The sequence below is a fragment of the Ananas comosus genome, linkage group 9, assembly GCF_001540865.1.
Source record: "Ananas comosus cultivar F153 linkage group 9, ASM154086v1, whole genome shotgun sequence".
NCBI lineage: Eukaryota > Viridiplantae > Streptophyta > Magnoliopsida > Poales > Bromeliaceae > Ananas > Ananas comosus.
Window position 1 is genome coordinate 10,790,017 of NC_033629.1, and position 116,589 is coordinate 10,906,605.

At 34.9% G+C, this 116,589-nt stretch overlaps 12 protein-coding genes and 1 pseudogene across 36 annotated transcripts; 7 read left to right on the forward strand and 6 right to left on the reverse strand.

Annotated features, from left to right (window-relative positions):
- Positions 17,950-18,622, forward strand: LOC109715639 (protein RESPONSE TO LOW SULFUR 3-like). The gene has a single exon (XM_020240746.1). The coding sequence runs from the start codon at positions 18,078-18,080 to the stop codon at positions 18,405-18,407; it is 330 nt and encodes a 109-aa protein (XP_020096335.1). The 5' UTR covers positions 17,950-18,077; the 3' UTR covers positions 18,408-18,622.
- Positions 29,799-30,143, forward strand: LOC109714782 (21 kDa protein-like). Its single transcript, XM_020239491.1, has one exon. It carries the CDS (start codon positions 29,799-29,801, stop codon positions 30,141-30,143), a length of 345 nt encoding a protein of 114 aa, XP_020095080.1.
- LOC109715644 (phosphatidylinositol/phosphatidylcholine transfer protein SFH11-like) lies at positions 34,074-38,146 on the forward strand. Of its 2 annotated transcripts, none has more exons than XM_020240756.1 (11): positions 34,074-34,560; positions 34,931-35,030; positions 35,220-35,486; positions 35,692-35,769; positions 35,853-35,954; positions 36,032-36,081; positions 36,162-36,270; positions 36,993-37,073; positions 37,422-37,545; positions 37,673-37,744; positions 37,831-38,146. In XM_020240756.1, exons 1-11 carry the CDS (start codon positions 34,217-34,219, stop codon positions 38,136-38,138), a joined length of 1,635 nt encoding a protein of 544 aa, XP_020096345.1. In that variant the 5' UTR covers positions 34,074-34,216; the 3' UTR covers positions 38,139-38,146. The 2 variants fall into 2 exon arrangements, with proteins under 2 accessions (XP_020096345.1, XP_020096346.1); XM_020240757.1 differs by having other exon boundaries at positions 37,422-37,523; positions 37,831-37,922.
- LOC109715728 (probable membrane-associated kinase regulator 6) lies at positions 39,902-41,476 on the forward strand. Its single transcript, XM_020240860.1, has 2 exons — positions 39,902-40,708; positions 40,822-41,476. The coding sequence occupies exons 1-2, from the start codon at positions 40,157-40,159 to the stop codon at positions 40,852-40,854; spliced, it is 585 nt and encodes a 194-aa protein (XP_020096449.1). The 5' UTR covers positions 39,902-40,156; the 3' UTR covers positions 40,855-41,476.
- LOC109715729 lies at positions 41,887-45,783 on the reverse strand. 5 transcript variants are annotated; one of them, XM_020240861.1, is made up of 9 exons: positions 45,543-45,783; positions 45,266-45,348; positions 44,864-44,964; positions 44,015-44,062; positions 43,898-43,944; positions 43,148-43,214; positions 43,021-43,064; positions 42,474-42,531; positions 41,887-42,239 (listed from the first exon to the last, which is right to left on the reverse strand). In XM_020240861.1, exons 3-9 carry the CDS (start codon positions 44,930-44,932, stop codon positions 42,189-42,191), a joined length of 384 nt encoding a protein of 127 aa, XP_020096450.1. In that variant the 5' UTR covers positions 44,933-44,964; positions 45,266-45,348; positions 45,543-45,783; the 3' UTR covers positions 41,887-42,188. The 5 variants fall into 5 exon arrangements, with proteins under 5 accessions (XP_020096450.1, XP_020096453.1, XP_020096452.1 ...); XM_020240864.1 differs by having other exon boundaries at positions 44,864-44,966; positions 45,270-45,338; positions 45,543-45,698; XM_020240863.1 differs by having other exon boundaries at positions 45,266-45,338; positions 45,543-45,698.
- Positions 48,247-55,215, reverse strand: LOC109715159 (pentatricopeptide repeat-containing protein At5g52850, chloroplastic). Of its 14 annotated transcripts, XM_020240028.1 has the most exons (5): positions 52,241-55,215; positions 50,523-51,935; positions 49,632-49,767; positions 49,081-49,137; positions 48,247-48,992 (listed from the first exon to the last, which is right to left on the reverse strand). In XM_020240028.1, exon 1 carries the CDS (start codon positions 55,185-55,187, stop codon positions 52,707-52,709), a length of 2,481 nt encoding a protein of 826 aa, XP_020095617.1. In that variant the 5' UTR covers positions 55,188-55,215; the 3' UTR covers positions 48,247-48,992; positions 49,081-49,137; positions 49,632-49,767; positions 50,523-51,935; positions 52,241-52,706. The 14 variants fall into 14 exon arrangements, with proteins under 14 accessions (XP_020095617.1, XP_020095620.1, XP_020095619.1 ...); XM_020240031.1 differs by having other exon boundaries at positions 48,247-49,767; positions 50,671-50,764; positions 51,764-51,935; XM_020240030.1 differs by having other exon boundaries at positions 48,247-49,767; positions 50,523-50,764; positions 51,764-51,935.
- LOC109714783 lies at positions 48,676-52,080 on the forward strand. Its single transcript, XM_020239492.1, has 7 exons — positions 48,676-49,038; positions 49,433-49,547; positions 50,108-50,189; positions 50,534-50,585; positions 50,685-50,739; positions 50,825-51,007; positions 51,731-52,080. Exons 1-6 carry the CDS (start codon positions 48,676-48,678, stop codon positions 50,998-51,000), a joined length of 843 nt encoding a protein of 280 aa, XP_020095081.1. The 3' UTR covers positions 51,001-51,007; positions 51,731-52,080.
- On the forward strand, positions 57,759-64,559 carry LOC109715507 (sphingoid long-chain bases kinase 2, mitochondrial). 3 transcript variants are annotated; one of them, XM_020240546.1, is made up of 13 exons: positions 57,759-57,953; positions 58,069-58,154; positions 58,953-59,006; positions 59,134-59,193; positions 60,308-60,385; positions 60,750-60,796; positions 60,901-60,941; positions 61,225-61,309; positions 61,692-61,806; positions 62,129-62,251; positions 62,348-62,448; positions 63,711-63,872; positions 64,226-64,559. In XM_020240546.1, exons 1-12 carry the CDS (start codon positions 57,788-57,790, stop codon positions 63,838-63,840), a joined length of 1,086 nt encoding a protein of 361 aa, XP_020096135.1. In that variant the 5' UTR covers positions 57,759-57,787; the 3' UTR covers positions 63,841-63,872; positions 64,226-64,559. The 3 variants fall into 3 exon arrangements, with proteins under 3 accessions (XP_020096135.1, XP_020096134.1, XP_020096136.1); XM_020240545.1 differs by lacking the exon at positions 64,226-64,559 and having other exon boundaries at positions 63,711-64,206; XM_020240547.1 differs by lacking the exon at positions 64,226-64,559 and having other exon boundaries at positions 58,078-58,154; positions 63,711-64,206.
- Positions 64,850-77,679, reverse strand: LOC109715087 (DNA-directed primase/polymerase protein). Of its 5 annotated transcripts, none has more exons than XM_020239889.1 (15): positions 77,500-77,679; positions 77,274-77,377; positions 76,589-76,755; positions 76,116-76,262; positions 75,952-76,003; positions 75,264-75,438; positions 72,516-72,598; positions 71,566-71,778; positions 69,504-69,620; positions 68,480-68,618; positions 67,731-67,838; positions 67,231-67,296; positions 66,885-67,126; positions 65,314-65,406; positions 64,850-65,128 (listed from the first exon to the last, which is right to left on the reverse strand). In XM_020239889.1, exons 1-14 carry the CDS (start codon positions 77,567-77,569, stop codon positions 65,326-65,328), a joined length of 1,764 nt encoding a protein of 587 aa, XP_020095478.1. In that variant the 5' UTR covers positions 77,570-77,679; the 3' UTR covers positions 64,850-65,128; positions 65,314-65,325. The 5 variants fall into 5 exon arrangements, with proteins under 5 accessions (XP_020095478.1, XP_020095477.1, XP_020095476.1 ...); XM_020239888.1 differs by having other exon boundaries at positions 64,850-65,181; XM_020239887.1 differs by having other exon boundaries at positions 64,850-65,406.
- On the reverse strand, positions 92,273-98,654 carry LOC109715812 (probable protein S-acyltransferase 12). Its single transcript, XM_020241004.1, has 7 exons — positions 98,339-98,654; positions 96,566-96,818; positions 95,031-95,122; positions 93,947-94,073; positions 93,635-93,720; positions 92,750-92,815; positions 92,273-92,661 (listed from the first exon to the last, which is right to left on the reverse strand). The coding sequence occupies exons 1-7, from the start codon at positions 98,546-98,548 to the stop codon at positions 92,545-92,547; spliced, it is 951 nt and encodes a 316-aa protein (XP_020096593.1). The 5' UTR covers positions 98,549-98,654; the 3' UTR covers positions 92,273-92,544.
- Positions 100,267-102,971, reverse strand: LOC109714898. Its single transcript, XM_020239627.1, has 3 exons — positions 102,814-102,971; positions 101,575-101,745; positions 100,267-100,816 (listed from the first exon to the last, which is right to left on the reverse strand). Exons 1-3 carry the CDS (start codon positions 102,910-102,912, stop codon positions 100,733-100,735), a joined length of 354 nt encoding a protein of 117 aa, XP_020095216.1. The 5' UTR covers positions 102,913-102,971; the 3' UTR covers positions 100,267-100,732.
- LOC109714897 lies at positions 105,729-106,784 on the forward strand (annotated as a pseudogene).
- Positions 113,661-116,455, reverse strand: LOC109715887 (growth-regulating factor 10-like; the record flags this gene model as incomplete). Its single annotated transcript, XM_020241106.1, is given in 3 exon segments — positions 113,661-114,219; positions 116,060-116,326; positions 116,413-116,455. Coding segments are annotated over 3 exon segments (639 nt in total), but the record flags the coding sequence as incomplete, so codon positions are not given.

Consider the following 116,589-nt stretch of genomic DNA (forward strand, 5'->3'; position numbering starts at 1 on the left):
ATATATATATATGTAATGTTATGTATGATATATATATATAGTATTATATAGTTATGTTATTATGTATATATAGTATATATTTATATATATAGTATATGTATGTATGTATGTATATATATATATATATTATATATATATGTGTATGTATATAATGATAATATATAATTATGTATATGTATCTATATTAATGTATGTATGTATATATATATCATATATATAATATATATACTATATATATATATGTATGTTATATATATACATATATAAGAGCAGGTTGCTGTGCTCTTAGGAGCACGGAGGCCTCCGTGCTTCTGAGCCGTTTTCGATGATGGAATTTTCGAATCGACGATCGGCTCCGTTAGACTTGATCTAGCGCATTTGAAGTTTCTAGAAAATATTTTTGCGATTTTTCGATATCATTTACCTATGTGATCGAAAGAATCAACATCTATAATTTTTAATGGTTGATATCTTGCCGTTTTCAGTTTAACGGTGTAGAAGTATTCAAATCAGATGAAATTTTGATAGAAAATTCTTTATACTATGTTCAACAAGATTATATTTCTGATCGAAAATTTTAAGTGCTATATCACCACTTTTTATATGATTTTTATTTTTCAGTCGTTAAAAATTATTGATTTTGAATCCTTTCGATTGCTAGTAAATGATACGAAAAAATCGCAAAAATTATTTTCTAGAAACTTTAAATACGCTAGATCAATTAACGAGCGATCGTCGATTCGAAAACTCCATCATCGAAAACGGCTCAAGAGCACGGAGGCCTCCGTGTCCTGAGAGCACAGCAGCCTGCTCCATATATATATATACATATATATATATATATATGTATATATGTACATATATCTATATATGTACATATATAACATAATAATGTATATATGTATGTATGTAATGTACATATATATATATATATATATATATATATATATAATATTATATAATAGTACATATATATATATATAGTAGTATGTACATATATATATATATATACATACATACATATATATAGATATATATTATCATACATATATATACGTACATATATATTATATATATACATATATATGTATATACTGTAATATATACATTATATATATAATAGGAGTTCTGGCTATTTGTGCTTGTAAAAGTAACAGAGCACATTGGTGCTTGTAAATTTTTTATCGTTAGATCTAATACCTTTGATCATTTTTACCCGTTAGATTATACTATTCAACCAACCACCCACTCAACCCTAGGGGCCCACATCAACCTAACCGCACATCCTTTAATTAAGGCCGAAAACTACAAATAAATGGTGTTGCAGAGCGAAGGAACCGTACTCTATTAGACATGGTTAGGTCGATGATGGCGCAAGCGCAACTTCCTATAAATTTTTGGGGAGATGCGCTTTTGACTGCAGCCTACATCCTTAATCGAGTCCCTAGCAAATCAGTGCCTACTACCCCATATGAGTTATGGAGCGGTAGAAAGCCAAGTTTACACTACTTACGCCCTTGGGGATCAGCTGGATATGTTCACAGCCCCTCACGTAAATTCGAGAAACTCGGCCCTAAAGCGAGCAAGCATGTGTTCATCAGATACCCTGAAAATTCGAAGGGTTATGTGATGTATGGTGAACACCCAGATGGTGGTATGACCGAGATTGAGTCTCGTGATGTGGAATTCCTAGAAAGGGATTTTCCAAGCATTGGTGAAATGCGAAGTGACGTCGGATTGTATGAGTTACAGGACGACGCTACCCTATCTGCGGTTGAGGGTGATCAATCACTTCCCGAAGTCGCTGAAGGAAGTGGTAGTGATCCTCCGGCTAGTGGGAGTGCTTCGTTAAATGAGAGCATACCCTTGGAAGTCGGCAATTCGGACCCTCCATTGCGTAGAAGTGAACGTGGACATATTCCCCGTCGACATTTTGAGATCGAAGGGGATATTTTCATGTGTACTCCGCTCGATGACGATGAACCTTCTTCTTATAAAGAAGCCCTGCAGATGTCAGCTTGCAGTGAGTGGATGACTGCTATGAAAGATGAGATGGACTCCATGAGCAAGAACCAAGTATGGGAATTGGTTGACCTTCCGCCTGGGCGCAAGTCTATTGGAAATAAATGGGTTTTAAAAATTAAGCGCAAGGCGGATGGATCAATCGATAAATACAAGGCTCGGCTCGTGGCTAAGGGCTACACTCAGAGGCAAGGGGTAGATTACAACGAGACGTTTGCTCCCGTTGTGAGATTTACCTCCATTCGTTTGATTCTAGCCTTAGTGGCACACCTAGATTTGGAATTGTTCCAAATGGATGTCAAAACAGCTTTTCTCAACGGAGAATTAGCAGAGGAGATCTATATGGATCAACCTGAGGGTTTTGTACTCAAAGGTCAAGAAGACAAAGTTTGTCGTCTTAAAAGATCCATTTATGGTCTCAAGCAGTCGTCGAGACAGTGGTATTTCAGGTTTCATGAAGCCATCACCTCTATCGGTATGTCCATGATAGAGGAGGACCACTGTGTATACATCAAGAAAACAGAGAATGGGATTTTATTTCTCTCTCTATACGTCGATGACATATTATTGGCTGGAAATGACATGGAGTTAATCAATACCACTAAGGAGTGGTTGTCTCTCAACTTTGAAATGAAAGACATGGGTGAGGCGAGCTATGTGCTCGGAGTAAAGGTCATCCGTGATCGCTCTAGAAGGCTTCTTGGTTTGTCTCAAGAATCTTATATTAAAAAGGTTCTAGAGCGTTTTAGGATGCATCATTGTAAACCCGTTGATACTCCAGTGGAGAAGAATCAAACTCTGAGTCTTGATCAGTGCCCTAAAACGGATAAAGAGAAGGAACAAATGAGTAGAGTTCCTTATGCGAGTGCAATTGGCAGTTTGATGTACGCTATGATGTGTACTCGACCTGACATTTGCTTCGCTGTTAGCTTGGTAAGTCGTTACCAGAGCAACCCAGGACCTATTCATTGGCAAGCGGTTAAGAGAATCCTTCGATATTTAAAAGGAACCAGTGATCTCGTTCTCTGTTTTCAAGGAGGGGACTTGAGATTGAAAGGATATAGTGATGCTGATTGGGGCGGTGATAGAGATGAGCGCAGGTCCACCTCAGGCTATGTGTTTATGCTTGGAGGTGGGGCAATTTCCTGGTGCAGTAAGAAGCAGAGCTGCATTGCCTTATCAACCATGGAAGCGGAATACGTTGCTTGTTCAGCGGCCGTACAGGAGGCAGTTTGGCTGAGGAGATTTCTCCAGCACCTCGACATCGTGACTCGAGCAAATGAACCTGTTGAGATGTTCTCTGACAGCATGGCTGCCCTGGCGTATGTGAAGGATCCCAAGTATCATGGCAGGACCAAGCATATTGATATCCGATTTCACTACATTCGAGATATGATTAAGCTAGGCGAGGTCGTTCTTAAACATATTTCCACCACTAGGATGGTGGCTGATCCGTTGACCAAGCCGATAGCTAGGGATGTGTTCCAGACCCACGTTGGGAGTTTGGGTCTTCGTAGGTTTTGATTTATGGACATTATTTTGTATTTTACGCTTTATTAATGAAAATGTGTTTTTTCTTTTAATGTGATTGCGTAATTGATACTAGTAGGCACATATTCGTTAAGTCACCGGGCTCAGATCAGCCCACTCACACGGGTGATCGCCCTGGCACCTAGGTGGTGAGCAGGATGAGACTAAATAATCATATTGAACTTGAGTAGTTGTAATATGATTGCTTTGTTCATATACGTTATGAATAAAGTGTTAACGTAATTTAAAAGTCGCCTTAATTAGTTTAAGATGAGACTCTCAAGAGTCAGATATGAATTTTTGGTGAAATTTCATATCGAGCCTGTATAGTAGCCGAACCTAAGTGCTCAGGTTAGAGAGATGACTTGAGTTGTGGTGGTTAGATACCTTAGTGGTACCTAGACCAAGGTTCGTATGGCGTTCTTTCAGAGCGTGACATGTCCCATTGAGTGGGAGCTCCGCCATAGCATACATATCATACTGTATGTGCTTGTCGACCAGTTAGTAGAGTGACATAAGCTCTTCCCTCCATGTCACTGTGTGAGCACTAACCCTTTTGTGCCCTCGACTTAGAACTACGTTATGAAGTGGAGGTCAAAAGTAACTAACTTAGCGTGTATCTCAGGGTCATGAGAAAATACGATCTCGCGGAGCACGTCTAGTAAAGTGCTTGGACCAATATGGATTAACGTGAGGGGCTGAGGAAGATGTTTCGATAACACACCACGTAAGTCTTGTGACTCATTGCCCGGGCGGTTATCTCGGTTGTGTTACTTGAGATAATCATGAGTACGAGAAATAACGGTGGGGTCGAGCCCTGTCATTACAGGAGAGGGACTTTGTGATGCTTGATCCGGTGTGTGTTGAAACGTCTAGGGCATAGACGAATTAAGTCAGTGATGTGCTATATTAGTTGGATGGTGACTTAATTTAGCACTCCTGCATGTGGTTCTTTTCGTCAGGTTGCACGCTCTATTACCCGTATGAAGAGACGAATAAGTGAGAGAGAGTTGGCCAATGTGGCCAAGTGGGAGATTGTTGCCATATGGTGTGTCCACATTGGCGGGTTATGATTTGACCCGATCCACATAAGTTATGGATCATGATTCATCCTAACAAGTTTAGGATAAGTATAAATTATATGTTTCTTATCAGTTAAGAAACATATCTTATAATGGATATTTATTATATGTTAATAAATATCCCAATCCTTATCCTAATCTATAGGAGATTCAGGATATTTAGGGGTTCCGTTATTTTTATATATACGCCCCCGTTTTCTCCCGTAGAAGAGACGATCGAATACGATCTAATTCGAGAATCCACAAAATCTTTCTTCTTCTCTCTTCTCTTCCTCTCTGGGATTTCCACCTACGTTCCCGGGGTTTTAGGGTGTGGACATAGGAGAGGACTCTGGTAGCCCTCTCCGATTGGCATCCGTGACGTAAGGCGATCCGTTCCGTGACGTAAGGCGTACGCGTGGAAGAAGACGAGAAACGTGGGAGATCCAGAAGCATCGAGACAAGGACGATCCAAGAAGGCTTGTAGAACGAGCAATCCGATCCGATTCCGGTTCCCGGATACGTTGGCTATCCGGTTTGTAAGTTTTCGTTGCCTATTATTTCCAACAGTTAATATAATCTGAAGTTAATAGTACAAATGAACGGCGTCCCCTCCAAAGTTAAACGCGAATAATAGTTCAAGACAGTGTTAATAAAAGAACAATAGTTTATAAAAGAGTGCAATGAAACTTGTAAGAGTGCAATACGGTGGTCGAACGGTTCAGCGTGTAAAAACGGGAGGCTTCTCTCGAGCTCTCTAATATCTTTTCTGCATACGGCGTTAAAACACTGATAATCTTCTCCCCAGCATTTTTCCTCCGGTAAAAATAATACGCTGTTTTCTTTCGTGTTTCCTCGACAAGGTAGGTAATTGGAAAGCTCTTTAAATGTCAAATAACACTATTTATCGTCTCGGCATAGTTGGAAGTGAGCATTGAATAACGCCTTCCAAAGAAGCAATGGATAGCCCACCTATGCCGAGGAAGTTTGACCACATACTTGAACTGTTCCGGGTTCAAATCCTTCATCTTCTCCATGTGTTCGTTAAACTCCGCGATAGTGTATGCACGCGTCGCCACCCAAAATCTTCTCCACGCAGGTGTATTTTGTGGTGCGTGCGGGAGATTGGTAGACAAATGGTACATGCAATAACTATGAGCTGCATCAGGAAAAATATTGAATACAGCTTCAATCCAACCTTTTTGTCGGTCGGAAATAATAGTAAGTATACCGTTTCCTCTGCTCATGTCGCGATCACCGACGATACCATCCCGCAACTATTCCAGAAATCAGTGCCAGGAATAGCGATTTTCACCTTCCAAAACTGCCCATACTAATGGCAGTATGCAGTTATTTCCATCAATACATGACGCCGTCAGCATAGCACCTCTAAACTTACCAGTTAGGAAAGTATCTGAAAGAATTACAAAGCGTGTAAATTAGTGCGTAATCGTGCAAAATATTGTATTTCGCATCATTATAATATACAATAGTGCAATACAGTTATATAATGGTGTGAACGTCGCTTATTAGTGTAAAAACGTGACATCCAGTCCAAACAACGGCCTGCAGTGCTTCCGGAATGCACGAATCGATGCACCAAATGCGCAGAAAAAACGGTGGAAACGATCCTTGTTCTGGTAAAATAGCTGAAGACATGCATCCGCATCTCCATTCCTCAGCTCTCGTATGTACGACGAAAGTGCAGCGAAATACTGTCAATGTAAGCTAATCCATGCTTATGGACTTTAATTTTATGTGGTAGATTCTTTTTGAGGAAAAAAAGTAGGCTTTTTTTATGCAGGAAAGAAAAAAACTTTTCTCTCGCCATCTCAGCTAATAGGTCTTGAGTGGTACCAGACGCACTCTATATATATATATAGACTGCGTCTGGTATGCTTTTGGAAGCACGGAGCGCTCCGTGCTTTCAAGTTGTTTTCGATGTTCGGACTTTCGAATCGACGATCGGCTCCATTAGAGTTGATCTAGAGTATTTGAAGTACCTAGAAAATAAATTTTGTGATTTTTCGATATCATTTGCCTAGTGATCGAAGGGGCTCAAAATCAATAATTTTAACGGCCGTGGTGAGGCCCTTGCCAGTTTAACGGTATAGAAAATCCAAATCAATGAAATTTTGATAGAAAATTCTTTATACTATAAAACAAGATCAATAACTTTGATCTAAAATTTTAAATGTCATATCATCATATTTTGTAAGATTTTATTTTCAGCCGTGATTTTGAGCCACTTCGATCACTAGGCAAATGATATCGAAAAATCATAAATTTAATTTTCTAGATACTTCAAATACTGTAGATACTCTATACGGAACCGATCGTCGATTTGAAAGTCCGAACATCGAAAACAACTTGGAAGCACGGAAGCGCTCTGTGCTTCCAGAAGCGTACCAATGCGCTATATTAATATATATATATATATATAGAGAGAGAGAGAGAGAGAGAGAGAGAGAGAGAGAGAGAGGAGAGAGAGAAGAGAGAGTTTTGCTAGGACTACTATCAGTAGTAAACGAGCCGTTTTTACTACCTATTTGTTTCGATGATAGAGCTTCAAATTGACGATCGGCTCCGTTGAACCATGATCTATACCACTTGAAATGTTTAGAAATCAAATTTCAATCTTTTCGAATCATTTGCCTAATGATTAAAGGGTTCAAAATTTGTATTTTAATGGTCAATTAGAGGCGTTTTCTCGTTTAACGCGTAAAGATATCCAAATCAATTGAATTTTTGTTAGAAATTTTTTAAACTATTTAAAACAAGATCTATACTCTTGATCTTGATTATAAGACTCCTATTCATCATTTTTTAAAGAATTTCATTTTCAGCCATTCATTTTTTCTGTTCACTTGATGGATAAAAGAACAATATCGAAAGTGCGTGAAATTTGATTTCTAGGTAGTTTAAAATGGTTAGATATATTTCACGGAGGCGATCGTTAATTTGGAAGCTCTATTATTGAAGAACAAATAGGTAGTAAAACGGGCTCGTTTACTACTGATAGTATTATAGCTCAACTTATATATATATATATATATATAGAGAGAGAGAGAGAGAGAGAGAGAGAAGAGAGAGAGAGAGAGAGAGTGAGGCTACTATGCTATGAAGACGGAGCCTTCCGTGCTTCACACCTCGTTTTCGATGTTGCGATTTTCAAATCGTCGATCGGCTCCGTTAATACTTGATCTAGATATTTGAAGTAGGCTAAAAAAAATTTTATGATTTTAACGGATATCATTTGCCTAGTGAACGAATGGGCTCAAAATCAACGGCTGAAAATAAAAATCTTACAAAATGTAATAATATGACATTAAAATTTTAAATCAAAGATATTGATCTTGTTTTATATAGTATAAAGAATTTTCTATCAAAATTTCACTTGATTTGGATATTTCTACACCGTTAAACTTGCAAACGGCTCACTACGGCCATTGAAATTTGTTGATTTTGAGCTCATTCGATCACTAGGCAAATGATATCGAAAAATAATAAAATTTATTTTCTAGGTGCTCCAAATACTCTAGATCAAGTTTAACGGAGCCGATCGACGATTCGAAAGTCGCAACATCGAAAATGAAGTGGAAGCACGGAAGGCTCCGTGCTTCCGATAGCATAGTAGCCTCACTCTATATATATATATATATAGCTGAGCAGTATATAGGTTGCAAAATTTTTTTTAAAAAAATAAGTATTTTCAATTTTTTATATTTTTCTGGTGATCAATAAATATCTCCGGCATATGTTATTAGAATTGCGAGCAATTCAGTATTACTAGGGAAAAAAAAAAGAAAAAGAAAATTAGTTTAATTTTTCGCTTTATTTGAGTTTTAATTGTGTGTGTGTATATACATATGTATAGATGGAAGAGGTAGAGGATGCAATAGAGAAGGGGAAAGAGGAGAAGCAGAAGAAGAGTGAGGAGGTGGAAAAGAGGGTGAATTCCAACATCAAGAGCTCTCAAAATTCTAAGTAATTATTAGTTACATTAATTATGATGTACCTGTACTCACAACTATAATTAAAAATAATATTATCTAATATGCACTTCCAATTTTAAAAATATTTTATTTATTCTTGAAGGATCAGAATATTTTTGTTGATTTTAAATTTTCCTTCAAATATCCCCTTTTTTTTGAATGTTTATTAATGAATTGGGATTTTAGAAGGGTATTTTAGTGAAAGATAAATTTGAAAATTTGAATAGTAATCAAGGATAAATAAACAAAACTCTTTTTTTTTTTATTAGTCTTAGCATTTTTTTCTTGGTAGGTATACTCTATTTTTACTTTGTCATGGATTGGTTTAAAAAATTTCGCTTAAAAGAAGTTTTACTTTAACTATGCTATGCTTTTATTTTTGTTTCACTGATTTGTTGTGTCCAATAGGAGAGTAAAGTGAAATTTGTAGAATCATAAGGTAATACCTTTGTTAACAATTAATACAGGGATCTTTATAGCGAAATAAAAATAAAATGAGTAGTTTAGTATAAATTTTTGAATTATGGCTACTTTAAACTACATAGTTGTCACGTGTAATTTTTTTTGAACTATAGAATCATAAAGTGAAAATGTGACGCACCATGAGGGGGCAAATTGAAGTGTATCTTTTTTTTTTAATGGTTTCTTTTTTATTGTATGTAGAGGCCTCATTTGATATCATTGTTTTTACCTTTAAATGCTAATTTATATATATAAATTTATACGCTGGCAGCAATTTTATTTTATTTTATTTTATTTATATCCAGATTTAACTAATGTGTGCAATTTATTTAAAAAATTTTTGGAACTAAAGAAAATTACTTCTAAATTTTTATTTTCTTGCTGCCAAATTAATATCTTGAATATAATCTTTCCACCATTCTTTTATACGTTATTTTATGTAAAAATTTTGTTTGAAAAATATGGCAATAAACAATATTAAATGAGGCATCAAGAGTGTGATTTTGGCTCTTCATTTGAATTTTATTTTATTTTTTCTTTCCATAAGTTCGAGGTGAGGTTTGAACTCAGAATTTTTTGCTTTGATATTAGATGGAAAAATATCAAATAATTATTTACTTTTAAAATTTTAAATTTTTATAAAACAGTAATTTAATACTGTATATTATATTTGATACAAATCAATGAAAATTTTCTAGATGGGATGCAAATTCGACTGTATCAGACGTTCTACCATTGTCAATCTATTTTTAAGAAATTGAGATTAGTGCGAAAATATATAAAATGTGATGAGTACATAATTATTTGTGTAGATACTACTGAATCTGTGTACTCTCATACGTACTCAGCTATACAAAAATGTGCATCTGCACGCATAGTAATTTTGTTATGTGCATGCACAATTACGTATACGTAAATTAAAAGATAAACTTCAAATATTACCTCAAATTTCGCACTTTTTTATTTTAATATTATGTGGTTTAAAGTGTATTAATTTAGTATTCTGTGATTTTTTTTTTCGCCTGTCTTTTTGTTAATTTTTCGTTAAATTATATACAAAATACTTCAGATACCTCGCCTATATTTTATCGAATATTCACTTTAGTACTCTTTAGTTTTAACTTTGTCACTCATTTAACGGAAAAAAAAATAATAAAGGGGATAACAAAAAGAGAGAAATAAAACCACAGAGTATGAAAGTGATATACTTTAAATCATAGGGTACTAAAGTGAGAAAGTGCAAAACCATAGGGGTGGTATTTGAAATTTTATCTAAATTAAAAGATTCAGATCGATGAAGATGAATACTGTGAAATTCGCAATATAAGGAAGAATAATGTGGGTCTTTTGAGTATTTACCTTTGAGACATGCAAGAATTGTTGGATGATGCGGGGAGTTTTCTGCTAAAGTTTTGGAATTTGGGAGGCAAACTTTCCTAGTTTTGGGTTGTGGGCTGATCTCGGATAGAATTTAGGTATATTCTTATCATACATCTTTTTTTTGCTGTCGCGCCTCCTCCCTTGCCCCCGCTGCCTCTGCCTCCTTCCGATGCGTTCTTCCGTCATCCTTAAATCTTTTAGTATTCTTGTTGTTGTCGCCATCCACAACCATGCGTTCCCCCGTAAGCTTGCTTTCGCGATCTATACTACATTCGAGCTGCAATCTATGGAAGCAAAATTAATATGAAGAGTGTTGTTGGGAAGTTCTTCATTGAAGCTCTAGAATTTGGGAGGTGAACTTTCCTATTTCAGTGTATCCCAGTCCAAAGTTGGATTTTGGGTACCAAATCCCAGCCCAACTAAGATCCGGCCCGATAGGCCATATTTTGGAAAATAATTTATTGTAAAAGTTGTACCTACATGTGACATATATATTTTAAATTAATCTTATTAAGTTACTAAACAGGGGCCAGAATTTAGATTTAGGGATAGGCCGAAAATGTGGAATACATTTATCTTAAAATATAATGTTATAAATTATAATAAAAGTTAGATGCGCGAAAATACAAAAAAAAAAAAAAAAAAAGAATTTGAGAAGTTTCTTTGTCGGCTCAAAAGTCAAAATAATACTGGGAACTCTTTTGAATCGTGAAATTTGTTGACCATTGAATCAATAAATTTATGGGCAATTTCTTTTTCGATATGCACGATTATAGAGATTTTTTCGGCTCACAAGTTTTATAAGAAAAAATTTTTATTTTGGCCCCTCTGGAGACTAGAATTTATAATATTTTGACTACAATTTATAATATTTTAAAGTTTATTATGTCTAATTAATTAGGGATTCATATTATAATTTTCAAACATATGAGGGTCGTGGCCATTGTGGGCCTCAATATGGCTCCCTGGCCTATATAGCATGGATAAAAAAAACTTAAAGTAAAATAGTAAGCTAATAATGAAATAAGAGTCTGATTTACTATACTTCTATGACTATAGATTTTTTTGTATTTATAAATTTTCAGTCGTTAGATTTATTTTTTTGATCATTTTTACCCGTTTTATATATATATATATATAAGTCTGGCTGCTATGCTATCGATAGCACCAAGCACTTGGTGCTATCAAGTTTTCTGCCGTTAGATTAACTCCTTTAATTATTTTTACCCGTTAGATTATACTATTAAACCAACCACCCACTCAACCCTAGGGGGGCCCACATCATCCTAACCGCACATCTTTTAATCCAAGGGCGGAAACTTAATAGCACCAAGTCATTGGTGCTATTAATAGTATTCTAACCTAGTTCTATATACTAGTGTAGTGACCCGCACGATGCAGCGAAAAAAAATATTTTAATAAAAATTTACAAATTAAATAAATAAATATGAATATAAAGAAGAAAAAAAATATAACTATATTTGATTAGACTTAATAATATAAAAAATACATTAAAAAATATTTAAAATGGAATCACAACTCAACAAAAAATAATAAAAGAAACAGAAAAAAAAAGATAAGAATTATATGAGAAGAAAAATTATTACATAGATATTATAAAAAAAATGTTTGAAATATTGCAAGTGAAATATAATAAATATTAAAGAGCACATTGAACAGATTTTAATTGACATTTAACAAATCAAATAAACAGATTCATCCGTCCGATTCTTTTTTTGACGCAAATCAAATTTTTTAAAAAATCAATAATGAAGTAACCCGAGCATTATATATATATACACATGCGCGACATCGACGCGATATTTTAATTATTGTATCTATAACCTATATGAATTCCCAATGTTTGTTGCCACGTGGCAAATTCTACTTCACTCTCACTAGCATGTAACTCTTTTTCTTCTCTTCACCAAATTTTCAATATACATTCTAACGATCCCACTAATCAAACCATCAATTAGTGTATTTAATGGTCCCACTACCATTTACAATTGTATTGTTTCTATCTACAATAATTCATTATGACTATTTTCCTTTCCTCCACTATATTTTCAATTAGTGCAAACGGTTCCACTATCAAACTTTCATTTAGTATATTTAAATGGTTCCATTACCATCTACAATCCTAACTTCTCTTCTCTAATTATTAATTATGAGCATTTTTCCTTTCCTCCATCGGACTTTCAACTCTTTATTTTCAATTTATTCATCAATTCTCTATCTCTCATCTTTTGCTATACACCATCGCTTCTTTCCCTCACTCCCTCTTTCTCTCTCACGAATGCACGCCCACTTTCTTCTTTGGCCGTGGTCGAAGGGATCATCGTCGTCGTCACTATCACTATCGCCGGAGAAGGCATCGTCGGCTATATCCTCCGCCAACAGTGAGAGACCTTTGTGAATCTATCAAGTGAGATACATAAGATAATGTTTAAATCTTTTTATTATTAATTACTGTTAGGTTTCTACGCCGCTGCAAAGTGCGGGTCTTTCACTAGTAATATACTATGATAATAATCCAATATTATCAGTGTCACATTAGTGTCGGCCTTGTATTTAAAAGGAAAAATAGAAACCAACAAATAAAACCAACAATAAAAAGCCCCTTGAATAAACTTCTCAGGAAAAAAAATCCCATAATAATATTGGAAAAAATATTCAAACATTCAAGAACAAAAAGAATCATCTCTCTGAACAAAAGGAAACTTTTCAAAAAGTTAGAACGAATTAAAACAAACATAAAATGTGGCCAAAAATAAAATAAAAAACATCCAAAAATCTCCTAAGCTCCAAGCGAACAACAAATTAAATGTGAAAAACGAAAAAAGAAACTACTGCTAGAAGTAGAGCTATAAGGAATTGAACCTTCTATTCTATTGCGGTCTCAATTCAACAGGTGAAAGGTCAATAATCCTACAAAATTTTGTTGAAGTACATGCATTCAATTGTGGTTTTATTGGGACATGAGAGGGAGCGGTTTTGGAAGATGAGGGGTTTTGGAGGTTAGGAGATGAGAGGGAATAGTTTTGGTGCAATTATATGCATTCAATTGTGGTTTTATTGGAGATACGGAGAGAACGGTTTTGAAGATGAGGGTTTGGAGGTTGGGAGATGAAAGAGAGCAATTTTGAAAGAAGGAGTAATGCCATGTCAGCAAGATATTGGGGATTCATAGATTAGTATATATATATAATATATATATATATATATATATATATATATATATATATAGGAGAGAGAGAGAGAGAGAGAGAGAGAGAGAGAGAGAGAGAGAGAGAGAGAGACCGGCTGGAATACTATCGATAGCACCAAAGCATTGGTGTAACCAGTTTTCTGCCTTAGATTTAACCCGTTGACTATTTTCACGCCGTTATATATATATATATATATATATATATATATATATATATATATATATATATATTTTATTATAATATATATATATATATATATATAGAATTTGGCTACTATACTATCTATAGTACCGGAGCTTCGGTACTATAGTCTTGTTTTCGATCTTCGGATATTCAAATTAACGATCCACACTATTAAATATGATCTAGGGTATATAAAGTTTTTAGAAATAAAATTTTAGTTTTTTTCGACATCGTTTACTTAGTAAATAAATTATATCAAAATGGACAGTGAAAATTGAATAATCTTTAAAATTTGAGTATAGGACTTTTAAATTCAAGATAAAGAATGTTAATCTTAATCTAGATAGTTTAAAGTATTTTCTATCAAAATTTAAAAAAATTTTGATTCTTCTACACCGTTAAACTCCAAACTCTCTATAGTAGCCATTAAAAATTGATAATTTGAAATGATTTGATCATAAAGTAAACTATATCAAAAAAATATAAAATTTCATTTCTAAAAACTTTAAATACCCTATATTAGTTTTAACGGTGTGGATCGTTGATTTGAACATCCTAAGATCGAAACGAGACTATGGTACTGGAGCCCCGGTACTATAGATAGTATTGGAGACTAGCTATATATATATATATATATATATATATATATATATATATATATATATATATATATATATATATATATATATATATATTATACTATAACTACTGTTGGTAATACTACTAATAAGCAACTAAACTATCACGTACTATTAGGATTTTGACCATTAAATGAAGAATGTAAGATGAGGATGATGTGGGCTCTCTGAGAATTTAAGTGTTAGTGTGAATAGTATAGTCTAACGGGTGAAAATAGTCAAAAAGTTAAACCTATAACGGTGGAAACTCGGTAGCACAGCTTACGGACTGATGTTGAACTTTGCTGGTAATATATATATATATATATATAGTATATATTATGAGCCGGCTACTATGCTATCGATAGCACCAAGCACTTGGTGCTACAAGTTTTAGCCGTTAGATTATCCCTTTGATTATTTTTAACCGTCAGATTCATCAACTTTCACCACCCAACACCCCACTCAACCCTTAGAGGCCACCATCAGTTCTAACCCACACATTTCTCAGATCTAATGGCTAAAAAACTAAAAGCACCAATAGCGTTTGTGCTATTAATACGTATTCCAGCCTAGTTCCTATATATATATATTATATATTATATATATATAGAGTCGGCTACGTATGCTATTATAGCACAAGCATTGGCTGCTACCAAGTTTTCCGCCGTTAGATCTACCTTTATCATTTTCATCCGTTAGATCATACTATTCAACCAACCACTCACTCAACTCTAGAGGGCCCACATCATCCTAACCACACATTCTTAATCAATGCCAAAAATCTTGGTAGCACCAATGACTTTTGTGCTATTAATAGCATCAGTAGCAATTCTATACTATATATATATATATATATATGATATTATATATTATATAGAGAGAGAGAGAGAGCAGAGCAGTAGAGGAGTAAGGGCTAGAATATTTGTAAAAGTATCAATGGGCGTCATACTTGTGTGCTTTAGCCCTTGGTGGAGAGAAGTGAGGTTGAAAGATGAGGGGTAGCTTGGGGTAGGTGGTGGTAGATGGTGGTAGGGGAATAGTGTTTAATCAAGGCTAGTTAATAATCAAAAACGTAGATCCAATGGCTTAAAGACCTGAATAGAGCACCATGATGTGATACTTGTTAAAAGTATCAATAGCTCACTCTATATTATATATTATATATAATATTATAGTCCGGCTGGGATACTCTATCAATAGCACCATGCATTTTGTGCCTATCAAATTTTCGCCGTTAGATTTAACACCCGCTTTGACTATTTTTACCCGTTAGATCTATACTATTTAAACCAACAACATCACTCAACCTAGGAGGCCACATTGATTCTAACCGTATATTTTAATCCAAGACCGAAACCTAATAGCACCAAATGCCTTGTGTATTGAGGTTAGTATTCCAGCCTAAGATGTATTATAGTATATATATATATAATACTTATATATATATATACATTTTCAAATATAATGCCTTGGGTGAAGTAAAGAATACCCCACGCAAAACAGAATGCTTGCCATGCCTTAATCTTCTAGAATGCGGCCCGTGCGAGTTAGTTTTCTCAAATCTACTAAGATCTTCTAATTCGTACCGTTCGTAAGACAGAATATACACACGTGTCGCAATCCAATAGGTTGCGACGGTTTTGGCCGCAAAGGTCAAACTTAGATGAGAAAATAATTATAAAAAGAATCGAGCCGTTACCGCCTCACTAGAATCTTCTTTGTCCACTTTTCGTGCCAATTGTTTGTTCCACGGTACACGTGTCAAGCTCCCATAGGCCAATGGCAAAGTCAAAAAAAAAAAGAAGCCAAATGAGAACATGCGCCAGAATCAGCGGCACGCGCTTTGAGATTCGGAATGGGTGTTCGTTGAATATTCAGATCAAGAACACACATTCAAAATCAAAATTGAGAGAAAAATTGGTTCAATTTAGGGCGCGGAATTCGTGAGTTCGTGTAAGGTGAGATTGTTCAGCGTTTCTACGAACGTAGATCTCCGTCTCCGGTTTTTCGTGGGGCCCACACGCCCCTCACGCATGACTATAGTCTCACAGGACGGCGAGTTTCGTCCATATGGCGTTAACTCAAGACTTCGCGTTCATCACGCGCAAAGTTGAGTTTTGCCGTATTTCGATTAATATTTAGAAAGTATATTGGATTTGACAGACATGATTTATAAAAAAGAATAAGCGCTGAGCATCTAATTTAAAAAAATTATTTTGTTCTCCAAATGAGCACTTAAAAAGTGGCAAATTCAATTCAAAATAAAAATTGTATATTCAAATTTATGATTTTGACTTGCGAATTTGAATATCATAGGCCATGTTCAATATGTGTACAGGCTATAAATATATATATATATATATATATATATATATATATATATATATATATATATATATAGTTAATTTTAAGATACAGTACACAGTGCACCAGGTGCATGCAAGCCTCTGGTTCATTGAATGGGGACAATTCTAGTTCAAAAAAGTACTAGGGGTTATTTCGCACAACTCTATAATGCTCTTAGATATAATAATGTTTAATATATAATTATGATGCATTTTAATGAGCTTCAAAATTATTTTTACTATGTAATGTTATATATATTTCTTTTAAAATATGAAAATTTCTTAAAAACAATTGATGCATCCAATAGCTAAATACTCCACTAAAATTAAAATATTTACAAGGATCCATGAATTTTAATAAAGACATATACACTCACACATGCATGTTACAAGATTATATAATAATAAAATTCAAATTAAAAAAGATCCGTTATATCGCTGAAAACACGACATGATTAAGTTGCATTTTAAATAGTATAGTTTTAAAAAATATTTTAAAATCCGAGTCGAATTGTTCGGATGGGTTTGTGAGAACAGTGCCCAAACTGATTCGGATCAAATCTGTAAAATCGGTCTATTTTAAAATACGTGTTAGTTAATTAACTAGTCCGATTGTATAAAAAATGATTGGAGTTCTTTTTACTATGTATTTCAATAATTACTTAGAAATATGTATTAGATTTTTAACAACAACATTTTAAATACATTTTTAATTATATATATAATAGAATAATATTTACAAATAATATAGTAATTAACTAAAAAAAATATATCAATGGGAAGCTTTTCAACGACGTCTTATTGAAAAACCCTTAATTTGAGGTCATATATCAGTTTTGTGTTTATTCAAAAATTATAATTTTTTTCTCCAAAATTTTAAAATATTATTTTTAAAATTTAACATCAAAAAGTATCTAATAAATTGTTAGATACAGATAAAATTAAGATACTTAGGATTTAATAATAATAATAATAATAATAATAATAGCATAATATGAATAACATTATAGGGTACATTTTGGGTACCTGTAACAGCACTCCTTCCCAATAACTTTCCCAAAACGGCACGTAATCGAATCCGTTCTACGTTCACTCGTGACGTATGTGCACCAGGTTCATTGAACCTGGACATATATATAAATATACATACACAGACCCCCGTATATAAAACCCAAAACAGGGTGAACTACTTTCTTCCTCTTATTCCTTTCTCTTTGCATAACAATAGTAACACTCTCTCTGAGAACAAACACTAACAATTTAGCGAATGTCGGTGGCGACGATATCTGCAGAGATAGTTGAGATGGAAACGCTCCGTCGGCGGAACGCGGAGCTGGAGAGGGAGGTGAGGGAGGGGCGGGAGCGGGAGGCGTCGGCTCGGCGGGAGCTGGAGCGCTGGGCGGCGCGTCTGCGCGTGGCGGAAGACGCAGAGGAGCGGCTCGCTGTGGAGCTCGGCGAGGCCGAGGCGGAGGCGGTCGAGCAGGCGCGCGAGTACCTCGCGCGCATCCGGGAGCTCTCCGACCGCCTCGACGCCGCTCGACGCGTCCTCGCCGCCGCCGGATACGACCTCGCCCTCGCCCCGGCCCTCAATATCTAAATTCAAATACAAAAATTAATATCTAATACATATGTGAATCATTCAGAATTTTAAAAATGTTTTATATATTTCTGAATGATCAAATATTTCTTTTTGACGCTTCTCTGAATAATGAATGGCCTTTCTTTTTTATATGATTTATGTGGATGTGTATATATTCGAGTGATGTTTCTCTATTCATGATATATAAATATATATATTTTTATTTTTTTAAATGGTTTTGTGGCATGATGTATCTATGTTGGTGTGAATAGTTTGTACAAATTTGTCAATTAATATGGCTTTGCATGTATGCGATTTTGATAGTATTTTCTTGGCTAAATTATTAAGTAAAAAGCCTTTTTGCACCTTAGCTAGTCTGAGTATTAATTTCCCTTGTTTAACTAAAAATTGGTAATTTTAATATCTGGGGGATGGAACTTATGTCTATGGGTTATATATATATATATAGAGTTGAGCTATGGTACTTTTACAAGTATCACCATCATGGTGCTATTAGGTTTTAAGCCAGTGGATCTACTTTTTAATTATTAATAGCCCTTGAATTAAACACTATTCCACCTACCACCACCTATCACCACCTACCACCATCATCTCAACCTCACATCTCTCTATCCAAGGACTAAAAACACACAAGTATCATCCTCATGATACTTTTACAAGTATTCTATATATATATATATATATATATATATATAGAATTAGGCTGGAATACTATTAATAGTAAAACGCTCTTTTTGCTATCAAGTTTTTAGCCCTTGGATGAAAAATTGTAGGGTCAGTAAACTCACAGATCCATATCTAAATAGATGGATGGTGGATGGATGGTGGAGATTGAATCTCCTTTTTTTTAAAAAATCACAGTTAGATGGCTGTTAGAGTTAACAGACATCCTCTCTCTCCGCTTTTTTGTCTTTCTTTTCTTTCTTTTTTTCCCTTTTCCTTTTCTTTCATCTTCCCAGGCTCTCTCCCTCTCTTCTCTTCTCCCCCAATCTCCCTCTCCCTCTCCCTCTCCCGGTAGAATCGTGGAACTCCTCCATGCCTTTGCGCGCCGCCGGAGAAGACGACTGGGTTTCGCAAGAGGTAAGCACCCCCCCCCTCAAACCCCTCTCCTCCCCGCGCGCGCGACCCTCCCAACACCCCCTGCGCCGCGCGAGCCTCCCAACACCCCCGCGGCGCTCAAAGGCATGGAGAGTTCCACGATTCTACAGGAGAGGGAAAGGGAGAGGGAGAGAGATTGGGAGAAAGAGAAGAGAGGGAGAGAGCCTGGAAGATGAAAGAAAAGGAAAGGGAAAAAAAAGAAGAAGAAAAGACAAAAATTGGAGAGAGAGGATGTCTGTTAACTCTAACAGTCATCTAACTGTGATTTTTAAAAAAAGGAGATTCAATCTCCACCATCCATCCACCATCCATTTAAATAGATGGATGTGCGGATGCTAATAGCACACGGCTGCTGTGCTCTTAAGAGCACAGCAGCCCTATCTCTATATATATATATATATATATAAAGTTGAGCTAGAATGTGGTGCTTTTGAGTTTTTAACCATTGGATGAAGGAATGTAAAAGTTGTGATGATGATGGTAGGTGGTGTAAGTGAAATAGTGTTTGATCCAAGGCTATTAGTAACGAAGGAGTATATCCAAGAGCTAAAAACCTAAAAGCACCAATAAGATGATACTTTTAAAAGTATTCTAGCTCAATTAATATATAATATATATAATATAATATAATAATATATAGAAGAGTGGGCTGGTATGCTTTCGTAAAGCACGGAGGCCTCCGTGCTTCCACTTTGTTTTCGATGTTCGGACTTTCGAATCGACGATCGGACTCCGTTAGTTGATTTAGAGTATTTAAAGTAACCAAGAAATTAAATTTTGCGAAAATCAATAATTTTAACGGCCGTGGTGAGCCGGTTGCAAGTTTAACGGTGTAGAAATATCCAAATCACGTGAAATTTTGATAGAAAATTCTTTATACCATATAAAACAAGATCAATAACTTTGATCTAAAATTTTAATGTCATATCATCATATTTTGTGAGATTTTTATTTTCAGCCGTTGATTTTGAGCCACTTCGATCACTAGGCAAATGATATCGAAAAATCGCAAAATTTATTTTCTAGATACTTCAAATACTCTAGATCAAGTCTAACGGAGCCGATCGTCGATTTGAAAGTCCCAACATCGAAAACAAAGTGGAAGCACGGAGCGCTCCGTGCTTCCGAAAGCACCCCAGACGCACTCTATATATATATATATATATATATAAAGATGAAAATTCTAAAAATATGGCCTACATTAAAAATTACCCATAACAAGTAATATTTGAGACAAAGGATAGTTGCTTTGTTGGTTTAAGAATAAAGTTAATAGCAAAAGTAGTGGAATAAAGAGCACGGAACTATAAATGTTAATGCTTAAAAACTATTTATTAAATGTTGGTTTAGTTGAGAGAAAGATAATATACTATCTGTTTCCTTCAATTTTTTTTACAAAAATCAACTTAACGAGAAATGTAAAGTACCTAGATTTCGAACTTAGGAGATGGGGAGGATCATGATCCTCAATTCTATGCATCAATTACAGGGGCTTTTGGTTCTTCAGAAACGTGTGAAAGAAAAAATTTTGAGAAAATTTTTTTATGGAAACCTCTTTTTTAGTTTTGGCCCACTTGGCTTAATTTCAAGATAAACTAGTTTTTGGAGATTTTTTTTCAAATTTTATGAAAAAATAATATTTTTATTTTTAAATTTTTTTTAAGAAAAATTGGAAAGAAGCTTCTCGGAAAAGCTAGGTAGTTATTCTTTGAACTAAACAAATGAAAAATTAGAAAACTGTTTTTCTTGAAAAATTTCATAAAAAATTAGTAATTTTCTTTTTTATTTTTTAATGAAAACAAAAGGATAATTTTTTAAATTTGGAAAGAAACTTCTCAAAAAATTAATTTTTTCTTAGAATCAAGCGGCCGAAAAATTGGGAAAAGAGTTTTTCATAGAACACATTTTTCTCGAAAATTAATTTTTTTTCATACTTTTCTGATGAACCAAACAGATCTGCGCTAGATACGGTTAGTCTTTTCTGTGCACTGTTGGAATGGGATGGGATAGCAGCTCTTAGCCTCACCCTTTTTTGCTTCCATTAATTAGCATTACTACTTTGCAAGCAACAAAGGCTAGCGTATAACCGACCGTCCCGAAAGCAAGTGGCAAAAAATTTGATGGTTGGTATATGAGACCCAAGTTCGAATCCTAGTTGATTCCCATTTCAGCTAAGTTTATTTTTAAATGAAAAAAACGAAGCAGCTAGCGTGCTATCTATCTCTCTCTCAAAAAAAAAAAAAAAAAAAAAAAAACTAGCATATATAGTAGTGAACAATGAAATATTATACAATTATTGGAAACATTCAATTTTTCTTTCTTTTGGAAAGGAACATATATGCAAATGAGGGTGATATCACATGTGTTGGTCCACATTGAACAGTATAATTAAGGATTATATTTCAGCATATAAGAAGTAGCATTTTGGTATTGGTAGTTTAATTAGATCACCAAAGCATTTTGAACTAATGTTGATGAATTGATTGTTTAGGGTGTTATATATCTTATTAAAATATTCCAGAAATTTATGCATCTTTAGTCAATGGTTAAGCCCAACAAGTTACTCTTAACATTATTAGTGTACTAAGACCATTAATTAATGCTATATATATATATATAGAGAGAGAGAGAGAGAGAGAGAGAGAGAGAGAGAGAGAGAGAGTTGAGCTAGAATACTATCAATAGCAAACGAACTCCGTTGCCATCCATTTGTTTTCGATGATAGAGCTTCCAAATCGACGATCGACACCGTTAAACATGATCTATACCACTTGAAGTGTTTAGAAATCAAATTTCAAATCTTTTCGACATCATTTGCCTAATGATCAAAGGGTTTCAAAATTTGTAATTTTAATGGTCGATATGAGGCGTTTTCTCGTTTAACGGCGTAAAGATATCCAAATCAATTGAATTTTTGTTAGAAAATTCTTTAAACTATTTAAAACAAGATCTATACTCTTGATCTTGATTACAAGACTCCTATCATCATTTTTTAAAGAATATTCATTTTCAGCCGTTCATTTTTGTGTCCACTCGATGGATAAGAGAACAATATCGAAAATGTATGAAATTTGATTTCTAAACACTTCAAGTGGTATAGATCATGTTCAACGGTGCCGATCGTCGATTTGGAGGCTCCATCATCGAAAACAAATGGGTGGCAACGGAGCCCGTTTGCTATCGATAGTATTCTAGCTCAACTCTATATATATATATATATATATATATATATATATTTGATTTGACTTTGGCCGCAAATTTTTGCACAACAAGTAGTGAAAGTTTTCAACCAAAAATAAAATTGAGTAGTTAGCTTCTAACATTAATTTTGCTGGTTCCTACAGTAAGTGACAAAGGGCTTAATAAATAGTATATAAGGTTCTAAGTTCGAAACTTAATTAGTTGTTTTATATTTTCAGCTAAGTTTATTTAAAAAAAGAATTATCTTTTTAAAAAAATATACATATTTTTTTCTTTTTGGCCAATTTGCATAAAAAATTTATAAATTTTGAGCTTTTACAAAATTGGGCCGCCTTTTTTGATTTTGCAGATTTGTTCAAAATTTTCAGCAAACTGACCAAAATAACCTTATTACTTTCTCTCTCCTCTTTCTCTCTCCTCTTCTTTTCTCTTATTTATTATTTTTTCTCTTGCCCAAGAAAGCAGCGGAGGTAGAGGCCGAGGCGGAAACGGCCCGCCTCACCTCTCACCCTCATGCTCTCGCCCTTGCCCTTTCCCTCGCCCACGCACCTCCGACCTTCCTCGCCTCCGACCCCGCCGAGGCCGCACCGCGATCCCTTTTTATTTTTTTTGCCCCTCTTCGACCCTCCTCCGCCACCTTCCTGGCCCTCGGCGACGATAGTGACGACAAAGCGCCTCTCGCCCTTCCCCACCCTTCTCGTCCTCTCCCGGCCTCTCCCTCCTCCTCTTCCACCTCCGACGACGACGCATCTTCCCCGACGCCGACACTGTGGAGGTCGCTGCGGTGCGGCAGCCTCGGAGCAGCGGGTCCTTAGTAGCGTCGTCGCCGGCGTCGTGGCCGTTGGCAGAGAGGGGTGACCAAAAAAAATTATAGAAGAAGTAAGAAAAAAAATTAAAGATAAAAAATTATAGAAAAAGAAAGATGAAGACGAAATTGCACCGTTAAAATAAAATTGCACTGTTTTAAAAAATCTTTGCACTATAATGAACATAAGTTGCACTACTTAAGATGTAAACTGCAGCTTTAAGATGAAAATTACACTCTTTAAACGAAAATTGTACTCTTTGGGAGATATTTACACTATTTCTTTTCTTATTGCACTCTTTCAGATATAAACTGCATCAATTAAAATGAAAGTTATACTTTTTAAACGAAGGTTAATTCCACTCTTTGAGATATATTTATACTGTTTTTTCTCTTCTTCTACCCTTTGAGATGTAAACTGTATCCATTTAAGAGATATTTATATTGTTTCTCCTCTTATTGCACTGTTTCTCCTCTTGTTACACTATTTCTACCCTTGTTACACTGTTTCTCCTCTAAAAGTACACCCTTTAAGACTCTATGCATTAATTTTTCGTGACTTGAAGAAGTGTCGAGCACAATTTTATGGATTTCCTTTTACATTTTTTGTACATAAAACTTTTGGTATAATTTGCTTTATAAGAATCTTTTTTCAAGACAAATATACTATGCATTAATTTTTCGCCCCCCTCAAACTTAAATTCTGGTTTCGTCCCGGTTAAAACTTATGCAATGAAAAAACATATAACTGACCTTTCGAATAGTAGTATTCAAATAATACTTCTGTAAAATCTAGTCGGCGATGAGTGCCCTCAATCTTAGTAATTAGAAAGACAAAAGTTTGATAAGTTTGACAAATGAAGAGTCAGAATCAACTTCCACCTGGTACTTTTGAAAATGAGCCAGCATGTTTAAATTAATAATATTTTAAATTACTCTCTTTTTATCAAAAATTGCAATTTTGATTCATGTAATTGGAAGTCTCGACTCGTACACAAACCTCAGAGCAGAATTGAGTTAGAATACTTTTAAAATTATCGAGGTTTTGGTATATACGTTTCATTGCCGATGAGAGGAATTTGAATCAACAATCAAGATTATTAAACATAATCTAAAAAATTTATTTGAACTTTTTAAGAACTAAACTTTGTAAATTTTTTCACTATATGGCTATAGTTTTTTTTTTTTTTGCTAAAAAATATCACCACACAACTACAAATAGCTTTCACCTGCAACAAATTAATTAAGCACATCAACTCTGAAGAAATTATACAGTGAAAAAAAAAAGGATAAAAAAAAAAAAAAAAAAAAAAGAAAAAAAAAACTGTGCAGGATTATTTAGTGGTGTTAACGGGCCGGGCCACTTGCGAGGGGGCCCAAGAAGCCCAACCTTTAAAGATGTAAACAAAGGAAAAAAATCCAGATCCAATATTCCGTGGAGGGATCGCAAATATCCGAATCCAAGTCAAAACCCGATTAGATAATAGTAAGAATTAACAAAAAAAGTAAAAATATTTAAAACTTCAACTATCATCCGTTTTGATGTAACTAACTAATCTTTAAAAAAATTCAATTTTATTACTTAACATTTTCATTCATTTCGATTCTGACTCAAGTGGCGAACCAAATATAATGAGGTAATGAATCATCCTGATTTCATTTTCAGCTTATTCTCATTCCGATTTCGATACTGATTCCGATTTCAAACTAAACACACTTAAATGTAGCTAAAATACATAATTTTTTTTTTGTAAATACTCATTTTTTATTTTTTCTTCTGACTTTTAAAAATGTGAAGTATATGAATATTTTTATATTTACATTGTTAGAGAACGGTATTTAAATATTTTTATATTTAACAAAAATCTATATTTTATCCTTTTAAAATTATAAGTTGATACATTTAATCCCCTTCCGTCAAAATTTCTCACTATTCTATCCATTTCTTATAAGTTATACCAAAATTATTCTTGAAAATAACATAACTATATTAAAATTTTATTTTTTTTATTAATCATTTTGCCATCTCTATTAACACAGTAACCCTCTAGAAATAATTGTAAAACTTTAAAAAGACAAAATATAAATTTTTAAAATAAAAAATTAATATTTATAGAAAAATATTTGTATTTTTAGCCCCAAAACAACAATTCAATGTGTTGATACGAACCCATAATTTTGTGTAGCATATGCATTGTGCATGCGTAACCGGAGCCAACTTGATTGAAGATATAATCTAGATCTGTCCTTGATTTGACATTTGGAAAAAAAAAAAAACAAAACAAATATGTATTAAATATAAATTGGAAATCGAAATTTTATGTACTTAGTGTTGGAGAAAATTCAATAATTTCTCAATTACTTTTATTATTCTTTTATTTATTTAATTTATTTATTATTTAATTTATTATGTTTTAAATTATTAATCGAAGATTTTTGCAGACGTTTTGTTTTGCGCGTCGTGCGCACCGGCTCTCTGCGCACTCCACTCGCACGTTCGCGCGTCCGACGCGCGGACGTTTCGAGAAGAACGTTGGAGGTCCAACGTTCTAATTATGTCATCACATATATGATGAAGTGCAACTGTAGCTCTCCCAGTTGGAAAAAAGGGGGGCAAGAGAGCTTTTGACTGACAGAATAGTTTTCTCAAGAATTAATTTTAATTTTTCCTTTATTAATCTCATCCACTCCATTTAATCGTTTTTATCGCTGGGTGTTGAAAGAGTCTCCGTCAACCTCCCTCACGATCGTGCTCACAGTAGGAGGAATTCCGGTTGTACCTTGGGGCGGTGTTTCCGGTTAATCCCGCACGTAAGGACGGGACCAAGCTTAAGTATTTTGAACCCGTGACTTTGGGCTCAACAAGTTATTAGGATTAGCACGCCACAAATAAGGGAGCCATAGACTCTCTGGGATGCAAGATCCCCTAGGTCGTAGGCAATGCTTAACTTAGCTAATTGGCTACTTATGTGTAAGTTCAAAAAGCGAGGTAAAGTTAAAGGTACTGAAACTAACTGCAATGTAAGAATAATCCAAGGTTTATCCACAGATTTTACTCTTCAAAATATGAGGAGTTTTCTTTTTTGTGATTCATAGCTTGTGCTTCATAAACTGGTCAATTTTTTTTTCTTTTTTTTTTGTTATTATTATTATTATTTTCTTTTTTTGTGTGTGTGTGGAACTTATGAATGGGTCAATTTGGGGAGAACAAGATGGACTTGTGCATCTGAGAAAGAAACAGGGAGAGTTCTCTGCATATGGCAAGCAATGTCCAGTGTCCACAGCTGTGGCATCATCATCATCATCATCATCATCATGGCTAATTCCATGCATGTAGGCATCATCATCATGGCTAATTCCATGCATGTGGGCATCAACTTGCTCCACTGACTCACAAGTTGGATCTTCTTCTTAGGTTCCTCATACAGTGATCCAAATTTTATCATAATGATCGAGTGATGCTTCCGCAGAAGTGCTGTTGACAAATACTAAAGATTTTTTTTTTTTACATCTTTTGGTTTCAAAGCCAAACGATTCGNTTTTTTTGTTTACATCTTTTGGTTTCAAAGCCAAACGATTCGTTTTTGCGGCACCAAATCTTCAGATTTTACTAACTAGCTAGCTTGAGTACAGTTTCTGTGGAAGTGCTGCTCGGGCTAGTTGCTAGTTATATCAGACGAGCTGACGAGTCAGATTTGATTTTCTTATATTATGTTATATTATAGTAGAGTAAAAGCAGAAACTCTAAACTAACTCATTTCAGTCTCCCGTAACTTTTAGACTTTTTTGATTTGTTAAAATTTTGTCAATCACTTTTTGAAGATAAACAAAACTTTGATATTTTTGGACCCCTTTGATAAGATTTTTTTGGGTAGCACTGTCACAAGTGGGAGTAGGTAGGGTGCCACTGAAATGGACTTATAATGATGCCATGGTAATCTACTAGCAAGGAAATGAAAGAGAGATGCTATTGACTTGGTGTGATCACATCAATAAAAAACAGCATGAGAGAATTATTTTGTGCATAGAATAATGGGAAAAATAACTCAAAAAGGATAAGGGGATGTTCGGTTCCTCAGAAAATTCTCAAAACTTATTTTTCAAAAAAAAAAATTATCAAAGATATTTCTTTTCGTAGTTTTTATTTTTCAAATAAAAATTTTAGAAAATGAAAATGAGACTTTTTCCAAAAAATTACTTTTTCTAAGAATTAAATGAGCGGAATATATTTTTTTGGCTAGGAAACTATATTCTAAGATATTTTTTTTTAGAAAACTAAAAACTACCTTGTGTTCCATTAAGGAGGAGTAAAGAGAATCAACGATATATATTTAAAAAATTATTATAAACAAATTCAAAAACTTTCTATCTAATAGTTTGATATTATTTTTACCATCTAATAATTCGAATTATAATAATTTACTATCTTATGATTATTATTTTGATTACTCATCGACATCTTTTATCCAAATGATATAAAAATTGAGATGTAACAATCACATCGCTCAATAACCTATCAAAATAAAACAAAAGATTATGCAATAAAAAAATTCTAAAATATTTTAGTCTATCTATCTACAAAAAATGTTACATTTAAGTACCCACTTTTTTATCTTTTACGATGCTTAAAAACGTCCCAATATATTCCAACGTCACTTTTAGAAGCATCGGTCAAAGCGTCGGCAAATGAAAAGTCACCACGCATATATTGACGTTTATCGCAAGCGTCGGTAAAATATATTATGATACTTTATAGTGTCAGAATTTTTAAAATCTTGACGCTTTAAAACGTCGAAAAATTAAAAATAATAATAAAATTTATTATTATTTAATAAATTGTTTGATATCATATGATGACGCTTTTTGAAGCGTCGGTATTTTTTATATTATAAAAACACTTGGAGACACTTACCCTAAGCATAGTCTAAAAGGCGTCCTTATATTAAATTTTTTTTTTGTAGTATGCATCCGTCACATGCTGGATTTTCACGTTAATTTAACGGTGTATGTAATATAACGATTGGCCAAACTAGAAATGATATATAGGACATTAAAATACTACAATGTATGTTACGAGAAATAAAATAAATAAGGATGTACTTATGGGTAGCAGCCCACTATTTGCGAGCCAGTTCTTGTTCGGCTCAATAATAACTTAAATACATATATTTTATATTTATATAATTTATATAATTTATATTTATATATATAAATAATTAATTATATATATAATATAATTTTTATTATTTAATTTTTACTCCAATCTAAATATAATATCAGATCAATTATAAAAAGGCTCACTATATGTAAAGTTCCAACAATTAGATGAAAATACAATGAATAAAATTTTATAAATTTATTATATATATATATATTATTAATTATTTTAATTTGTTGTTTATAAGTCAGTTGGTGTTCAACTCGTTAATAAGCGAGCCGAACACGAAATGAATTTTTCGGCTTCATACTTTAACAAACCAGATTGATCCCAGCTCGCTTGTGTTTGGCTCATTCATGTCCGATCGTTGACGCTAATCAGTAATTTCAAAAGCTCGAGCTGTTAGAAATACACAACCAATTCATTTAAAGTGTACAGATACTGCGCCCACAGGTCTCAATTGTGACTCGGCCCATCCGAACTCACGCCATTTTGAACATAACTCGACCTATCTAGTCTCACGCCATTTCAAATGTAACTCGGCCCAACTCGGCCTTCCATCATAAGGCAGGACGCTGACCCACTTAGTCCAACAATTCACACCCCCTAGATGTACTAAAGTTTGATATTTAAAATTATCCAAAAAATATATATGAAATGACCAAATTATCCTCGCACTCTCTCTCTCTCTCTCTCTCTCTCTCTCTCTCTCTCTCTCTCTCTATATATATATATATATATATATATATGAAGCCCCATTTCTCTCATCCAAAGTACACAAAACACAAATCTCCCTGCTTCTGCTTTTCCCTGAAGCACTTTTCCCGGCCCCCAAATCTAAATCCTCGGAAATGGCATGTGATAGTACAACAGCAGCAACAAGGACCACTCCACTCCTCATCCTCGTACTCCTTTTCTGCACCGATATCAAAGTATGCGCTGGCATAAGAGTCGGCAGGGGAGTCCAAGCCGGCGCCCAGTTCATCCGGGACTCGTGCCGCGCCACCGAATACCCGGCGCTGTGCCTCCGGACCCTCGCCGCCCACGCGGCGGCCGTCGGGACCAGCCCGCTGCTGCTGGCCCGCGCCTCGACGGCGCGCGGTCGGCATCGTCCGCCGTGTCGGCGATGGCCGCCGGCGGCGGCATGAGCCGGGGGGAGGCGGCCGCCGTGCGCGACTGCGTCGACATGCTGGGGGACGCTGCCGACGAGCTCAGAGAGTCCGCGGAGGAGATGGAGCGCATGAAAGAAGGCCGCGGCAGCGGCACGCAGGAGGCGGAAAGGTTCGAGATCAGTAACGTGCAGACATGGGTGAGCGCCGCGCTCACGAACGACGACACCTGCTTGGAGGGGTTCGGCGGCGATCTCCCAAGCAGTGTCAGTGAATTAGTCCGTAGTCAAGTTGTGAACGTCGCGCAGCTGACTAGTAACGCTTTATTTTTCATCAATAAGTTGGCTTCTTTCGAACCGTAATTTTGATAATGCAGTGGTTAAAAATATTATTTTTATATTACTAACGGTCTAGAAAAATTAAAAATACTTGTAATTTTTTTTCTTTCAATATTTTAAAATTGCAATTGTAGTTTGCCAGCATATTTTTTCCATAACAATTGCAACTGTAATTTAATAATATTAAAAATAAAAAAACTTAAATATTTTATATTTTTTATAATATAAAAATAAAATTTTTAGGCGTCACCGAATTAGGCCAAGTACAGTTAGTGGGGCCCTGAATTCGCGGATGCTCCGAATTTGTAGCACCTTGGTTTGAAGCAAAATACACTCCCTAGGGGGCTTTATAGTTAATTAGTTTATATATATATATATATATATATATATATATTATATATATATATATATATATATATTTGCATTAAAGATGGGAATTTTTACAAATTTCCAATGTATTTATATGTCCCAGTTTGTAAGGAGTGAATGTTGTTGGATGTTGTAGTTTATTCCAAAAAAAAAAAAAGAAAAAAGAAAAGGAAAGTGCTTTATCTAAAATGGTTAATACAAGATTATTTTGATAATATCGAGACTAAAAATATTACTTTTATATTATAAAATATTTATAATTTTTAAAAATATTTTTAATATTTTAAAATTATGATTATAAACGCTACAGGATAAGCATGTGGTGGCTGTTCATAATTGTAACCATATTTTTATTATAGTATTAAAAAAAGATTAAAAGTACTCTTAGGTGAATAAAAAAAGTTTCCCAGTAATATCTCCTTTCCAAGATGAGTTGAACGCATGCTTTGTTAGGAATTGATTTGTGAATAATCCCACATTAAATAATTAAGAAGAGATTAAATAATGAGTCCGGCTACTATGCTATCGGTAGTACGGAGCGCTCCGTGGTACCAAGTTGTTTTCAATGATACGGCTTCCAAATCGACGATCGGCTCCGTTAAACTTGATCTGCACTATTGAAAGTATTTGGAAACTAAATTTCAGATTTTTTCAACATCATTTGACTAGTGATCAAAAGGTCTCAAAATTGACAATTTTAATGGCCGATGTTGTGTGTTTGTGAGTTTAACGGTGTAAAACAATCCAAATGCGATGAAAATTTTATAGAAAATTCTTTTCACTATTTAGAGTAAGATCAGTATATCTCATCTTGAATTTAAATCTTTTATCATCATTTTTCATGAGATTTTTATTTTCAGCTGTTCAATTTTAGATTACTTGTTTGATAGGTAAATGATATCGAAAAATTATGAAATTTAGTTTCTAAATGCTTTCAATAGTGTAGATCAAGTCTAATGGAGCCGATCGTCGATTTGAAAGCCGCATCATCGAAAACAATTTGGTAGCACAGAGCGCTCCGTGCTACTGATAGTATAATAGCCTAGTTCTTAAATAATTATTATTATATAGTGATGGATAATTTTACTCCAGTAGAGAGAAATTTAGCTTCTTTCTCGTTTTATTGTTTCTTTTTTTTCATCTTGGCCCTCTATAGCATGTTATCCAGCTCGTACGTTTTATTAAAAATATAAAGTAACTAGATCTCGAGCTTAGAATCTCATATACCAAGTTTTTTACCATCTGTGATAGAAACAATCACTAAAAATATGGATTGTTAGATATATAAATTGATTAAATTCTCCCTGCGTGTGGTTGTTACAGATGTTGAATCAAGTAGGGTTAGTGAGTTTTAAGGGTGGCAGAACAATTATATGAGAAGTTAGGAAATCGATATGACAGGACATATAATCAGTTTTGAAAGTTCAAATGTGAAATCCTAGAACCTAGGATGCAAATGGATGCAGGATGGTAGAGATCTCATCCCCATCCGTGCCAAATAGGACGATAAGTGAAAGTCAAAAATAAAAAAGATAATAATAATTTGTCTCAAATCTTCATCTCGATCCACAAAAGAAATGGAGAGGAATGTAGGAGACTCTTTTCTTCTTTTGATTTACTCCAATTTGTAAAAATTTTGCTACTGTTCGGGCCTGCCTCGATCCGTCGAGAAAACGGCATTGGAGGCCGGAGACAATTCTCGCCCTTAGATCTGTGTCATTTGCATCATTTAATACGACCTTTAATATTTCATCCAAAGCCATAAATATTCTAGTAATCACATCAATTTTTTTATTTTTACTAAAAACTATTTAAATATTTATCAATCCTAAAATAAGGGGTGTAAGATCTACACCCTTTCTTTGGGTGTACAAAAAGTATTTTTCTTAACGAGCAATGAGTTTTTCATAGAGTAAATTGCACTATATCTACTGAACTTTCAATCAACTTTCAGTTTGGTTCTCGAACTTTAAAATTCTACCATGTGGCCTTTCAATAATTTTCCAATTTATTTGCTAAATTTTCAACAATATATCATTTTGGTCCTTAAATAAAGCATAAACCTAATTCATCTATATGCTCATACACTATAAAGAATTCCCAACTCAATGAGAAATGTGCAGATATGTTGCAAATAGGTAATAATTTGCCCTCCAGTATTAAATGTGCAGAGGACCAAATTAAAACTTTTTTAAGAATCTAAAGATTACACACCATGGAATAGAACAAGACCGAAAGTTTAGGGACTAATGATGCAATTTTTTTTTTTTTTAAGAATGGTAGCAAGTTATCTGTTCACTCATTTTTTAAGAAAAATAAATTCAACTAAAAATATAAAGTAATTAGATTTCGAACTTAAAATTTTGGATATTTATCATCAAATTCTTTACCACCTGCGGTGGGAAACCAAGTAATTTATGGGAAAGATAGAAGGAAGAAAGGGAGAAAACAGCAGATAGATTAAGAAAGAAGCTTCTTCCCCTCTTACTTTGTTTCTTCTTCACAACATGGAATCCCTTTTGTTACACTCTAGGGTAAGGCACTATTTCACAAACCCTTCTCTCTCTCTCTCTCTCTCTCTCTCTCTCTCTCTCTCTCTCTCTTATACTATTACTTGTTCCATGTGTTTGGGCCTCCTCCTATTCTCCTCTTCCATTTTGGGCTTCTGGGTTTTGCTCTCAAGCAGTTTTTATTATGCTTCTGCTCATCTACTCATTGTCATTTTGCAAAAGGTGGTAAATCTTGCTGTCACTGTCACTGTCGCAATGGTAAATGTCTCATCAGAACTTAACATGTACTCTGCGTCATTTGAAAGCGACTTACCAACATTTCAAAATTTTGATTTTGCTCGTCAACCTATTTTAAGTATTTTTCATTTGCATTTTGCATGGGACGTGGTGGAGCCCTTAGATTCGAATTTGAGGATACTCTGAAATAGCGTTGTCGCAAGCCAAGCTCCTGATTCTCAAACAAAATTTTATTATTTGTAATGATGAACTAGGTGCAGATAATAGTTGCTCCATTAAATGAGTCAAATCAAACAGATTGGAAGGTTAAGATATCAAAATCACGATATTCAAATGTTGGGTGGTCATTTCCAAATGACACAAAGTTTTGTATGTTAATCTGAAATTTTCTTTCTTATGAATTAGCTGCATCCAATTTATTAGTTATTCTATTTGCATTGCATTTGTCCCATTATTTAGCCACATTCATGGATTCTATGTAGCTTGTGCTCTATCAAGCAAAGTATTTTGAGGAACTCACATTTCTTTTTCAGATGAGTACTTTTCTTTTTCTCCTTTGCGCAAAGTATGAGATTAGCATTATACTTTTGAGTAAACTTAGATGTTATTTTTCCCAATCTTTTCTCTATTAGTCTATGAATTGTTGGAACATACATTATTGTGAAAGTTTTTGTTGGAATGTATTATTGGAACTTATTCTCAAAGCAATATAGAATGTTGAGATTCAGTTTGTTATTTGCTTTGTGCTGCAGCACACAACTATGCCGCGGCACGGTGAGCCCTGATTTACACAATAGTCATCTAATCATCATGTTTTGTGAATATATATAAACTTTCTTTCAATCTTTTTTTAAAAAAATTGTCTATTTCGCCCGTTTCTCGTTTCCTAAATCCCCTTCTTAGTCATTACACTTACATGACTTTACTAGATAGGCTCAATTGGATGAACTGAAGAAAGAAAATCACGAAGAAACTGTGTTCATGCGTTACTGCGGTAAAAAGAGCCCTGGACTGATAACTATATCAATACTTGCTTTTGGGTTCGACAATCGAGCTGTCGGATGTAATGCACTTCAGAATAGGAGCAGAAGTGTCAATTTACTGAACTTGCCTATCGAGGCTCACTGGGAACTTCCCCAAGTAGAAAAGAAAAAGTCGTTCTTGTCGAAGATGAGCCTTAGGATCAGTCAGAGGAACACATTATCTGATATTTCGCAAGTTGTGCATGATCCAAAAGATGACGAGGCCGTGAAGTCCTTCAGAGAATTGCTTCTCCTGACCGGCCAATTGCCAGAGCAGCACGATGATTATCATACCCTCTTACGGTACAATACTATTTGCTAAGCATCATAAATCTCCTCGAGCGCTATTTTGCAGCTAGGAACTTCTATAGAAGTGCTACTTAAATAGAACCGTCCTTTTTTATTAAAATTCCTGAATAACTACTTGTTATAATAGAAGCAGAAGCTGCAAATTAGAGCTTTTTTCTTGGAGTTCATTTACTGCAAATCATTTCTAGAAACTTCTACTTTTCGGAAAAGAAGTTATTCTAGAAGCCAAGCAAACAAGAACGAAAAATATATAGGCAACAAAGATATTTAGTGTCTAGATTCTTAACATTTTCCTTGAGTCTTCAAACAAGAAGCATTTGGATTTCCTTTTCTTTTTTTTTAATAACTTTTGGATTGCATGTAGATTTCTGCGGATGAGAGCCTTTAATACAGTGAAAGCAAAAGACATGTTTGTAAATATGCTGAAATGGCGTGAAGACTTTGGCGTCGACACAATAACAAAGGTAAAAAGAGATGTGTGACAACAAACTAAAACTTTTTCATAGAAAGGATTTCGAAAGTTTCAACTTTGAAGTACTACTTGTCAAGATTCAATGGTATATAATGCTTGCTGTACATTTTCACAGTTCTCATTAGTAAGCTCTAGTTAGCAAAATTTCAGCTGGCATATCAACTTGTTGTCGAATTTGCAGGATTTTAAGTTCGAGGAGATCGAAGCGGTCAAAAGATGCTACCCGCACGGATATCATGGAGTCGACAGATATGGCAGACCATTATACATTGAAAGGATAGGGTCAGTGGATCTTACGAAACTGTTACAAGTAACTACCGTCGACCGTTACGTAAAGTATCACGTACAGGAGCAAGAGAAAACATTGAATTTGAGATACCCTGCATGCTCGCTTGCGGCTGAGAGACGCATAGCCTCCACAACGACAATAGTCGATGTGAAAGGAGTGGTGAGTAGCGATTTTTCCAGTCTCTTATTAACAAGCTACTCCTTTTCTTCATTTCCTTTTATCTGCACATTTGAAAGCGTTCACTTCGCATCACTACTTGCCGGGTTGATTTTCGGGGCCATCTTTACTTATATATCTTATACGGACCGCATATGCACCCGCGTACTGCATATCTTGTGACTCTCTTTTAAGTATTTTTGCATAGGGCATGAATAACTTCTCGAAACCTGCTCGAGAGCTGTTCATCGAAATTCAAAAGATCGACAGCAATTACTATCCAGAGGTACACACAAAAGTGGTTTCAATTATCAAGTCTGCCGCTTTGGCAAACTGCAGAGACAGATGTGTGATTTTGTCCAATTGCAGACTCTCAATCAACTGTACGTAATCAACGCCGGCAGCGGGTTTAAAGCTCTGTGGAAAGTTCTACACGCTTTCTTGGAGGCACGGACACTGTCGAAGATAAAGGTTCTTCTATCTTTCTTCTGTACTCTATCATCCTAAAATCTGATTTTTGTTGCAACTTACTAGTTTGAAATTATCAGGTTCTGGGTTCTAATTACCAAAGTACTCTTTTCGAAGCCGTAGATCCGAGGTAACAAAGTAGCTGCTCAGGATTTGAAGGAATGCTTAGGTAGTTTGCTGCTGATAGAGGAATTTCATGCACTTGTACAGTAATTTGCCGGAGTTTCTGGGCGGAACTTGCAAATGTTCTGAATATGGAGGATGCCTGCTGAAAGATAAGGGGCCTTGGACTAACCCAGATATTATTAGCATTTTGCAGGTAAAATAGAGTTGGTTTTACAATTACTCAGATTCCTAAACTATTGTGCTTTCAAATATTGTTACCGATCAGTAAATTTAACTAAATAAATAAGTATTTTTCTGGTTTCAATTATCCGCGTGCCTACTCCCTAATCTGATGAATATTTTAAGTTCAGGTATCACAATTCTATTGAATCCTAGATGAGTTTGTTTGAGTTATTCTGCTTTCATGTGGCTGATGATGTTAAGAAAATTAATGGAAATAATGCAGATTGTACAGTTATCTGGAAGAAAAAAAAATAGTGCAAAGGTTTCTGATGCAATTTCTTTTTCTATTTGCAAGGTTTTAGGAGGTTCCTAGAATAATTTCATTTAAGTAAAAGATAAGTACAGGTAGCGTCGCATTGAATGCGAAAGCTAGACTACAGTGGCTAGCTACAATGGAAGACTGAACTTGATACCCCGCCAACTACGAAGAGAAGTAAGATGAAAAAAGTGCGGCAAATTAGTCAATTTTCCTTGGACTAAATCTCCTTTGGAGCTCCATTTGATTGGAGTGCGAAATGCCTTTCTTCGCACTTTGTTTTTGTGTTTTTGGGTTCTTCATGGACCCTCTCCCTTGTTGCAGCTGCTCTCTATAATCTATTTCAGTAGAGTTCTTGTTCTTTCTTCTTTTTTTTTTGTTCAATTTGGTTTTTTTCCTTCAATGTTTAAGTACTTGAATTTTCAATTAATTTGCAGGAATCTACTGATAGACAACTCAGGCCCAGAAACAACAGAGCAGTCAGCATGACATTAAAAGAGACGGAGATGCCTGAGATTGTAATCTTCCTCCTTGAAGCTTATTATCATATCCTTTCAAGTTAAAGTCACTAAAAATTTTGTAGGATAAGCTTGATTTTATCTCCTTGACATTTTCTACATCAATTAAGTCGAAGGTCTCAGCCTATTTTACATTGATTTATCCAAAAGTTCGATCGGCTATTTTGTATAATCATATACACAATCATCACAGGCTCAGTGACAAATATCTGCTTCCAAAAGTAGTAATATAAGTGTTAAGATCGATTTCGTCGATGGTAAATTCATCTTTACTGAATCAAGTATCTCATGCTTCGTATAGTTTAAGCTTGCTCAACATCTATATTCTTGTTAACTGTCTTGATCCAGGAAGTTCATGGTCCCCCAAAGAGTATGCGAACAAATTATGCTAAGGAGGATATTTCGAAGAAGATTTTAGAACTGGAAAGTTGGCTTGCAGACACCAAACAAGTGAGCGGGAAATCGCTTTTACGTATATCCATTCAACATTTTTTTTTTTTTTTTTTCGTACATATATCCCTCGATATTTTGAATGTCTGTTTATACGCCTCGAAAGTACGAGGAAGTGATGTATTGAACTTCCGTTTTCGTTCTCTCAGGTGTTGCACAAACTTGTAACAAAGCAGCAAGAACTTGCAGATCACATACAACAGTTAAAGCAACTAGCCTCAGTAAGATATTTACACCAAAGTTAACATTTTCAGTATTTTGCATTAATAAGTTGGTAATGTAACCTCTTCAGCAATTCTTTCTACAGGATTGAATCACAGTTCTGATGACAGCAAATGGTGGACATATGAAGTAAGAAGTAAGCATGCGATGAAATTCGAGGAATATCGTGTATATATATATATATATATGCAATTATTGCCTTTTCTTTTATTTTCCATTTTTTATTCCCTGGATTTTTTTTTTTTAAAAAAAAAATTTTATGAAAAGAAGTTCCTTCTAATAGATAATGGTCTACAATTTTACATTCTACATGCATTCCCTCTGAGCACTGGTCTTAAACATGAAATTTTCAGCAACATGCCAGTTTGGTTATGTAAAGTTAGTTTCTGTTGAATGCAAAAAAACACATAAACTTGGTCAGTAACTAGTTTAGTTTCTTCTCACCCTACCACTCATTTGACCCACGAAATAAATAAAAGGCTGGAGATCAAATCCCGTAAATATGCACGTACAGATTTTGATCCCCCTACCTCCAAAATGCCCCATGAGAGTAAGAACTACTACTTGAAGAAGCAGTTGTAATGACTTGACCCGCTAGCAATAATAATTCGCTAGGCCCAATCTATTGACCTAAAATACTTAAGCTCAGTTATTTTTACTAGAGTGTGTGGTCTATTATATTCCGAATCAAAACTCTTTTCCCATCTGATATGGGAGTATTATTTAACAAATGAGTAATGTTATGTTTATAACAAGTTTTACAAATGTCTACAAACTCATGGATGAACTCTGAAATGAGCCACCTAAGCTAATCTAGATGTTAGTAAAATTTGCTTGTAAAATGTAAGCATACAAAAAATTACTCCTAAAATCTAACTATAACCATAATGAGATAGAATTGCCAACAACTATTATATGCTGCAGTTATACCTGTTCACCTCTAAATGAAAAGGAAATTAAAAGAAACAAAGGGATAAGGGTTCTACTCTTATCATCCAGCAATGTAGAGTTGAGTTATTAGTTGTTAAAATTATTTCTGGATTATTTTCTATTAGATTGAGAATTTGAGCCCCTACCATTCAGGGTTCAATTTCTACCATTTACTAGGTCAAATAGTCAATGTTAAATTATATAAAATAACTATTTTTTCAAAAGCTTAAGCTAGCAGAAAATAGTATTTTTATATTTAACACTCTCCCTTGTGTTTGGGCTTGAGACTTTTTGATAAACGCATGACGTGGGCTTGTATTAAATAGAAGAAAATCAATTACGCCCGGGAATATCGTGGGACTCAAACTGAAGACCTTATGCTATAATACCACATTAAAGAACATGAAATAATTGTTATTCTATAAAAGCTTTAGCTAGTGAAGGATGATATTTTTTTTATTTTTCTTTATATTTAACAGTTACATTAGATTTCAATAGATTAAATCCTCATCTCTCATGTCGCATGTTATCCATTTGCCCCCAAAATATAGTTATTTTTGTTGGTGATCAAATTTCATTTAACATAATATTTTAATGACACCAACCATGTTAGTTGATCTGAAAGTAATCAAGGTTTGGTCAGATGCTTTGTCAAATGGAGACCACAAAAATGGCTTCATCTCAACTGCCCAACTACTTAGGACACATGGCAAGGACTTCTTGACTTTGGGTCTTAAGCAAAGAATCTCCTATCTTGTCCAATAATAATTTGTAAATTACTATAGATTTTTTTTTATTGTTGTGGAATATTGCAAGGAACCTAAAGCTTAGTTTTATACGAGATTTTATGACTTGTTATAATAAAGGCTTTTTATATTCCGATACTTTAACAAATTGACTGTAAAGTTAACTTATGTCATATTTGGCTCGATTGGCGCTTATGCAGAAGCACTATTTGAGTAGAGCTGTATGAAGCACTAATAAAATTTTCAACAAAATTTTACCTGAAACTTCTCATGCTAGCAGATTTTAATCTTGGGGGCAGCGGAACAAAAGGTTCGATCTATTTGTTCACCGTATGTCCAATTTCTATAAGCTTTTATTTTCTACAGTAGAGTAACTCTTCGAAAATCCAGCTAAATGGAAACCAAATCATTTAAAAAGCAATTGAATCCAAGAAAGTAAATATGCAATGAATGTTTCAAACTTAACATAACATTAGCATGTATTTGATCTTTCAAACTATCCATAGATGTGAAAACAGTTTGCAATGCTTATTCCCCATGCCCCCATCATCTCTCCCCCCTTCTTATTCCTTCCTACCTATCCCTTTTTCCTAACTACCAAACTGCCAACTTCAAAGACTAGTTCATTTCTTACATGGAGACCTCACAAGCATCAACTCTCATCAACTCTATAGCAAAAACTTCTCGTATCGGTGGTCGTCAGAGAACGTCGAGCCGCTCCTCGACTCATTCGACATGGACGAAGAACTCGGTTTGGTGAAGGGTGCCAACTTTAGCTTCACTAGTCCATGCTTCCATTCTCCTGAAGTTGTATTTGCAGACCAAATTTTCTCTAATGGTTTCCTTCTTCCACTTCACCTCATTAGTCGACAAAAGATCGAATCGATTCACAACCCTTTTGATTCGTTAGACTCGTCTAAACCGCTTCTTTCTAATTTCATTCGATCCTCATCGCAAAACTCTTCCCCTATCTTAAATTCATCTCAAAGTGTTCCGATTTCGGTAAGCTCAAACACGTCGAAAAGCGAGAGTTCGAAGAGTGCGAAGTTCAAGTCATCGTTGGCGAGGATTTGGAGGAGATCGACGAAGAAGTTCCTGCATAAGTACGCGAGTTTTCTCAAACCGTTGTATGTTAAGGTGAAGGAGATGCGGTTAAGCTCGTCGAAGAAGTCAAGCAACCGAACGAGTTCGTCGAGGACGAGCAATGCATCTGTGAGCATGGAATGGTGCAGCGAGAGTGCCGATAATGCTGTTCATGAAGCAATTCTACACTGCAAGAAGTCATTTGTAAGTAGATCAAGATGTTCTTTTCCTAATTTTTTCACATTAATGGACAAGTGTAACATTTTATTCTCCTTTTTTTTTAACTAAATTGGTTATGATTCTTGTTTTGAATTCAGCTAGGGGGAGAAGAACTAACGGAGAAATTCTGAACCAAGTTAAGGGAGAAAAGAAGAACCATTGATGAAGACTTTGCTAGAGATATTCTCTGTGTTGTTGGCTTTGCTAAACTTAATGTAAATTTTTAGCTATTCAGAAAAGTAAAATGTTGTAAATACTACCTAAACAACAATGTAGTATTAAGTAGTGACTTAAATTTCAGTTCTCCAGTGACAATCTAATTTTTTTTCGGAATAAGAGCCCCCAATATGCGAATATAAAATAGAGGGAAAAAAAAGAAAAGAAAAGAAAAGGAAAGAAAAAACACTACAACAAAATTGCCTTTTAGCGACAATTATCTCATAGATTAGCGGCGATTATAATCGCCGCTACTCTCTCTACCGGCAATTGTAATAATTGTCACTATAAATGGAATCGGTAAAAGTCTAGCGGCAATTATATTAGCGGCTGGTAAAAAGTAAAATAATTGTCACTAAAGATTACTCTATACCGGCAATTATAAAAGCCACTAAAAACAAAATACATTTGCCCATAAAATATGTAACATTAATCACAAATGCCAACAAAAATAAGGTAAATAGCCACTAAATATAAAAAATATTAAATCATCATTAAAAGTCATATATCCAATTAATCACTATAAAAATTTCAAAAAATAATGCATAGACAATGAAAATTAAAAACCCAACATTTCATGAATATCAAATAAGCTGAATAAGCTGAATATAAAAGCCTATTACATTCTCAAAAGTGTTGCGAGTACAAGTAAATGTCAAAATCAATTTTTATCACAAAATAAATGTCAATCAAACATTAGATAGCTAAAAAAAATTCGAATTACAAGAAGACTAATATGTAATTAAAAAGTTTTATAGATGAAAAGAAAGTTCTATGCGCTCCAACAGAGAAGTTCAAACTACCGTTCACGAAGACTCATCCTTAAAGAGTGAAGATTCCAATAAAAAAGATTCATAAGCTTAAGAAAAATAATCTGCAAGAAAAATATATAAAAATAACAGTTAAAAAATTATTAACAAATATGCTAAGAAAATATATTTAGAAGATACAAAAAATTCTATATTACCATGTCAATAAAACCGAGGTGTACAAAAGAGAACTAGAGCATCCTGCATGTTGTGCAACTTTGTCATAACGAGCACTCGAATCATCAAGAAGTTATTTTACAGCCATATAAGGAAAACAACCTACAACAATATCTTCTATAAAATTAATGCCACAAAAGCTAAAGCGCATTTTCTCAATGCATTAGTTACAACAAATAAAAAAATAATTGATAATAAATAAAAGGAAAAAGGTTGTTAAAAAGGAACGGAAAGAACTCTAATAACTTTCAGGCATCTCAAATTCACCAAAGGCGATTCTCAATGACAGCAGAAATGATATCCTTTAAAATCTCCTGTGGAAACCAAAAACCACAGTGAGAACAAATGCTTAATAACGTAATCAAAGTAAAAGGAGGAAAAAAACGAAGAAATTTTGATCAAATGAAAAGGCTTATGTAATCAAAGATAAGGAGCACTTAAATTCTAGGTGAAATGCTAATTCAAATCGGTAACTTGTATTCAAAGTTAAAACACGAGACAGAATCCATAAAAGATTTAAACATCTCCAGGTCTTTTCAATATGTTACCTGAGAGTGATCTTTTAGACCAAGAGACAGAATCAATGCCCTCGACGAACCGCAATGGCTGCAACATATAGATTGGAAGTATGGTATTACAATCCACAGAATATAACTCACCAATTTCTATAAAATTTAAATTCTAGCGCAATCCAGTTTCTTATATACCTATTCTTTAGAATTATTTCCCAGATGACAATAGACATGACATAATCTGATGGAATTATTGACAATACGCAGCGACAACAGAGTGAATTTGCCAAACATATTTGCAGATTATGAATTAGTCATTCAACATACTGAAAGGAAATCAAAATCAAAACTCTATTATAAGAAAATTCAAATAATCTAGAACTATCTAAAATACCTGGTTGTATGAGACAAAAGTAAAAAATTTAGGCCCCTATAAGGCAGCACTTCTGATTTCTTTAAAGCATGAAGTGAAGAAATTAGCATAACTCGAACTAACAAATTCATTGACTAAGTTCAACTGATAGAAAGCTCTTATTTCAAAATATCAAATATCCATATCTACCACGGAGAGAGGTAAAAATACCTCATATGTTCAATCATCTGCCTTGCACATGCAACTAGAAGTGGCTGCAACCATCACATTTGGACTCAAGATCAGTATCCATTAGGAAAAGAAAGACCAAACTAGAGAATAGATGTGTTGTATTTGCCTCATCTCTCTTGCCAAATATCACAGAAACATTAAAAGTTGGATCTAGTGATACACCTTCCTCCTTCCTATCATCAGAAAAATTAAATCTTCAATCAGCAGTATAGTCAAACAGAAGAGGAAAATAATTTGCTATGGCCTCACAAAATAAGGCCTGATCAATATTATAAATTTGATCAACACATCGGTATTAGACACACTGGCCCTAAAATTTTCTCAGCTCTTATTATATAGCATTACTGAAACTAAAACACTTGTGCTTAAGTAACTATTGATTTGCCAATTTGCTTTCTATTCCATTGCTGATAAGTCAACGACCATGGTGAACCTTAAGTTTAAATGTCTTTTTGCAGTAAAATACCATTCCAACTAGAAAATGAAATGGCAAGCAAAATCTTGAAGGTTTAAAAGGCTTGCTGTTATCTCCATATGAAGACACCTCAACCAAAAAGACATGCTTAGAAGCCCATAATTATGCCTATTTGATAGGTTCTGCCCATACTACCAATCAACTAAATACACTATGTATTACATTTAGTGCACCAAAATTCAAATATAAAAATTTATTTCAGTCATCCTACCTCAGTTTAAGCAAAGATAAGTCCAAAATATGTTTTTTTTTTTTTAACAGTGTCAAACTGCCGATAACATAGTGACTAAATAGAAGATGCACATGCACATAAAAGGTTGTGATCAAAGAATCTGTGAATGCATAGTTGAAACAGCATACAGGAAAAAGGAAAACACAGACCTAGCATGCAGTATGGTACCCATAGATCCTATTTGAGTCACCATGACCTGAAAGAATATTTTCATGTAAACATGTCCATATTAAAAGCTATAGAGCTGAGTATGAGATGCAACTCACCAGAAAACTATCTGTATACTTGCTGATTATGATGTCCGTCTTAGTTCCCTACAATGCCAAACACATAATGCTATGAAGAGATTCTCATGTCACCTTGCATGCACAAAAGTTTATATATAAATTCCATCACGCTAACATCTCCACAGCCCTAGGCTCAAATTGGTGCATGCTTTGTCCTTGTTTGATGATAGGGAAAGGAGGTAACAACAATTCAGGCTGAAGTACGCAAAAATTTTGAATAGAAAAATTTGCTAGGAAGAGGAATGGTTATGCTAACAGCAATTCAGACGGGAAGGAAGCAAAAAAGTTGAACGAAGGAGGCACAGGGTTTAGTAGGAAATGCCAAGCGAGCTGAGAGAACATTCCGCAATACATAATATGCTAGCTTCTAATAAAAAAAATGCATAATAATGAACTTAGGCTATTCAACAAACACATGCAGTAGTTATATTGGAGTGTATATCATTGACAGCCATAATCTGTAACCAGTCTGCTACGTCACCAGAATTAATTGGTCGCAATAACTGCTTATTTTAGCACAATACTCTTAAACCACATGGCCTGGTAGAATAAGATGGCAAATAAACATTTCAAGCATGTTTTCGTCAATGACTTAAACCAAGAAATAACCATGCACTCTGTTACATGTTCGTCAAACCCATTAAGTTGTCAAAAACAAAACTACATCATGATTATATATGAATGAATCATGCAAATCTGGTGCTGTTAGGTACATGCCATGCCAATCAGTTGTAAATACAAGGTTATACAAGGTTACACTACGTTAAATACATTATACATATTAAGTCCAATTATACTAAAAGTTAGTTCAGAGAGCGAGAGAGAGACCTTGATATCTAAGGATATCGACTTCTCTGTAACAGGAAACTGAGTAGGGTGAGGATTATTTGAGGCCATCTCCGTTTATCCGAGAAAATGTTAGGTCCAACCTAATATGATTTCCGAAAAACATTAGTAAATTAATGTAAAAAGAAAAAAAAAGAAAATATAGTAAAAAGACATAAATAAATACTCATGATATTTATAATTTTTACTTATATTCCCTCATTATAATGAACTCGTACTCTTACTAGATCATAATAACTACAGCACATAATTTCGAACATGCTAATTAACAGCTCCGACGATCTCTCATGCAGAGCACTTACACTCTGGATTTTACGCTCGTAAGATGTTTGTTGAATTGCCCCAAACATAACATATGAATATATGATTATATAGAAATTTTACCTTTCTCTTTTTTTATATGCGGTGAATATGAAGAGCGTCCAATTGATGATCGAAGCAGGTTTCTACCTGGTAGCTACGAATTTCTGAATTGACTTCAATTAGGGTTTATGTCACCAAAAAATATACATACATATATATATAACTATATATGAACTTACACAATAAGTAATTCCCTCTCTACCTCTGAATATCGAAATCAAAAGAATAATACTTTGTGATTATTCAGATCTGCATATGAGAACCATATTTTATTTTGTTATGCTTTGAATTTTCGTACCTGGAATGGCACGAGGCGCGGTGGCGGAGGAGGGTGTGGGGCGCCCCGTGAAAGGGGTTTGATTTTACGCCCTTCTCCGCCGCCGAGAGCTCCTCCGCCGGAGACGACGACGACGCCGCCGCCGCCGCCGCTGCCGATAGGGATCCGAGCTTAGAGAGGGAGGAGAGAGGAGAGGTGAAGGAGAGGGGGAGAGCTCGAGCTCGCGCGGGATGGGGGAGAGGTTGGGTGCAAATAGAGTAATAGACTGAGATTTAGTGTTCTAAAAATGAAACCAAATAGTTTTCCTCTATCTGAGCCGACACATCAGCAGTAGAAAGTAGAGAGATGAAACCAATGATCAAATAAATAAAGGAAAACTTCAAATACCCCTTGGGGTTTCGTATTTTTTCACTTTAATATCCTGTAGTTTCAAGTGTATCAAGTTAGTACCATGTGATTTCGCACTTTTTCATTTTAGTACCCTGTGATTTCAAGTATATCAAGGTAGTTTCATATGGTTTTATTTTTGTATCAAGTTAGTACTCCGTGGTTTTAATTTTCTCCTTTTGTTATCCATTTCGGGGTATATAATTTAACGAAATATTAAACCATAGGATACTAAAGTGAGAAAGTGTGAAACCATAGGGTACTAACTTGATACACTTGAAATCACAGGATATTAAAGTGAGAAAGTGCAAAACTATAGGGTACTAACTTGATACACTTAAAACCACAAGGTATGAAAGTGAGAAAGTGCGAAACCACAGCGGGCTATTTGAAGTTTCCGCAATAAATAATCAAGCAATTGATGCACATCCTTGACCTACAGTGGAGCAAAAGATGGAGCCCTAAATTTTGCAGCTAAATTAAAGCTGCAAAAGTCGAAGAAGTATCACATCTTTCTAGAAAAGAAAGGAAAAAAAAAAATAATAATGAAAGACTAAATTACACTTTTGGCCCTCAAAACTGTGAGGTACGGGACACCGTAGTCCCCATATTTCAATTTATTATAATTTTCTGTTCAAGTTTTTTAAACTGTTGCAATTAAATTTCACAATCTAATTTAGTTGACTACATATTTATGTGTTACTAATTTAAAAGTGATGTAGTAATACTATAATTGATGAAGTGACAATAATTAGGGCTTTTCTTGCAGATAGCCCCCTTACAAATTTTTTTTTTAAAATTGGCCCTGTCAAAAATTTATTTATAAAAATGGCCCTGGCCCCACCACGCAAGCGCCACGTCAGCGCCACGCAGGCAGGGCTGGGCCAGATGGTTAAGTTGAACACGGTGAACCATTCACCGTGTTCAATACAAAACTTTGTATTGAACACGGTGAATGGTTCACCGTATCCAATACAAAATAGCTAAGATCAAAATATTTGTATTAGACACGGTGAATCATTCACCGTGTCCAATACAAATAATTGGACACGGTGAATGGTTCACTGTGTCTAATACAAATACCTCCAACTTAGTCATTGTTGGGGTATTTGTATTGGACACGGTGAACCATTCACCGTGTCCAATACAAAAATCTTATATTGAACATGGTGAATGGTTCACCGTGTTCAACTTAAACAACTGGGCCCGCGCTGCTCGCGTGGCGCTGACGTGGCGCTGGCGTGGCAGGGGCATGGCCATTTTTGCAAATAATTTTTGGACGGGGTTATTTTTGCAAATAAAATTTGTCAGGGGGCTATTTGCAAAAAAAGCCCCAATAATTAATATGTCGCATTACTTTTATAGCAGCAACACTTTATTATTTAGTCAACTAAAACCTAATTTGATAATGTGGTGGCTAAAAGTATTATTTTTATACTATAAAAAGCCTAAAAATTTTAAAAGCGTTAATCTTTCCTTCTTTTATATTATAAAATTACAGTTATAACCCACATACTTCTAGCGGGTGCGGATTGTTAATCCCACCCCTAATGGGTTACTAGGGGTGGGGTTAACATTAACAATCCCCACCCCCTGTGGATTAGGGTGGGAATAGCTTCCAACCTCTATTTAATTTTTTAATTTAAATTTTAAATTTTAAAAATTTATAATTTATAATCTTAAAATTAAAATTTATAATTTTAAATTCTAAATTTTTAAATTTATATTTTAAATATAAAATTTAGAATTTGATAGTTTAGATTTCTAAATTTAGATTTAATCTTAAATTTAAAATTTAGAAATTTTTATTTTCGAATTTGAGATTTAAAATTTATATTTATATTTTGAATTTTTGAAATTTAAAAATTATATATTTAAATTTAAAATTTTAAATACAAATATAATATAAAGGGCAGTATCATTTTTTTTCTATTTGTAACTACATACTATTCTTCTTATTCAATCTTATTTATTCAAACATTATTTTTCTTATCCCCAGAAACAACTTAATTTTCATTCAAATGAAAAATCGATATTCTAGACTTATATCTGAACTTATACCTATCTTGAAACAGATAGTTCTTACTTATACCCGAACCAAATAAAATTAGAGAAAGAAAAATTGCAAGTGCTTTTAAATTTTTCAGGTTCTGCATAATATAAAAATAGTCCATTTAGCTACTATATTATTACCTAACTAGTCCTAAATTGGATTATGCAACTTGATTCCAACAATTTACAAAATTCAAGCCACAAATTGTAACAAATAAAAGTTTTGAGGACCAAAGTATCATGCACCTCATAATTTGAGGACCGAGAGAGTAATTTTGCCAAAAAATAAAAAAAGAAAATTTTAATTTTTTACTCTTTACACAGGTACAACAAAAAGTATCAATTTCACACCCCAAACCACTCTCGCACCAAGTTTCTCTTCAACGAACCCAAAGCCCATGTATAACGTAATCTCATGATACCACCATCACTACTTTCTCCTGTAAGCTACTGAAATGTTGGCATATTGATGTGTTATATTCTGATCGGCTTGTACAAATCAAACTAGCACGTTAGGAGATGCCCGTAACGGTAGGTAAAGCATTTCCCTATGTACAAAGTTTATCTGAAAATCTACTTGTCTTAAAAGCAGTATCACATTCCTTGACCACCCATGAAGCAAACTCCATTGCAGGCAATCGCGATTCTTCGATCTATTCTTCTCTGTAAATAGACTTTCAAATTCATCGATTATGATTGATGGTCTAATCCTACAATGGCTTGCATTCCCTTCTCATTACCAGCTCCTGAAATAACATGTGGGAGGTCTCATTCCTCCCTCACTGTACCAACAAACTCTAGTCACTGTTGTGTTGCTCCGAAGATAAAGAGATTGAGACTCACAACCACTCACTTACGAAGGCGGCGATTCCCTTGCAAGCCACTTCGAGCTTTACAACCGACCGGGCCGGAAGATCTGAATCACCTGGCCGATAAAGTGCCGCCTTCGCCTTTGCTAGAACTGACTCAGAAGTTCTACTCATCCCTAAATGACCAGGACATCAAAAGTTTAGAGAAGCTGATTGCTCCTGGCTGCAAAATTGAAGATAAAGCATATTATAAGCCACTGCAAGGAAAGGTAACAGTTTTCTGCCCAAAAAAGCAATTTCCAATTGTTTACTTGAGAAAGGCTCTCCGCAATTTGAGGAAAAGTTAACACCTTGTTTCCAGATGAATTCTGTGGAGAAGTAAAACAGCAAAATGCCCACTTATTTACTACATTTATCCATCACTTCCCGTTTCCTTTTTCCACAAATCAATAAAAAGAAATAAAACAGTTTCATTTCTTATGAACCAAACAAATGAAACATTACATTTCTATTCTAACAAAAGTTTAAAAAAAAAAAAAACAGTTTTTCAATGCTTTCCTTGCATTATTGCTACTAAACAGCCACTTAACTTCACATCCCTACTATATGTGGAATGTACACCATTTAACGATGATAATTCACTAATATTTTCTATGAACTTAGAGTATTCACAAGTATTTTGAAAGACTAGTAGAAGCCATGGGAAAGAACGTCACTTTCACCGTTGATGAGATCTGCGAAGGAGGACGCTTAACGATTGCAATAAGATGGCACCTTGGTAAGAGGATACAGACTTCTCAGATTTGTGTCATGTGCAAACATGTACCGGAACTCTAGAAGTTTGCTTTCTTCAATAACTAACCTTTCAAGAGTTTTATTTTTAGTACCCCATAAGGGAAGCTGTCGAAGAAATAATTGCTTGCCCAAGATGCATCTGCACATCCGTGCAGCACACTGTCATCTCCCTCCGTCCTGTCTCATACTTTCAATTGAATCATCTAATACAAATAGAGAAAAGACTAATCAGATAGGTGGAAAAGATTAAAGTATGAAATGAAATGGAAAGCAAATGACGGAGTGGCAGATGGCTATAAGAATGCAGAATGCACCGGGTGCAGGGAATAATTTCTCGAAATAATGAGTATAGCAATGTATTGAAATCAGAATTTAAGAAACATTAGGTACAAAACTACAAAATTTAAACTATTAAAGTTCAAGTATCTTTTTTCAAATGGCCTGTAGTTCAAGCAGCCTTCTAGCCTTTTTACCTCTAAGTCTTTTACAGCAATATTTAGAGAAGCATTGCTTGAATTTGCTAATAATAGCATCATTTTACAGAGTGGAAAGGAAAGAAAATACCCTTCACCAATAGCTGCAGCTTCTACAAATGTTCGAGAGATGGTGAAGCACTTCTTATTAAGTAGCCATCATACTCTCAATAATCATGTTGCTTTGTTTATGCATGAAAACCCCCCATGAACATCGTGATTTTGGGATTTGCCCTATTGAAATTTTTAAAACCGACATTTTACCCATCCTTTAAGGAAGGCAACACACCACCAGATGGAAACATTGAACAAAGAGAAGTAATGGAATCATGTTGTTGTTTCCGGGGGGGGCGCTAATATGTAGATATTCATATTCCAGGCAGGCAAAGTGAGAATCATGATAAATACAAGGGGTTCCTGCAATTTAGCCAAATTTTAGTGGCAACTATCTACAAAGATCTCTTTCAACTAACACATCTATCAACCTGTTTTACAGGGAAGCTCATGTCTTTGTTGAGTCGCCACTCAAACCAGGAGATCTTGCACCGGTAATTCCTTCTGAATATATTTCCAATTTCATGCTGTCTATGTTTGAATGCCAAAGAAATCTCAAACAACATTAATAGAAGTTACCTTTATGGTTTCAGAAAATGCTGAAGTTGATCACCTTCCTATTTGATAGGTTGCCAAATCTCGCGGAGAGTATGCATTGCCTAACATTATCAACCTATTGATATTTTTAAACAATAAACTCGATGAACAAAGCTCATGATGATTCATTCTGCAGGTTTCCTAAATAAGCCTGATGCAGTTGTTTACTATGTGATCAAGTTTTGTCAGATCTTCGTGAAGCCTTTGATCCTTCCACTTGTGGCATACTATAGCTTCATTTGGGCATTTGTAGCTAAAATTTTAGCTATTGCTTTAAGCATCTTGCGAAAAATTTCAAAGATCTTTGGCTGAAAGCCATGTAAGTTTTTCATATTTGAAGCCAAATTTTGCTAAAGTTGAGAATTTCATATGCACCTCCCTGCAATATCATCTTTTAAAATATACCCTTGTAAAATCTGAACTTTTCACATATATCCTTCGTACAAAAATACTCTTTTCTTAAGTTGGGGAGGTATGTTATCCAAGGGGAGATTGGTTTAGTATTTAAAAAAAAAAGCTCTTAGCTTAATTTGTAAAGCTAACAGTTGAAACTGAGCAAGATTTCAATTTCATCCTCCTAGTATCAAGTTTGAACTATAACAAATAAAGTGTGTTCAAATCAACAAATAATCAAGTCCTTCCTTTAGTTAGCTGACCAAAAAAGGGCCTTTTTAGCAACAGCACTAGGCCTTCCTTTGTTAAACTTGAAACTCCTGAGGATAAAATTGAAAAGAAGGTCAAACTTTGGGAATGAAATCAGAATAGAGATCAAACGTCAGGACCAAAATTAAAACTGAGGATTAACTGAAACTGAGGTCAACTGTATAGTTCTTAAAATCAGAACTCTGAAGACGAGATCAAAACACAGGTCTACCATTTGCGACTGAATGTAGAAGTAACCAAAAGCTTTTTTCCTGAGACGGTTTTCATATAATTGTGCATGTGAGAAAATATATTTTTCTTGTACAGTATACATGAAAATTCAGATTTTGCAAGCATGTTCTTGTGTTGTGACTGTTTATGAAAATAATTAATTTTGCAGGGATGTTTTGTAAATATCTCGATAGAAATTTACCAGAATACCCATACATACTGTCAATTGTCATCTCACTGCTTGAAATCTCCAGTTACAAGAGAATAATCAAGAAGCAAAGAACAGGTGATAATGGAGGGTTCCTGGAACAATAGCCATTCAACATTCTCGTTCATCACTTGAGCTGCTTCCTAAATATCATCCTTCTACGCTTCTGCAGCATTAAAACAAGTCACTTCTCGTCTCACAGTAGCTTTAGTCAAAGAATGGTGAGAAACAACATTTTGTGTAAAAGGGTTGTAAAGTAGAACAAAGATGATAGTTCTAGAGGTTGATTATCAGTTATCTTGGCATTCTTATTTAAGACATTAATTTTTTGTAAAATCCTTTCATAAAAGATATGCATGAAAATATTAGTTTGCAGCCCCCCATCCACGCGCAGGACACACAGCACAGCGAAGCATATACAGGACCAAAGAGAATTAGATTATGTGATTCATATAAAAAACATTGCCATACCTTCTTGCGGCAACCGGAAAGATAATATTCTAATTGCAAGTCGAAAGAACGGCGGCTTTCATCGGCACTCCATATGTATGCCTTTCTTTTTTCCTTATTACATTTGGTCTTCTAATGGCTGGGAGGGCTAAATATTACACCCAGTTTTTTATTAAGATATTTCAGAGTGGCAGCTTAGTTGCTTATAGACCCCGAGCAAAAAGAAAATACTCCACCAGCCTGACCGGTCAAGTCAGGTCAGGCCTGAGTGCGATCACTGGGCTTGTCCGGCTCTCAAAACTTGAGCAAGCAAATTCAGGTCGAGCTCAGGTCCTCAATTTCTTTAGTTGACCTGGTTGGACCCGGCCATATTTTTAGTTCACTGGGACATTTTCAGGCTTGAGACATCTAGATAAATCCCAGTCTAGTTTGGGTTTTGGCAGGACAATTCTCTTTTGACTCCACCAGACCCTGGATTTACTCAGGTTTAATTGCTTATCTGCATCCAACTTTGGCCTGCACACTTCCTCGCCATTCTCTCCCTCATCATTTTCCTTATCTGATCACCCCACTCCAACTTACCCACATCATCATACATGCTTGCAAGCAATACATAAATAGACGGATCTGTTGGGTTCGTCTCTAATGCCTTCTTCGCCATGCACTCTCCAAGAACCAAGTTCCCATAAAGCTTGCAAGAAGCCAAAATTGTCTTATACATTCCCACATCAGGCTCAAAAGGCATGCTCTCCATTGCAAAAGCTGCTTCTTCAAGCCGGCCTGCTCGTCCCAACAAATCTAACAAGCACGCATAGTGATCCCGCTGTGGGGAGAGGCCATAAATTTCCCTCATCAAATTGAAATGCTCGATGCCCACATCGACCAATCCACCATGACTACATGCATACATCACCACTAAGATGGTTATGCTGTCCGGTTTGATTTTTGCCAACCGCATGTCCTCAAAAGCAGACAGGGCTTGTGAAATAAGCCCATTGGAAGCCAACCCAGATATCAAACTATTCCACGATACCACATTAGGCTCCTCGATCTCCATGAAGATGCTTCGAGCTTCTTTTATACACCCACATTTGCCGTACATATCAAGAAGGCTATTAGAAACTGAAACTTTATTGTTCAATCCCAACTTCATTGAAGAGCAGTGGAGCTGCTTCCCACACTCTATCGCCGTTAAGCCCGCAGTAGAAGAGAGGAAGCAAGCAAGACTAAACCCATCCATCTCTATTCCTTCGTTGTGCATTTGGGTCATCATTTCCAAAGCCCTCATATGAAGGCCCATCTGATTAAGCCCTTTGGCTATGCTTGTATACGTGAACACATCCCTAAAATTCATCATCGTTTTTGCGACCATCCACGCATCTTGCATCATAGAGTACCTAGCATAGAGATCAACCAATGAATTCCCAACAGCCACATCTAAAGAATCCAACGTTGTCTTAAGCACATAGCCATGGAGCTTCTTCGCGTGAGCAAGAGCTTCCAAGGAGAAGCCACAGCCTGAAAGAATAGCGGACAAAGTGAAGGAATTGGGCTGAACTCCACTCGCCCGCATCTCAGCTAATGCAACAAATGCTTCCTGGCCTTGGCCGTGACGGGCCAGCCCAGCAATCAGAACAGTCCAAGAGATAACATTTGGGTAATTAATTGCTCTAAAAGCACTGATAGAGTCCCACACATTCGTCGAGCACTTGGCATACAAGTCAACAATCGCATTACCAACTGAAGAATCCTGCTCCAACCCAATCTTGACCGTCCGGCAATGAATCTGCGCTCCATGTTGTAGCGCCAATACAGACGAACACGCACTCACAACTCCTGCATACGTGAAGGCATTCGCTGTAACCCCCGCAATCTCCATCTCTTTCAACAAAGCGATGGCTTCTTTGAACTCCCCTCTCTGGGAGTATCCAGCAATCATCGCCGTCCACAGCATCACATCCATATCAGGTGTTTGGCGAAAGACCGTTAAAGTACGGCCCATATCACGGCATTTTGAGTACATATTCACAAGTGCGGTTTTCAACACTAAATTGAGGTGCATTCCATAAATGATTAAATGGGCATGGAGCAGCTCACCAATTCGACAGCACCCGAAGAGTCCGCATCCGGTTAGAAGCTTGGCAAAGGTGAACTCAGTGGGAGCGGTCCCGCCTCCGACCATGGTGGTGTATAGGTTCACGGCCCCGGTCAAGTCGCCTGCTTCTACATAAGCAGTTATGATGATAGTCCACGAGATCACATCTTTATAATCCATGGTAGCAAAAACCTGATCAGCTAAGCGGAATTCGCCAAACTTGGAGTAGAAATCCAGGAGAGCGCCGCCGACAACAGTGTTCGCTCCGAAGCCGCGCCGCCAAATCTGGGCGTGGATTTGGGAGCCCAGCGAGAACCGATCAGCGCAGCAGCGAAGGATGGCGGAGTACGTGAACTCGTTGGGGGCGGCGACGGGCGCCGAGGGATCGGGCAGCGCCAGCATGCGTCGGAAGAGGCCGAGCGCGGCGTCGGCGAGGCCGGCGCGGGCGTGGGCAGAGATGGCGGCGGTCCAGGACGCGACGTCCCGGCGAGGCATTTCGTCGAACAGCATGCGGGCGTGGGCGGGGCCGCTGACGCCGCCGCGGCGGAGCTCGGCGTAGAGGGCGAGGAGGCGGTTGCAGAGGAGGAGGTCGCCGGAGAGGCCGAGCTTGATGACGGCGCCGTGGGCGGAGGAAGCGCGGCGGAGGGAGGAAGAGGAGGGGGAGGAGGAGAGGAGGCGGAGGCACGAGTCGTAGGAGACGAGCTCGGAATCATGGCGTGGGGGCGAGTGGTGGAGGTTTCGAAGGTTTCTAGGGTTTGGAGGGTGGGGTAGCTCGAGGAGAGAGGAGAGGAAGGAGATGGGGATGAGTGGAGAAGGAGTCGGAGAAAAGGAGGAGTTGGGAACGAAGGACTTACTCCAACGAGAGCAGCTCATGCTACTTTATTCATCATGGACTGTGCATGGCAACAGATTTATGGATGAAAAAGAAAAAGCATGTAATCCTTGTTTTTTAGATTTTTTTTTTTTAAAGTAAAAACTTCAAATACTATCTGTATGGTTTTGCGCTTTCTCATTTTTAGTACTCTATGATTTAAAGTGTATTAATTTAGAATCCTATAATTTTATTTTTCTCTTTTTATTATTTTTTTTACTATTTTTTTCGTTAAATCGGTGATAAAGTTAAAACTAAAAGATACTAAAGTGAATATTTGATAAACCTAGGTAGGATATCTGAAGTTTTTTTTTGTACATAATTTAACGAAATATTAACGAAAAAACTGACGAAAGAAGAAAAATAAAACCATGGGGTATTGAATTGATACACTTTAAGTCACAGGGTACTAAAGTAAAAAAATGCGAAACCATATTAATAGTATTTGAAGTTTGCCTTTTTTTTTTACAACTTTATAATAATTTTAATAAAAAAATTATTAGACCAAATCTCAATCTTCTCGCCAACTAAGCGCTGTGTCAAATTTTAGACTCCGATCACTAAATAAATAATATTAAAAATTATAAAAATTATTTTTTATGTATTTTAAATATTTTAAATTAAATATGATAAAGCCGATTATCGATTTGAAAGCATATGTATTGAAATCGACTTGATAACACGTAAGCTACCGAAAAGCATACAAGTGTAGTCCAGTAATAGTGTGTTATTATATTAGGACTAATAAAGTTATTTTTTCATACTAATTTAAATAAAATAAATTAAAAAATATTTTATAAAAAATATATTTTATTTTTTACTTTTAATTAATCATTTATGAAAGAAACATTCATAAACTAAATTATATATAAACTGAGTATATTAAAATGATAAAATTATACGCCGAATCTAGTTCTAGTCCGAGTTCGGGTCGGATAAATATAAAATCTATATCCATATTCATATCCGTCGAATTTTTATTGTCTATACACATAACCGAATTCATATCCGTTTAACTCAGTTAAACTCGCAACGTTTGAATTCGAATTCAGATTATTTCGGATATCCATTACCATTAACATCCCTACTCGGGCTCCGGATAAAATGCCCGAATTGCATCCCATGCATCTATTAAATTTTTGTTTGATTTGGTGTAGTTAGGCCCAATTGCAATAATTGCATCTGCACGAGAAGCCCAACTGCAGTAGTTGGTACTGCAATCAATTTGGTTGTAGTACCAACTGCTGCAATTGAGCCGAAGACGGCTCATCCATTAAAAAAAATAAATAAAGCGTGATTTTTTTTTTCATACGTTTTTTTTAAAAACTTTTTTTTTCAATAATACCTATTCATGAAATATGCTAGGATTTTAATAATATCTGTTACAGTTCAATAAATCTTTTTATATGCTTCTTTTTTTAACTTTTTTTTTTCCAAGAATACCTATTCATGAAATCTACTAAAGTTTAATAATACATGTTAGGGTTCAATAATTCTTTTTTCATACGTTTCATTTCTTTCCGGTCTGCTAGTTCAATAATACCTTAATTTTTGTTTTAACCAAATATATAATATATTTGCATTTAAAATTCATTAAATTCATACATAATTTTATAATATATAAATTATATATGAACATAAAAATCATAATCAATAATTAAAAGATCTCATAATTATGTTATATTCAGAAGAAGTAATATCATATTTCTATCTAAAAGTTGATAGAATTTATAAATACAAATCTTAACTGCAAACTACCAAATAAAAAAAATATAACCGCTTGTATAAACTTCTAATTACACTATTTTTATAATTACATCCAACCACACAGCCCTATGATTCATTCGGGATTCGTCTCTTTCGATAATTAATCACTTCTCCCTCTCCTTTTTTTTCTGGGTTTTTTTTGCAAATAGCCCCCTAACAAATTTTATTTACAAAACTAGCCCCGTCCAAAAATTATTTGCAAAAATGACCCTGCCCCTGCCACGCCAGCGCCACGTCAGCGCCACGCGATCAGGGCGGGCCCAGATGTTTAAGTTGAACACGGTGAACCATTCACCGTGTTCAATACAAGATTTTTTGTATTGGACACGGTGAATCATTCACCGTGTCTAATACAAATACCCCACCAATGGCTAAGTTGGAGGTATTTGTATTAGACACGGTGAACCATTCACTGTGTCCAATTATTTGTATTGGACACGGTGAATGATTCACCGTGTCCAATACAAATATTTCACTCTTAGCTATTTTGTATTGAACACGGTGAATCATTCACCGTGTCCAAAAATTTTGTATTGAACACGGTGAATGATTCACCGTGTTCAACTTAACCATCTGGCCTAGCCCCGCCCGCGTGGCGCTGACGTGGCGCTTGCGTGGCGGGGCCAGGACCATTTTTGCAAATAAATTTTTGACAGGGCCAAATTTAAAAAAAAAATTTATAAGGGGGCTATTTGCAAAAAAAAGCCCTTTTTTTCCTCCTCGGTTAAAAAAAAAAAAAAAANCAAAAAAAAAAAAAAAAAAAAAATTGCCCGAAAAAAACAAGATTTTTTTTCTAAAAAAAAAAAGAAAACAGAAAACAGGAAAGAGGGAGAAAATGGCGTGCGGGATGCAGGCTGCGGCGGCGGCGAAGCCCTCGTTCTTGACGCGGGCGGAGCAGCCGAGCGCCCTCGATCCCTTCCCCGACCGCGGCGTCGGCGGCAACGGCGCCGCCTCCGCCTCTCGCCCTCGCCGAGACTTCGTCTTCGTCGTCAACCCCAAAGGTTTCTCCATCTCATATTATCATATATCTCTAGATTCTCTCTCTCTCTCTCTCTCTCTCTCTCTCTAGTATCTCTCTCTAAAAGTGCTATGGTGATGTTGTTGGGGGGGAGTGAGATCGATCAGGCGCGAATGGGCGGACAGGGAAGGAGTGGAAGAGGCTGCTGCCTTATCTCCGAACGCGCCTTGCCGGCAGCTGCAATGTAATAATCTCTTCTTTCTTTTGATTTGCTGCAGGGTGTAGTGCTGTTTGATAAAGTACTGCTTCTTTGAAAAAGAAGTAAAGTCTGTTCGTCCCAAAACACAAAAAAAAAAGAAGAAGAAGTGCTAACTGTAAGCTCTATTAAGTTGGGTCTATAAGACTAGTGAAAGAATGGTGGCCTCTGAACGAGTGGGGTATAAGATTGACATATTGGCGGGCAGGTCGCGTTGGGCCTCAAAATGCAATAAAGGTGTAGTGATGTTTGATGAAGTGCTGTCACGAGAAGTGTTATTATGAGAGACACTATTTTAAATTTTTCCCGCTAGCTTCTCTTGGCAGCAGAATCAGAAGCTCCAAATTAGAGCTTCTGCTTTTGGGCCTCGATCTAACATTTGTGCTTCCCGTCGAATGTTTTGTTATTGATAACTAGAGCTGGAAGCAAAAGTAGAAGCAGAGCCAAATCGGCCTTATAACCTTTTAAATTGCAATAATTCCAGCTTTGGTGTTTGCTGTTTTTTAGATCATACGAACCTTTTGCAATTCCAAATAGTTGCGACAATGTGGTTGCATTGTTTTGTCAACTATCTTATAATACGCCGGTGGAAAATAATTAGTTTAAAGTATCATCGGTTGTTTGGTTCATTTATAAGGATAATGATATCTTTGATGGTCTTTAGATAGACTAATGATGTATTCTAATTGACTAACTTTCAGTAAACAAGTATTCTTTTCTTGGATTGCATCAACATTGTTTTTTATCACAATTCTTTCTAATTGTTTCTCTTTGTTAAATGACCAGGTTTGCGAGTCTATCACGTCAGGTCCTTCTCATGCTATAGACATTACCAGGGAGGTAGAAGATCCATCTTCACAAAAAAATTATATATAATATAATGCAAATTTTTTTTAGAGTTTTCCACATAGCTTTGCTGCGGATAAGTTGTTAACACTTAACGTAATTCCCATCGTTGGTGCTGTAGGCAATAAGGGAAGGGGCTGATGCAGTGATAGCTGTTGGAGGTGATGGGACTCTTCATGAGGTTCAAATAGACCATATAGGCACCCCATATCGCTTTGATTTGGCTCTTATATCTCCGTAAATAATACTTCTGAGTTTCAGTGTGTTATATATGCTATGATATATCAAATGGGACTTTTTTGTTACTATTTTGTGGGATGGTGTTGCTTTAGTAGTCCCTCGATTATATTTTGCTTAATTCACTTCTTTCTCTTACCCATTTCTTTATCATCTTAGTTTTCTATATACTAATTTTAGCTTAGAATAACCTAGCGTGTATAGAAACCTAAAGAAATAAAATGGAATGACCAAGTAGAGGAGTAGAGGAGAGAGGTTCTTTTCTTTGATAGTTGTGGGCTGTAATTCTTATATATAAATGATTCCTAGTTAAATAATTTCTAAAGAGATTAGATAGATAATGATAAAATCTTGAAAGTACTTTAAAGTAATCACGATCTTTAGTTATTCTCTATTTACTAATGTATTTATTATATACATGTGTAGATATATAATAAATACATTATTATTTATTTGATTTTATCAGATGCTACTTTTCCTCATGAGCTGAGTAATCATAAAGCTACATCAGATGTTTGCGGTACTTGAGTTTAATCGTAAACAGTTATTCTTGTGGGAAGGCTTTACAGGATAAAATCTATCAACAAGTCATCGAGAGGGAGTCTTCAATTGACTTTTTGGAAGAAGGCTTGCCTAACGTTATAATCTCTACGGACTAAGACTGTGAATTGGGACATCAAAACAACAGCGTATCCAAGCTCTTGAAACATTTGAAAGTTAGACAATTTGTCGAAGTAGCACATGGACTTAGCAGACTGTTCATTTCTTGCTGTGAGAATGTCGTGTTTTTCGCCCCCTCTCTTTCTTCATTCCCTTGGTTCAATGCTGCTTTATGATTTGTGCTACACCACTTGATACATTGCTTTTATTTACTGTAAAAATTCCAATCTAATGTAAATTTATATTCATCCTGCATTGGAATTCTCCGTTGTCTTACTCTTTACATGTATTCTGAGAAAAATAGTCAAGAAAAACATAGATGTTGCTCGCTTTTTCGAGACATTACTCACTTTTTCGAAACATCGCTCACTTTTTCTAGCCATCTTTTCGATTAACAGGTGGTGAATGGCTTCTTCTGGGAAGGAAGTCCTATTCTTGCTCTAGACAAAGGACCTGCGCATTCAACTGCACTTGGTGTGAGTAATAAATGCTTCTTTTTCCAGTTCCACTTAATTCTAAGGGACTTAATTTGCTGTTCTAGATGTAACCTTGTAAAATCTGATTTTATTTTCTAGAACTCTTGGAAACGCAGCTTCCCCACACCCNCAAAAAAAAAAAAAGCCCTTATCTTAAATTGGTGATTTAATCAATCCATGTGGGAAGATGGTTTTAGAAAAGCATTAGAGGGACACTTGTCCAAGTATGAGGGTATATATGTAGGAGACATATTTGCAGAGCCATATGTATAAATAGATAATTTCGTAATGGTTATCAGTTTATTCTGTTGCTTTTTTTTATTATGTTTAGTTCTTTTTCTGAAATTAAGTTCTGCTTTCGCAGCTAATTCCGCTTGGTACTGGTTCAGATTTTGCTAGAACTTTTGGCTGGTTAGTTTATTCTTCCACAGTATTATCCGTGATGGTAATCTTTTGTTTTTGGGTTTTTCTTTTGCAAATGAATGATTAAAACATTTTATGCTTTGTCTGATCAGGAAGAACGATCCATATGAGGCGATTGAACGGATTGTGCGAGGTTTCATCATTTTCACTACTCCACTTTGTTTGATATGATAATACAATATCCAACAACGTACAGGACATCTACATAGAGATGCCTAGAGAAAGACCAGAAAACTGCAGACTTTAGTTCTTTCTAAGAATTATACCAGGGCAAAATTGCTGCTTCACATCCTCTCTGACAACATAATTACATATTCATTACTGATGAGTCCTTGCCCTTCAAAATAATACAAGACTGTTGCAAGCTGACTCTTTCATCTCAGGTTGAACTTACAGCTGGAGTATATTTCATGCAGGTCATAAATCGAAAGTAGATGTTGGCGTTATTAATGGCTCCAATAGAGACCCCCATTTTTTTATTAATGTTGCTGATGTACATCTGTAAGAACATTGAGCTATTGGATTTTTTTTTAATGAAATATTTACATAATACATACCCCTGCAAAACGACTGTTGGTGAATTTTCATATATACCCTTTCGAAAACTTAATTTCCTTGATATGCGCGCTTGCATTTACAAAAATGGCTCTCAAAATATTTGCTCTAATAAAAAGACAAGATCTCGCATGAATTGAATGACTTCCAACTTAAAAGGATATGTTTATAAGAAAGTAAACTTTCTAGAAGTATACAAGAAAATTCAGATTTTACAGGAGTATGCATGATATTAGATGATTTTGTAGGGGTATATGTAAAAATTCCTCTCTAATAGAGCTGATAAGATTGCTAGTGGGAAGATTATTTAACAACGATCATCCTGCAGGAGTGCGAAAGCAGGCTATTTTGCTTCCAAGTATAAGCGATTTGGAAATTTATGTTATGTTTTTGGTGCTTTGAGAGCCTTTATGGGGCACAGTAATAGGGACCTCAAAATCAAGGTAATATCATATGCAAACTCATTTTGAGAATCCATTAGACGATTCTCTTGCATCTTGACTTGTTATCTTTAGCTATAGATATATTCACTGATAAAGCTTGTAAAAAAAGCCTACTTATAGATATATTTACTGATATACCCCTGCAATTCTAAATTTCATATATGTCCGTCAAAAACTTCACATATTCCCCGTCATGGATTGGATCTCCTTAACCTAGTAGAAGGCCATTTTTGTAGGAAACTGCGCTTTTGAGTGTTACATATGGAATTTGATGTATTGGAACGGCATCTTTACAGACCTGTCTAGTGCATCATTTCTGCAGGTTGACGGGGGAGAATGGGAAGTAGTTGATAAGGTCACTGCTCTCTGTATAGGAAATGCCAAATTCTTTGGTGGTGGTATGAAGATAACTCCGACAGCCAACCCTCTTAGTGGAAATTTGGAGGTGCCCTAATTTCACCCTTCTTCCCTGTCTATCTTCTAATTTGTTTTTGAGGACAGCACATGAGAAATCAATCGATTTTGTATTTGGGTGGATCAGGTGGTGATTCTTCAAGACTTCAAGTGGTATGACTTTGTTTTTAAGCTGCATAAACTTTACACAGGAACACATCTATCACTGAGAGGTGTTTCTTCAAGAAGGTAATTTCTTTTTGACATGTTTCTACATTCCCCAAAATCATAGATATACGATTAAAAGCTAAATTTTCATATATGCTCTTTGAAAACTTATCATCTTAGATATATAAACATTTTTACTTTAAAAAAATGTCTTTCATTTTCTAATACGCAACCAACTTCCCCTAATGCATTAGATGGCTTCCCAACTTAAGATAAACATCTTGCATGAAGCTGCATGTTTGTCGGGGCATATATGAAAGTATAGATTATATGAGTTTATCTATAATGGACTATTTTGCAAGAGATATTTGTAAGAGCCCTCTAATTTTTTATGTAGCAGTTCTGCAAAGCTGGTGATGTCCTAGTTTTTACTGGAAGTTTCTCTTCCAGGGTCTCATCACTGCCTGTATTTCATTGTTCTCGGATATGATTCCTTGCAAAAATCTCACAAGATGGGCCATCTGTGAACTATAGCTTTATTTGTTCTTGTTTTTTCTCAATATTTTTCGTGGCGGTTGTCAAGTATTTAAAAGCACGGAGATTTTTGCAAAGCAACATTCTGGTCAACTTGAAGTTAATTATGCCTCTTTTCTTCTAAATATGTTACAAGTAGCATTGCTCAATGTCTTTTTAAAAATGGAGTTGAAATATTGCACTGTTGATCTCGGTTCTTTCCGTAAATGACTCATCTTATAGATAGAATGACTGAATTTAGCAGGAATTCTATGCTTGATGAGTCATGCCTCATTGTTCGTACAAAATGTTATGAACAAAAATTGAAATATGATCAAAGTTGTCTTTGAGTTCCACAACATGCCTTTTTTCCTCAAACAATATGTTTATAAATTTCTATGCTTGTTAGAAAGAAGCCGTATAATGATAATTATTACTTCTATAACCTCATTGCTTTGTGAAATGTGATTAAAATCCTTAGCAAATTCATGTACCCTTGTCAGTTGTGGCTTTTCCGCTTCTACTATATGTCAGCAACTCTCTGTCTTGCTACAAAGATTGTGGCCTTTCTTCATAATGGCATGAAGCCATATTATTCATGTGATTTTATCTCACAAATGCATGACAAAACATTGTTATATTTTTGTTGGGCAAATTATCAAATGATGTCAGCGCTCCCGTGTGAAGGTTTCGCAAATTCCTTTTCAAAGCTCCCTTCTGATTAGCCAAATTTGAAATGTAGCATTAACCGCATTTTGGGGTACACTATGAGGTAAAATTTTGGTAGCCCATATTACTTTTACATTTTGCTCATTTCATTGCTGGTGCAGTGTCAGGTCAATCGAAATTGAGGAGGTAATTCCCAAAGGTGGCGTGTACGTGCAGTCTGATGGGGAGCATTTGGGGTTTCTTCCAACAGAATGTTCCGTTCTACCTGCCGCAATTAACATTTTCAGCTGACACTGGGCTCTTCTGTCTTCCAGTTGGATCAAGTAGGCTTTCTCGCTGGCTTTTCGTGGAATAGCTCATACTGTTGTACTGATTTTGTCTGCCTGAAAGAGATTACTCGAACTAAGATTTTTGATAATCTTCATATCATTTAGGCACTTGGAAATGTAACCTTTTCTATTCAGTTGCAATTACCATGGCCATGGGATGGTTCTTGTGATACCTGTGGTTTTCATATATGCGAAGATAGGGTTAATTGTCTGTCCCTAGAACAGAGTTCTTGGTATTGAAATGAGTGGGGCTTTTGAACCCATTAGCAAGACTTTTGTATTTTTAGTTATAATGTATATTTATCATACTAAATTTGTGTTGTGATGAGCCACTATGTTTTTTGTAGGCTATGCACTCTTTTGGTTGTCATGCAATAATACATTGGTGAAATTGATGGAGCACAAGACGTGGTATTTGGTTGTACTTCCATTTGTGGCATTAGTGCAATGCTACTATGCTAGTAACCAAGGAGCTGATTTGCTTTCTTTGAGCTCTTTTTCACTTGCTTACTCAAAAGCTCCCATATGAGACCTTTTTTATATAAGTAATCTTTAAAAATTTTCAAAATTTGTGTTTGGACAAATAATCCTATGGTCGCTGCGTTGAGACATAAGATAGTTTTGCCATTTTATGATAAAAAATCAACCAAACACAATAAACCATTCTCCGTCTTTTAAAAACGGTGATCATTCACTATATTTCTGTTTCGTTGGATTGTGAGGATTGTTTGTGAGTTATTTGTAGAGTTACTAAAATTTTTGTATGATAATTATTAAAATTGTTAGTAAAAAGACTTTAGAAAATAAAATAAATTATTTTTACCACATAATACACGAAAGAAACAGTAAATCGTTCATTATTTTTCTTTTCAAAAACAAGATAAAATAGACCCACACAGGGCATTGATGTGGCAACAAAAGAGTTATTTAAGCAAAGGCGACAAAGAGAATAATACCTGACAGAATCAAACATCAAGATACTACGTTCTTTTCCAAATATATATTCCCTTGGAACAATTCTCTCAGTTACTTTTCCTTTACAACAAACCAAGCATTTATTATAGTGTGATACAGTTCTAGGTTTCTCCGATGCTGCAACCGAGTAGGGATTACAATTACATGTTTACATACACTCCAATCCTTCCTAGTCCCACTATATCCGCAAACTGTGTAGAACAGGCAGACCGAGCGATTCGAGGGACTGTAAATAGCTCAAAGATCTTTTAACGGTCCGTATTGTTCTGTGTTTCCTTCAAACACCAATGTAGCTGATGAGATCACGGAACCTCAAAGATAATCTCAACTGGCCTCAAAAAGAGTTCATATGCTATTACCAACTACATAAGCCAGTTCCTTTTGGTAATAACAAGGTTAAAACTGCAGTGAAGTAGACATACTAATCCCATTTTATGGTTAAATACATTTGTATGCTCACCGTTTTGGTCAATCAAACTTGTCCTTCAACTTGTGATGCAAACTTTTCTGCATCTGCCCACCATTCACAATCTTCTTCATCATTATTTTCAACCTGTAGCACAGTTTGTGCAGAGAAATTTTTTAAAAAAAAGAAAGATATTATAAGTCTCCTCATTCTACTGAACATTCACCAGTAAAGTTTGCTAAATGCCAAAAATATTAAGAAAGCTAAATGCAACAGGAAAGAACTACAGAAAGGCCCAAATTTCGCTTGCATGAGTTGTCTTCAAGACTAGGCAGGAGAAGATTTACAGATAAATAAGCAACATTAGTTTGACTCTTTCACTTGTGCTTTAGTAATGTAAACAATTTGATATGCTAAAAGCTTATGATTGTATCTTTTTAATTTTTTTTAAAAAAAATTAAAGGAAATTTTAGAAGATTATTCCCTAGGGCGGCGTTTGGTTCGGGAACAGAGGGGGAGGATAAGTCCTTATTCTCTTCTTTGTTCCCAAACATAAATTTCGTACTTGAGAACAATAGTTCTCGGATCTCTGGAATAAGCTAGTATAACCTACTATAAGCCTAAAACTGGTGTTCCACCCTTTACCCGGAACAAGATTTGTTCCTAAGCCGGAACAAGGTTAATTAAAGTATAAATTTAATTTTAATTACGGTATTAAATCATTAATTAATCTAATTAATATATTTAAATCATTATTCATTGCTTAAATAATAAAGTAATTAATTAATTTATTATTTATTACTTATAATTAATTATTAATAATTTAATGTGTTTATCCATAAACTAATATTTATATTGATCAACCATTAATATTTTTATTAATCTAATTAATTTTTTTACTAGTCATCGAACTAAAATAATTCACTAACTAATTAAAAAGTTAAATTATTTTTTATATTTAATTAATTAATTAATGTATTTTTATTATCTTATACAATATTCATAGCTAATAAATTTATTAATTTATTAAATTATTTTTAATTAATATTTTGGTGTTAATTAATGAGATAATATATTTTTAATTTAAAATTATAACTCTTAATTCTCTTGTTTCAATCTAACCATCCAAACGCTATTTATCTTATTCACAGAAATAACTCAATTTTCTTCCAAACGCAAAATTGGTCTAATTTCTGCCCATATTTGAACTTGTATCTATCTCTGGAATAAGCAGTTTTTACTTAACCCGAACCATAAGCAGCACTAGGTAAACAAGTATAAAGAAAGAATAAAGACCTTAACTGAAATTGCCTAAAAGTATTCATTTCAATAGCAAATTTTTTTTTTGCCCCTCGAATTGCTTGGCTGGGAATTTGGTGGGCAAATTCAAGAGATTTACCAAAAAGTTGACAATGAACCCTAGAAGTGCATCAACCTCTTCAATTGAAGTTTTCTCAACTTAGCTTTGGGTTCCATACAATTGTAGATAAGCCTCTTAAAACTCTGATTTGAACAGATTGATGGAAAATAATAAATGTAACTTCAAAGAGACAAGAACCATTTCAAATAAAAAACGGAGTTAAACAATTGAAGGAGATGAAAAATAACCATAAGATTACACTCACCAAATTGCACATCCGGGATGTATCTTCCACCTCCATACAGTCGGCAAATTTGACAGCTTCTTCCCACCAGCTGTAGTCTTTCGTGCAGCTCTCAATAACTAATTGGTTGTGATCACCATCAAGTTGAACAGCAAAATTGATGTCCACAACCTCACTATAATTTTCTGTCTGAGTTGAATTAAAAATTGCCATAGAATCGGGAATCACATCATATGGTAAGGGGCGCAACGGAGATCGGTAACCTGTTTTTATAAACCATTTTTTTCAGTTATCTTGTAAATTATTATATATGAAGGATTTCAATGTAAAGAATAACTAATTCAAAGGTGGTAATTCTTGCACGAACCTCGACAATCTGGGTCGTAACATTTTTGGTAATAACCGGCTCTTTGGAAGTCGACAATGTACATTACTGAACCAGCATGAGTTTGGTAGCTGTTAGTCCACATTTGTCATAGAACATGACCAATAAAGGAGCTTATTATGTATATATGCCTGCAAAATCATCTATCTTCTATCTATAAACATGAATCCTTAAAATTTGAATTGTTCTAATATAGAACTTGCAAGTGTAGTTTCTTAGGCTAATATCCTGATCTTATGTTGGGGACTCATCCAATTCCTTGAGACGGCTACTTTTGTATTAGAAAAGGTTTCTTCAGAAACATTTTGGCAGTACAAGGGTGTAATGTAGGAAATTAAGTCCTTATTGAGCACAGAAGAGAATTCTGATTTTGCAGGGATAGATTTGTAACTAGATAAATTATAGGGATATTAACAATCGCATAATAAATAGGTTGACTGCTGATAGACAAATAAAATAACTGCAGTGGTTGGTAAGCTTACTATGATTGCTTTTGTGTTCTCTTCCAATCCGCTCGCAATATCTACCACTAGACATGCTGTAAACCATCAAGCCATATTCTGAAAACCAGTACCAGCAACGAATTTTTCCTGTAATTTCATAAAAGAATGCCAATAATTAAAAAAAAAAAGGAAAAACAAGAATGGTCAGCAATGTACCCTCAAAGAAAATTGCTTCTCCGCGGTTTTCAAAGATTAATTTATTAATTAAGGTATGATAACAAATTGACGGAGGTTTGTAGGGGGAGTGATAACTCCAACATAGGTTTCTTTCAATGTAGCTGGAAGTATGATCACGTAGCATGCCATGACAGTTTACATCATATGAAGTCATAATATATGCGTGAAAGAAAAAGAGAACACAAGAGGAAAGGCATTGAAACTACAGGTGCTTTTACACATATTTACTAATGTACTTCTTGAAAGTGCAAACTCTTTCAAAAGTAACTTTAAGATGAAAAATCATCCAATTTACTGGAGGAAATTGGCTGTATATGAGACATGGTTTCTTAGAAAGTGGCTTTTTTTTTTTTTTTGAGCACAAGGGTATATGTGGAGGAAATCAAGTTATTTGTACGGCTACTGAAATTCAGATTTTGCAGGGCTAAAGTGTAGATATCTTAAGAAGTAATATGCATATTAATAAGCAGATCATTTCCAAACAAGAAATCCTGAAACACAAGTATTTGAGGAAGAAATTGAAAACATAAATTATTTTGGGAAGTATAAACCTGAAACATTTCCGACAGAGCCTATACACTCCACAAATGCATCCAAAGCTGGAAATGGAGATTTCCCTGAGAAGTACGTGTGACTGCAAAGATCACTTCTATGAGCATCAAATGAAACATATGATCTTTCCTCTTTCACCTGATTTAAAAGATATGCATAAGGAAATATCAAAGTCAATTTACCAAGGCTCGCAACTTGTACATTAGAAGTGCTGACTTCATACAAATACATCCTCGAAGAAAATGCAATATAATGCCTTTTGGCCTAGCTTAGGCACAACTTCTATACTCAAACAAGCAGAAGCTTCAAACTCGACAAACCAGGAATTTGGCTAAAAAATGGTTTGCGGCGTTTGCTATGCAAGATGCTAAAACAAGCTTTGGGGTCCCAAAAGTAAGAGCTCTTTGAAGCTTTTATTTCTGTTACACAAACACTAGAGGAGATTTTAATGAAAAAGCCATTAGTGCTTATTCATGCAGCAGTGCTCAAACGTCACTTTTGCAGAAGTTTCAACCAAGCCATACAAGCTAATAGACACATCAGCATGTGCACTCTTTAGATGTCTAACATATTTCTATGTTGTCAAGTTATTCTCATAAACTCTACAGCAGGACATAGTCAACCTTTCATTGTATTTATACTGAGTCAGTATAATCAAAGATTTAAGTGCCGTAACACAAGGTCATGCCGGAAACTTGCCACCACGGTACGACACGGTGCGTACCAAGCCGTGCCGGTCAAAAAAATTCTTGTGTGCCGACACATAATAGTATGAAATATTTATTTTCTTTAGCAACAAAATATTCTAACTATTTATTATGTCTTTTTATCACATCTTTTGAACTTTATTGAGAAAATTACTTACTAATTTAAATAATAAAGAGTTTTGAGCTGTGCCATCGGCACGGGGTCTGTATCATGATGGTATCTTGTTGGCACAGTACGGCACGGCGGATACGGCCCATGCCGACGAGCACTTAAAACCTTGAGTGTAATACTATCTATACAGATAATAATACTCACCTCAGAATCAAAACACAAAGTTTTCTTGCAATCCAAATCCAGTTTGCATATCAGAAGTTTATCGCAATCATCATCTACTTTGCAGATAAGTGAATCCATGAAGACTTGCTTTTCATTCTGCAACCATTTCCAGAAAATACTTAGAGGTTATTTATGCAAGACTATCGTAAACACACAAAATCTCTTTCAGTTGAAGATTTTCATAGCATAACACCGGTGCAGCATTCAGAGAAGTGAATACTTAGAAACTAGGAATAAAATTAGCAGCTTTTTTTTCCATATTGGTCCCTAAAATCATTTGATATTGCATATTAATCCATCAAATCTCATAATTTGCACATTAGTTCCCTTAAAATTTCTTATGCAGTTCTGACAATTTAGCTGAATCAAGGATATTTTGAGAGGTTAAAAGTCAATCTATGGTTGTCCTACCTTCCAAGATTTCTATTTTCTCTACCACATCTCCTCTCTGGTTATCTCATTCCCCTATTTTTCTCTGTAAAATAATTTATTTAACCTCAATGAGATCATTCTCTTCATCCAAAGATCCATGAAAAACTTGGAATATGCTAGTTTAAAGAAATTACATTTCATCCATATTTTCATATTCGAAAGAGCCATTTACACAGTTGTCCCGTGACCAAACATAATTGAGATTGCTTCTTCCTCTCAAATCTTAGTTTAGTTTTGACCTCTACAATGTTCTAGGTAGTTGTTCTTGGGAACTGAAGAAATATGGAGATTCGTGAGTTCCTTTGAAAGATGCTTCAATTACATTCTTTATAAATCAGAAAGTGTCTTAGGATTGAAAATGCCCTAATATTAGCTTGGTCTTAGAAAGCTAACTCTGTTAGAGCATATTCTCGGGCTATGAAGTTTAAAGGTAGGGACTATATGCACAACTAAGAATGTTTTGAAGCACTATTATAGGAATAACAAGGTTGGAAGGACTAATACATAATCTTGAAAGGAAATCATCATGCTCAGGGTTTCTTACTCATTCATTCAGCCTACTATTTTTCATGCCAAACATACTTCAAAGTTCTAGAATAGGACTCACATTGTCACCAAATAAGCTTCTCTTCGAAAGCTGGAAAATTGTAAAAAAAAAAAAAAAAAAAACTATTGCTATTTCTAGAAACAAAAAGGGAAGAATAAGAACAAAGCAATGTCCAATCAGCTAGAAAATACAGTCTAGAAAGTACAAGAGTAACTACCGCTACAGTCATTGTTGCTATAATAAGTAAACGTAAAACAATAGTAGCCTGCAATCGCTGTTAGACATAATTACAAATACATTTACAGTTATAAGAGTAACTACAGCCATAATATCAGCTTTTACTGATACCAATATTTAAACTTTAAAATTTAGAAGTTCATTATTTCTCTACGTACTTCTCATGGAAAATATGTTCTTCCCCTCTTTGCAAAGAAAAAACCTCATATCTGAAAAAAAAATGATAAAGTCAATGTTTCAAATAGCGGCGCTATGCCGTCTATGGCGGTCGATATGGGAGAATTACTGTACTACCGCTACGCCATAACGTTGAAAGCAAAACTTAGTGGTGTGGGTTTGCTGCGGCCATTGAAGCACCATTGGGCCCCCTAAAGCGGGTGCTATGGACCTAAAAGCTTGAAAATTGCAAACGGATGAATATGACATATCGGGGGTTTTGAAGGTAAATAAATGATCAAAAAACTATAAATGGAATAAAGGTTTTCTAGTTTTTTGACCTTTTGGTTTGCTATATTATAATATTTGAACTTGATTCTCAAGGTAATGACATAAAATATTGTACCAATTTTGAGCTCAATTTCGAGCTCTGTGTTCCATTTTTACCAATTTAGTCACTTAAGTTTGAACCCAAATTTATTTCTTGTCTATAGAGTGTCAATTTAACGAAAGTCAAATAAAGGGGTAACTATGGAGCCTTTTTCAGATGTTAGGGCAAGAACACGACTAAATTGTTATTTAGAACGGATTTCAAGGACTAGAATTGTAATGAACTATAACATTTCAAAGCACCAAGAATTTTGGGAATGGTGTGAACGAAAAGTATACCATATTTTTGCATTTGAAACGTTCAGTGGGCAGAAGGAAAGAGCTTTTTCCAGCCTTTGAAGAAAACACCAGACGAAAACAGCGATTTCGAGAATAGACAGCATTGTCCAGAAAAAGATGATCAGCTTTATCAGCACTGCTGCCATCTTTTCTAATATACAATTCATCAAATTTTGGAGCAGTTCCACGGGCACAAGCAATTTGTGAACATACCTAATTGAAGCATGCAGTTCCGTATCAGGTTACTTTGTGAAAAATAGACATCTTTAATAAAAAATAAAGCTAAAAATATATAAACCATCACATGTCCCCAAACAATGTATCAATGGGAAACAGGCATTTGAACATCATTTGTTTTGGATTTGAACCCCTCATTTCAATGTGTTGTTTGGTTTCAGAATGTTTCATCGGTATCTGTCAAAGTTTAACAGTTTCTGTCAGGAAGACGACAGAGTACACCATCAAGTAATAAAATACTCCATTAAATTTCATAATATTATGTCAAAAACAAAAGTTATAAAATCAATGATGCGTTAGGTGAAGAGTTCAATTTAAAAATAAAAGATGAGGGACCTGTTTACAGATGACCTATAATTGGGAAAGTGTCCATAATATTTTGTAAAAATAAGAGAAAAATGATCACGAGTTATAAACCATGAACCTAAGAAGTATTCTTAAAGCACTATCTATGGAGTTGGACAAAAATTATGCCAATAACAAAACAAACAATAAAAATGCCTTTTCTCTCAGTAACTTCACCAACTATACAAATTCTCTTTGTTCAGAACTAAACCAAGGTCCACATTCATCACCAAATTGGATGTCCTCGTCAATAAAGGGCCTTTAGCTGACAAATGAATTATAGCGGCCATATTTATAACAAAGCAGATGTCTACAGTTAGCTGCAAACAAAAGAAAAGAACTTACTGATGCTTTTGATAAATGAATACCTCAGAAACAAATGCACCCACATGTGAGTTGTCCTTAAATGCAGTTTTGGGTATGCGGACGATCAAATGGCGAGAGAATTTTTCTACCAAAATCAAGTCAGAAAGAACGAAACAGTTTAGGCCCAACGGTGGTAGTTATGCTAGATAAATGAATTAGAATGAAGAGCAAACAATACAATTGTTATCTATTCTTTGCATCTAGAACATTGGAAGTGATGTAAACAGAGTACATCTTAGTAGCACAGATAATCTAATAACTTGTCAAAGTATGAACAAGCATAAAAACATATGAATTACAAAGCAAACGATGGCACTATGACCTTCGCAAATTGCAAGAAAAGGAACAAACATGATGGATCCTGTGTGCTTCTTTTACCATCTAGATAGTAAAACCTCTTATAGGATTTGTCCGAATTCTCGTTTGCATGTCTCTAATCTAAAAAGGTTCATATGAAGAAAATACTTTTACCAATTTTTTGGTTGCTTGCCTATTACTGGAAAAAGAAAGGCACATCTTTCTCTCATTAACAAAGTATACATGCACAATTCCCAATCAGTAAGGTCTTCAACGAGGAGGGTGGAGCAGCTGTACTCTATGAAAGCTGATGAAATCCATAAATCATTGATAAATGAGGTGGCATTCTTCTATGGCACATCACATTTCATTTCAAGTATTAACCATTTTGAATATAGCTAAAAATTTCTTGAGTGTACCACTGGCTGAAACTAGAGAATGCATTGACTCCAAAATTCTTTTACCTATCCTTATTGCCCGAGGTATGCATTCGTGCATGTATGTATTTATATGCATACGCACAATTAGATATCGTGGATGCACATATTTATTCATGCACACATTTTATGCACAATAGGATATAACTGTTAGAGAGCTTACAAGTGAAAGGATAGCCAAGGTCCAACTTCCGTGTGAAAAAGATAGAGAAGACTAAATCAGGAAGAACATAGTTTGACGTGTTTTCCACCTACACATGCTGTAGGCCATAGTCCTTAAAGAGATTTCTTCATTCAGTTCATCCAATCCAGTGTAATAGGCAGGCTAATATTCGGACAGTATCAAATCAAAAGAACGTTCAAGTCAGTACAGGTCGGATACTTTGGGTTTAACCAAATTACCACCAAAGAAAATATCTGCACTTTAGCTCATCTCAAACAGCCCTCTCCATTAAAAATGGGGGTAAATTGCACTATTAGGCCCCGAACTTTTAGTCAATTTTCTCTTTAGACCTTAAATTTTTAAGTTTGGGCATTTGGCACTCCAGTTTTCAAAGTGCTATACATTAGTTCTTACAGTGTATGAAAAATAATTGCTTGCACTTGGTGCATCCTATCCGTCCACCACAAATTCATCATCCCTCTGTCCCTGTAATAACTCCAACTTCTAAGAAGAGAAAAAGTTGTAAGTCAATACATGGTAGGAATTAAAATATGAGATGGAACCGAGGGTAATGGATACGTGGTATTTAGATGTACGATGCACTGAGGCAAGCAATAATTTTCTCTTCTAGTAGTAGCTGATGGAAAGGACTAAAGTGAGACACTTCCAAAAGATCAGTGTCAGTTGTCCAAGTCCAACTAAAAATGTCAAGGGTCAAAGTGAAGTTTGAGTAAAAGTTTGGGAACTAAAAAGGGTAATTTACCCTAAAAAGTGCATTAGTTTCAATCCCGTACTTCACCCAAGGTTTTAAGCGCCCGTCGGCACGGACCGTATCCACCGTGCCGTACTGTGCCAACAAAATACCGGCACGATACAGACCCCGTGCCGATGGCACAGCTCAGAACCCTCTATTCTTTAAATTAGTAAGTAATTTTCTCTATAAAGTTTAAAAGATGTGATAAAAAAACATAATAAATAGTTAGAATATTTTATTACTAAAGAAAATAAATATTTTATGCTATTATGTGTCGGCACACAAGAATTTTTTGACCGGCAGGCATCGGCACGGCACGGCTCGGCACGGACCGTGCCATACCGTGACGGCAAGTTTCCGGCACAACTCCGTGCCACGGCACTTAAATCCTTGACTTCACCATGTTCAAAGTTTTACAGGAATGAGTTGGCATACTGCATCAATTCTATATCTGAGCACATATCAAAGATTCAAAGTTGCAACTTAAATAACAGATCAAATACCATTTAAAAAAGACGTCATTCTTTACTAGAGCTACCAAAATTGGCAATTTATTAGATAATTCATTCCATTAATGTTATTCTACTTAGATTCTAAAAATAAGAAAAAAAAATTAATGTTATTCTACTCCATTTAATATAACAAATATCATCTACCAACTCATTTCCATAAAGTGTGCATCAGAATCTAACAATCATCCCAAATGCATGGGCCTGTCTGAGATATGGTTAAGTGGTGGGTTAAAATTGATAAAATGTTTAAATCAAGGGGTAACGGTAATTGACACTTGGACTAAAGTGCAGGTCCCTTTCTGGTTATTCAACCTTTTAACTTTTAGTACTAATAAGCTTGTAAAAATGTCTGCATACAAAAGCATGTTTAAAGAAGCAATTATGGTCTGTAAAGGGTAAAATATGTAACCTTCAACAAAAAAAAAAAAAAAAAATCCCTGGACAGAATAATTTTAGCAAGAATGAGCTGCATAACAGTATGAACCAATAACAGGTAAGCGTGAAAGAAATAAAACTTAATAGAAATGACAATAAAAGGAACAAAATTGTGGGAAATGTGTTAAAGTAACATGTTAAAAAAGCCGTACCCCTGGTAGACGAGTCAAGCTCTATGATCCACTCTTGACTTCCTTGGATAGAGTATTTGTCAGACAAGGCATTAAAAGTGATAGAAATCAATGTATCTACCATTTCATTTACATTTTTATCATTGTTGACTTTCTTGTCAAATTCTAGATCAAAATATAAGTGGCAAGGTGAACCCTGAAGAGAAAGACAGTAAAAGCCAGTTGGTTAGATATTATATAACTCAATTGGACCACTGCAGTAAGTGCCAAGAGTTAATAATATGTGCAAAGAAGGTTTGATTCCCATGCTATGATACTTCTCTAGAATATGGGTACAATAATATTGACCAAACATATATATATAAGATGATTCGGTCATTGATGAGCCAGCACTAAGTCATTATAGAATTAAACTCAAGGTGAATAAATACCTTACAATATCAAAAAAATACCATGTGCAACAGAACCAATAGGATGGCTGTTAATCATCAGCGTAAACACTTAGGATTAGCCTAAATATTTCGTGCAGTCTTCAACCATTTTTGACTGCATCAAAAGGTGTGGCCATATTTAGTGAATGTCCTGATAGTGAATCACTATGCCTTAGAAAAGAATCGAAAAATTGATACAGAGCAAAGGCAAAGATCCTAGTATGCTATTGCCTCATATTTAATTTTACTCTTCTGTAAATATAGAGGCAAAGCATTACGTCTTGAATGACTTCGTAGTGGTGGCGAAATTTGCAATCCATATTTTTGTACCTGAGAAAACACATGAAATTGAAAGCACTTAGCTATAGGAACTCAAGAAAATGCTGTCGCATTACAAATGTTCACAGGTTTTTTTTAATAAGTTTGTTTTTAAGATTCCAACCTTCCCCAGAACTCATCATATGTAGACACAAGAAATCTTCTTTGACCGGTCAAATAATCTTGATAACTAAATACTTTACTTTGTGCATGTGCTTTACTAAATCTCATTGCCTCTTCTTGTCTGGGGAAAGTAGCCCAAACCCTCTCCCTGTAAAGGCATGCAAAATTAGGTTTTCAGCAGTGGAAATAAGAACTTATAACTTCCAATATCAGGGAAATCATTTCCTGTCCCTGGTGCGCCATGCCACCCCCAACACTACCCAGGGAACCGCCCTCCATCCCCTCTCATACTTCAAACCTTATCATCCAAAAGAAAATAACTTTTAAATCAAGAAAAGGACCGAACTCAGGCAACGGTGTTTGAAGTATGAGACTACATGGAGGGCAGATCATTCTCATGTGGTGCACTAGGAGCAGGCCACAATTTCTCCTAATATAGGTTCTAGGTAAACACAAACTTATCCAGTTAGACACCTGATCAACTCATTCTGTTCTCTGAGATCAATTCGGATTTCATGCAATAATCGTAATAGGCGAGATGGCCTTTTAACAGGAGCTCCTTGTGGGGATCCATAAAACACAATTGGAGTTATCTGTTTGCCACTTCTAAATTTGATTGCAGCTGAAGTCGATGCACCAAGCTGAAAAGAATAGTGAAAGAAATGTTACAAGAAAAGTCATATTTCATAATTTTCCAGCATAGACAAAACCATCAAGGCATCATGATTAATGAACAAATACAAATAGCACGCGGTGATGGCAGAAATATTGGATATAGCTCCAAAGTTGCTGACGACATTTCTAAAAGAATAGGTCAAATCTGTAGCTCTTTTTGATAGCCCGAAAATACTTGATATAGGATGACTCTTCCAATTCTCAATCATACTTCTCCGAAAGTTATATATCCATTTTATGTGACACAATTTATTTGATGTTGTGGGCGACAAGGAATAGAGGTAGAGGTGAACTACTCATGATCTGCATTAGTTCTTTGACTTAGGTTTAGGTATAAGTAATCAAACCTCTTGATTCCAATCTACCACAAAACCTGCAACAAATCGGCATTACCTTAATCCACAACCAGATTCCTACACAAAGATCCATAACATGCTTCACTTTAAGGAAAAAGATTCTTTGATCTACAAATTGAAACCCTTACCTTCTCTGTCGCTGGAGAATCCATCGCATATGATTTCGACGTGCTCGGCTGCGCCGGTTTCTTCAAATTCTCGTCTCGCGTCCTTCGTTCTTTCAATGCGGACTCTGCATCACGCAAAAAAAAGAGAAAAAAGCATTTGAAATCCAGTGAATTAGGGTTTGATCGAGATGAACCAAAATGGATTGGATTGGAGAGAGAAATGAATGACGAGGAGGAGGCGGCGTACGAGGAGGGGAGATTCCGCACTTGAAGCACGCGAAGAGCCTATCGACGTCGTCTTTTGGATCGTACGCCATGGGCGCGATGGGGAAGGAGAAGTGGGTATCGAACCCTTTATTCCTCCCTAGGGTTTCTTTTTTTTTTTTTTTCCTTACCTTTTTCTCTCTTTTTTTCTTTTCGTTTTCGATCGCCTCGAAATGAGCGGGAAGAGAAATTTTGGGTTTCCGCTCCCCACGAGGGCCTCGGTGTAACGGTTACGTATCACTTGTGACACTGACGTGTTGGGCCCATATGTCAGTTTCACATTTGAACTCGGGTTTAAGACTCTAAGCCCAAACCCGGCCCAATAAGTAGGACCTATACGGCCCATTTGTATGTAACAGATACGGACCATTGTGAGTAAGTTTGTTTTACACCAGAGGTGGAGGAGCGTGAAGTTGTTTTCGAAACCTCGCACTAGAGGGTAGCAATTCAGCTCGCTGTTTGTGACCAGCTCATACTCGGCTGGAAATGAACTCGAGATCCAATCGCTCGTTTAATAAACGAGCTGACATGAGCTAAATTTTTCAGCTGATTTAATAAACGAGGCAAACACAAGCTGGAGTCAACTCGCTCGTGTTCGGCTCGATAACAGTTGGAATACATATAGTTTATATTTATATATATAAATATAAATAAATAATTATATATATAATATAAATTTTATAATTTGGTTTAGCTTAATTTAAATTATAAAGTGCAACTCAATTATAAAAAAGGTCTTTTATATGCAAAGTTTCAACTATTAGATAAAAGTCAAATGAATAAGACCTCACAAATTTATTTCCTGAATATATTCTTCATAATTCTTTTAATTTATTGTTCATGAGCCAACTTATATTCGGCTTATTAATAAACGAGCCGAATATGAGTGTAATTTTTTAACTTGATACTTTAAAGAGTCAACTCGTGTTCGGCTTATTTATGAAACGAGCCAAACACGAGCCAGCCTTAACTCGCTCGTGTTTGACTCGTTGATAATCCTACCTCGCGCGTAATTCTACTTTTTGAAAATGCCGTAATTGATATTGCTCTTGATGTACCGCCGTCAATTAGAGAAGAGAATGAGATAAGAAATAATAATAATAATTAAAAAAATAATTGTCCTAACTTTTTTCATCCTCTTATGTGAAAATTTTTAGTAAAATAAATAAGAAGTGAGACGATTACGGTTACAAAACTAACGAGTGAAATCGACGACATGGTTCGATTATGTTTAATCTAAAAAAATAATACAATAAGCTAAGCATCTGTTATAATAAGAATTAGGCCAAAATATTATTACTAGCACTAAATCATTGATTCTATCAAATTTTCGGCCTTTGGATAAAAAGATGTGCGATTAGAATGATAGTGATCCTATAAGATTAAGTGGACGGTAATTAGTTGAATACTATAAGCTAATAAGTGAAAACGGTCGATGAGATAGATCTAATAAAAGAAAATTTGACAGTATCACATGCTTTGGTGCTATTAATAGCATTATAGTCGAACTCGTTATAATAAATACATTTCTTGGTAACAATGGTACAAACTATCTGTCCCTAGCACAGGTGACAAAGGACTTGGTGGTTGGTATTCGAGATTTCGAGTTCGAATTCTAGTTGATGCATATTTTCAGCTAAGCTTAAAAAGATATCTCTAAAAATAAAAAAACAAAAAAACAAACAATGGTACAAACATTCTCTAACAAAATAATATATATATATATAACCAATTAAAGTGCTCGTGGGCTGCTAATTAATTAAAGAGTCCACGTCAAACAAAGTGGCGTCAACCGACCAATTTAATTGCAAATAGAAAATGGTTTTTGACTACCTCGGTAACGGGTCACATATTAATACTTTAATATATCAACATATTAATAATTTAATAACTTATACGAATAATATACTTTGTTCGTCGAATTTGTGAAGCCGCACGTGTTTTAATTAAAATTTCTTACGGATAATATAATATTTTAAAGGAAAAACTTTAAATACCTTCCTGTGGTTTCGTAATTTCTCATTTTAGTACTCTGTGGTTTAAAGTGTATCAAGTTAGTATTTTATGGTTTCGCACTTTCTCGCTTTAGTATCCTGTGATTTTAAGTGTATCAAATTAGTACCCTGTGGTTTCGCACTTTGTCACTTTAGTATCCTATGGTTTAATATTCGTTAAATTATATACCCCGAAATAGATAATAAAAAGAAAAACTTAAAACCACAGGGTACTAACTTGATACAAAAATGAAATCACAAAATACTAACTTGATACACTTGAAACTAAAGGATACTAAAATAAGAAAGTACGAAACCACTTAAGGGTATTTGAAGTTTCCCTATTTTAAAATATCAGAAAGCGCACTTATTCTCAAATTCTAGCCCTCAACTTTACTTTTTTATAGTTTAGATTTTAAATTCTTTCATATTCTAAAATGTACTGCTTTTTTTTGGGGGTCAAAAGCATAACTTTTAAAAAAATATAAAAAATAGTAAAATATATAAAGTAATAAAAAATAATTAAACATAATTTGTTAGGAGCTTTCCATTCATATATGGAGATTCAATTTTATATATTTTTTTACTATTTAACTAGAGAGTGTAAATAAGCCTTTAATTTATTGAAATTTGTTAACTTCAAACTCGTTTTTTTTAATTTGAGCCATTCTTGTTAGTTTAGTTGAAAATTTTATTAGATTTAGTGACCGTATTATATCATTATTCACTAACAATTAAGTAGTTAATATTATTAAATTTGATCACACTATCAAGAAATTTGGGCAAAATTTCCAATCTATTTAACTCAATTTTGTAAAAACTAAAAAACTAAAGGCTGTGTTTGTTATTGTTGTCTTTCTTTTTTAATAGAGAGTTGATAGATTAGTTTCAATCTTATACATCTAAGATATTTGTTTGGCAAAAAAAATAAAAATAAAATCTGAAAACAACCTTTTATTATTATTCCGAGATTTTTCTTAGAACAATTTTCATGCATTAGTTTGTTAGATTACATTGCAAGCTAAGAGTCATAGCCACTAGAGACAAGCTATTTCACCGATATATCAAATTATATAAAATTAATGTTTAACAAAATAAAAAAATGACAATACTGCTAAATAAGAAAAAATTTTACTTATACACCCTAAAAAAAAATAGATCTTATACCTTTCATCCTAGAGTTTACAAAAACTTAAATAGCTTTTAGTAAAATAAAAAAAAAACTAATGCGACAAGTTGGGAAACAATGGCTCTTTAATACAAAGGATATAAGCATTGCTCGCTAAACGAAATTGAGAAAAAATTGTTACGGGTCTAGTGTCTTTTTAATGAAAAGCCTACAACAAGCTGAATCAGAGCCCGGATCGATGGAAACAACATGGTGCAAGGCAAAGGCCTTGTCGGAAATACGAGTGCCAAGGCGCAACAATTGACGGTGCAACAGGTCGCACTGGCATATAACGAAGGACAAGGTGAATCCGATAGGGCATCGAAGCAACCGAGAGCGGCTTGTCGACAGAAAGGTTGGGTAAGATATATTAAGTGACCAACTTCACTATAAGTGGGATATCTTCAGTATTCATTCTATTGTCGTCCACATGCCCAATCAATCAAGTCATATACCTTTCGATTATATTTATGTTTTTTATTATCAATAACATATTCGTTGTTTGTGCCAACTTGCAGGAACTATCGTGTGTTGTTCTCTCGAAATTATGCCTACGGACGATTTGGCTGGCTTGTTTGTGCAGTTGACAGACAAACACTACACTAACTTTCTATTAAAAAGATACTAGAGCTAGCCATGACAAGAATAAAACAACTCCTAGTGTAGTCGATTAAAGACTTAACAGTTGATATTGATATTTGAGGTCCCAAATTTGAATCTAATTACTTTACATTTTTCGTTGAATTTATTTTCAAAATATGACTGGAGCCACCATTCTCCGTAATTAAAAAGAAATAAAGGCAAAGGTGAGAAGGAACTCAATTTCAATTAGTCTATTAGTTGAATTGAGTTGAGTGGGTCTCCATTCAATTTTCGCTTTCTAATGCCTTTTCCCCAATGAGTTTTTTGACTTTTGTTTACAAAAGAGACGTGTCTAATATTGGCTCCCCCACACACACACGTTATTTCCAAAAATTAGTAAACTTTCTCCGTATCCAACCGGGCCATATATTACTAGCCTATAAGGAACACTCCCTAGATGGTATACCATGCATCTATTATTTTCTCATACTTCGCATTAATTAGTTGAAACTAGTGAAGTTATTTGTGCGGTTACATGTTAGTCGTATCTAGCATGCGAAGTTATTTGTGCCGTGTATTAGTTGCGGAGGGTCCGGCTATTGTACCATCGATAGTACCAAACTCTTGATACTATCGAATTTTCTGCCGTTAGATCTACCTTTTGATTATTTTTATCCGTTAGATTATACTATTCAACCAACTACCTATTCAATCCTAATAGATCATTATTATTTTAACCGTACATTCTTTCATCCAACAGCCGAAAACTCGATAGTACGAAACACTGGTACTATCGATAGTATAATAGCATAATTCTAGCGCCGGACTAACATGTGATTTTCGTGTAATTGCTTTGAAAGCGTGTTGCGTTTTAGTTGCCTCTAGCTGTGTCAAGTGATGTATTAAGAGTTGTATCCTATCTCCATCTAATTACTTGAGGCTGTTTATTAATTTTCTAAAAAAAACATGAAAAAAAAATGGGAAAAAATTATGGAAAAATCTCCTTTTCAATTTTTCGCCAGCTTGGTTTCCAAAAAAAAAAGAGCTTTTGTTTTTAATTTTCTTTTCATATTTCATCAAAAACTAGTGTTTCGTTTTTTCAAAATAAAATCAAAAAACGAAAACAATAATATTTCGTAAATTCTTGTTGAATATAAAAATGTTTAAACATCGTTATCTAACAGCTTAAGTTTTTAGAATACAACGGTTGTTTCGTATGGTATTAGAGCAAGAGGTCCTGAGTTCAAGTCACACCAGCCTCCTAACATATTAGGGCCGATTAAAAAGTCTCGAGCCCAGAAGTTAGGGGGAGTGTTAAATATAAAAATATTGTTTTACAATTCTAGAATTTTCTTTTTCCAAACACGCTAGTTTTCTTTTTTTTTTTAACAAAAAGGACAAAAAATTGGAGAAGAAAATTTTCATGAAAATCTTATTTTCCAAAGAATATTCATGCTTTTTCTAAAAACCAAACAACATCTTAAACTTTTGAATTACTAACAATCATCGATGCAGTTTTGGAGTACGTACAATAAATAATTAAATTCCTTTACACGGCCATGCCAATTTTTTGTATTTTTCCATTGCAGTATTTTTTTTTTTTCTGATAATAACAATTTTACAGGATATGATTGAATTATGCTGATCCGTTGATCAAATATCTATCTCAACCTGTTTTCATCATGCCTAATCAAATTCAATGAAAATGATATAAAAAACTAAAATCTTCCTCTCAAGTTTTATTGACCTTTAAATTTGGAAGTTTCTTCGAAATTTGTAGGGTGAGAATTTTGTCTCCTGTCTATTTTATTGTCCGAATCACTGTTCACCATCAAACAAGGACTAGAGCTAACACGTATATTATTACTTTTATACATCATACATCGCAAATATCACGTTAATCATGTCACTGGTCAATGTAAAAATGTTTTTTGAGAGAATAAATAGCATGCTAGCTGCTTCATTCATTGAATGGATGAATTAGACTACAGGGGTGAGGCAACCAAGACCTCAAGAAAAACAACAATAGAAGAAACTAGCAAAAAAAAAAAAAATCGATCATAGAAGATCTTTCCACGAAGAAAGCAGCATCTTGAGCCTTTGAACGGCTATTACAGGGTCAAGCTGTGTAAGTATGTTAGTCCAAAATCAATCTATTAAAAAAATAGATCTAGAAATAATTTCAACAGTAAATTGCACATTTGAGTCGGATAATATTTTGGTTCTCAAATTTTAATTTATTATAATTTTTTGCTCGAACTTTTAGAATTATTGTAATTTAAGTCTTACAATCTAATTTAGTTGGCTAAATATTAAAAAATTATTGATGCAGAAGTGATACAGAAGTATAGTGATTGATGACAAGGCAATAATTAAGATGCTATATCACTTTTTATATCAACGATGTATTAATATTTAGTCAATTAAATTAGGATATAGGACTTCAATCATTTTGAAAGTTTGAGCTGAAAATTATAATGAATTAAAGTTTGAGAACCAAAGTGTCTCCAATCCCATAGTTTGAGAGCCAAAGGTACAATTGATTCTAAATTTAGCTTATATGATCAGTGACTTACCGTATATACGTAACGAAGTTGGTTAACGACTCGATGGTTAATATCTGAGATTTCTAGTTCGAAATCTAGCGGCTTTACATCTCTAATCGAGTCCACGCATGCATATTACAATAATTTCACATTTGGCACTTTAGGGATAAGAAACAGTGTATTTACACTAAGGGGCCGTTTTGTTGCATATAGTTGCAACTGCACTGTAGTTGTAACTGCATGTAAATACAAATTCGGTGTTTGATTTGATATATTTAACTCCAACTACTACAGTAGGAACTGTAGGAGGAGGCCTAACTGCAGTAGTTCGAACTATGCGCAAATTGGCCCAACTGCAACAATTGGAAAGAATAACTTTAAATAAAAGGTATGCTTATCTCCTCACTAGTTTTTAAACAAAAATAATTTTTCTTTTTTACACTCAAGGTAATCTCACTATTATATATATATATATATAATAATAATAAAATTTTAAAAATTATTTCTCAACTGCATGCAACCAAACAAATTATTTATATTTGCAGCGCTTTCTACTACATTCAACCAAACAGGATTCATATAGTTATAACTGCTGTATTTCTAACTGCATGCATCTTTAATTACACTGTATTTATAATTATATCCAACCAAACGGCCCCTAAATCACTGCTGATAGTAGCTTGACTCCTATTACAAATAGTTCCACTACAAATAAAAAACAGGAGAATAAATAGGAGAAAATAGAAAAACAAAAGAAGTAGAAAAAAAAAAAAAAAACTTGAGAGGAAGAGAAACGGAAAAAGGAGAAAGTGAGAAAAAAAAAGAGAAAAAAAAGGAAATAAACCACAATTGTCATTTTTTTCCCACTTCTTTAAACAAAAATTTTATGTGCTACTGTATATATGAACTTCTCTAATATTTTGTCACTTGAAGCAGGATTAATGTTTTCACCTTTTATAGCCAAGCAATTATAGTAGATAGCATATAATTTCAAAAAACACAAACATAAATGAAGATTAAAAATATTAAACGTAAAATAAAAACTACACAATCTTAAAAACATGGCACTATTGATTTTGTTTTAGAGATAGAGTGTCTGTTTAGATTGTTCTACATGATTATACGCGCGGGGATTAAAAAAAAAAAACCTCATATATAATTAAACTGTCATTTCAAAAAAAAAAATAAATTTTGTGCACAAATTCATTGCTCCAGGTTAAAGGTATCTACAATCCTAGACTTTAATATATATATATATATATATGTATGAACAAAATTAACTTACATGCCGATCAATAGTATGAGCTGTCGGATAGCGCTCTGCATAAATCATAAAAATTATAGAATGCATCCGACTAAGTTTTTATTTTCTTTTCCTTAGCCTATTCGGAATCAAACCGTGGAGGCGAAGTCGGAGAACCAGACGACAACGGGCGTGGCGAACAAAATGAGGCCGATGGGCACCATCCACATCTGCTCGTTGGCCGGGTGGTACGTCACGAGCCAGTACATCAGCAGCCCTCCTCCCAACACGCTAATCACGAACAACTGCCACCACAACACCGCCGCCGTCGTCGCCGCTTTCGCCGCCGCCGCGCCCCGGAAACTACTGATCTCATGGACTGCTTCTTTGCCCATGAATGAATGAGCTTGATATATCTATCTATCTATATATATATATATATTTACATATATATATAGATAGATAGATATATAGATATATAGGTTTGTATTGTAGTACTAGCTCGTTTAATTATGAGAATATTTATATATACATATATTTTATATATATTATATATATACAAGTAAGGAAATTGGTGAAAGTGATGTATTATTATATACATAGAGAGGTGGCTGGAAATTTTGGCTGATTAAGAAGTGCATGTACTGTACAGGGAAAGGTCTTTCACGGCAGGCTGTAAATGAGGAGGAGGGCAAGAAGAACTTGAACGCCAAAGATTCTGGGCCTGCTTGCTGATGCTGACAGATGTTGCCACTCCTGGTCAAAAAAAAAAAAAGAAAAAAGAAGAAGTTAAAATCTTTCTCATGAAATTTAGGTTCTGTTTGGATGTATAAATATTTTTTCTATATAATCTCTTGATTAATTTAAAAAATTTGTATATTTGATTGAAAAGGAGTGTGATCACATATTTAGAATGAAACATTATATTCAGATTTTAATTTTTTTTTCAGAATAAGATAAATCACTTAATAGCTGAAACATGTTATGTAACTTATGTTACCAAATCGTGGATGGTAAAATTTTTTAAAAGTAAAAAATTAAACTTCTTACTTATAATAATACTAAAAAATTTTTTACACTGGGATCACTTTATTCCTACATCTAAACATGGCCTCAGAGAAGTAATGCAGTTGAGGAAAATTCTACTACTTGTTAAATTGATCTTTTAAATAACATGATATCACAACTAGTACTAAATCACCTCCGTTCCAGAAAGTTACGAGGTCAACTAATACTTTGCTTTTGAGAAAAGCAACCCTTCGAATAATAAATGCTACTAAATTATGTGCGTGAGCGGAAGATTTAAGACAAATTCTAAACTGGTGAAGTTGAAAATAAAAATATATAAAGATGTGTTTATTTTATTTTTTAGTAGAATTATAGAAATAATGTATTATCTGAATCAGTGCGATTTGCACACCGTGTTATCACTTTTGGAAACAAATAATATATTTTTATAATTATACTTTTCTTAAAATATAGCATCCAAAAAATATATACAGTTAGGGTCTGTTTGTTGCACGAAGGTGGGGTGGAAGTGGGGAGGGGAAAGTAATTTTCGGTGAAAATTGACCACTTTCGTTGTTTGGTCCATCGTAATTTTATTACGCCCGAAAGTCTAGTTCATCCAAAATAATGAAATTAACTTCACCCTCCTATAGGGCAAAGTCAATTTCAGTGAGGTTAAAAGAGGCAAGAGTGGAAATTGATTTGTTAGAGTTACTTTTTTCTCTACCCTTTCCTCTCCCGAGTCCCAGACCCAACTCCACATCGCCATTTTTTTTTCTCAGCAGACACCACAAAAAAAAAAAAAAAAATCTGGTAAGGATGTAACCATACATATTGGATGTGATATTATTATTTTTGGTGTGATAATGATGTGCACAATATATTTTGTTATTTTGGGTGTGATATTTTGAGCAATGCTAATTTCATTTCATCCAAATATATTCAATTGTAGAAATAATTAAATTTTTTATTTTGATTATATGTCTAAAATATAATCAAACTTGGTTAGGTAAGTTTTAATATATTTTTTGTTTAATTTGTATATTTAGAAAAAGATGAAATATGAATTTGTTAAATGTTAATAATTTTTTAACTTTAGAATTTTATTTGTTGTATTATTATAATTTATATGCAAACAAATATATATATATATATATAATTATATTAATTTTTATTTATTATAATTTATTATTCACTAAGTTACAAAATAGAGAATGATATTACTTCGGAGGTAAGTATACTGGGGATGGAGAGCTACACCTTTTAAGTCATCTACTTCCTACCAAACAAACAATAGAACTCGCAGAACTGCACTTCCACATCTAGAAACAAACAGCGGAAGTGAATTAATTTTCACCCCAAGTCTACTTACGTTGAAACAAACATGCCCTTAATGAATCAGTTTTGAACACTCAGTAGAATTATGGCTACTTTAATTTGAAAATGTGAGCTAAATATAAACTATCACAAACTAAATCATTATCTAAGCATTATATTTGGAGAACCCACTCACAAAATATATTCTAAACTATTTTCAGAGGCGCATATTACAGGCAAAAATACATTATATATGTTATTTGAAAACAGCTCCTTAATTAAATTTTTAGTCATCATATTTAAACCAATATATCACATTCTTTTTCTGTGGAATGCTAAAAAAAGTATATAAATAATCCCTCAGCTAATAATAAAATATTAAGTTATGGAATATTCCATCAGAAAGTCATGAGAACTATTTAAGTCCTACAAAAAATTTTCTAATATTAAATGTTAATTAAATTAATTGAGGTTTGCGTGTCCAAATCCATAACTAAATTTTATGCAAATTCTCAGTTTCATACTAAGCTTTTTAATTTCAACAAATCTTTTTTCCAATTTTGGTCAATTTCGTTGCGTTGAATTTTTTTTTCAGTGGACGTAATGACTTTTGGGACTTCTCTAATTACGCCATAGTAAGATGGAGTTCTCTTTTTTTTTTTTTTCTCTTTTTTTTTTTCCCCCTATGAGAACCCTAAATAAGTTATTTATATTATTTTTTAGGATAAATTACACTTTTGGTCCTCAAATTATGAGTTGTATGACACCTTAGCTCTCGAACTTTAAATCATTATAATTTTTGGCTCAAATTATGAGACGCGTGAAACTTTAATCCTTAAACTTAGTTGTAATTTTTGGCTCGAATTATAAGCTATGTGATATTTTACTTTTTGGAGTTATTGAATTATTACAATCCAATCCCACAATCCAAATTTTAAAAAATAAGTATTGTTTAATTACTAACATCAAAGTAATGCTATGTTCTAACTATTGTTGTATCATCAAAGTAGGATTTGTTATAATTCAGAAAGTTTGAGAACTAATATGTCACATATCTCGTAGTTTGAGTCAAAAATTATAATCAATAAAAGTTTGAAAACTAAAGTATCACACGCCTCATAATTCGAGACAAAAATTACAACGAATTAAAATTTGAGGACTAAAGTGTAAAATGCCGTATAGTTTGAGGACCAAAAGCGTAATTTACCATTATTTTTTCTTGTGAAGCCACAAAGTTAAATCACCCCCTTAATTATGCAACTATAGTTCGAGGACCAAAAGTGTAATTTACTCTTACTTTTTTCTTGGGAAGTCACAAAGTTAAATCGCCCTTTTAAGTATGCAACCTTGATACCGACTAACTGTACCAAGAAGTGGTAGTAATTATGAGATTATACGGTTTACGTCACTCAAACGGCAACTTCAAGCATATTTTATCAGCGGTTTCTAGCAAGAACAACTACAATCGAATTACAGCAGAAGTTACATAGCAAATTACAAAAAATAGAATGTTAAGAATTATAAAAAATACAAAAAGGAAATGGTTGGGAATTCCTCATGCAATTCACCATAAATTTCCTACATGGATTAAATTTGTGGTAAGTGCATCCTTGATCCATTTCACATGTTGCTTTAACTTTTCAACATCTTTTTTTTTTGTTTTTTAACATCATTTAAAAAAGAATTGGCTTATGATTCACATTCTTACCATTTGTGAAGTTAAGAAGATATCAAGTGTTGGCATTCGGTTAAATCGAATCGGGTACGCCCATAAGCGGGTTCGATCCGACGGATGTTATGTTATCTAATTGGATTGGAATTAATCTCACTTTCAAATTGGAAAGTTAGTTAGAGATAAATCCTAGTCATATTAGGATAACAATTAATAACCGATTTGGCCTTATCTCTAACGCTATTAGGATTTTGGAATCCCTTATAAATATGCGGATGATCCCACATAACGTAATGTACGGAAAGAACGGAAAAAGAAAAGAGAATAAGAAAACGAAAGAGAGAAACCACATCCTCCATCAACCTTCTAAGAGGGACTTGAGCGGTGGATTTGTGATCGTGCTCGTTTGTAGTTCGATCCATCGCGAGTTTGGAACGTGAGAAGATTTAATCAAGGACGATCAAAGGACACGTAAATCAACCTCGACGATCCGGGTTCATCGCATTGTAAGGCGAATCGCTTCCGCAAAAAGGTACAAACGAATACTTCCATTGCGTTCCACACTAAGAAATGACATAAAAGGGATGAAAAGATGAAGTTGGAGAATGTTTCATTGCAGAATTATATATGCAAGTGGAAGAGTAAACTTCTTAGAAGTTGATTGGTTATGTCAACTTAACCTTACATTTCATACAAACTAAACATATAAAAGTAGTTACTTAGCATACAATTATATTTAGCGACTACTACATATGTAGTACCTCCAACCGACAAGATGTCACGGTTTCTAAACAGGCGAAATTGAGATTTGTATACTCTTTTTAAATGCACAACCAATATTTTATTCAGCATATTTGTTCGATTTACTAAAACAGCTTACAATATTTTAATTACAGAAGAAAATTTTGGGACCAAATAAATTATCACTTAATAACTTATTATGACATCCTAATGAAGTTGTAATTTTGCGAAATGTATAATTTGTGGACATTTTAGAATTTCTTTCCTTCTTTTATTTTTTTATTGTTTTATTTTTATAATTGGTGTTTGATGGTGAAAATGATAGCAAATTTGTGCGCTCCCCGCGGACTCCATAGATATTAAATAGGACAAATTTATTCTTTGAAAGGAATTTCCACGATCTTATCCAATTTTGGATACTTGTTCTCTGATTCTCTGAAAAGAAAATGCCATGTTAGGTACACCGGATTGGTTGTGTCAAGTATATGAAAGATACATATCCGCAGAATCTCCAATTTATACTACTTTTCCCTTAAACTGGATAATATTCCATTATTACATTTCTTGGATAAGTGCATAAAAAAAACAGTAAAAACAAAAAACAAAAAACAAAAAACAAAAAGGGCAGTGAAGTGTTACATTTAAACAGAAAGAGAGGAATTTTGAAAAACCACATTGATGGCAGATTAGCTTCATCCAATATAAGAACTACTTGTTTTGATATAATTATAAATATAATATATCTAAAATGCATATAATTTGAGATACAACCATTATATTGTTGGCTTAAAGGTGTTGGCATTCTGCACTATGACGGAAGACCGGATTAGGCTGAGTCATGTTCGAAATGGCGGAAGGCCAAATTGAGTAAGAATTATGTTCGAAGTGACGTGAGGTTGGTTGGACCGAGTGGCAATTGAGACCCGTGATTTAATGGGACAAACATCCTGCCCTATGGCGGGATATCCGTCATATATTTGCTGCTAATCCATTTTCCTGCCTTGTGGTGGAAGATCCGTCATATGTTTGCTACTAACCCATTTAGAACCATCGACCTTGAAATAGGACTATTGAGGTGGCAATGTGAAATCCATGTCACCCTTCCAACTAGCAAATCGGTTTCCATACGGTTTCCATATCAAATATAACGATCATATCTGCTGATACTAATAACTCGTTAGATTTAAACCGCTGGTCTTAAATACTTAAGCCCACATATTACTATTAGAGTACCTGATCTTTATATTCTCATACACAATCCCATTTCCCTCTGATGTAAAACTACTATTAGAGTGTCATACTCTCAGTACTGCATCTCCAACTTGGAGATAGTTTGAGATATAGCTGAGTCTCCAATTATAGGTGTAACTCCAACATATTCAGGTGAGATGAGTTTTGGATAAATTGCATTATTACCTCCTGAACTTTTGGCAAAGTTTTACTTTACCCCTCGAACTTTTAAAATGGACATCTAACCCTCTAAACTCTAATATTTCGTTCATGTTATCATTTCCGTCAATTTTCTGTCAAGCTCCGTTAACCGAAAACTGACGGAAGGGGTAAAACGAATGAAATATTAGAGTTTAGGATGTTAGATATCTATTTTAAGAGTCTGTAGGGTTAAGTGAAACTCGCCAAAAGTTCAAGGTGTAATAATACAATTTACTCAAATTTTTACTATAAATTATTTTTATATTTTTATATTAAAAATTTCTAATCGGCTGAAATGAAGTACAAAAATTTTATTTAAGTGTATTTTATAGAACAATGCTTCTAAAGATAAAATGGACAAACGAGTACTATAGAAAATTAATTGAGAATTAAAATCTCTATATCCAAGTGAGGATACCTATTGTAAATCAATCATATTAGCGAGTACATCAGGATAGTAGAGTGTTCGAGTATCGTAGATAGTTAGTATCGCTCTTTTTTTTTTTTATTTTTAAGCCACTCTAATTCATTTCTTTTACTTTTATTTTATTACAATAAAATGTAGGATAAATCATGGTATGATTTATTTTAGAATTAAAAATATATATAAATTCAAAATCAAGTATGATCACTAACTTGAGGATTAATAGTCAATCCATAAGTAACATATTATAATAAAATAATTCATAGTCAAAAGCCCCTTACGGAGTAAATTGCACTACTACCTCCTGAACTTTTGGCAAGTTTCACTTAATCCCCTAAACTCCTAAAATAGATATCTAACACCGTAACCTCTAATATTTCATTCGTTTTACCCCTTTTGTCAGTTTCCGGTTAACGGAGCTTGACGGAAAACTGACGGAAGGAGTAACATGAACGAAATATTAGAGCTTAGAGAGTTAGATGTCCATTTTAGAAGTTCGAGGCGTAAAGTAAAACTTTGCCAACAGTTTAGGGGGTAACATTGCAATTTACCCGATGAGTTTTTCTCCACTAGAAAGATGCATAATAATATCAATTTACTGCACAGTGAATAAGAAATTTCGAAGAAAAATTAAAATGAGAAATTGTGTTTTTAAGTTCCCTGTTAATGAAATCGAAAAGAATTCTTTGTCACCACTTTTGTTCCGTGATTCATGAAGTACAAATATGACTAAAGTATAATAGACCTAAATCTACAGCTTCTTGCGAAACAATGTGCACAGTTCTAAACCAAAACAAACAGATTAATCTACACGATTTACATCTAGTTCATTTGTCGAATAAAGATAAATAGAGGGCCGCGATCAGTTTGATGATAGGGGATGGCTTCCCACTGTCCGTCATTCACACCTCAACATCTGACCGAGTTGGGAAATCAAGGCCTTGAAGTGCAGGAATGTTTTCCTGATCCGCAGCAGTGTACAGCGGAAGAAACCATAACAATTTGTTTGTGCCGAAAACCTGAAACCATTTTCGGAAAGAGAAAATTAAGATATAAAAATGATGCGCGATAAAGATTACAGAATAACATAAAGGTGTCAGATATCACCTGCTCAAAGTTCTTCTTCTTCCCTAAGTCATACTTCCATGCAACTGCTTTCTTCTTCTCATAAATCTATTCAAGGAAATTTTTTGTCAATAAGATTCTTGTTAGTTCAGGGCCTCTTCAGCCTTGACTAAAGCTTGCGCAAAGGTGCTGTTAAGAAAAGCTGTTCAGAAAGGCACTAACAGCTTTTTCATCAACAGCCACCCCAATAGATTCCAGCTACAACAAAGGCAGAAAACATCGTATTCGACCTATTGCTTTGCAGGTTCAAAAGCTTTTTTCAGCTTCTCGCCACAGAAATGGCGGAGGACATTTCATTAGCCAAACAATTAGGAAAAACTTCAAAACCCCCCCCCTGTGGTTTCGCACTTTCTCACTTTAGTACCCTGTAGTTTAAAGTGTATTAATTTGCCCCCCTGTGGTTTTGTTTTTATATTTTCAGTAGCTTTTTCCCTAATATTTCGTTAAATTATATACAAAAAACTTCAGATACCCACCTAGATTTATCGAATATTTACTTTAGTACCCTTTAATTTTAACTTTGTCACTGATTTAAGAAAAAAATAATAATAAAATTGACAATAAAAAGAGAAAAACGAAACCATAGTGGGGCAAATTAATACACTTTAAACCACAGGGTACTAAAGTGAGAAAGTGCGAAACCATAGGGGGGTTTTTTGAAGTTTTCCCAAACAATTAAGTTGCTGCTTTTCAGTGTAGAGAATAAGAGTGAAAAACGATTGGAAAATATCTGACCATATCTGCGCCCGTATTCGATCAAATACTGTCAGGCATTTGACAAAGCTCAGGCCTTGGTACTATATCATTTTAGAACATGTAGCAAATAAAAAAAAAAAATTATGTGACTGAAAGATGTATAAAAATTACCTCTATAGAAGTAGTATTACTTAATACAAGAGAAGCGTGCATGCAGAGGAAGCAGAGAAGGCTCAGCGAAAAAGCTAAATTAAGAACTGCACAAAAGAAAAGCCTGCTAAATATATGTCAACCAGAAATACCGTAAGTGATGTCTTTGGGATAAGTAATGCCATGGATACCTCATAATGCAACTGGAAATATAATTAATGAGTTAGCAACATGGTAGAAAGTTAGCCTTTTGATTTCCATGTTGATGGCCAGGTTGCAAGCACATCTGACTCCTCAACTACATTTTGAGATACCCTTTAGGATAAAACTTACCAAAAGCAAGGAATGTGATAGCAAGATTGCTGGGTGAACCGGAATGTTTCCTGGCATCTCCGAAAAACCCGATAAAATGCGGGAGTAGAGCAAGAGTATCTAGCACCGTCTCAAGAAAAGTATATACCTGAGCAATAAAATAAATGGCCGAATAATTAGTCTATCAGCAAAGAAAGCATAACTAAGGTACTGCATGGTGAGATGTCCTGTTACTCCTGTATAATTACTGATGAATGCAATTTGAAATGCAGTGGTTAGAACTGCATCTATATTGTGGGCTGTAGGCAGTTGAGTGTTGTAACTATAACTTTCATGTTTAACTACATGCAGCTGGAGGTTGCATTATCAGATCCTGCCACTACATATGTCGGATAGTGAGATTACCTCCAATATACAATTACAGCCCCCAACTGCTCCATTTCCACCCAAGCCCGATAAGGGTGTAACTGAAGATACAGCAATTGAGACTTCACCTTATGTACGTAGATACAGCTATGGCATGCCAAACAAGATATTTTGGGTTCTTACAAATTGAACGGGTAATGTAATAGGGCTTTGGAGACGCAATCTAGAAAACAGCCGTAAATTTCTCACAGCAAAGTAAAGAAAAATTACTCAGGGTAAATATTTATCTATACTCCTCTCCAGTAAATACAAGCCAATTCTATATTTCACACTTCATGTGAATTGTGGTAGTAGTCACAAGAACAAAGAATTTGTCTTTGTCTCCTTGACTTATATTTAATATCTACTCCATCTTCATTTCAGAAATATCAGAGAAAACAATTTTGTTTAAGAAACAACTGTGATTTATGGAGAGGGATGATAACAGGAGGTATACTAGATTCTTTCGTAATGGCAAAAATGATGCATAAATTCTATGGCTTGTGGAGAATCCAAACTAACAAGGGAAGGTGTGATTTACGCCTCTGAGAATCAAGCCATAGTTTCGGATCAGGTAGCTTCGTGTTAATGAATATCAAATGAACAAACCAGCAAACATTGCAAACTGGTTTTAGCAGATTTTTGAGTAATTAAACAGATGAAGCAAATGTAAACTTAATAATAAGGAATCTCATACTACCAGAAAAAGAAGAAAGAATTTATAGTTGCGTGCCCCCACGCAGTTTACAACCCATACGCAATGATGATCCATCTTAAGCACACATCTATCACCTAAAAGATAAGAAGAAAAGCACATAAGTAACTAAAGTCATTAAAATAAGAAAAAAGAACGAAAAAGATGTGAGGTGGCAATTTTCGTAGCACATATGACACCAAAGAAAAAAAGAATCAAGTAACAGCAGAACATGCTGACAGAGTCTGAATCATTGCCAAAATATATTGCATCATTTTTTTTTTAGACAAAACATAGCTACTAAGCTTAATTTATATGCTGCATTACTCAAATAATTATAATTCTTAAGGTTCCCCAGTGATAGAAAAGTCAAAGGTTTATCACAGAAAACAATTGCAATAAAGTATAACCATTCAATGAACTCCAAGTAAATTCTATTATTTACAAGTTCCAATTGTTGATTTTATGATGATATGAAATCACAAATATATGCTGACTGGTTCTAATTTTAGAGGATATACCAGTCTCTAACAAAGTCTTTTCCCTTTAACAAATGCCTCAAATTCCTTGGTATGAAGAGGTGGGACTTGCTAATCTATTCATATTCATTTCACAATTTTAATAAATACGCAAGTACACAAGGCATATAGGTGAAGTACAGGTAGACCAGAAAAGGGAATCTTTTTTCTCCATTACTAGCCCATTCAATATGTAAGTTTCATCCGTGGTTCTATACCTGTTTCAGATCTCTATCATTTCATACAAATGTCCTTAACGATTATATTTCTGGAAAGTAGCCCGGAAATGAAATATAAAAGCCTGATTCTCAAATTATAGCACAGTTCCTTCTTTTCCATTCTATAGAATTGTTTGTTGATATTTAGTTCCATATTTATCTTTCTTGCATGCGCTATTTACATCAGTTAACTAGCTGTTGTCCTATGCATTCCGTATCTTCCAGAAATCAATAACGTAATCAATAGGGATCAGCCTAGTGGCAGTGTGGATATTCTGAAAATCTCGCGAACAAGAGAACCGAATTAGACAATGTGTTATGATTTATCAGGCAGGCGGCCTAAAGACACACAATGCAGAATGTAAGGTATAAGGCGCGTTTTATGGCACCTTGCATAGTTTCTTATGTGAAGACATAAAAGATAAGAAATAGGAAGACACTGCAAATGCTAACTAAAACACGCATAAAAAATTAGGCAACCATTAATCATCTTGAAGACTGTAACAGCTTTTCTACATTGAAGTGCAGTAGTTAGGCATTTGGCATACAAGAGACTTGCATATTTCGGGATGGCACAAAGCTGTTCAGAGATAGAAGCTCCAAATTGAAGCTTCTGCTTCTGCAATGTTCAATGAAAAGCTATTAACGTTTCTTCAAACAGTTCTACTAAGACAGCACCTCAACAAAATCTCAACCAAGGCCAAGCAATATTTATGGGGGCAGAACGAGCAACTTAATTGAGAATTCAAACTAAACCCTCAAAAATGCAACAAGAAATCCAAGTCAGCATAGAGCACTAGCTTACACACGGAACAATGATGGCAACGAGGAGGTTTGCCATTTTGGCAGCGAGTGCAGAATCTCATAGTTTGTCTTCTTTCAAGATCCTCCGAAGTGGATGATGGCAGGTCCCGTGATTCAGGAATGATGTAACCAGATAATGCGGTTGGACTGGCTGTTCCCAAACTATCCTCTTCAAGCATAGGTCTCCAATTTTCTGGAACCGCACCCGGATCAGAGAAAACCACCATGCAATAGCTCCATATTATCAGAGCAAGCTGCAGAAGAAACAATATCCCTGAAGAATTTAAAACAATTTTAATCAAGCATAGTTATTGCGTAACTTAACAAATAAATCTAAAGTTAACAAGAAGCTCAATTGAGAGCCATAGTTTTTTGAAATTACGATCGTGTCAAGTTCCATTCTAATTCATTCAGTTAATAATTTTTTTAGTTACAAAAGAGCAACACATCCAGAAGGTCCAGCACAACTAATCCGCTAAGAAGCCCGCAATCAGCATCTCAAAGTTAAGCCCTATTTACTGGAGCAAGTACTTGCTTACTAGTAGGTATTATTCATCCTCGAAACTAGAGACAAGGTTATCCTGATCCACTTTTATGAAGTGATGAAATATCTAACATGCTTTTTCCATTTGAAATCATAGATGCATTGTAGCATATTCAGCAATCATAGATACATTTCATTGAGAGTATTCTTAAATTCTGCCTTGATAAGTAGGACAAATAGATCTACTGCTTACAGATTCCTCCAAAATAGTGGAATACCATACTTGCACCTTCAAACTATTATGTATCAATGTTATCCTTGTAACCTCTTGAAATTCATAAAGTTACATATAACTTTTGTCTGAGAAAACTACATCTATCCTTAAAAAGAAATCTTTTAAAACAATTCATCCCCATCTTTCATTTCTAATGCCTCTGTTTTATACTTCTCATGTCACTGCGCATGAACCCAAAATTCTAAATGTTCCAAGAAATTCTAAAAAAAAAAACTGTTTGTCCAAGATGTGAGAACCCAGGATTTGGAATAGTCATATATATATAAGGTATAATAGAACTAAACTTTTTAACACGGCTATAGAATATTGGGCGGTGGTTAGACCAAAGAGACTAAGAGGGTTAAACGTACTAGAACTTGAGTAGTTCTAGGATGGGTGATTCCCTGAAAAGTGGGACGTAAAGTTGGTATCAGGGCTAGTCACCAACCGAAAATGTGTAATGAGTTTCGGCTAAGTCAGGGTTATCCAGCGGACAGAGCGTGGCTTCTCGACTGATAACTGTTGTGGGCGGAGAGCCGGCAAAGCGCAGCTCCCCGGCTGATGACCGTTGTGGGTGAAGCGCAACGCCCCACAGGGTCGGCTAAAGGCTGGCGAAACGAGTCTTACATCGTCTACTGCTTATGAGTGTGCTTGAACCTCATTAGGGCTTAAAAGGGAAGAGGATATGACACCACAGAATTTGAAAGTCCCATATATAAGGTGTAATAGAACTAAACCTCTTAATACGGCTATAATATTTCGGGCGGTGACCAGGCCCAAAAGGTTAAGAGAATTACGCGTACTAAGACTAAAGTAGTTCTATGATGGATAACCTCAGGGAAGTGGGGCGTCACACAAGGACGTAACAATCATAACGGTTTACTAGTCAACTATTTGAATGTAAACTAAACTTTGGTCCTCAAACTTTAACTGGTTACAGTTTCTTGCTTAAAATTTTTGAATTATTACAATCAAGCCCAGCCAAAAATTTGCCGATTAGGTGAGTATATCGTTACCAGGAGATGGGAGACGGCGACGACGGCGAAGGCGAGGACGGAGTTGCGGCCGGCATTGGCGGGGAGGAGTTTGGGGCCCCAGGAGACGATGACGACGGCGTAGTAGGAGAGGGCGGCGATGGCGGCGACGAGGAGGAGCATGGCGTATCCGAGCGCCTTCAGAGGCCCCGAGCAGACGGCGAAGGGGTTCACGCTGCGGCAGCAATCCATCCCTGCTGCTGCTGCTGCTGCGGCGGCGGAGGAGGAAGGCGATCGCCGGCGCCCGACTGCTAGGGTTAGGAGCCCGTACGGATGCGCCGCCGCCGCCGGCGGCGGACGGGTTCTTGCAGGGAATAGACGCTTCAAGATCGGCTTCGCCTTCGGCTTCGCCGCCGCCGCCAGATCTTTTCTGGAAGGGGAGACGAAGAGGGAAGAAAGAGGAGGCTGAAAAGGGAAAAGGGAAGGCTGGAGAGGAGGGGAGGGGAGGGGAGGGGGCGAGATGTTCTTCGTCGGTTGGTCGTGGCCGTCTCGGTCGGCTGCAGGCTGCTTGTTGTTGGGAAAAACCGTACCAGCTGTACTTAAAAGTTAAAACTAATTAATCGAATCAAAATAGTTATGTTAGTGTGACGTTGTGAATACTTTAAATTATTATTTTAATTTTATTATGAGAAAAATATGTATTATGCTATTATATTAGTATCATATTTAATTATAAAATATTTATTTTTTATATAAATTAAATAAATATAAATTTTTAAGTTTTAATTTTAATAAGGTTAATTCGCACGGATAGAAAATAAAATCATATAAGTTGAATTTAAGTCATTGAATTTCGAATATAATTTGATACAAAAAAATTCGATCGATTCAGTTAATACTAGACTGGTTCAATAATTAAATCACTAGCTTCCAACGGTTTAAAATAAATTTTTTGAATTAAGTCACAGTTGGACAAATCAAATCGGTCGATTCTATCCTGTTTCTCACTCATTGGTTAAAACCAATGTTTCAAATTGCCTTTTATTTTTGAAATTTTTATTTTAGGATAAATTGCACTTTTGATCCTCAAACTATAACGCTTTTGACACTTTGGTCCTTAAACTTTAATTTATTGTATTTTTTGACTCGAACTTTTAGAAATATTGCAATTAACTCTTATAATCCACTTTAATTGATCGTTAATACAAACGTAATGTTACAGTATTATAATTAATAATATGTTAATAATTAAAATATCACATTACTTTTATATCAACGATACGTCAATATCTAGTCAAAGTAAATTGAGTTACAGAATTTGGCTACAATAATTTTAAAAGTTATAATAAAAAATTATAACAAATTAAAATTTAATGACTAAAGTGTCACCCGTCTCATATTTTGAGGACCAAATATGCAATTTACCTTTTATTTTATGAAATAAACACTAATTGCTCCGGGTTGGTTCAGTATTTTTTTTTTTGAAAAATACAATTTGTACACTTTAAAATAGATGTATATCCTACCTCCCATCTAACAGAAGATGGGTGGTTTTTTCTAGTCACAGAACTAATCACATCAATGATCAATATGGTGAGTAAAAGTGTAGAACATACATCCCTTTATATTCTCTAAATTTTATCAAATTGTATAATAGGCCTCTCTCATTAAGTGAACTTATTAATTACTCTTAATCAGATATCATTCATATAATTCTGGAAAGCTTCAAAATACTAAAAATTCTCTGTTTTTTCTTCCACTTTTAATAATTAAATATAATTAAATTTGACGAGTGAAAAAATGATCGAACCAAATCTTAATTTCCATGCCTTTTTTTTTTACATATTAGAATGCCAAAAAATAATTTTTCTTAATTATGTTTTGAGGCTTTATCCAGTAAACCAAATAGAATAAAATTTCATTGTGCATATATTATTAACCAAAATAGATGGCCTAACAAGGAAAAGCTATACATAGAATGCCCTGAACATCTTATTTCGATGAGCATCGCTACGGGTATCCAACAATGTTGTAGATAACATGACATCATCATTATTATAATCTAAACACCATCACTGAACCCTACGTACCATTATTACACTCTAAATTCTAAACTCTAATGAACCATCCACAAATGCATTTCAATACATCAATACAGATTTTGGCGTACATCAAGCATTTCTCTATTTTGATACATTGATAGATGCTGCTTTTGCTGCCGACTAACTGGAGTTTAAGCAAAACCTCCAAATGTTGTGATCTTCACATAGCCCCCAGAAAATTTTAAAATCAAACTTATCCGAATGCTGACGAAGGCAGCAAACTGACAAAAGCTTGTACTCTAAAGGTGAAATATAAAGGTTTCAAGTTTTGGGGGCATCAAAGAAAACTCGCGACACATATAGAGGCTTTTGTCGCAATTTAGCACTCTCATGTCTAATCGGAATTACTCTTCTGTTCAACACTTGATTTGCTGAGGATTAAAACCCCGACTATGATGAGAGCGGCACCTGCAAACCACTGCATGATCAAGGAAGCTTATCAGTGCGCAAGAAGAAAACGGCATCACAGTACACATTAAAACATTATGTGGCATAGCAAATTCGAAAGAAATCAAAATAAGTTGCAGTTTTCTGCAAGGCACTAAAAGGAGTGAGATTTGAGCTGAATTGTGATAGTCTACAATCACAGAAAGTACCACGTCAACGCCATTTAAACTTTTCTTTGCTCAAACTGCAATCGAGGTTAAACTTCAGATTGCGCACGATTAGCAACTGCAAATGAACAACCCAATTATCTTACCAAATAATCTTGCATCCAACTCATGGACTCACAAGCCACAAATTGTCAGGCCGATAGAAAAAAGCTTTTGATAAAGTACAAAGACATGAAATTCTAAATAAAACATCATGTTTCTCTCTATCAGATCCATGTTCCATGATACTTAATTTCACAATTTCTTTTGGAAAAAGTATAGAGGAGATAACTTGTGGTGTAAAAGAGCAGTTACAGAGGAGGAAGGCAAGGACGGAAGAGAAAAGGAGGGCATATATAAAAATGCCAGTTAAAAGAGTATTAACGGCAGAGAAGCAAGAACTCACGTCAGTACTGATAAAAGAATAATAAGTTCTCAGTACAGACGTGCTGATTTGTTTCCATCTAACAAAAGATCTTAGTTGTAGATATATGTATATGATCCAAAAAAAAAAATTTATAAGTTCAGCTACTCTTTTCTTTATAGTATAGACATCTTTACAGGGGTCCATGCAGAAGATTACCCGAGCAGGCAGGCGCTCCTCAAATAGAAAGTATCCTGCTAAACCCGAAGATAGAAAATTGGCAGCAAAGTTCGTAACTGTAGCTTGTAGAGACGATAGAGCTTTAAGACTGTTGACATAGCATCCCCACATTATCAAATTGAAACATATGACGAAACCATATTTTAGAATCTGTAAGGACAAGGCATTACATGAAGGTACATTAGCCATTAAGCACTCAGAAAGGAAATATCATTCTCTACTAATGAGAACTAGAAATAACTGGAAAAATAATGTGGTAAAGAGGTTGCACTACTTTTCACCATTTCTCATTCTGTAATATTACTCCCAAGCTTTACTTGAATATTTTACAGTAAATGCAATTTACTCAAGGATAAACTACACAATTACACACAAACTACTGTGAGTTTCACTTAGGACCCGAACTTTGAGTTATATGATTCATGGGCTCAGACTGTCAATAATTATAATCTTCTGACTTATCCCACTATCATCTTAGAGAGACAGAAATCTGACATAAATATTAACTCCTTCCAAAGTCTTAACATATCTTGATTAGTGTTGTATGCGTGAATTATTGCGTTAGAAACAATGATTGACAAGTTTAGGAAGAGTAACTTGAATCCCCTAAAATTGAGGGCCAAAGTAAAACCCGGACAATATTTTAGAACACTAACGGTGTAATTCACCCTTCGATAAATAGCAGACGACATTTGTTATTACGATAGAAATATAAGTGAATGCACATTACACCAACTTATACAAGATTAGTTGTATAACCTGATGATTCTTAGAACATACCCAGATTAACTAGCAAAGATGCTTGATTTACGAGGCGATTCAAGCAAGATGTGAAGTTACATAAATCAAGTGGATCGGGTATTCTGACATTCTGATTTGATCATAATATGAGGGGTTTACTAGCATCATTGGTCCATGTTGGTGCCGGAATTTCAAACAATTATTAATTGTTTAATAGCCAAATTGAAAAAAAAAAAAAAAAAAGAAGGGGGGAATCAAACCCTAATTTGAAAGACTCGTAAATATCTTTTGATGGACTTGCTGCATCACAGATCAACTCAACCCCAGAACTCTTACATGGAATGCAAATTCAATAAGCAAGATTCATCAATAAAATGGTATCCAAACTTAAAAAAAAAAAAAGTGGTAAAAAGAAAAGAAAAAAAAAAGAAAGAGATGTGTAGATTAGTATGGATTAAGAGGAGATTGGAATTGGACCTGGGAAGAGAAGAACTTGGCAGCGACGGCGGCGAGGGCGGCGTTGATGCCGGCGGCAAGAGCCCAGCCGTAGCCGCGCCGGTGATCGCCGGCGGCCATTAAATGAAGAGAGGAGAGAGAGAGAGAGAGAGAGAGAGAGAGAGAGAGAGAGAGCCCTAATTCTATGAAATGGATTCGTTACTTTGTTGGGTTGAACCCAACACGCCCAATCCAAACCGTTCGATGAGTCTGATCAGATTGGGCTCGACAATTTAGATTTTCGAATTAATCTACAAAAAAATGCCCCGACATTTCACCTTATGTAAGCGTACAGATAACATTATCCAATTTTTTTAAAAAAAAATTACTACCTGTATACTGTTAATAAAATCATAAATTTTACATCCTTGAATCTACAGTTTCATAAAATTTCATTAAACTTTTAATAAAAGATAAAAAAGTATTGATCAGACTGCTCAGTTGATAATTACCATATAAAATTTAGAATATAAAATTTGAAGGTGTATATGTAGTATTCCTCAAAATTTTGAACTATATCAATCCTGCACTTTAGCCTTCTGTCAAATAATTTAATAATTTAAGAATTCTATTAATATTTTGACGAAAGTGTTAACGGTAATGACGTAGCAAGATCATTGCATATTAAAACCAATTAAATTCTTGCACGTAAATACTTTATCAAGGTTCATCTTGGATGTTGATTTAAAGGGTGTTTGAACGAGCTTAAATGAACTTAAAGATGTGCCATCTAAAAAGTACCTTGTTAAAATTAACAAAAAATTCTGACGAAATGGCTTAATTGAGACAAAAATTTAAAATTTTTATGCCGTACATATTTGAGATATAGGGTAAAGTGTTGCGATAGTTTTATAATTAAGCCTACTATTTTAGGGTTGAATGTAAGCAATCAATTCAAAATTTTGAATCTATTTGAAGAGAAAAATTAGAAATAATTTTCCCAACACTCTTCTATCAAATTGGAAGTTTATAAGCGGCCCTTGAAAATTCAAAATATAAATATCTGTTTTTTTACATTAACTCTTTGGCTTTTAAAAACTTATATTTTGTGTCCTTAAAATTTTAAAATATTTTCAAAGGGTTGCGGCGTAGATGACAAAATGACCAAATTATCTTTATTTTGAAAGGCATTTTCAGTATAAATTATAAGAAATAAATGGAATAGTAATGAAATCCTGAAGGAGGGGGGCTTAATATAACAATTTAAAATATTAAGGGGGTAAAATATATGTTTTTGAAAATTATGGAGGAAAAGTGAAAAAGGCGAATATTTATAAATCGGTTTCTGTAACTTAGCCTATTTTAAATTAATCAAATTACAATAATTGACCACACACTTAATAAAGAATAAAAAAATATTCTATAAGCTAGGAAATGAAAAGCTAAATCCTAAAAAAAAAAAAAAATTGAAAAATAGCATGCACTAATATGTTGCCCCACAATGGATAGTAGAGTATAAAATCTTTATTTTATTAATTTCTTAGTGTCTAATTCTTTTTTAAATTAGGCAAGCTTACAAAAGTTGCCACTATGTATCAGTGATAAATTTGTATATTTAGAGAAGTAAACATGATATTTTAAATTTTAAAGTATATTTAAGAAATTTCGAAACTTTTAAAAAGTATGTTGGATATTGCCTCAAAAACTTAATATAATATTTATTTAAGGTTAAAATACGTATAATCTGTTCAATATATTACATAAGGTATTTTACCTTTAAGATATAAAACATATGCACTTAACCCCACCCATAATATGAAATATATCTTAAAAATAATAATAAAATAACCAAGTATGTCTATATATAAATATTTTTTCATCCTGAAAGGGATAAAGTGTATAAGTGCCAACGACATAAATTTCTAAAGGAATTAAGAATATATATTTTTTTGTCCAAGGAGTTAAGTATAACATGTTATATATTGAAGCGAATAAAGTATATTTTATCTAATTTTTAATGTGCAAAATAATTGAGGTAAACTAAAATGCAAGAGGCCTTTTGTAATTTAGCCTAATTTTTAAGAATTAATACGTAATAGAGCAATTAATCTGTATGAATTTTGAATTCAATTTACAAATTTATTCAAATTACATATTTAGAAATTAAGAGGGCAATGATGTTCAGGAACAGAAAAAAAATTGAATGAACCTATTTCAAATTGCCTACAATTGTGAGAGTACGGATGCAAATGGGGCAGATCCGGAGGCAGAAGGGTTCTCCACCTCCCGCACTATTTCTTGTCGGGGCGGGACAGATTCGAAGCAGGTTATATTTTATTTTATTTTTATCTCCCACTTACCGCTTTATTCGGGACAGGAGCGGATTTTTGACGAATTTTTAACCGATCGGGACGGATTAAAGGAAGAAAAGGATTTACCGTCTGCCGCTCTATTTATTTAACGGATCGGAATAAATTCGGGACAGAGTTATATTTTTCTATAATTTTAATTTTCACTTACCATCTCATTCGGAGCGGATTGGAGCGGGAGCTCCGCTAACTGAGATCCATTTGCATCCCTAGCTGAGAGGGACTTCATAGAATCATTGTTGAGATTTTGAAGCGCCGGTCTATAGGCCGCGGTCCACGCAACAACTCCACTGTGTTTTCAGTTGAACGGCGACCAATCAGATTAGAGCACACCGATCGGGCTCCCAACCGTCCGATCACCCCTTCAAAATCGTACGGTGGGGCCCACAACGTTCTGGACGTTTCTCCTCTCCCTCCACTCCACTGCTCCACTACCATTCCCTCCACCTCTATAAATAGTAGCCCACGACACTGAGCTACGAGCTCCCGCAGCCCCCTCCCCCACTCTACTCCGAACCCCTGTTTTCAGAAACCCTAGCACAGCATACGCGACCTCCCCCTCGTCCTTCTCTTTCCTGTCCCTCCTCCATGGCTCGCACGAAGCAAACCGCTCGCAAATCCACCGGTGGAAAGGCTCCTCGCTAGGTCCTCGCCACCAAGGTGATCGCCCCCTTCGATGTCTCCTTTTCTAGATCGATCTCTCCCTAGGGTTTTGTTTACAATTTTGAGCTCAAACATCGATCTCTGATTTCTTCTTTGCCGTATGGATCGATCTCTTCCATCTCTCTAACATGCTAGCGTTCTTTTACGATCTCGAGCTCAAAGCTCGATTCTAATGGGTGTGTAATCACTATGTGTATCTGATCGTCTTCTCAATCTGTTGGACATGAATACGATACGATTTCTAGCTTAACGATCGAACTCTTATATGTCTATGAAATGTGTATCTGATCATCTTCTTTGTTGATTGGAGCGATCGATCTCTCCTGTTCCATCAATCCATCCCTGTAGCTAGGGTTTTGTATCTGATCATCTTCTTTGTTTGTCGGATCGGATCGGTGGACTGATCGAAGGCGGCGAGGAAGTCGGCGCCGACGACGGGAGGGGTGAAGAGGCCGCACAGGTTCCGGCCCGGCACGGTGGCTCTGCGTGAGATCCGAAAGTACCAGAAGAGCACGGAGCTGCTGGTGCGGAAGCTGCCGTTCCAGCGGCTGGTGCGCGAGGTCGCTCAGGACTTCAAGTACGACCTCCGCTTCCAGAGCCACGCCGTGCTCGCCCTCCAGGAAGCCGCCGAGGCCTACCTCGTCGGCCTCTTCGAGGACGCCAACCTCTGCGCCATCCACGCCCGCCACGTCACCATCATGCCCAGGGACATCCAACTCGCCCGCCGCATCCGCGGTGAGCGCGCTTAATCGATCGGTATCGTTTACCCCTCGACCCCTCCCGATCACATTTTCTTACTACACTAGCTGCATGCGTCGTATGACCTACAGTATAGTAACATCATACATGATAGTACTCGGTCCCTCTCATAGCATATCTCGACATAGACGATACTGTTACCTCACCCTTCTACGTGGATACGGATGTTTTCCCGTACTGATGATGCTGATGATATACTCTATTATATACATATATGTGAGAGTTTTGCCTCGTTTCTTCGTATGTTCTCCTGTTTCCTGATTTGGTTAATTCCTTTGTTAATACTCTCGTATACGATCGAGTGCTGTGGAAACTACTTACACTGCAGTGATGTGGAACATTGATCGTACCTTTTTGTTTTCGAAAAGTATGTGTTTTTTTGTTCTCCGTCACAGCTTTTTTCCATTTTTCGTTATTTCCTTGCATTTTCCGCTTGTTTTTCACTTGTGAGCTACTGAGCTTGCTTGACGTTTGATATATATACAGCGGTGAGTATTTCTTTTTTTTTTTTTGTCTCTTTTTTATTTTATTTTTCTTTTCTAGAAGTGAAGAACTATCCAACTGGAAGTGTGGAGCTATGCTATAGGCAGTGGACGGAGAAAAGGCAAAGGTAAAATAATATGTTCATCCGTAAAATAGAGCAGTTTAGGAGTAATAATATCGAGTTATACTCCTAAATGTCCCAAAATAAAATTGGAAATAGTTAATTTTTTTTCTCCTTTTCTTTTTATCTAGCGTTTGAATAGGTGCACTTCGGGATGTCTCAATGAGTAATGTTTTTTTCAAAACGTTTTTTCAAGGAAAATTTATATAAAAAATAATGTCAGAGAAAATGATAGACTACTTGTAATCTCTATATCCAAAATATTTATTATAATAGAGAATAAAAAAAAATTGAGAAAAAAGTAGCACGCTATCTGCTTTATTCATTGGATAAATGAACTAGACTATAAGAGTCGGGCAATTAGGCTCCTTAAAAAGAAAAAAAAAGAAAAAAAAAAGTTCAAGTAGAGAGGAGTGAATCCCACTCCTTCACAAGCTGCTTGAGGTTAAGAATAGCCTTCTTCAGGTCCGGTAGGATTTTCCTAAAGATCCAGTTGTTTCTGACCTTCCAAATGATCCAGCATCCTATTAATTAAGTTTGTTAGGCTGTTTCTCTTCTTCTGTATACACTTCCTGGCCGTCCATCTGTCCCACACTAAGGTCATCTCGTTCCCCAGGTCCTGATTCCGGTTGGGTTTGGATTCAATTTTTTCTCGAATTTGAATTCGAATATGAATTTTTCAAATCCATCGAATTTAGGTTTGGATTTGAATTTTAGTTTTCAAATTTTCAGTTTGGTAGTCGAATTCAAGTTCAAGATTCTGAATTCGAGATTTTAAAGACCTGCTCCGAATTTGACCCCTGTTCACATCCCTACACTCCAATAAAATTTATTAAAAAGAAAATATTTACTTCAAAATATTTATTAAAAAGAAAATTTACTTCAAAAGTTTTTAAAACAATTGTAATCTGTCGACTTATTGGAGTGTAGGGATGTGAACAGATTACAATTGTTTTAAATTAATTTTGGTTCAGATCGGATTTGGATTCAGGTTGTGCGCCAACAAAATTCATGCCTGAATCAAATTTGTAGGATTTTGTTTTTTATACATGATCTAAAATTATATTTGTTTAGCATCCAATGATTTTGTCCAATTCGAATTCGAATTCGGATAAAATTTTGAATATCCGTCCCTACTGGAGAAAATTTTAAAATGTAGCAGTCATATTACTAATGTGTGTCTTTAATTAATTAAATTGGTCTTTTAAATTTTATCCATCCCATCTTAATTTTTTTTAAATTTTTTGAAAATATTTTTTAAACAATATTATAATTAGCTAGCTATAGATAAAACGGTGAAGCTGGATTTCCTGCTAGGAACGAGTGTTAAAGTAAATTAGGGGCGAGAGATTCTTTTTGGTTGATGGGATGTTGGGATGGGATCGCGGGAATGGAATATGCTTCTGATGTTGATGTTCAAATCAAATGGTTAGTTATTTCACTGGTATGATCACGTCGAAGCTTCTATTCAGTTGCGATGGACGACTCGGAAAATTGGAGAAGTTAATGCTGTCTGACGCTTTGCGTAGAAAAGTCACGAGTACCAAAATCAACTTTCAGGAGTAGTCTCCCTTATTCGGGTTAATGTCATGAGCTAACTAACAAGAAAAGAAAATTAAAACACCAATGTAGGTGTACAATTTATTTTAGGTTGTAATTTTTAATTTAATTTTTTTTACTTATTTTATTATTTTATTTTAATTGAAAATTAGAAAAAAAAATAAATCGTACGACTTTTGAATGAAAGGTTGTAGATTATAATTACCACATCTTTGGACAGTAGAATTAGTATTTCTCAAAATATAATTTGATTTGACTAATGAGTTTTTTATAGTATACTAGAATAGTAACTTGCACAATGCAGGGTACATATTACTAAAGTTAAATTTCTATCTTAGATAAAGAGTAAATATAAAAATAATTCTAAATAGTAAAAATCAAAGCATAGATAAAAAAAAAAAAGTAAAAGTTTTAAAAGAGGAAGAATATAAGAAGAGGATAGAATTAAGAAAAAATAAAACTAAGGTACATTATATACAACTGTCGTTCAATGCCTGAGTCAAAGAAGACAGAAAGAAATACATGCACAGACAAAATAGAAACAACTGTATAATAGTTTATAATTCATGTATAGTACGGATAGAATATTAAGAAATATGAAAATTTCTACGACAACTACAAATCTTAAAAGAAAAGTTGATTTGTTAGCATGTGGTGTTTTCTTTCTTCCATGTTCATGGTTAGGGATGCAAACGGGGCGGATCTGGGGCGGGAGGCTTCCGCCCCGTCTCCCGCCCCGAATTCGTGACGGGTTAAAAAATACATTCCATAATCCGCCCCGCCTCGTAACTCGCCTCCCGCCGGCGGCCCGAATCCGCCCCGCCAACTAATATTTTTTATGAAATTATAATATTATTAATATTTTATAAAATATAAATTAATAATTTTTAATAATATTATATATATAATTTAACAATATTAATGGTAAAAATTAAAAATATGAATCACAATTCAAAACAAAATTCAAGTGTTTCAAATACATTAGAAATGAGAGTAATAATTAATTTGTATTTTGAACTTTTTTTGTAAATATATTATTTTTTAGAAATATTTTTAAAAAATACAAATGATATTCGGAGTGGATTCGGGGCGGATTCGGGGCGGAACATGGCGGGGCGGATCATGGCGGGGTGGATTCGGGGCGGGTCAAAATTTTTTCCGTTTTCTGTCCCGAATCCGTCTCGGATCGTAAAACTTATCCCGTTTCTTGCCCCGAATCCGTTTATTTTCTCCCATTTACTGCCCCCGTCGGGGCGGATCGGGGCGGGAGCTCCACCAACCCGGATCCGTTTGCATCCCTATTCATGGTTATGTATAAAGGCACATCTCTTTTTGTGCTTTAAAATCATTTGTTTGGCTTGCTTTATTAACGTAGTTTAATTGCAAAATATTTAAGCAAAATAATTCGCTAATTAGGCAACATGAAGCATTTTCTCATATGTGGAGGCACACAAGTAGGCAAATGGTTGTAAATGGGCATACCTTCCAATTTTTGTTGCCCATTATTAAAGTATTATGGCCTTGGAAGCAAGATAATCATAACCTGTAAAAGAATTTAACGTAACGAAATATTAGTTAATGATTAGTCCAAATATATTTTATACAAAATCCACTAAGATAGTTCTTCATAAATAACCTGATTTTCATGTTGCCGGAATCTTGAATCATTTGTCGATTAGAGTACTTCATCTTTATTGGAAAACATATTTCTACCAAAAATAACGCAATCACCAACCCCTCCATTAATGGGGGGAGAGAGAGGATGAAAGAGAAGAAGAAGAGAAAGGAAAAGAAAAGGAAGAGTTTAAGTAAAGAGAGGGTGATTAGGGTTTCCAGAAGAGTTGCGGGTAGATGAGAGGGTGTACGATAAGTGGGAGATGAGGGGACGTGAGGCTGGGGGTGTCCGTTTTGGAAAGATATGAGGGGAGGTGAGAGGGTGTATATTTTGGAAAGAGATGAAAAGGGGTGAGAAAAAATTCTAGAATGCAACGGGTATATTAGTGACGTGGCGTAACAAACCAATCAAATTAATCATTTTAAGAATATATGTCCCATCGTGATTGTAACAAAATATTTTTATTATACTTTTGTTTGAAAAGAAGGAATGTGATTGGCTTGTTATTGATGACGTTGTGCATGTGTGACAGTGTAGAATTCCTCAGGGGTGAGGGGGTGAAGGGGATGAAATGGAACTATAGAAATACTGCAGTTGAATAAGGAGAGTCCGTTCAGTTCAAGGAAGGTGAAAAGGCGGAGAGATGCAACTGAAAATTTAGTTCAAAAGTGAGGATATATTATTGGACTAAATCCAAGAATGAAAAGGATAGAAAAATCGAACCGAATCCAAAAAAGAACCTAGCAGGTGAAGATGGTTAAAGGGAATAGAAAATCTAGTTCGTTTTCAAGTGAATAGAAAATCTGGTTCAAAAGTGAAAAAATATTACTGGATCGAATCCAAGAATGAAAAGAAAAAAAAAATTGGACCAAACCCAAAATAGAACATTGTAGGTGAAGACAGTTCAAGGGAATAGAAAATTTGATTCGGTTTAAATGAATAGAAAATCTGGTTCAAAAATTAGAAAATATTACTGGACGAATCCAAGAACGAATAAAAAAAAATCGGAGCGAACACAAAAGAGAACATGACATGATGAACCCACTCCCAACAATGAAGTGGTCAAGTGGTACCCACTTTTAAAAATGAAGGTGGTGATATCAATCACATGGGCAAGTTATCGAGGATTAATATATTGATATAATATAAATAAATTAGTTTAATTTCTAGATGAATGGTAGTGATATCATTTGTTCGTTATTTGTCACCCGTTTCGGCGAGAATTTGTCAAAATTTTATTAGCGGACGGTCAGTTTTTGGTTGGCATGATGCTATTTTCCATTTGAGAGGAAGCCGCAAAAGAAGCTGGATAATTTTAGTAGGCGATCCGCTGCTGTGTGTTAATTTTGTTTTCATCAAATAATTCATAGGATATTTCTAATACTATAACTTTAAAAAACAATCCCAAAGTAAATAATTATAGTCCTTGAATAGGGATAAAAATAACATGGAATGACAAATGATCGTGAAATGACGGTTCCCACTCACTGCAGCAAATCATTTCCGACATCTCATCAGCTTCTTTCTGTGGCCGCAGCCTCAACTGCAGTTACAACGATCCATGCGAAGAGAATCCTCTACAAACCCCAACCAGAGGATGAGCTCAGTTACACACACCGCGCAATTTCAGGGGCTTCATTCTTCGCAAATTGTTGGGAATCCATGTTTGCTGATCAAGTTTGATTTCACTTTGGTAAGTCTCAGCAACAAATGGAAAAGGAGATAGTAAACTTTCGCTTCATGAACGAGTTTTAACCATCAAAATGAAGCAAAATTATACACAACTGAATCCATCTGTTTTCCTGCCAAGTTGGAAAGTTAACTGCTAAAGGCATTCAGAGCTTGCGTCTTTTTTTCTGGATTCAATTGGTTTCTTTTGAAATGCCCATTTCGATGGTGTGTTTATATCTAGGCGTCAGGGATACTAACACGAGATACGGAATACGACACAACTCGGACACGGCGACTCGACAGTTTTTAAAGAATTAGGACATACTGATATGGCATAGACACCGCTAATAAAATATAATATTATTAATATAATAATATATATCTATTTATATGAAATATTAATTTTGGTAAAATATTATTATATTTATCATACGAATGAAAGTTAGTAAAATTTTAATTTATAATTCATATATTTATTTATATTGGCAAAAAAAATTTGTATGCATTCATTAAAAAGTTAAAATATATATCATTTTATATTATATATGTATAAAAAAATAAAATAAATATATGCACATTTTTTTAATTGTTTGCGCTGTGGATCGGCATTGAATGTGCGTCTATGGAGTGTCCACATCGGACACGTGTCCGATACGGACACGCGAGACTTATAGAAGTATCCGCGATACATAGGTCTATATGTTTGGTATATATATATATATATGTGCATTAGATATCCCTTTTTAGGTCGTCACAATAAGATTTTACTAAAACAACATCTTAACCACATTGCTGCAACTTAAACTGAAAATTCGATACAGAGAGTAGAGGGATTTTCAAATCATTGACCCTTTTCCTAGTTGTAACATCTCTCTGCTAGTAGCAGAAACATATGTAGAACTTCAATAATAGACACTCGATTTTATCTACATACCTAATTGGTGTGCTTGGAGACCAAAAGTTTTCAGAGTATTTGGCAAAGAATATTCATACTGATCAACAGTTAAATTTGCATAATTATTTCATCTGTTTGGTATGCAATCCTCATTTGGAGAACAACAGGAGCAAAAAAAAAAAAAAAAAAAAAAAGGAAAAAACCCCAAAAGGGACTTTTGCTATGAAGACAAAGTTCTGAAGGGATAAAATTTTCTGTTCCTAAATTACTCTGTTAACAATTATGTAATAAAATCTAGAGGTAAATTATGCGCTATGAATCCTATGATTCTTATTATACAATTATATATAAAGATGATTAATGTTAGAGTATAACTCCAATAACAAGGTTAAAGTGAATACGAATAGCCTAACAGCTCTGTTTTGATTTTGAGCTATTCTCATCAGATTATCAGAGTGATTACAAATTTTATTAATAAATGATTCTGAACTTCAAATTTATTTAAAAGTTTCAGTAAAGACAAGTTCAGGGGTGCTCAAAAATGACCTACTCCTCACGAGGTTCTTCATTTGTTTTTTAATCCAACAATCAAGGAGAGATAACTGCAAATGAAGTAAGATATAAGATAACAAGAACCACTAAATTATTCTAAACCAACAAGAGGGATAATAATTGATCATGTAATTTTATCATCCAAACAAGACCCTCCATAAACAGATACAGTTAAACTAACAAACAGCAACTAATGAGATCAATAAAGAATAAATGAAGACCTGAGATTTGCATTAGATGGGATTGGAGTTTTGATTAATACACACTCTCTTTGTTGGTCAATTAAAAGTATTACTACATCACTCCTACCTCCCCTGCTAACAATTAATTTTCGTACCATCTAACACTACTTCAGATATGATATCTTCTACATGATAGATTAATTCTACATGACATACATCAATCCTCCTAAACGTGGTCGGTTACACGCGTCATCTCGACGCGTCACTGCTGCTGCTGCTGCTCGCACCGCCGCCGCCGCCGCCGCCGGAGTCGACATTGGCAGCAGCAGGATCTGAAATGGAGGCTTGGTGATTACTGTCGGCGACAATGGTGTTTTCCGGTGGGGTTTGGTCGGCTGCAGCAGCGGTGATATGAGGCTTCTTGATCCGGCCGCGGTGCATGTGGCGCTCGCAGTACTTCTGGTCGGGGATGACGTCCCGCGAGCACCGCCACTTCTTGCCGTCCGTCCGACGGCACCGCCCCGGCTCGGGCTCCGTGTTATTCCAGAAATCCAAGCACAGGTTTCCCAGTCCTATCACTGCTTCCCACAACCGACGACAACAGCCGAAATCAATTCGATTTACACCGCACACATACATACATACATTTAGGGCCTGTTATGCTACTGTAGGAAATAGTATTCGTATTTCATACAGAATTTAGACCAAATTAATCTTACTGTGAACATCTCGTTAAAGAGAGGGTTTCTCCTAAAATACTTTCTTCTAACAGCTTAGACCTACAACAAAATCGGAAGCTTCAAATTGAAGATTCTGAGTTTAGACCTTAAAATTGACACATTTGCTATCCCCTGCAGCTGAAGCTAGGGCTTTTTATGGTTGCGAAAAGCGCTGTTACAAACACAAATAATAAACACAATGGGGGCGCAAAGAACCACTAGCCACCTAACTTTTGGCAGGGTTTCATTTGATCCTTGAAATTTTAAGCTCCAGATTTAAAACACTAAACTTTTGAATATTACATTATTTTAGGTCTGTCTTAGCTTACTGTTTAAAAAAAAAAAAATAAATTATAGCCAGTATATTCATACACCAAACTGTATTTATCATTTTGCTTAAACTCATATATAATGTTTATGTATATCCAACAATCCTTTATATTGCAGCTAATGAGATACACAAGACTTATAGCTAGATTAGGTGCAAGCAATGATTTCTTCTAAATAAAAAACTAGAGAAAAATAATTCAAAAAGAAAAAAAAAATCAGACTTAAACAAAACATGACTAAAAGTATAGAAACTGACAATGCAATTTATGGAAAACAAAGGAAAAAAAATATAGTGTAGAGTTATTATATTATCGGAAGTATAAAGTAGTTAGTGCTTCCGATTTTTTAGCCATTGGATTAAAAATTCTACGGTTAGGATGATAATGGTCTCCCTAGGGTTGAGTAGTGTCCCTAGGGTTGAGTGGTCCCCATTGATTAATAATATTAATCCAATGGTTAAAAATGATCAAAGAAGTTGATCTAAGGGCTAAAAATTGAAAGCACCAACCACTTTATACTTCCGATAATATAGTAGCTCTACTAAAAAAATATATAGGTGAAGCAATAAAGGGGAAAGCGGAAAATAAAATGAAAATAAAAATTGATGGAAACAGTTTCCAACTTGACATCATTTCATCCACCGTTCACGTAGCTCTAAAATTCAGACGTGACTAACAGTGGATGAGACCGTCTTGCATTAGAACTAAAAAGGATACTAACCTAAGCTATGACAGTTCCAAATTTTGATTTTACTGTCCACTTTTAAATTTATTTAATTTGAATAAGTTGACACCAGTAATCTGATTTTAAAATTTAAACTAATTATTTATTTTAATAAATTTACAGCTGTAAAAACTACTCCACGAAGCAAATTAACTAAATATGCATGTAAATATAAATGATATATTCAAATTTTTAATTCAAAATTTGAAATCAAATATCGTTGACCTATTCGATTCAAATCAAACAGATTAAATTTATTATATTACAATAAATAATTAACTTAAATTGTAAAGTCAAAATATCATTGACCGATTCAAATCATTCAGATTAAAAGACTAGATAGCAAAATTAAAATTTTAATAAATTAATAACTATAATTTATGGTTTAGGCAAGTTTTATACGTATGGGCAGAAATGTCAAAATGCTATGGAGACGGTTTTCAATGTGAGACAATCTCATCCACCGTCCATTATGTGAACTCTATGACACGATGGGCAGTGGAAAGGACTGAACTGTCTAGAACTTTTTTTTTCTTTCTTTTAAAAAAAATATAGTATGCTATTGCTTCATTCATTAAACTACTGTTGCGGTAGAATTTGTGAGGAGAGAGAAAAAAAAGAAAAAGGAGAAGGAAGATGAAGGTACGGGAAGGGTAGCGGTGGGGGCCGACGGGGGAGGAGGCGACGCTCTTCCAGATGGGGAGGATGAGGTGGATGGGGACGGCCACCCCCGTCGCCATGTACTTGTATATCAGCGCCTGCCTCTCCATCTCCTGCAGCTGCCCCACCGTAAACGACGCTCTCCTCCTATTCCTCCTCCGACGATTCCTCCTCTTCCTTTTATTGCCCTCCTCTCCCTCCTCCTCCTCCTCCTCAGTCTCCTCAATCCCTACCTCCTCGTCGGGACCAAGTCCTAACGAAAGTATAACAAACATGTAAGAATGATAACAAGCAATTATTATAGTTCCAAATCGAAACTATATAAAAAAAAAGAATTACCTTGGACCGGAACGGAAGAAGATGGTGAAGGATCTTCCTCGTTTTCTAGTCTTAGTTTTTCTAGGGGTTTTTTTTTTTTTTTTTTTTTTTAGAGGCCGTAGCGGCCTAGCTAGAGAGGGAGTGAGAGTAGAATCCGCTACCGGCGCCGCCTCCTCCTTCCCCTTTTCGGTCTCTTCT

What these genes read in the sequence shown, in the direction of transcription:
- LOC109714898 (XM_020239627.1), bottom strand. Translation starts at nt 102,912, where the DNA reads ATGGCCGCCGGCGATCACCGGCGCGGCTACGGCTGGGCTCTTGCCGCC. An exon ending in CCAAGTTCTTCTCTTCCCAG is followed by an intron (nt 101,746 to 102,813) that starts GTCCAATTCCAA and finishes TTGTCCTTACAG; the next exon opens with ATTCTAAAATATGGTTTCGT. An exon ending in AGGAGCGCCTGCCTGCTCGG is followed by an intron (nt 100,817 to 101,574) that starts GTAATCTTCTGC and finishes TTGATCATGCAG; the next exon opens with TGGTTTGCAGGTGCCGCTCT.
- LOC109715507 (XM_020240546.1), top strand. Translation starts at nt 57,788, where the DNA reads ATGGCGTGCGGGATGCAGGCTGCGGCGGCGGCGAAGCCCTCGTTCTTG. An exon ending in TTTGCTAGAACTTTTGGCTG is followed by an intron (nt 60,797 to 60,900) that starts GTTAGTTTATTC and finishes TTGTCTGATCAG; the next exon opens with GAAGAACGATCCATATGAGG. An exon ending in AGAGGTGTTTCTTCAAGAAG is followed by an intron (nt 62,449 to 63,710) that starts GTAATTTCTTTT and finishes TTGCTGGTGCAG; the next exon opens with TGTCAGGTCAATCGAAATTG.
- LOC109715812 (XM_020241004.1), bottom strand. Translation starts at nt 98,548, where the DNA reads ATGGATTGCTGCCGCAGCGTGAACCCCTTCGCCGTCTGCTCGGGGCCT. An exon ending in TCGCCGTCTCCCATCTCCTG is followed by an intron (nt 96,819 to 98,338) that starts GTAACGATATAC and finishes TTTCTTCTGCAG; the next exon opens with CTTGCTCTGATAATATGGAG. An exon ending in TTGCCATCATTGTTCCGTGT is followed by an intron (nt 95,123 to 96,565) that starts GTAAGCTAGTGC and finishes CTTATCTTTTAG; the next exon opens with GTGATAGATGTGTGCTTAAG.
- LOC109715087 (XM_020239889.1), bottom strand. Translation starts at nt 77,569, where the DNA reads ATGGCGTACGATCCAAAAGACGACGTCGATAGGCTCTTCGCGTGCTTC. An exon ending in TATGATGAGTTCTGGGGAAG is followed by an intron (nt 76,004 to 76,115) that starts GTTGGAATCTTA and finishes GTGTTTTCTCAG; the next exon opens with GTACAAAAATATGGATTGCA. An exon ending in CTCTGTCGGAAATGTTTCAG is followed by an intron (nt 67,839 to 68,479) that starts GTTTATACTTCC and finishes ATGAAATTACAG; the next exon opens with GAAAAATTCGTTGCTGGTAC.
- LOC109715159 (XM_020240035.1), bottom strand. Translation starts at nt 55,187, where the DNA reads ATGAGCTGCTCTCGTTGGAGTAAGTCCTTCGTTCCCAACTCCTCCTTT.
- LOC109715729 (XM_020240861.1), bottom strand. Translation starts at nt 44,932, where the DNA reads ATGGCCTCAAATAATCCTCACCCTACTCAGTTTCCTGTTACAGAGAAG. An exon ending in AGTATACAGATAGTTTTCTG is followed by an intron (nt 43,945 to 44,014) that starts GTGAGTTGCATC and finishes ATATTCTTTCAG; the next exon opens with GTCATGGTGACTCAAATAGG. An exon ending in GGTACCATACTGCATGCTAG is followed by an intron (nt 43,215 to 43,897) that starts GTCTGTGTTTTC and finishes TTCTGATGATAG; the next exon opens with GAAGGAGGAAGGTGTATCAC.
- LOC109714783 (XM_020239492.1), top strand. Translation starts at nt 48,676, where the DNA reads ATGGCTTGCATTCCCTTCTCATTACCAGCTCCTGAAATAACATGTGGG. An exon ending in GGTGAAGCACTTCTTATTAA is followed by an intron (nt 50,190 to 50,533) that starts GTAGCCATCATA and finishes CCTGTTTTACAG; the next exon opens with GGAAGCTCATGTCTTTGTTG. An exon ending in AACCAGGAGATCTTGCACCG is followed by an intron (nt 50,586 to 50,684) that starts GTAATTCCTTCT and finishes TTATGGTTTCAG; the next exon opens with AAAATGCTGAAGTTGATCAC.
- LOC109715728 (XM_020240860.1), top strand. Translation starts at nt 40,157, where the DNA reads ATGGACGAAGAACTCGGTTTGGTGAAGGGTGCCAACTTTAGCTTCACT. An exon ending in TACACTGCAAGAAGTCATTT is followed by an intron (nt 40,709 to 40,821) that starts GTAAGTAGATCA and finishes TTTTGAATTCAG; the next exon opens with CTAGGGGGAGAAGAACTAAC.
- LOC109715644 (XM_020240756.1), top strand. Translation starts at nt 34,217, where the DNA reads ATGCGTTACTGCGGTAAAAAGAGCCCTGGACTGATAACTATATCAATA. An exon ending in TAGTCGATGTGAAAGGAGTG is followed by an intron (nt 35,487 to 35,691) that starts GTGAGTAGCGAT and finishes ATTTTTGCATAG; the next exon opens with GGCATGAATAACTTCTCGAA. An exon ending in GGACACTGTCGAAGATAAAG is followed by an intron (nt 35,955 to 36,031) that starts GTTCTTCTATCT and finishes TGAAATTATCAG; the next exon opens with GTTCTGGGTTCTAATTACCA.
- LOC109714782 (XM_020239491.1), top strand. Translation starts at nt 29,799, where the DNA reads ATGGCCGCCGGCGGCGGCATGAGCCGGGGGGAGGCGGCCGCCGTGCGC.
- LOC109715639 (XM_020240746.1), top strand. Translation starts at nt 18,078, where the DNA reads ATGTCGGTGGCGACGATATCTGCAGAGATAGTTGAGATGGAAACGCTC.